At 45.6% G+C, this 144,179-nt stretch overlaps 5 protein-coding genes, 1 long non-coding RNA gene and 1 pseudogene across 9 annotated transcripts; 2 read left to right on the top strand and 5 right to left on the bottom strand.

Moving 5' to 3' along the window:
- Positions 1-3,278: 3,278 nt before the first annotated feature.
- On the bottom strand, positions 3,279-5,355 carry LOC115331112 (annotated as a pseudogene).
- Positions 5,356-26,764: 21,409 nt separating this feature from the next.
- Positions 26,765-27,868, bottom strand: LOC120836144 (zinc finger protein 32-like; the record flags this gene model as incomplete). Its single annotated transcript, XM_042293640.1, has 1 exon — positions 26,765-27,868. A coding segment is annotated over one exon (588 nt), but the record flags the coding sequence as incomplete, so codon positions are not given.
- Positions 27,869-49,472: 21,604 nt separating this feature from the next.
- LOC115331131 (zinc finger protein 436-like) lies at positions 49,473-50,155 on the bottom strand (the record flags this gene model as incomplete). Its single annotated transcript, XM_042293639.1, has 1 exon — positions 49,473-50,155. A coding segment is annotated over one exon (588 nt), but the record flags the coding sequence as incomplete, so codon positions are not given.
- Positions 50,156-73,908: 23,753 nt separating this feature from the next.
- LOC115328812 (zinc finger protein 436-like) lies at positions 73,909-92,938 on the bottom strand. 4 transcript variants are annotated; one of them, XM_042293212.1, is made up of 4 exons: positions 92,722-92,938; positions 89,224-89,396; positions 87,973-88,062; positions 73,909-74,684 (listed from the first exon to the last, which is right to left on the bottom strand). In XM_042293212.1, exons 2-4 carry the CDS (start codon positions 89,303-89,305, stop codon positions 74,161-74,163), a joined length of 696 nt encoding a protein of 231 aa, XP_042149146.1. In that variant the 5' UTR covers positions 89,306-89,396; positions 92,722-92,938; the 3' UTR covers positions 73,909-74,160. The 4 variants fall into 4 exon arrangements, 3 of the variants coding, with proteins under 3 accessions (XP_042149146.1, XP_042149145.1, XP_040062686.2); XM_042293211.1 differs by lacking the exon at positions 92,722-92,938 and having other exon boundaries at positions 89,224-89,605; XM_040206752.3 differs by lacking the exon at positions 92,722-92,938 and having other exon boundaries at positions 89,207-89,227.
- LOC115328811 lies at positions 87,074-92,254 on the top strand. The gene is made up of 3 exons (XR_005714899.2): positions 87,074-87,158; positions 88,025-88,093; positions 92,109-92,254. It is a non-coding gene; the product is annotated as an uncharacterized LOC115328811 (long non-coding RNA).
- A 146-nt stretch (positions 92,939-93,084) lies between the features above and the next one.
- Positions 93,085-117,761, top strand: LOC8037706. The gene is made up of 6 exons (XM_040499608.2): positions 93,085-93,265; positions 98,707-98,771; positions 98,838-98,908; positions 103,926-104,048; positions 108,226-108,352; positions 116,625-117,761. The coding sequence occupies exons 1-6, from the start codon at positions 93,098-93,100 to the stop codon at positions 116,992-116,994; spliced, it is 924 nt and encodes a 307-aa protein (XP_040355542.2). The 5' UTR covers positions 93,085-93,097; the 3' UTR covers positions 116,995-117,761.
- A 4,416-nt stretch (positions 117,762-122,177) lies between these two features.
- On the bottom strand, positions 122,178-143,777 carry LOC8037705 (zinc finger protein OZF). The gene is made up of 5 exons (XM_029990227.4): positions 143,574-143,777; positions 143,163-143,278; positions 135,327-135,443; positions 130,349-130,483; positions 122,178-124,660 (listed from the first exon to the last, which is right to left on the bottom strand). Exons 1-5 carry the CDS (start codon positions 143,603-143,605, stop codon positions 123,807-123,809), a joined length of 1,254 nt encoding a protein of 417 aa, XP_029846087.3. The 5' UTR covers positions 143,606-143,777; the 3' UTR covers positions 122,178-123,806.
- Between the last annotated feature and the right edge of the window lie 402 nt (positions 143,778-144,179).

The raw sequence follows: 144,179 nt of genomic DNA, 5'->3' as shown, positions 1-144,179 counted from the left end.
TTAGAAGCACATTGCATCAACAGCCTGGGGGACTGCTGCGTCAGCCACCCATCAGTGACACTACTAAACACTGAAACCTTGTTTTTAGAAAGGACTATGGGGCAAAGACATTGCAGTTAGATGGTGTTGTGTCGCGTGTCATAAGCACTGCGTGCCCTGCGTGTCTTTCAGAACGGTTTCTTCTTCTTTCTTTTGTGTATAAATTCAGTTGCGAGTCAGCGCTTGTGTGTCCTGCATGTTCCTTTTCTCTGTCCTTGTCTTTGTGTGCGCTGTTCTGTTCATCATGTTATTTCCTCTTGGTTTTACTTCGGATATTATTCGCATAAGCATTTTGGAAACTAACCTTGCACCTGTGAATATTGTCACCAATGATTCGGGAGCCCCGATTCAGTTCTTTTATATTTGTGAGCCATTATAATTTTTTAAAACATTTTTTTAAACAGCTTAGATGGAAAAAGGATGTCATAAAACGATTTTACAATGAAGAAAAAAAGCCGTTTACAACTCCCTGTAACGCCGAATTGGAGCGCAGCTCTTGAGGAGGAGGAGGGAAGGGTACTGAGGGCAGGGTAGACCCCTCCTCCTCCTCCTCCTCCCCTCATTCTTGAATATGCTCCAGGGGGGTCACCTGAACTCGGGGGGAGGGGGTTACGTGACCTCGGGGGAAGGTGTCACGTAACTTCGGGGGACGGGGTCACGTGACCTCGGGGAGAGAGTCACGTGATTTGGGAGTCACGTGACCTCTGGGAGTCACGTGACCTTGGGGGTCACGTGACTTTGGTGGGTCACGTAATCTCGCGGTTACGCCGACGCCGCTCAAGCCGGAAAACGGGCGCCTAAGAGCTGCACTCTAAAAATTTTTAGAGCTATATTTACGGTGCTATAGGTAGTTTGCACATGACGTCAATCCTCCATTTTGTTGTTAGTTTGTTTTTTCAAACAAATTTACTACATTGAAAGATTACATCGTAACCGGTTGAAATGATGTCAGCGGTGCTCTACGCATCTGAGCAGGCATGCAAATCCTTGAAATGTTCAAGTTTGGCACACGCCAGACAGATCGCAACAACAAAATGGTGGACGAAATTACGTCAGTGAAAACACCCTATACGAATTTGTAGTTGGCAACCGCGGGAGCCGCCGCTGGTCACGTGGCATAGGCCCGTGCGCCGCCGCGCTGCGTCGCCGCCGCCGCAAAGTCACGCTACCCCGCACGCTGAGCGTTGTGCGAACGCCGCTTCAACGCGTTTCCTTTGGACTCTAAAGGCCCGTTCACACTCTTGCGACTGCTTGCGACCTCTTAAACCTGGGTTCCTCTAAACCAGAGAACACACTGGCGCCATATATTGGGAAGCAGTGTAAACTCGGCGGTCCGGCATATTTTTTTTTTATTTCTCGCGCAATGCCCTTTCTTTTTTGGCTCGAAAAACTTTTGTCAATGTTATAAACGAGCCTTTCTATGGGTCTTACGCACATTTGACCTCGGAAATCCCGCAAAACCTTCGCTTTTGTGAAATGCAGTTCTAGGGTCACCGCATAGATGGCGCCACAATGTCAGTGTGTTCCCTCATTCTAGAAACATTTAAGAAGTTGTAAGAGATATCGTCTCTCTCAGTCGTACTCGGTCGCAAGAGTGTGAACGGGCCTTTAAAGTTACCTATTAATCTTAGCTTTTGTTATACTTCAAACAAAGATGAATAAAAGCACCACGTGATAAATAAGGGCCACTTTTCCGCGGCGCCGGCAGGCGCCAACTACAAATTCGTATAGCGCCGTAAATATAGCTCTATTTTCTTTTCCTTGGTTGTTATATTGCTTTATGACATCCTTTTTTCATCTAAGCTGTTTAAAAATGTTTTTTTCTTCCTTTGCATGTGTCCTTTAACATGACGTTTGTATGTGAATTTGGTCGTATAGCGCGTGTGAATTTTAGTTTGATGTTAACACTTCTAAAATATTCATATATGACAAATTGCCGCATTTTTTTTTTTGCCTTGCTAACAAGTCAACCCAATTTTTCTTTAGCGATCTGGCGTCTTCCAGCAAATGAACGAATTTATTATAATGTATTAAAATATAAGAATATGGTACTTCATTGCCCCAAACTGTCAAGTTCTATCATGGATTTAACAAGATTCATGAAAAGAAAGTACAATGTGTGACATTTATGCGGCGATGCTTAAAAAGCCCCTGAAAAGAAAAGAAGTTTTTTTCAACAGTTTAGTGGGGAGACGCGTGTCAAAAAAATAAATAAATATGCAATATTTTTTTTTTTAGCAATTTTGGCGGCGGGAGGTTATTCCATGACATCACGGGTTATTCCGGAACGACAATGTCGGGCGTAAAGGCGAAGCCAATCCACCTCTCCTCCACGCGCCCGAAATGCCGAGAGAGAAAACAAGTGGAAAGGAGTGGACTACAGACTAAATTGCGTCTCGCGCCGTCAATATTCCTGTGAACAATTTTTTTTTTTTCACTTAAAATTTATTTTTTGACAGACGCTGTTTGATTGATCCTATCAGCTCGTAGCATTGGCTGCGTCGGGACGTAAGGTGAAACGAAGGAGGATGAATAAAAACATTTTTCTTCTTTTCAGTGGCCCTTTCAGCAAGGAATGAACAAATGCGTTGCATTCCATACAACTCGTCGCTGAGCGAGCGCGTACGTGGCCATGTGGCCCTAGTCGGGTCACTTAGAAATAAGTAATTGCATTAATTTTTAAAAGTAATTTGTAATCATAATTAATTTCGACATAATAGTAACTGTAATTGTAGTTACACTACTTTTGAAGCAAAGTGGTTGTAATTGAAATTAAATTACATTTTGGAATTAATTTATTCATGTATGCTGCTCGAACATCAAACTAAAGGATTTGGAAGCTTATGGTCATCCTACTTGTGCCGAAGTACGTCATGTTCGCGCGATTCCTCATTTCGCTTTTGAGTTGAGGAAGAAATCTGAGGAGGGAAAAGTTCAAAAATCATTTCATGAACCCTTTAGGAATTCTCATGCCCGTCGTAACAAATAGCAGTGTAGCGAGCCCCACGCTCTCTTGGTGCTGCAAAGCCAAAATTAACCATAAAATAAATGTGAATGAAATTCCAAAAATTTCTGCAAACCATAGCAGAAAAAGGACTTTTACAAAATCCGACTTAGATGACAATACTGAATCATACCCTCATTCTCTGCTGGCGAACATCAAGTTAAAACCAAAGCTTACTTGGTATAGCTCGTAGCTTGTAGAATGCTCATCAACGGTAGTGAGGCAGAAAGGCAACTCCTTTAGCTAGGAAAGTAGTTTATTTGTGATTCACTGAATCCACAAAGAACAGATGAGTACAGTAACAGACACATTTCTTTTTAGAACTTCAGGAACACAATTCAAACAGGAGCAAAGTGACAAACGTAGGTTAAAATGTGAGGAAATCCAGAGAACTTGGTGGAATCACTTTTCAAAATGTTGTCACAAAAATTTATACACGGGATTCAATGTGCCTTAGTAAGCCCCAATGCTCCTCATCCACCTAAAATGAAGTTAAAAGTCGCTCTATACGTCATAGAACAAAAATAATACCAAAGATAAAAGCAGCAAAACTCTATACAACAAAAGCATTAAGATAAAATGCTACTAAGCAGTACTGCAGCTGTTGCCTACTGCAGTAGATAACGTTAACTGATGAATATCCATGTTTCTCAACCTCAGGTGAACAAATTTCAACACACAAACAGTGAAACACACGGTAAAACATGAAAACTCTTCCACATGAATGACCTCCAGAAATTCCATGGCTCCGATTCCTCACTTGTGCATTCTTTTTCTATGCCTACTTAAATGGGTTTTTGTGCCAAACACTTGCCCACATGCTTCACACTTGTAAGGCCGCTCCCCACTGTGGGTTCGTTTATGACTCAAGAAGTTTGATTGAGCAGAAAATGTTTTCTCACAGATGCCACACTGATACGGTTTCTCCCCCGTATGGACTCTTTTGTGAGTAACCAGGTGATCTTTCTTTCCAAATGTCTTCTGGCAAACCTCACAGCGAAACGGTTTCTCCCCCGTGTGAGTCCTCATGTGAGTCTGTAAGGTACCGATTACAGCAAACGCTCTCTCGCACACAAAGCAGCGGAATGGCTTCTCTCCCGTGTGAGTCCTCATGTGAAGCCGTAAGTTGCAATTTACAGCAAACACTCTCTCGCAGACAGAGCAGCGGAAAGGCTTCTCCCCTGTGTGCGTCCTTTTGTGCCTGGTGACATCGTTTTGATAAGGAGTGGTGTAAGGGCAGAACTCACAGTCGTACATGCCCTGATGTCGTGGTCGCGTCTCGGGTTGCGACTCAACCAGTTCGCCTGTAGGGGAAAAGAAGTCGCTCTCGCTGTCCCCATCGTCCCAGAAGACTGCTTTGGTCGGCACTGTTAGGGAGACCCGAGAAACAAGGAGAGTCAATGACAATGAAAGTCCAATGCCAACGCGCAAGCATTAGACAAATTTGGCAAATCGGCATTGCAATCAGCAGAAACTGGAACACACAAACAAGCGTACCGACACCTGTTCATTTGAGAGCAAAGAAAACAAACGCGTCAAATAAAAACTTCAAGTATTGAGAAAGGCTGTAAGGCTGTTATTACACGAAAGTATTATCACACTTTGAATCAGCATAGCCCATTCATGCAGATCATTTTCATGTGCACTTTATTTTTCAATGAATTCAGCTCATCTCGCATCCTAAGAGCCTTAAGGAACAATAAAAGAGCCTAATCTCTGGGCCTGTGAATTGCCGTGAAATATAAGGCTGCAGTGAAGGTAGCATGTAGCCTGCGAAGTCTGTCTGCTGTAATAATATTCTAGAAAAAGTCACCATACAGTCAATGTCACTGTACATCAATGAAAAATCACACACTACTTGAGTATCCAAGTACTTCTTCCAGTGAAAGAATGTGATCAAAAAACCCCAATTGCTGACATCTTGTAATCCCAAACACCAGGCAAGAGCAAGCGGTGCAAAACAATCCTGTCGCACAGGTTTTCTTTGTACAAATAGAGTGGTGGTGAATGCAATCACATTGGTTGACTGCTTGAGCTAATCTAAATTACTGGGATCCGTCTGGTGCAAAAGGAGATGCTCATTTTGATTCAATGATGCTGGACTGGTTGGTATAAGCAAATTAGACTGCACAAAAAATGCATGCTCTCAAAAGTAGAGTTGGCCAGTCAGAAGAAGTCTCCTTGCAAAGCAACAACGTGCCATTAGCCGAATCCCGGAGAAAAGCTCACCGCAAAACCGGCGGATGCGGAGAAAAGCTCACCGGCCATTTAGCTTATGCGGAGAAACGGTCACAGATTGTTGTCCTTCTTTTCATATGGAGGCTGTTGGAGCCTGCGTAACATATATAAATGTATTATCATTAAAATTCGCCAGTTTTGTAAAAAAAAAAAAAATGTCAGTTTTTGTAATATTGTTAAGCTTATTGGTAGGGCTACGTGTTTTCGGAGTTTATTTCTTGCGAAATTCGGGAGTGTTTTTCGGAGTTTTTTTTTTTTAGCAAATATAGGGTGTTTATCAGAGTTTATTTTTCATAAATCCCCCATTCTCTGAAATTTGGAGAATGATTTCGCAGTGTTTCCTATTAAAAAAAATAATAACTCGGTGCAAACGTATGCCAGATTAAAAAAAAAAAACTCGCTTGTCTCAATTTTTTTTTCATTTGAATTTGGCGTTGGTGTCATTGGCAATACTAAATTGTCCTACGACAAAAGTTGCACACAAGTGTGACTTCAATAAACGCCGATACCTTAAAATCAATAAACTGCCGGAGGTAGCCGCAAGGAAGCTCGTAGTCATCCCATCAACCTATCCCGCAACCGCACGAGGTGGAGTGGATAAAGGAGCGGTGCAACGATATTCAATTGGAATGTTTTTCACTTGACACGAGCTTATTGGCACACCTGGGACTCAAGGATACTCACACGCAACGCCACTGGCCAAGAAACTCGATATCCTTTGTTGCAGTGTAATTTCAAGGACAAAAGCGATCATTTTCATTCAATCTCTCCTTTGCAAAATTTGATGACGTAACGTGGGGATCGCAGTACACCCAAGTGACGATATTTCAATGCGGTTCATAGATTGGACCCGAGCATTGCGTGGGCACTCGACTTGGGCTCGTGATAATCGCTAGCTCGAGGAGCATCCGGGTAGTGACCCGTGTCCAATCGCTGCAACGACGACAACAGCCAAGCCATAACAATGTCTGGAACTCAGCGCGTGTCCTGCGCTTTGCCAACCCCAGCGCGTGGCTATGATCAACACTGGCGGCATATAATCGGCTCCAGATCACGTGGCCGCTTGTTCTGGCTGCGAGTTGAGGGGGTGAACGCTGGTCATTTTTCTTTAATTTTTTTTTTTTTAGACTTCTATTGCGTGGGGTGAAAAACGAACGCGTGTTTCATAGGTCATTAACGTTAGGGATCCGTTTTAAGCGGTATTTGAGCAAAGTACAAAAATTGTTGCATTGCATAGAGAAGTTTCAACTGCCCCCTTCCCTATTTTATACAACCTCTATGGTCCATAGCTTTCTATGTTACCCCAGAAACATACCTTCTCCTTTCTCTAAATCCCAAATCCCATGACCCAAACTGGAAACCAAAGGAGTGGCTTTTGTCGGGACACGAACGGTACAATGACCTGTTTCCCTGAACCAACCTTGATGAGACAAGCCGTAAGACCCTGTTTTGACAACTGTCCGATGCTTGAAAGATAATTATGGTGTCATTTTCCCAGGACCACTGATCATGCGCTGCTCAAATTGTAAAAAGTTACTTTTTCTTATTTTGCTGTGTGTGTGTGTGTGTGTGTGTGGGGGGGGGGGGGGTGGCATGGGCACATATAACAATTCGAAGTTTATCGGATAAATCCGAATTGACAAAATTTGTACCGGCGGGTGTTTTGGGGAGTTTTTCGGCTTTATTAGAAAACACAGCCTTACTTATTGGGAATATTGCTCCCAAATTGACAATTGCAGGCGAGTATTTTTTTGTGCTTTGCTTTCTATGGAACGAAAGCCTAGCTGAAAAGTTTATGCATGTGAAGAACAGGAAAAAGTTTCAAAACTTAATGTGAAATTGCCTGCGCAACAACTTGGTGCCTGAAATCCTCTTTAAGGTTTTTGTTAACTAGTTAGTAGAACTAGTCAGTAGAATATCGAGGCTTCTTTTTTCTACGGACAAGCACGTTTTCTAACTGTTCACGCTGGTGTTTCCACACGTTGCCTTTGTGTGATAGTGCCCTTTTACGGCGAGCCACCCATGAGACCTTGAAGGCTGCACATTGTCACCGTTGTTACTCGTGACCTATATAATAACTAGGTAAGGTAGAGAATTGGGCGAGTTGGGGGTAAACGTTATATGTGATGAAAATTGCTCAAACAACGAGTACGGAGTGACAACAACAAACTCGACAGGACAAAGCTGTTCTTGTCTAAAGATTCATTAGTGAAAAAAAGATAATATGCAAACGATCGGGAGTCAAAGAAAGAATAAAAACACTTAAGGACAAGGACAGACAGCACAGTTCTTTCAACTAGCAACACACATTTACTGGTGTCTCCTTCAATAGTGCTATCTTCCTAACGTTTGAGACTAAAGAGGAAGATGCGGAAATTAATATATTTATATACACCCGGAAAAAAAAAGTGTTTTTATTCTTTCTTTGACTCCCGTATTTTCACCAACACGCTCTTTCATCTTTGCAAACGATCGACACACCGCTATTCATATTAGCTCGCAAAAAAACAAACCTCTTTATCTGAAAGAGCTACCTTTGGCGCTCTGTCAAGCTGTCAATGAGTTGTCTTTTTTGCGGATGTCCGATGTTCTGATTTTATAATTGCTGCGTCATTAATATACAGAATGGGTGATTACTAATTTCTGAGGAATTAGTAAATATGCCCAATGAACTTCAAGAATATTACAAAAAAGAGGAAAATTATTTTTAATGAAGTGAGTAATTCTAATTGTGTTAAATTGCCACGTGTGACTCACAATCCGCTAAGCTAAGAAAAAAGAAGAAAAAAAAATCGGTGAGGTTTTCTCCGCATCTGCCGGTTTTGCGGTGAGATTTTTCTCCAGTGAGCTTTTCTCCAGTGAGCTATACTCTGGTGAGCTTTTTTCCGGTGATAAATTTTCCAGCGAGCTTTTCTTCGCTGCCCTCATTTGCTGCATCTTGCCACGGAGGCCAGACTTGACGTGCAAGCTTGAAAAGAGTGTGAGGTAAGCATTTGACTACTTTTTAAAGGGATACTACAACGAAATTTCGGCGCTCATTTTTTGGCCTATATGTGTTCAAAACAGCAGTATCACATGGAACATACCAATATCTTGTTAAAAAAGTCTCGAAAAGGAATTTTAAAACGAATTAAACAATTAGCAAAGAGCACCTGGTGGATGTCGCTAACGCCTCGTTTGTAATGCTCGTCTAGGAACCTTGGCAGCTAGTGACGGAGGTTGTCTCGTCTCCGGCCACGACGAGAGAAGGGGGGAAGGAGGAACTCTCCTCTTCCCGAGAATCCCTTTTGTGTGTCGCAGAAGTCGCTATTGTCCCCCTAGAAGATTATAGAAGATTAACCCGTCACTCAAAATTCGTACAAAAGCAGCCGCTTCGGTGGCTGGAACGACTAGGCCATCCTCTCGACGTCAGCCTCGCCGTAGCTTTGCTCGTCTTGAGACGACCTACGTCACGATTGCGTTGGATGTCACGTGCTCTAAGCTGGGCCTTCTCCGAGCGCTTGCCAGAGTGGGCCATTTATAACGAAAAATACAGCCACCATGATCAAAATACAAACGTGCGATTGTCATTTACGGATATTGTGGATCATATTCAACCTATTTTTGAACACGACGGGAATATTTCAAATTTCGTTGAAGTATCCCTTTAAAACCCCAAGCACAGCACACTGACATAAACACCAAAAGCAAATCATAATAAAAAAAACGGTAACAGGAGTGTTTAGAAAAAAACTTGCATGTAAAACGAACAGGACTACTATTTATATGGCCGTACTCTGTACTGGACATTCAAGTTCGACTTTTGCTTCATGCTCTTGATTTGAGAAAATCGTGCGCCAGAACTGTAATAAAATAGAAAAGGCAGATTGATAACAGGGTCAACGATCGAAATGCAGCAAAAGAATTTAGAAGCGGTGTATAAGGCCAAGATCCTTCAAAAACTCATGAACCTGTGTATGTGGAATGAGCGGTCCTCCCCAAGCAAAAGTATCAGATGAAATGGAACATGCTCATGGTAAAACAATGCAAAATGTTTGCGACGTTCACGCTCATATTTTGGGCAGACTAAGAGAATATGTAGAATAGTTAGGGGTTCAGAGCAGGAATCGCACTTGTGTGCTCCTTCTCCTCTTAGATGTCCATCAGTGAAATGCATATGTCCTATCCGCAATCGACACAGAATATTCCTCAAAGAAAAAGCCGTTTACAACTCCCCGTAACACCGAATTAGAGCGCAGCTCTTGAGGAGGGAAGGGTACTGGGGGGGGGGGGGGGGCGGGGTGAAGTGACCTGGGGGGTCACGTGACGATGCCGATGATGTTATCAGTGACGTCACCGATGACGTCATCAGTGACGATGACGATGCGGACTCCGATGACGTCATCAGCGGTGATGACGATGCGGATGTCAGTGACGTCACTGATGACGTCATCCATGATGAGGACGATGCGGATGCCGGTGACGTCATCAGTGATGACGATGCGGATGCCGGTGAGGTCATCAGTGACGTCACTGATGACGTCATCAGTGATGACGATGCGGATGCCGGTGACGTCATCAGTGACGATGACGTCATCGGGGAGGCCACGTGACCTCGGCGGGGGTTACGTGACCTTGGGGGTGGTCACGTGACCTCGGGAGGGTGTCACGTGACCTCGGGGGGGGGGGGGGGGGTCACGTAACCTCGGGGGAGGGGTTCACGTGACCTCGGGGGGGGGGGGGGGGTCACGTGACTTGAGGAGTCACATGAACTTGTGGGCCACGTGACCCTAGGGGAGGGGTCACGTGACCCCACAAGGTCACGTGACCTTGGGGTGACTTCGGTTACGCCGACGGCGACGCCGCTCAAGCCGGGAACGGGCCCCCAAGAGCTGCGCTCTAAAAAAACACCTCGCGATGCCTGCGACTTTTCCATTCAGTTAGAGTGCTTTTGATGACGTGAAGTTTATTGTGGGTGTCAGTGTCCCATTCCCTTTGCCAGTTCTTTGTTAGCTGCCTTTGTAGTTTTGCTCCACGATCAGCCGAAGTTGCGGCAGCTCGATCGGCCTCCTCATTACCAGCTATGCCCATGTGGCTGGGTACCCAGCAGAGCTGAATAGCTAGTTTCAGCTCCAGTGCTTTAAGCGCTCGTCAATGCGGATCTGTTACCAAGAGGGTTCTTATTGTACTAATCAAGTCGGAGAAAACAACCGTGTTAAGGAATTTATGTTTCAAAACGTGCTTAACTGTCATTATTAAACCCTAGAGCTCGGCTGCGAGCACTGTGGCATCTCTAATTATGCTTCGAACACACTGAATGAACCCCGAAACAAGAGCACATCCAACGTACTCTGCAGTTTTTGTGCCATCTGTAATCAGACTATGGTAATTTCCGTAACGGGCATGCATTTCAAGAAGTTCTTGTCTTATGACATCTACAGGCACTACTTTCTTGTTATATTTGGTCAAGGAGAGATTGCTGTTTATTATGTTGTTCTTCCAAGGGGCCAGTGGTTGCTGGAGTTCAACAAAAGGACCAGGTGCTTCAAAGCTATGTTGTCCAGTCAGTATTTTTATGCGCAAAGCAAAAGGTTTTGTGATAGATGGTCTATTCTGAAAGGTGCATTCATATTGTATAGTTTGTATGATAGAGTGGACAGGATTGTTTGGCAAAGAGCGAATTTCGAGATATTATGGTATATATATGTATGTGTGTGTGTGTGTGTCTTTTAAGATACCTTAAGTTGCCTGGTTAGGGCATTATATGAGGGGAGATACAAAATTTGATGACACAAAATGCAACATACAAGAACTCACATAGTATTGCAAAAAAAGAACGACATCAATCTAGAAAAAAAATAGCAATATTGATAAATACAAAACAAAGAAATTCACATGAACACACACATCATTAATGAGTACTGCGAAGTAATAATTCACATTGTGCTGAGAGTTTTGTTCTATCTGTAGTTTCTACAATATTATGGGGAAGAGAGTTCCACTCGGAAATGGCAGGCTGCAATGGGGAGTTGAGAAATTGGTTCGTACAACACTTTTGCAAGGGAATTTTGTGAGGACGATCAAGTTCAGAAAAAATGTGATAAGGAGGAAGTAATAACCGCTCCTTGACGGGAACATTAAAATGATAAATGTTGCGAATGAATGCAAGGCCGGTGTCCAATGAAAACAAATTTGTGCTTTAGGGCCGATACGCTCGTAGATGGTGAATAGTCCTCAAAATATAAAACGTGCTCCCTTGTTTTGAATTTTTTTTTTCTATTTTATTAATCAGATAATCCCGGAAAGAAGCCCATGTGATACCAGCATACTCAAGCTGGGACCTAACGATTGACTTGAATGCTGGCAGACGAGCTTCGGTAGATGCTAAAAACAATTTTCGTCTAATGAACTCCAATGATTGACTTGTCTTATTTACTCGTAATAAATTGTGTTCATGCCAACTTAGGCTATAAAAAATATATATATATCTAGGGTTCTGTGTTTCAAGATTTTGTTCTTTCTCAGCCGTTGAGTGTTTCTCAGGGTCGGTTTCTTGGTTTTGGACCAACAAATAACAGAACTTATTCTGAAGAAAACGGAACATCGGGGATTCCGGCACTTCTAACGAACACATGCGAAAGCCGAACGCTCGGAAATTGCTGGTACCGATGAGAAAGAAACGAGGCAAAAGATACGATTGCTAACAAGAAAAAAAAAAAAAAAAAAGTCTCGCAGACAGTTCAGTGTGGGTTGTGTTCCGGGTCAACGCAAAACAAAGCCTGCGATGCTCAAAATCTTCTAACACAAAAACTGCCCCAAGGGGTTCTCTGGCTTTCTCTGATTCTGATAAAACCAGCGTGGGGTTTGATTTACGGAGTTCATCAGTATATGCCGAAAACACGAAACCCTATTTATTACCTATATTTGCTGATTGGCTAGAATCATACTGTAAAATCCTAAATGCATTCCCCCCCCCCCCCCCCCCCCCCCCTTGGCAATCGTTCATCCATTTTTCGGGTTGAATATCTGCGAGGTGAAAGCCACCGAAACATCGCCCACCTCGTCAAACTCACGCGGCATCCAACGGGACTTTCTCCGGCAGCGACACTCCCGGTTAAAATAAAATGTGGCGGGGTTCCAAACTGACAAGATGAGGGAAATGACGGCTGTGCCTCTAACAAGCATTAGATTATGCTGCCGTGGCACGCGACGAGAAACGTTGCAAACATATGCCAAACAAATAACTGCCAGCGAGCGATTGCCAAACATTTTATCCTTTACCTATGTAACTGTATTTTATTGCCATCCATCTTCGTTTCCACCGCCGCTCGCTCTCGGCAATACGCAACACAGATAGCCAACAATTATAGTTGCGCTGGAGCCATTCATTCAGCACCGCAACCGAAGTCCCCACAACCCCCACGACGCCGCAGCACGCTGTCGCGCCGCCGGTTGGATGCGTTTTCCTACGCCGCCGCCGCGAGTTTGTAGATCGTTTTCGCCGTCCCACAATGCCCTTCGCAACCCGCTACGATACCCGGAACTCTACAGTCAAGGCTATCGGCGCGCAGGCGCAGTAGCAACTTCTTCGTTGTGGAGGGCTTAGCGGAGGGGGAAACGCAGTCTACGAAAACTCCCTATTGGCGCATAGGTCTATCTTGTGGTGCTTTGAATTTTTTCAGTTTTTTTTTTTTTTTTTTTTTTTGCTAATGAGCAACTTTTACAGACCATAGAAAGCTCCCGAAAAAGCGCAGGCACCACGTGACCATAGCGGCCAGTCACGTGACCGTAGCGGACACTTTTCTGCGGGTTCCCACGGGCACCAACTACAAATTCGTTTTGCGTCTAAACATAGCAGTAAAAAAAAAAAAAATCCGTTGTACATTTGTTTTTTGACATCCTTTTCCCATCTAGGCTGTTTAAAAAGAAATGTTTTCTTCATTTGCATATATGTTCTTTAGCATTCGGAAAATATACCATGGTTTGGCACAGGTTCGCTACACTATAGTAAGTTACAGGTAAAGAAGGTAGCAGCAAATGCCCCTCAAAGGGATTGATATATCCCTCCGCCACCTGCGCATCCAATAGCATCCCATCGTTTCCGTGACGTCACGTTCAACGCGGGAGAGGGTTTTGCCTTCCTGTAAATATGCCTTATCTTTCGACCTTGACTTAGCGTTGTGGAAGCCACGAGTGGGAGATTAGAGTTTTCCCCCTCAGAAGGAACGTATATCTATCTAAATAATCGCCTTTATGATAGTCATATCTGGTTAAATTTTGTCTGTCACGAGACCTCACCGGTAAAGAAAAACATACGATGAAGGGCGGGTGAAAAATGTCAGGTTCCACAAGGGTATAGATAACTAACACTACATTTTCTATAGGGCAGTTTGAAAGAAAAAGATCAAGAACATTCCCGGCCGTGTTCCTGAAATGATTATGCTGAGTTAGACAATTAAAATTAATGAAATCTACTAAACGTGACACTTTTACTACCGTTTGATTATTTCGACTACTGCTTAAACTGGTCGACCAGTTCACTCCTGGTAGATCAAAATCGCCGTACATGTGCACTTTAAATTTCGAAAAATCAATTTGTTGTCAAGCATTTGTAAATGTTTTACGAACACACTCGAATCCGAGAGCGGAGGAAAGTAGTAGATTCCGACGAGGTAATTAATCCCATCGCGTGATAATAATTCAGCCCATACGCATTCTGCATAGGTTTCCAAATCTAATATTCGCCCGCACGGTTGTCAAGACCCCCTCGCCAAATTTCTTCTCGGTTGCACCGTAATCCCTGTCCCTTCCATAAACACTGTATCATGTTGGAAAGTAACTGGTGCTAGAAATTTATTTCAGTAGCCAAGTTTCAGTTAAACAGAACGTGTCAAAATTAGTGGAAACAACAGTTGACATACAGTCATCTGCTTTCGTCCTCAAACCGCGAGTGTTCAGATAAGAGGGCTCGGCGTCCACGCAGCGAGCAAGATGCTCAAATTCACCTTGTTCATCACGCAGATGCTGCCGTGGCTTTTCTGCCAGTCTGAAACCGCAAGGCAGTTCTACGTGCCACGACATGACGCAGCTGACACGGCTCTCATCCTACTCGGCAGCCAAGATTGGCTACCGACCATTTCGCCTACATCGACGTCATCAGCGGCTGGGCTATTTAACCATCAACGGGACCTGCACGATCTGAGAGGGCTCGGCGTCCACGCAGCGAGCAAGATGCTCAAATTCACCTTGTTCATCACGCAGATGCTGCCGTGGCTTTTCTGCCAGTCTGAAACCGCAAGGCAGTTCTACGTGCCACGACATGACGCAGCTGACACGGCTCTCATCCTACTCGGCAGCCAAGATTGGCTACCGACCATTTCGCCTACATCGACGTCATCAGCGGCTGGGCTATTTAACCATCAACGGGACCTGCACGATCTGAGAGGGCTCGGCGTCCACGCAGCGAGCAAGATGCTCAAATTCACCTTGTTCATCACGCAGGTTAGTTATACAACAAATCTACATGAGTTCCGTAGCGATTGTAGATTTTTGTTGGTCCTGCCGAGCCCTCAAAAGTGTCGTGAAATGCTCTATGATTGTTGGTACGTTGTAACGTTGGGTTGTAAATTGCGACTGTTACTCTCAGGAGACGTAGAGGAAAACCCTGGGCCTGACGAAAATGTCGAAGAATTGCTTCGTCAGATATTGGCTAATCAAAGTGGCATTGCCGAGGACATTAAGGAAATTAGATCAAACCAAGAGAATATGAAAGCTAACCAGTCACGTCTCGAGAATAGCATAAAGGAGATTAACAATAAAATCAATACACTTGAAAACACAATGAAAACAGTACAAGGCCTGAATGAAAATGTGATAGCGATTAACAAGAAGATTCAAAGTTTAGAAGAAACGATAAAACATCAGAACGATCGACTGATTGACTTCGAAAATCGAAGCCGTAGAAACAACCTGATAATATACGGACTGCCAGAAGACGATAAAGAGAGCGAAGATGATTTGAAACAGAAGGTGATAAAAGAATTGTTTGACATTAAGCTTGGTGTTCAAGTCATGTCTCTCGAGCGGATCCACAGATTAGGGATACAAACGAAACGAATCATGCCGGCCAGTTATCATGAAGTTGTTTAACTACAACGAAAAGCTGTCCGTGTTGAAGAACTGCAAAAAGTTGAAGGGAACGACTATCAGTGTTAGCAGCGATTATGCCAAGGAAACCAGAGAAAAAAGAAAAAAGCTATGGAACAGCGCCTCGACGAACAGGGCGGATGGGGATGACGTGTTTCTAGTCCACGATAAACTTAAAATCAATAATCAGACATATGAATGGGACCCGAAGCAGGATCAACGCATACTTGTAAGAAACCGCAGTGAACGGCGTAAGTGACAAAAAAAGCAAGAACACGCACCGGCCGAACTCCGAGTAATCAATTTAAACGCACGAAGTATATTAAACAAAGTCGCTGACCTAGAAAGCGTATTTCTCTGTCACGCACCACATATTCTCATTATAACAGAAACATGGCTTACGCCCGACGTAACGAGTGACTGTGTCATCCCACCTAATTACAAATTAATAAGAAAAGATAGGGGCTCTCGGGGAGGAGGTGTCGCTATTGCTGTTAAGTGTGATTTACACTGTGTTGTCTTAGAAAATTGTTTGGATGAGATGCTATTTTGTAAAATAAAGTATTGTGACTTATCTTTTCTTGTTGTCGCGGCATATCGGGCCCCGAACAGCCCCGTTAATTTTCTAGAAGATCTCGATCTGATACTGCATAAATACGTTAATGACAACACGAGAGTACTTTTGGCGGGTGATTTTAATTTGCCTTCTGTTAACTGGGAACTTTTGCAAGCTGGAAGTGTGGACAAAGTGAATGGCGAAAAAATGCTCGAGATTGCCTTCAGCCACAGCATTACCCAAATAGTAAAAGAATTCACTAGAGTAACTGACACTAGTCAATCAGTGTTGGACTTAATTTTTGTAAGTGATAATATTAGTGAATACAAAGTGTTTGTGGCTGATGGCATATCTGATCATAAGATGGTTTTGTTGTTTATAAATTGTGACAAAAAATCTACGACTTCAGTACTAAGCAAGTTTACGTATAAGGACTATGAAGGTGCCGACGACACAAGCATTCTTGATCATTTGGAAATATCATTCAACTCCTTCGAGTTATTGTGTAGTGGTGGTGATGTTCAGCGTGCATGAAATTACTTCAAGGACACAGTTTCTTATTGCATCGATAAGTACGTACCCAATAGAGTGAAAAAGCCGAGGAGGAATAATCCTTGGATCACAAGAAATATAATACACATTAAACGAAAATTGAAAAGATGTAGAAAAAAGAATTTAAGTGTTAGCATACGGCAACTAAGCCAACAACTTAAAGAAATGGTGAAAAAGTCAAAACATAATTACCTTTCAGTAACTCTTCATAACTTCCTAAGTAACAACCCCCAAAAATTCTGGCGATACCTGAACCCGAAAAAAGAAAAAATTGAGCAAATCACCCTGGACGGAAAGATAGTAACAGATACCACTGTTCTTGCAAATAGTTTTAATCGGTTTTTTCAGTCAGTATTTACACACGAGACACCACAGGGTAGCTTGGAAAACATGACTAAAAGAAAGGCAGGACAGAATGTCGGTGATATAGAAACAGGGCCAGAGATAGATCGAATAAGTGATACCGTACCCCCCATGCCACAACTGACAATAACAAAAGAAGGAATTCTGTCAAAACTGTTGGACCTCGACACAAAGAAAGCATGTGGTCCAGATAAGATACCGACTACTTTTTTCAGGAGGTATGCGGAATGGATTTCGTTTTATTTACATTGTTTATTTGTAAGTTCTTTACAGTCATCCCAGCTTCCCTCTGATTGGCGGTGTGCACGTGTTGTCCCGATCTTTAAAACAGGCGATAGACTGGCCATAGGCAACTACAGGCCAATTTCTTTAACAGCTGTAGCATGTAAAGTCATGGAGCATATAATAGCAAAACACATATTTCATCACCTTGAAACTAACAAGTTGCTTTATTCCGATCAGCATGGGTTCCGGTCTGGACTTTCGACAATAACGCAACTGGTTGAGGTAACCCATGACATAGCATCCACACTTAATGATAAACAACAGGTTGATGTTATTTGTATAGACTTTTCTAAAGCTTTTGATCGCGTGCCTCACAGGAAACTAATATTAAAGCTTAAAAGAATCGGAATTCACTCAACGATTACCCGATGGATAGAGTCATATCTAAACAATAGAAGCCAGTATGTAGAAATTAACGGCCACGCCTCAAACCTTCTTCCAGTTTACTCAGGCGTGCCCCAAGGCTCTGTCTTGGGGCCATTGCTGTTCTTAATATATATAAATGACATAGTACATGACACTTCATCAGACATTCATATAAGGCTCTTCGCCGATGACTGTATTATTTACTCAGCTGTTTAATTCAACCGATCGACAAACTTCACTAAATGAATATCTTAAACGCATTAAAGAATGGTGTGACAAATGGGATATGAAAATAAACTATACAAAGTCCGTGTATTGCCATATCACTAAGAAGCGAAGCGTTTTGCCATTTAAATACTGCATTGGAGACATAGAACTGAGTAATGTCGAGCACTTTAAGTACCTTGGTGTCACGTTTTCTAAAGACCTAACCTGGACCAAGCATATTGACACCGTCTGCACATCGGCATATAAAAAGCTTTGTTTCTTGAGACACAAGTTAAAACATACAACCAAAGAGATCAAAACGGTTGCTTATAAAACATACGTTAGGCCCATCTTGGAATATGGTAGTGTCGTCTGGGATCCTTATACAAAAAAAGACATTGATAGGCTAGAAAAGGTCCAGCGACAAGCTGCGCGTTTTATTCACTCTAACTACAGACAGACAGCATCCCCAACGGAAATGCTCAGAGCTAGTAATATAGAACCTCTGCACATAAGGCGAGAAGTCGCACGTCTGAAATTGCTTTATTTAATGATCAACGACAAACTAAATTTAAGCCCGAATAAATACGTTCTCCCATCCAGCTCAAAACGATCAGGTAGATTGAATCATACAAAAACATGTCAAACTTATAAAAGCCGAATAGATACCTTTAAACAGTCTTTCTTTGTAAAAACTATTGAGGCTTGGAATTCCTTGCCCAATGACGTTGTAAATTTGGAAACCGTGTCCTCCTTTGAAGATTCCATTGCAAAGCTGTTAACATAATGAGAGCTTAAAGTGATGTCCTTTAAGTGTGCAATTTGTAATAATTATGTGGGTCAATTTGTTCAATTTGTTTATTTGTTTAGAGGGCCAAGGTTGTGCATTGTTGTCATTGCTTGTTCGAACAGCAGTGTCTGCTACATTGACAATTTTTTATGCTTGCGTCTTTTTTTATGTGTCATCACAACGATGGATACTCTCCCTGTAATAGCCCTCAAGAGAGGGCTGACAGTATTTTCAAATAAATAAAATAAATAAATAAATAAATAGCATTCAATCTTTCGATTAGTCATCTGTACTGTTTGGTGGCGACGTTCACATCATATCAAGCTTTCCGAAAAACTGGTGGAAGATACACCCCTCGGCCCAATGTCTGGGTTATTAACGGTTGCAAAAAGGTCTTGTTCTACTGAAACATAAAAAGTAGGAGGGAGATATTGTTTTCAGCTTCGTGCAGCTAACAGTTTTCCCCCGTAGGACAGGTTCAAGAAGCGAATTAACGTCCTTAAGGGTACTCCGGCGATTTTTTGAGCTACCTCAACTAACTATATTTTCGGACTCCGTGGCCTTTACCCTTTCTTGTATGCTATTTAGTATCACGAAATTCATAATAGTTATTGCGAAATCGGCAAATGAAAATGATGCAAAAACCAACATTCAAATATACCCGCCCTTTTCAGTGCCGTGACGTCAGTAGAAGGCAAGCTTGCCAGTCGGGCGAGCAGTCTAAAAAATAGAATATGCCAATCATTTGTTCCGTGCTGGAGAGCGGGGACTGGACCGAGCTTCCAAAGTATTTATTTGACACCATGAACCTGCTTCGAATCAGTTGGGAACAAATTCTACAGTCCAAAGAGTGAACCCCTGCACTTCCAATGACGTCACTTTTTCATTGTTGCCAGCAGAGACTTTCAGTTTGAAAAACACGGTGAGGCCCAAAATTGTAAATTCAATAACTTCGTGAAAAAAAAATTATTTTGACCTCATATTTGGGATGCTATTTTGGCGATGTTGTTTGGCGAGTTTAGCAAAATTTCAAGCAAATCGGGGACCATGAAAAAATCGGCGGAGTACCCCTTTAACTGTTGTCTCGGGGCCAAATCTAGTTACAAACGCCTTTTGAAAAGGGGGACGAGGTACAATGGTCACCTTGGATGATTTGGATGTTCCAACTATGGTGCCTGGAACGCGTCTCCGACTGGTGTGTTTACCGCGGCCAAAAAAGTGGTCCCTCGATTTCCGCCTGATGACGTCATAAAAGTGTCATGCTGTCGCCGGTTGCGACCCTGGCGGTGTCCCAACAGTTGTGGTAAGTACGGCAGACGCCTGTTCTGCTGCAGGTCGCTTTCCATTGTGACAGTTCACGGAAGCTAGGACAGCCGGAAGTTGGGACGCCTAAAGCGACGCCGTGACGACAGCGACACTCGCGTCCGCTCGTGCTTTTCGCCTGCATTTCTACGGTCAACCGCCAGGATCGCGACAGGCAACAGCATGAAGATGAAGATGAAGGTCGCAGATCTTAAACAGGAGCTTAAAGCAAGGGGACTTTCAACGGTTGGTTCTAAAAACGAGCTATTAGAGCGACTACAAGCCGCCACAGAAGTCTCCAACGATCTGCTAACAGGTGTACAGTGGGAGGAGACATCACGGGACAGCGACGGCGAGCTGAGCGCAGAAGCGGTGGTGCCGGTGGGCCTTTTACCTACCTCAACCGACGGCAAAGCTGGTGCTAGCATGATCAATGACTGTGAGGGAGCGTTTGCAACACCCCTAGAGACAATGTCTACCTCTGCTGGGATTCAGGACAGACCGCTTCCATCTACTTCAGAACGGGCGATGGTCGAGGTGACGCAGCGTCGACTGAATGACGAGATCCCCAAGCAGGCTTCACAACTAAATTGGCTGAAAGGTGCGACGAAAGGGGATCCTCTCATAAGCTGTGACAGGTGCGGACGGTGGGCCTACATTTCAGAGACTGAGTTTGAAACTCATGAAGAGGTTGAAGATGCTCATTTTGTTTGCAGAACATGCAAGGCCTTAGATGAGATACACAATTCACACAGGACAAGGATGGATGCGCTGGCAGACAGTGTGAACGGGATTATCCAGAGGTTAGAGGGTGCAACTCCTCAAGGTGAACCAAATGAAACAACCACAATTCGAAAACTTCAAGACCGAGTGGCCGAATTAGAACATCGCGTGGAAGAGCTTCAAAAAGCCTTGGACAGCCTTCTTGATGGGGTTAGTTTGACTACAACTCCAGTGAATTGTGAAAAGAACCGTGAACATGACGCCGGAGACAATAGAAGAAAGAAGGATCAGGAGGACCTTGCATTTTTGACACAGTACAAAAACTTGCTGTTGCTCAGGAAGGATGGAAAACAGCAGGACATAGTGAACAGGACACGTTCAGAAGCAGTGGATGACTGCAGTGAGACTGTCTGCAAACTAAGTGCAGAAAACGTCACAACTTCGGAACAAGGAGAATCAGAGGAAGTGCAGGATAACTCATGCTCGCGCAGTAAAAGCAGCCCGGCGACAAAGGGAACGACAAATGCTGGAAAAGTGAAGGACAGACCTCCTCGCGGAGTTAAACGAGAAGTCCTGCTTGTGGGGGACAGCAATGTGGAGAGAATTGCCCAAGCTTTTATCGAAAAGATGGACGATAAGCGAAGCGTTGAGGTGTTGCTCAACAGAAAGGCGACAACTGAGGATGCCCATAGCATGATTGCCGGATACGAACGCCAGGCGCGGATGGTCTCCCGCATGTATATTTTGCACGTTGGCCTGAATGATGTACTGCGAGGAGACCAACCTGACCATGTTGTGGAAATCATCAGAAGGAAGTGGAGCAGGCGTAAAGCATCCCTGGCTATCTGTTCTGTCCCAGAAGTCACCAGCAAAGGCAAGGTGGTGCAAGCGAGCGTGATGTTGCTAAACGCCAAGCTAAAAGTATTATGCAAAAAGATTCATGCTAAGTTCGTGGATCTCAGCAGGGACGTAGCTGCTAACGACGGCTTACAGAAAGACAAACTGCTCTATGGGCATAAGGTTATTAGTCTAGTAAGCCATCGCATAGCGGAGATGGCGAGCCTTTTTTTAGACAGACGAAGGGGGAGATGGTACGCCGATACGGGAAAACAAAGAGGAAAAGAGCAGGGAACCAGCGAGACGCCGAGAGGCAGGATGAGTGCACAAGATCAGTCGAAGTCAATGCCTCACCATCAAAGATGGCAGCATCAAGGAGTCGCACCGATGTCGTGGGCGCCCCCGGTTCCATTACACGAACAAAGGGTTCCGGATGGCACTCTCTTCCTCTCTACAACGGGCGCATTGCCAGCGCCTCTACGGCCAAGACATCAGATGCAGGACATCGGCTCAGCAGATTGTTCCCGGGGACATGGGTACGCAGCGCCGCCACGAGCTCACTTTCTTGGCAGAGAGAGGCTTCCGCCTCCGGAAGGATTCTCGCACGCCAGACTGATGGACCAACTGGTGTCAGTGTGTTCGCCGAGGATACCGCGACAAGAAGCTGGCGGATTCCCGGGGTTTATCACGCCGATGCTACCACAAGCGCCACCAACGCAACATACCAGGCAAGTTTGTGGACCGACGCTGTCCCCATCTGCCCTGCAGGCAATGGTGACAGAGATTGTGCGTCAACAGCTGAGGGACAGGGAACAGTGGTAGGGGGCATTGGCCCACTCCGATCCAAAGTGGTTGAAGACGCGGAATGGGCAGAGCGGGGTCATAGAGTAAGGCGCAGACGACGGAGACGCAAGCGTGACGAACATACACCTGTTAGAGTGGGGTTCTTAAACCTCCAAGGAGCAAGGAGGGAACAAAAGTGGGAGGAATTGTATAGCGCACTCGAGTCTGAAGACATTACCATTTTTGGCGTGGCTGAAACACACCTCCGGGACTTCGAAGAACCGCCGATGCACCAGGGCTGGTGTTGGGAGGGGTGCAATCGTGAAGAGGGGCAGGACGTGGAGGGGCAGCGACCCTGTGCCAAGGGGCCGCGCGGCCCCTTGGCACAGGGATCCCAGAAAGTGTCAAGACCACATCTGGCTGACAGGCGAGCTGGTACAGAAGCCAGTAGCGCTATGTGTGGTATATCTCTCTGTAGGAAGTGCGCGAGACATAGAGAACGAAACTCTCATGGACTGTGTTGCAAGGGATGTGCGGGAGGTCGGAAAAGACAAGGATGTGCTCATCATGGGTGATTTTAACGGACATATTTATGAGCTTGATGGGTGGGAAGATGGCAACGGACGGCGGATACAAAAGCTAGCGGAGGAGCTGCAGTTGGAAGTGGTGAACCTCCGGGAAATGTGCGAAGGACAATATACCTGGTGTGCTAGAGGCAGTAGAACTTGTATAGATTATTGCCTGGTGTCACAGGGCATTGGACGTTTTCTTGTGCAGGTGCATATAGACGAGGATGGGGAGCACAGCGTTAGTAGCGAGCACAATCGTCTAAAGCTGGTCTTCAGCAGGGCAATCTGGAAGAAGGAGAGGGAGATATCACCAAGCTCCATGCGGCCCTACCTTACCGAGGATGCTGCAGCAAAGGTGGCGGAACTTTTTGAGAAGAGCAAAGAAAGAATTAAGGCTGGAGGCTACATAGGATACGTCAATGTGCTTAAGCGTCTTATCAAGCGGCATTCAAGAATGCGCCCCAACGGACGCAGAAGAAGGAAACGTTGGTGGGACACTGAAGTAAAGACAGCGATTCAAGCTAGGCAGGCCGCAAACAGGGAACATCGCCAGTCCCTTCGAATGGGGCATGAGCACATGGTCGCACAAAACTGGAAGCTCTATCAAACGCGGAAGCAATACGCCAAACAGATCATCCAGGAAAAAATGAGGACGGCGGACCTACGTACTGTTCTTGACATTCGCTCCAGTGGAAAAGATGCTTCGAGGAAGTTTTGGAGCTACATGGGTACACTGGAGGGTCGAGACCAATCGACTCCCGTCCTCGATGAGTGCACAGGACAAGAAGTAGAAGACCTGGGTGCACACCTCACGACGTACCTGAAAGAGATGTTTTCTCCCGAGTGCATGCCCACTGCCACAAAAGCCGAATGGACAGCCGAGTCCTCATCCGACGGCAGCCGGTGGGAAATCGGTGAAGTGAGTGTAGTGCGTGCACTAATCCACCTTAAGAAGAACACCTCCCAAGGCCTGGATGGTGTCCCGGCAACGGTACTCAAAGCCCTAGGAAAGGACGCCCGACAACACCTCGCGTCTATACTAAACGACATCCTTTGTGGCACAGCATCTATACCAGATGATTGGAGGCTCGGCAAGGTGGTCTTGATCCCGAAAAAAGGGAACGATCGCCAACATCTCCGCAGCTACAGGCCTCCGACGGTGACGAGCACAATATACAGAGTATTCGCATACATGCTCAAGGAGAGGATGGTTGCATGGGCAGAAGAGGCTGGGCACCTTACTGAGCTACAGGGAGGCTTTCGTCGAGGGCGCCGACTTGAGGACAATCTGTTCACAATAACTCAGTGCATTGAGGTAGCCAGAAAGGAGAAAAGACAATTACTGTGCTGCTTTCTGGATATTGCCAAAGCATATGACAGTGTCCCTCATTCACTGCTCATTCAGTGTTTGGAACAACTAGACCTGCCACAACAGTGTGTTTCTCTCGTCCAATCTCTTTATGAGGGCAATAAGGTGAGGGCAGAAATGAAAGGGTTAGAATCCGAAGACGTGATAGTGACTAGGGGACTTCGACAGGGGTGTCCACTCTCCCCGCTTCTCTACATGCTTTACGTGGCTGGGACGGAGGAGAGGCTAATTCAGTCAAGAGTGGGCTTCTCTTTAACCCACCTAGAGGACGGCGAGGAGGTGAACTGGGTGCTTCCAGGGCTCACGTTCGCCGACGACATCGTTTTAATGGCTGAGACAGCGGAAGATATGCAGCGGCTATTGGATATATGCACTGCGGAGGCTGCTGTGCGACACCTAGGCTTCAACGCAAAAAAATCTGCGCTTGTACAGTTCTCAGGGGTCGAAGACACGCTTTGCTGCACACTTAAGTTGGGTGACGAGGTTGTGCCACTTGAGGACTCGTACAAATACTTGGGTGTCATCCTTGCCAATACGCCGGAATACCTTCGAGATCATTACGCTCATCTTCGCCAGTCAGCAGGGCGAGGGGCCAACGTCCTCCGAAAAAGAAGTCTCTGGAGCTGCAATAGGTTCCTAGTTACACGGGAAGTGTGGAAGGCAGTAATGGTTCCAGGCTTGACCTTCGCGAATGCTGTAGTGTGCGTCCCTGGTGAATTACGAGAATTTCTGGAGCGACGACAACGAGCAGTGGGACGACAGGCTCTGGCCTGCCACGGAAATGTGGCTAACGAAGCCGTCCAGGGAGACCTAGGATGGTCTAGCTTCGAAGCCAGGGAAGCCACCAGCAAGATAAGTTATGATACACGACTCCGCCACATGGATCGAAACCGATGGGCCAAAAAACTTTTTGTATACACTCACATGACTGGGACAAGAACAAGGTGGCAGAAGCACCTTTATCAACTCCAAAAAAAGTATGGCTTCTTTGCAGAACCCTTAGAGGTAGTGACGGGCGAGAGGTTGGAGTCGAAAGTGAGAAGCAGAGTACGTGAGAGGGAAGTCTTCCAGTGGTTTGAAGCCGCTCAAGCGAAGCCAACGCTGCTGGTGTACAGTAAAAACAAGCAACTGATCGCGGCTGAAACCCTGCTCTATGACAACAGCTTGGGCAGCCGCCTTCTGTTCGAGGCGCGAGCGGGCGCTCTACGAACTCTGGTATACCGGGCGCGGTTTGACCCCAAGGTGGTTTCCACGATGTGCCGCGCGTGCAGAGAAGAACCTGAGACAGTTGAACACATAGTGCTCTACTGTGAGTGCCTGCTGCCAACCCCACTGGTAGATCGCCGGCTTCACTCAGAGGCGATGCTAGCATATGCACTGGGCTTTAAAACGACGGCTGACTCAAACAAACCCTACACGGGCGAAGCAGACGACCCTCCACAAGACAGGCATGAGATTTCTACCATGCAGTGCATGCGAAGGACGAAAGCGCGTCTGGAACACTGGTGGAAGAAAATTTAGAACAGATAGCTTATAGTTTTTTTTGGCTAGGGCACGAAGACTTTTCGAGCTCGCCCGGTATAAAGGGAAAAGCCGCATCATCATCATCATCATCATCATCATGACACTCGCGTCATTTGTTGCCACATTGGAACCACTTTTGATGTATGGGCGGGATAGGGCGCTAAACACACCAGTCGAAGACGCAATCGAGGCACCATAGTTCCAACAGAAGGCTTCTTTCGTCGTCGAGGCCCCACTGTAGTGTAGCCTTCGTCGTCGGTCATAAATGGCCTAGAAGTCTGTTGAAGATGGTTCACACTACTCGTGGCATGGTCTTCGTTGTTTTCTTTGCTGTTAGAACTTTGCTTCGTCGACACGGGACTCAGCTGGCGATGTCCCAAGTTCAGCCTTCTGCATTCAATCTCGAATTTGTTGTTTTGTGTGCGACCTGATTCCGTCCCGATGATGCGGCAGCGCTGTAACTCAGGCTCGGTTGATTCAGGTCAGGCCCTCGCTTAGCAAGTTGCTTCCGTAACTAGGTGGCTTCGAAACATAGATGGTTATTATCCGCTCTTAGGCATTTCATTTCGGCGATAAGCACGTCTAACTTGATGTTCATCTTTTCAACTACAGAATCCTGGTACTTCGGCGAGCATGAGGTGTTTAATTTAAAGGTGGTTTCACAGGCTGATTCGCTGTCCATTTCCGACCCCCACACGTCAGACGTTTCTTCGTGATTAGGCTTATCGTCAATGCGGTTCCGCCAGGTGCAAGCATTACATTTGTACGAGCTTTTTCCTGAGGCCATGAAAATGTTATACTCCTCAAGGCCTGCTCTAATACAATCGTAGTGGAATTTCGCCTTGCAGCCACCCGAACACGGGAGGGATTGACGCTTACCAGCAATTTTTTTTCGGAGCAGCTTTTACACACGCCCTTCCTTGTCTCCATCTAGGAATGATAACAAATTGTAGCAGAATAAGGACTTTTTCAGAATTTGATGCAGATGGTCCACCCATGACAATACCGAATCATACCCAGATTCTCTGCTGGCAGAGATCAAGTGCAAGGAAGGTTGACACCAAAGTTTACCTGGTATAGCTCGTAGATTGTGGAATGCTCATCAATTGTAGTCGGGCAGAAAGGCAACTCCTTTAGCTAGGTAGGTAGTTTATTTGCGATTCACTGAATCCACAAAGAACAGATGAATACAGTAACAGGCACATTTCTTTTTAGAACTTCTGGAACACAATTCAAACTAGAGCTATGTGGCAAATGTAGGTCAAAATGTGAGGAAATCCAGAGAACTTGGTGGAACCGCTTTTCAAAATGTCGTCACAAAATTTTATACACAGAATTCAATGTGCCTTAGTAAGTCCCAATGCTCCTCATCCACTCAAAATTAAGTTAAAAGTAGCTCTACAAGTCATAAAACAAAAATATTACCAAAGATAAAAGCAGCAAAACTCTATACAACAGCCATTAAAAGAAAATGCTGCTAAGCAGTACTGCAGCTGTTGCCTACCGCAACTGATAACATTTAGAACTGATGAATATCCCTGTTTCTCAACTTCACGTGAACAAACAACATACAGGCAGTGAAACACACGGTAAAACATGAAAACTCTTCCACACGAATGACCTCCAGAAATCTCATGGCTAAGATTTTTCACTTGTGCATTCTTTTTCTATGCCTACCTAAATGGGTTTTGGAGCCAAATGCTTCCCCACACGCTTCACACTTGTAAGGCCGCTCCCCGCTGTGGGTTCGTTTATGACTCAACAAGTTGGATTGATCCGAAAATGTTTTCTCGCAGATGTCACACTCATACGGTTTCTCACCCGTATGGACTCTTTTGTGAATCACCAGGCGACTATTTTTTACAAACGACTTCTGGCAAACCTCGCAGCGAAATGGTTTCTCTCCCGTGTGAGTCCTCATGTGAGTCTGTAAGGTACCGATTTGAGCAAATGCCATCTCGCAGACAGAGCAGCGGAAAGGCTTCTCTCCTGTGTGTGTCCTTTCGTGCCTGGCGACATCGTGTTGATTGGGACTGGTGTAAAGGCAGAACTCGCAGTGGTACAGGCCCCCACGTCGTGGCCGCGTCGTGGGTTGCGACTCAACCAGTTCTGTAGGGACAGAGAAGAAGCTCTGGCTGTCTTCATCTTCCGAGAAGGCTGCTTCGCCCGCCACTGTCGGTGAGACGCGAGAAACAAGGAGCGTCAAGGACAGCGAAAGTGCAAAGCCAGCAAGCAAGCATTAGACAAGCTTGGCAAATCTGCATTGCGTTCAGCAGGAACTAGCACACACAAACAAGCGTACCGATACCTGTTCGTTTCAGAACAAAGAAAACAAACTCGGCAAATAAAAACAAATTAATTAATAAGAAAAGCTGTAAGGCTGTTATTACATGAAAGTAATATCAGGCTTTGAATGAGCATAGCCCATTCATGAATGCAATTTATCTTCTCAGCTCATCTCGCATCCTAATAGCCTTAAAGAACAATAAAACAGCCTAATCTCTGGGCTTGCAAAGTTCCATGAAATATAAGGCTGCCACAAGGATAGAATGTGGCCTTTGAAGTCTGTCCGTCGTAGTAATGTTCTAGCGAAGGTCACCACACAGTCAATGTCACTACATCAATGAAAAATGACACACTACTTGAGTATCCAAGCACTGTTTCCAGTGACAGAATGTGGTTAAAAAACCACAATTGCTGACATCTTGTCTCAAACACCAGGCAAGAGCAAGCAATGCAAAACAACCCTATCACACTGGTTTTCTTTGCACAAATGGAGTGGTGGTGAATGCAATCACATTGGTTCACTGCTTGGGCTAATCTGAATAACTGGGATCCGTCTGATGCAATAAGAGACGCTCATTTTGATTCAATGATGCTGGATTGGTATAAGAAAGAACACTGCACAGAGAATGCATGCTCCCAAAATTTGAGTTGGCAAGAGGAAAGGAGTCTCCCTGCAAAGCAACAATGTGCCATTTGCCGCATCTTGCGGTGGTTGCCAGAGTCGACCTGCAAGGTTGAGAAGAGAATATTGAGCAAATGTACTGCCGCTTGTGTGAGGTAAGCATTTGGTCGCTTTTTAAGACCCCAAAAACGGCACACTGACATAAACACTGAAAGCAGATCGTAGCAAACAAAAAAATTGGTAACAGGCGTGATCAGAAAACGATTTGTCAATGTGAACAAAACAATTAATGAAAACATAAATTTCCCTTTTCAGAGAAAAAGTTGAAATTGAATTGTTGCATTTTTAAAAGGAAAACTACCCACATAAAAAAAGTGCAAAAAAAAAAGTTGATTTTGAAAAATGCCCTATTTACATCCGCCAATATCTAGAGAGTATTCCCCGCAAGTTTCATTTGTTTACAGTGCAAAGTTATTTTTTTTATAAATTATTTTCAGTTCACTAATGCTAAAGAACAGGTATAGGTTCGAACACTTTGCGTTTTTCTCCAATCGACGTTTCGGCATAAATCCCATGTACCTCAAAGAGTTGCTGAAAGGAAAAAATATTTGGGGCGCGTGAAGAGCGGAGGATTGGCTTCACTTTCACACTGAGGTGGAGAGAGAGAATGACCATTTAGTGACGTCATGGACTTTGCACACAGAATTCAAAATAAATCTCTCGCCGTCAATATTGCTCTAAAAAAAATGTTTTAGCGTAAAAATTAACTTGTTACACGCATGTCTAAACCAGACATTAAAAAACAAAATTTTTCTTTGAAAGATCTTTAGTAAAACCATTGTTCCAGTATGAAACTATCGAGACTTAACATTTGCCACTTATATGCGAAAATTTTATGAAGCTGGTTACTATGAACTTGGATTGTGCATTTTTATGTTCCTTTGTTATAAAAAATTGCAATTAGCAAAACAAGGTAAATATTTAAGAAAAAGACTTCTTCATCGTCTTTTTTTTTTTTTTTTTGTTCGAAAAATGAAATTTTTTTTGCAATTTCCTTTAATAGTAACCGGCAACAGGTATTCCAGTATGCATTCCACCAGAAAAATCTGTGGTTATCAACACGACTTCTCAAGGATATATTCATAGATCAGATTCAATGCAAGCTGTACTTTACTTCGTTCTGGGGTATAATACCTCATAAGATATGTTCACAGGGCTGACACTTTGCGTGCCCCCCGTCTATATGACTACAAACACCGCATGCAAGTATCACACTGATTGAGTGAGAAGTTCAAAAGTTTGCATTCTCAGGTAGTGTCCACCCTCAAGTATTTCAAAATCCCCAAGCTCATGGGGAAGCTGCTCAATTCGTGCAACACTTTTTGGCAAGGTATTTTTACTCCTACGAAGAGGGGGGCCATTGCAGACAAAAATATATAGAATGAAAAATTTACTCGACATTCCCAAGCAAGTCTTACAAAGATGGCCAAGCAACGTTCTCTTGCGTGCATCACCTATGACACTGTAGTTACCGTAAAATGCTGGGCAAGCGCCCACTCAAACTTTGGAGATAATCGCAAAACAATGGGCGATGGGCGCTTGTCCGGTCATCACTTTTACATATAAATGTACTGAGCTATGTTCTCAGATCTTACAAATTTGGTAATGGGTGCTTAATGTGGAATGGGCAGATGCGCGGTATTCTACGGTACATCTGGGGCAGTAATGGACCATTTTACAAAGTAGCGCACACACTCCATGCAGTGTACATGAAGAATGTGTGGAACCTAGGGGTTAGCATTAACAAAAGGGCCCATTGCAACATCTGATAAGGTGAGGCTTGTAAAAAGATTGAAAAATAAAAATTGCTTCAATTGGTACCACCTCAATGGGCACAGCCGATTTAAAGCCAATTCGATATAAAAGAATTGAATCCTTGGGTCAAGTGAGAATTTCACCATAAAGCCAACTGAGAACTGTACTTAGAAAAAACTGAGCCACACCAAGAAACAGCCCAGGAAAGACCAACAGGAAGAAAGTACCCCGCTGAGCATGACACCGCGAAGGGCCACTCAAGGCTAACACCAGTGGGTCGACGACGGTCGAGAGAATCCCTGCGCCAACAACAGCTGCCGTAGTGATATTTGCTTTGCCCCCCGCCTCCCGAGGGCAGACCCCTGTCCGGGGGCCCACCCTTCCGTAGAAGGATAGTCGCCAGAGCCTCCGTTGCAGCATACAAGCTGGCAGGGTGCACCACGGGCAGGTGGAGGTTGACTTCCCTGCGGCATCCCACCGCAAGGGCTTGTGCCCCGGCCCATTGCAACAGATTTGTTTACAAACAGAATAGCGACACACTTCACAGTATCATTGGTCGCATCAACCACATTATGGCTGCGCATTTACCAAGTGCCAACCTTTATACAGTAGGCTCGCTATAAATAAACTCGGATATTTTATAGCTCCGCTTATTGCATCCAAATGGCAAGATTTTGGTTGTGCTGCTATGTTTTCAATGTATTCATAAGGCGCTTAATTCGAACAGCATTTTCGTCAAGTATTTTCACTAGTATGTGGAATGTGTGTAAGGATTGTGCAACTGCCGACAGGCCGTGCTGCTCCCTGCTGAAGCTGCTTGCTTCCAGAAAGATCAATGAGGGGGGTGCATAAGAAACGTTCAATAACTTCACTACTTGAACATAACGAGATTAGCCTGTAATTTTGCACATACGAGGCAATACCAGATTTTTAAATTGGAACAACTCGGAACCTTGACGATCAACCCCGTTGCTTCGAGGTCCCAACGTTCTACGCAGCGAACCTCCTACACCGATTGTTCCAGAAACCCACGCGTGTACATATGGGCCCCCCGTGGCGAGCCAAGGTCAGTCTTTCACCAGCGCACAATCCTGCTGCTACATCGATGCCTGCGACGCCCAGTTATCTCATCTTTTGTTTGGCACAGGTTCACCACATTAAACGTTTAGTTTCTGTAATTTATCCCTACCTTGTCGTGTGTCATCTGAAACAATATCACCAAAAAATAATCGGCTAAAGATGAAACAAAATTTTTATTTTTAATTTTTAGATAACATTAAAAAAAGTACCTTACAATACCGCGCATCCACCCATTCCACATTAAGCGCCCACATCCAAATTCCTAAGATCTGAGAAAATATGCATAGTACATTTATATATAAAATTGATTACCAGACAAGCACCCATATTATTCACAGTGGAATGTGGTCAAAGCAAAAAAAGAAAAAAAATGAAAGCCGTTTACAACTCCCTGTAACGCCGAATTAGAGCGCAGCTCTTGAGGTGGAGGAGGAGGAGGGAAGGGTACTGAGGTTCACGTGTTTTCGGGGGGGGGAAGGGGAGTCGCGTAACCTTGGTGGGGTCACATGACCCCCTCCCCTAGGTCACGTGACCTGGGGGTGTCACGTGACCACGGGGGTCACGTGACCCCCAGAGAAATTTTTCCGCTAGATTTAGCGGGAACTTTTTTACGCTAAATTTATCGGGGAAATTTTTTCCGCTAGATTTATCGGGGAAATTTTTCCGCTAGATTTAGCGGAGAAATTCACCCATAATGCACCGCGCAATTACGGCGACGGCGACGCCGCTCAAACCGGAAACGAGCGCATAAGAGCTGCGCTCTAAAACGTTGAGACTTACTACTAGACCAGGGGTGGCCAAGCTGACCCAGCCTAAGAGCCACAAACAAAACGATGAAACTTTGAAGAGCCGCGGGGCAAACTTTTGTCTGGAGAAATACACGAAACTCGAACTATACTTTCAATCTATCCGAGTCAAAAGCAGTCCAACTGTACGTAAGTCATAGCAGTAGCACAAGACTACCAAACCGCAACCTGTCTTTCGATTTAAAACGCCTATTGTTTCTTTTTTTGGGGGGGAACTGCTTGTGTGATCGGGAGGGAGGCGGGGGAGTGTGTGTTTGTGTGTGTGGGAGGGGAAGGGGGTTAGGGGAGGGAGCCGCGAGCCGCACTTTAACACGCGAAGAGAAGCACACGACTCGCGAGCCGCAGCTTGGCCACGCCTGCACTTGACCTTCTGGGAAACTCCCGAAGGCCTCTCGACGAACTCGTGGCGCACCGTGCGGTGCAGGGAATTGTGGGACGATATCGCATACGCTTAGGCCGACTCACGCGCTTCGTAGATTCTGGAAGAAGCACAATCTGTTCTCTATTTCAGTTGTGAGTTCAGTCCCCACCCCTGCCTGCTTCAATCCGGATGGGCATCGTCCCGGCGTATGGTTGCGTATTGCTACCGTGTGGTGCACGTTAAAGACCCCAGGCTAGCGATCGTACTACACTGGCTGAATTCCTTATTTACAGCCGAGACACGGACGCCCGCCGAGGCTGTATAAACGTATGCACATCACTATTACCATTGTGAGTTCAGAACACAAACAAAACGGAGGGAACAGATAACAAAGCCGATAGACACTTTGTTTCAAAATCATCCTGCCTTGTTAGCGTTCTAAATTAGCTAAATGCTAAAGTGGCAGAGGAAACGACGTTGATGCGGGTTACTTTCAGAAATCAATGATGAGGGTGGTAGTTCACTCACTTGGCCTGCGCTGACGTGTTTGGAGCTCGATGTTGAGAGGACTTGAAACTGGGCCATGGGACGTGCTAGTATCGTGTACGAGGACGAACACACCCAGTTCAAATGAGAGAATGTGCATTAACTTAATTTCAAAAAGATGTAAGTATCCTCACCGATATTCCAAGACAAAGAGCACCTGCAACACTTTCCAAACATAAGGTACCACAAATTGAAGAGCTTGGCAATATCCTAGTTCTACAAATAATTGACTCTGACATAAAGTTGCGGTTTAGATAATCCACGGATCTAATAGGGGATACCCCAGAAATCATGCAAACACTGGAAGTCAGCTAGGTTTATGTTTGTGTCCAGTATGCTCGGACCACTAAACTTCAAGGTGAGAGTGCTTATTCAGTCTAAGCTCTCCTCATACATAACATACAAATTTAAATATAGCATGCGTCAGACAAGCAAAAAGCGATGCAACTACTTAAGTGTATGGTACATGCTATTATTATTCCTTCTGTTAGAGGACTTCCCCTCCAAAAAAAAAAGAGAAGGCAGGTGATTCACTCACTATACAGCGAAGCGACTGGCGCCTGCCGTGGGACGGTGGTGTGGTGGCCCGCTCAAGCCTGTCTGAAAAAGAACTTTATTATTTTTTATTTACTTTTCCCTTTCGCTCAAAGTGTGAGCATCACACCGAGTGCTCACGCTCTGGCGGGCGCGTGGTTAAAGAGTTTAATTCCTGACGCCATAGTGGTCCACGTTCCTGCAGCTAGAAAGCGACGTGCAAAATCTATGCAGCATACACTCGACTGAGGAACCTGCGTAATTATTGGGGCATGCAGAACAGTTAGGTTAGCTTTCGTGGGCAGGAGACACAGCCACGTAAAACCAAAACACCGCTAAGCCTCAAATGTAAATGTACAAGGTGTCTTAAAAAAAAATTTACAGGGTTTTTTTCTTCTGCAAAAATTAACTATGCATCACCGAACTCTCATTCTTCGCCAAAAAATAGTGTTAAAGGGGCCCTGCAATCATATTTAAGCGTCTACCTTTTTTGCGTTATCCATGTCTCTTGGGGTTCGGGCAAGCCAGCGGGCACGGTGAGAGTAACTAAATATCAGTGCGTCATATTTTAACCGGACGACGCGGAAACCTTCTCCACCAACGGGGGTGACCCGCGGTACCGAAAACGCACGATATGCGACGTCTTTGGTCCTGGGCTTACTACTGGTCAGAGCCACTAAAAGCTTCTTTTTAGTCGAAATACAAAATATAAGTGGCGCAAACTGTTTCAATTATGTATAATAGTAGTTTTTGTTCAGTATTTTAGATCAGAAAAGAAACAAATGCAGTTTATAACGTATGGAAACACGAAATGACCCGTCGACATATCCGACACCAAGCGGTGGAAAAGGCGGCACATACTAGAAAGGAGTAGTGGGATTAGGCGCCGACACGGAAAGGTCTCGGATGTACGCAACGGCGCTGCGGTCGTAGGGACTGGATGATCCGACCGGCTCCGAGCATTCCGAAGGCCTTCGGCGAGCACCTTTATCTGGCAGTTTGGCCGTTCCGCGGTATGGCAGCGTGAAGTGGCTCCCATTCTGAACTGATCTTTACCCCGTGTTTGCTGTCGTTTGTGGCCAATTAAGTGTCATGCTGAATTAGTGTTTAATCGTGCAGCAAATGCAATGAGAGCCGCCCAGGCTGCCTGCTGCATACAGCCTATCCAGAACATGCTTTAGTGGTGCCCTCTCGCGCCGTCGACACGGAGTGCGGCAGCCGTGAGCGCTCGCATAGCTCACTACCCCTCCTCTAGTCTACGGCCACTCAAGCAACCAAGGACGTCATGAAGAAGGTTTTTTGTCTTTTTAATTTGCCTATAACTTTAAAAATGAAGCGAAATTTGGTGCAAATTAAAAATTAGTAAAAAAGTCATTGCAGGGCCCCTATAAAGGTCCGAACCAGATGCCGAAGGACCAGAGCAACGAAACCAGCTGATCATGACCTACGGTAATCGCGCGTGCTCTGAGCACGCACTTTTTGGGACCCGTGCCGGGCTCGGGCTTGAACAAAAATGTTTCGGGCCATGCCGGCCCATGTCGGTAATTCTAAATTGTTGATAACAAATAGCGTGCTCACTGATCTTCTAGGTTCAATGAAAACAAACAAGCAAAGCCTGAAGTACTAAGGCGCCATAAAAAGAAAAAAAAAAAAGAACAAAAAGATGACTCCCTTTTGGAAATCCTTCAAGTAGATAAAAGAAAATGTATGGACTTTACCAGCCTAGTGGCAGAGTGCACACTTTATGCTTTGAGAGTTTTTAGGTTAGACTGCAACATTTTTGGGCTCACGTTTATAATCTGTCGGGCTCGGGCCGGGCTCGGGCTCATATTTAAAAAACTCGTAGATCAACTTACCGAGAATGGAGGGGTCGAGGAGAAACTGCTCATTCCATGAACCAAAATGGCAACCATACGGGGAGATTGGTGTTACTTCCACACGATCCAGTGACGTCACACATCACGGGCGTCCCGTCCAGACGGACAGTAAGCAGACCCTGCAGAGTTCTGTCCTAGACAGAACTATAACTGCCGCTAAAGTTTGGTCCAGACAAAAGAGAAACCCGCACCACTGAAGCTCCTCTTAGCATATTTGAGGGTTGATCTCTATGCTCTACCCCCAAATCATTTCCAAAGCGCGAACTGGCAATGCTCCTTTGTTATTTTTAACACAGTGTTCTTGAAGTTGAATACACTTGTCCCAGCAATCCTATTTTTCTACCGCTTCCAGAAAAAAAAGTTTGTCCAACCTTTCCAAATCACACATTGTCCAACCTCTGCAAACCACATTATCCATTAAATATCTCCTCCCGTGCAGGTGTTTCTTCCGTTTAGTAACTGGGAGCCAGATCCAGTGAATACAGTGGATGTTTCAGCATTTCTACAGCTTTCCTTAAAAATGGCATCTATTGCAATGCAAAGACCGAGGCTGGGATGCATTGTCGCAATGAAGACGCACTTTCTGTCTCAACTTTCCGCTAAGAGTAAAGCTATACGCACTCCGGAGTGCGCTTCGCGCGGAAATGGCTATACGCACTCCTCCGAGAGATCATGCCGCTCGGGCCACCCTTTTCGAACGGCGCGTGAATCACTGGGGCGCTCGTTAACACAGCCCCCCGCCTGCGTTCACGCCGCTTCGCGGCGACAGTATCGGCTGCTAATTACAAAGCGTAACCAGTACATGCCGCTTCGCGGCGTCCAGCCGGCAATCCAAGCCCCGCTGTCCCCGATCGCACCTCCGGAAAGGGAGTCCGATACCATTTAGTTCTGCGAAATTTCTCGACAACATTCGATTTTTTTTTTTTCTTTTTTACTGCTCATCGCAAAAAAGGAAATGTCGTAAATATCGCCAAATGCCTCGACAAAACAAAATGTGTGAGAAGATAAAAAAAAAAAAAAAGCAGGCACACCGCGGATCGAACCCGCGTCCACTTGAGTATGAAGCGGACACCAGGGACTCAAACCGAAAAATATAACGTTTCGGTTACGGTTACGGTTACCGCTTCCTGTTGATAACGGTTTCGTTTCGGTTTTTTACGGTTTTAATTTTTACGGTTTCGGTTACCGGTTACACGTTCATAAAAACCGGTTTATTTCGGTTTTTCCAATAATTTGTCTAATTGAAATGCTAGACAGCCATTTTAGAAAAAACTGTTTAAAGTAGTCTCAGATATCCAATAACGTGAAATACAAGGAACCTAGAAACGTCTTAATACTTCTAATTGGTCAGAAGTTGCACACGTTCCTAGCTCCAACTCTTGTCAGAGCCGTGTATTGAGAGAGTTTGGTCAATGGGAGGTGCGGGCAGAGCCAGGGCGTGCGGCAGATTCGGAAAGAGGGCTTGGCATGCTCTCTTGACCAACCAGAAGCCGAAAAGACTCCCCTAGCGGTGGTAGCGGCAAACAGTTCTGATCAAAAGTCTATGTTCGTATATGGTTTTAATAAGCGTAAGAGTGAAGTGTAGTAACTCTTTGTGGTTGAAAATAGGGTGCACGTGTTGTTTTGATCATGATCATGCAGAAAGATGTAAGAAACGAATGCGCCGCGCAACTCTGTTTTGGGCGGACAGAGTGTGACCGTTCAAACGGCAGATTCCCGACCCTAGGCGCTTGGCGTACGGATCATGTCGATCGTTCCGCTAGTCACTCCCACCATCATTTTGGATTAACGTGATTGAAACATCACGTGTACCATATTTTCAGCCATTGAGAGTTACTCCAATGCAGTTATCAGGTTTGTTTCTCGCGACCACCGCCAGGGTATTATTTCCGGCTTCTGGTTGGTCACATTCGAATTTCTGAAGACGCCCTGGAACACGCCCAGCCCGCTTTTGGCCAATGGCGCCTCCTCATTCGTTGTCTCCTATACTTCCCAACGAATGGCCAAACTCTCTACATTTACGGCTCTGACTCTTGTTCACTACATCTACTTACATTATTTAGTTTGATGCTTGAGCATACATGTTACTTCTAGTACTCGGGGATCATCGCGTTCTATATAATAAAAATTAAAATAAACACCGCTACTCTGTTGTTTGGCACCATTTATAAACAATTACCCTAAGAAAGTTCCCACTTGATGCTGGAAGAACCATTCGCACTTTCTCGTCGCTACAGTTGATTTCAACCTCATACATGCAGGCGAGTCTTCGCTTCACTGAAGGAAGGAACAGAACTACAGCCATCCACTAGTAAAATACTGCTAAGTGGAATGAAGTAATAAAATTGAGAGCTGGGCTGGGCGGGCCGTGAGGCAAGAAGCCTTCGTGCAGCGAATGGAAAGACTGCCGTAGTCGGGCGGCCCGTGAAAACTACTTGCCTCACTAAACACTGCCCAGTCGACTTCAGGTGCCTGCTGGGTCGAGTGGACTGGCGGTGTAGGTCCCGTCGCTTTTGACTTGTAGGCAGTGCTACCCAGGTCCGACTGAGAGTCTTCGACGACGCTTTGTTTGTCTGTAGTGTGTTCCTTTGTGTTGGTGTGGTTTTCCTCCTTGCCATCGTAGGTGTCGAAGGAGCCGTCATCGGCGTGGGGCTCAATGACTGTCGGTCCTGCTGAGCCACTCCAGGATTCGCTCGGTGGCGGTGGTTGTCGAGTCGGGATCCATTGGGTCGTTTTCTTCGATCCAAGATCAATCTCGGGCACGGTCGGCCGAGACGCCAGCCTCGCAAAGAGCATGGGCGAGAATGTCCTCGACAGGAAAAACGCACAGGAGCGTCGAGGAGACGACTGTGCCGTCAATGACGGCACTGGTGGGTTTCGAAGACTCAGCGTAGCTGCCGGACTCACGATTAGGGGGCCTCTTCGACTTGGTGTCTGGGCGGTAGCTGGTGTGCGCGGGAGCACGAGGCGTGTGGCGTCCGCGTCGAGGCTGGTTGGGTAGCTGGTCGGGGAGCTCTCTGAAAACCTCAGACTCGAATCCTCGACGTCTGGGATAGGACTGCCGTCCTACAGTTCCCTCTCGCGACGACGTGGAAGAGTTCCAGCCTATCGAAAATGAGGTGCTGGTGTTCGGGGAGCATGTCATCCCAGTAGAACCGATGGCGGGGGAGATGCCTGATCTCATGGACATCTCTCGTGGAGAAACCTATGGTGTCCTGGGCGAGGTCGCTCAGAATGTCGTAGGCATGACGGACCCTCGCTCCGGCATGGGTGGTGGGGGCTCTATCAGAGGTAGTTGGATTGCGCTGGTGGCTCTGGTAGAAATGATTCTCGTAGAAGCCATACCTCCGGCGGTGGCAGGGGGAGGCCTCCGGCGATGCTGGAAGCGATCTCTCGGCGCGTCTGTGGATGTTCGAGCTCACCGTGCCGACGTTCGAATAGCTCGCGTTCACAGTTTTGCGAGAGAGACTGTTGAGACTGCTGGCCGTGTGGGGCGAGATTGGCCAGGCCATCGACGATTGGAAGCAGGGCAGCTCCCAAGGTTCAGGCGAAGGAGGCAGAAATTGTATCCCATGTCTGTTGGACGAGGTTGGCGCGTTTGACGAGGAGGCATCCTTCTCCTTGGCTTTTTCTTTTGTCATGTTGAGAAGCTGAGAGGCGTGGCAGTGCCGGCGACGGTAAAGCCCCTCTATCGCGCTACTTCTGGGAAATTCATGCCGTCTGAAATAGCTAAGTGTTGCGCTGTGCCGCCATGATCTTCCCAAGGGCTGCACGTTGCACGTGCCTTGTGCATCGACGAACATTGCGCTACTTTTGAAACATGAAGGGGCTTTAGGCGGCGGGTGCCACTCGGTTTGAAGAAGGGTCTCGGCGCGGGAAGGAAAAGAAAAAAACTCGGACACCCTTCTGACGTTTCCTCGCTCCTTCCACCATTCTCAGCCCGAGCATATATATATATATATATATATATATATATATATTGTATATATAATACAAAACGCCAATGTCAAACCCCTGACTTTTTTTTTCTTTCTGTGTTGTTTCAAAATCGTCACTCGCGACACGTTTCACACTAAATGAACAACATAAACATTATTAATGAACAGCAGGGCCCATTAAAGCCCCTTCATGTTTCAAAAGTAGCGCAAAGTGCGTCGATGCACGAGGCACGTGCGACGTGCATCCCTTGGGAAGGTCATGGCGGCACAGCGCAGCACTGAGCTAGATTTCAGACACCATGTTCTTTCCAGAAGTGGCGCGCTGAACGTGTCTCGCGCGTTTCCACAACAATGAAGGCGCCACTTTTCCCAGGATACAGGGGCTTTAGGGCCCGTTTGCTCGAAGCGCTAACCGCGGCTAAAGTTAGCCGCAGTACCTAGGAGAGGGATTCTGAGATCATGTGACAGGGATCGGTAGGGATGCGGGAAAACATGGCGGTGCCCTGGTGAGTGAGCGCCGCTCGCTTCGGAACTAATATGTCGTTGTAGCTGCAATATCGCGCGCGTTAGTCAGTAACTAATGGTGCAGGAGGCTTTCGCTTTGCCTTACCTCACTTAAATCTCAAAGCATGAGCAATGACCTCGCCGCATTTTTTAGATAGTATTTCGATTCTGGCCATTCTTAAGCCTAAATGAACACGATAATTGTCGGCATGCATGGAAACGTCTTTGGAAAGTGGATTGCCTTGACTGAATTGGCCTTGTATTGATAGCACACAAATTTCCCAAGCACCGAGGTGTATGCTACGAGTGTAGTTGCAGGCATTGCGCGTGCTGGCGTATGCAGTAGTAATATACCCGTTGCTCTGGGCAGGGGGCGCGAGCCCGTCCGGAAGACTTACGCAAGACGCGACCAAGTTATGCTGGCTGCATCATCCGTGTGGCGCTGTAACGTTCGATTTTGCACGTGCCACGTTAGAATACAAGCCGCTGTCAGCATCTGTAGATGTGCGGTAACAAAACGTCTAAAAAAAGTAAAAAAAAAAACAAACAGAATTATGCTGCTTGCGGCCGCAGCGTTCCATTAAACATTCCTTTCGTATTTGCTTTCTTTCACAGCTTCCGCGAGCACGTATATTTCACTTTACGTGATAGTAGAGAGTTTTAGTAGATCGTTCCGATACCTCCGATAGCCCCGATAACGATACTATGCATGCGCAAGGGAGGCGGTGGCAGAGTATCGGGTATCGTTATCGGAGTCATCGGAACGATCTACTAAAACTCTCTAGTGAAGCCGAAGCTACTCGGAAAAGCGCGTCATCCTGAACGATGCTCGCACTGCACGAGCGCGCGTGCTTGGCAGGGACGCGGAAAGCTCGCAGCCTCTGCTACGCTGGAACTTAGAATGGAACTGAGTAGAAAAAACTCTTGTGGGGAAGCGTATTGATGCATGTTCGAAACGCGAGCCAAATATTCTATTTTGCTCGCCTGCAGCGCTGCTCAAAACTTGTGAGCTACGGGCCTATCGTTCTAAAGGAAAAAGTCTAAAACAAATTTTGCCTTGCACGCGCGTTCGTCCAAGTCTTATAATGATTACTTACTTCGAATCTTTTATAACAGGAAGGACAGCGAGCGCGAACCATAGAATTACACTTCCAGCGTTCTTCTCGATGCTTGGGTAATTTAGAAAAAGGTCTGTTGGGGCGGGACGCTGGTCTTCTTTTGTGTACTATTAATATCCGGTCGATTGAGTCAAGGCAATCCGCTTTCCAAAGACGTTGCCATGCCGACAATTATCGCGTTCATTTAGGCTTAGAAAGGACAGAATCGAAAGACTATGCAACAAATGCCGCGAAGTCATTGCTCGTGCTTTGCGATTTAAGCGAGGTAAGGCAAAGCGAAAGCCTCCTGCACCATTCGTTGCTGACTAACGCGCCCGATAGTGCAGCTACAACGACATATTAGTTACAAAGCGAGCGGCGCTCACGCACCGGGGCGCCGCCATGCTTCCCGGCATCCCAGCCCCCAGTCACGTGATTTCAAACTCCCTCTCCTAGGTACTGCTGCTAACTTTAGCCGCGGTTAGCGCTTCGAGCAAACGGGCCCAGGTTTTCTTTTCCGCCAGCTCTGCATGATGGCCAATTTACCTCGTTTCTTTATACTGGCTACTGCATGTCAGGAACATCGGTGGTTTTGATAGAACCGAGTTGGATGGACATCTGAGAATTCGAACTTATTAGTTAATACACTGAAAGCGACACGTACTGAATACATGTAGCGATGTAGGAGTGTGGCAGATTTAGAAATATAGATTTTTTTAAATTATAAGCTCGACCACTAATTCAATCTGAGTATTCTTAATCCTAAAGTCAGGTTGAATGGAAATATGTAACCAGATGCACCACTCGCTGACAGTAACTCTGTCAAATGGCCACAACAATTTAAGATCCCTCCTCCAGGTCATACTTCAGAAAAACTAATAGTTTATTTTTCGGTTAATATTGGTTAAAACCGGTTACCGGTGAATAATTTACGGTTCCGGTTCCGGTTCCGGTTTTTATAAATATCAAATAACGGTTTCGTTCCGGTTACGGTTACAGAAAAAATTTCGTTCCTAAACGGTTTTCGGTTACGGTTACGGTTTGAGTCCCTGGCGGACACTCTAACCCCTACGCCACAGCACCGCTTAGGAAACTCGTTCTGTCCACTCTTTTTATACGAGAAAAGCGGAGTGCGTATAGCCATTTCCGCCCGAAGCGCACTCCGGAGTGCGTATAGCTTTACTCTTCCGCTAAAGTTGCTCCTCGATTGCAGCTCATAATTTTGGAATTAGGCCCGCATGGTAAGAAACTGGGAATGTGGCCCCACCCTGTAAATAATGCACCAAAAACACACCTTCAGCACCCAAAAAAAAAAAAAGAACCGACCGAGAGCTCGGTATTGTTACTCTAGCTTGTACGAAACGAATACTCTCTACTGGGCCCTTGGGATGGAACCAAAGGGGCTCTACAGGGCTTGCTGTCGTTCCGTCTGGACAGAACTCTGCTGCATCTGATATTGTGCCGTCAGGACGGAACTCGATCCGGAAAGAAGACCCAACGGTCTGCGTGCACTGCCCTTTTCCGAGTCTCGTCGATGTCGGGATTTAGGTATACATCGACACAAAAACGAGCGTCACTGCGGCCAACTACACGATTGTTGGTATGACACCAAGGGTTTACGCAAGCACCAACGAAAGAGGTTTACTCAAAGACGTCCCGTAGTGTCGGTACCAGTTAAATCTTCTCATCCCGCACCCACTGTAATCGAATCGCCCCAAAAGCACAAGGTTTTAACTCCGAATAGCTCAACACCGCGTCACAGCGCGCTCGATTGCCACCAACCAAGTTGACAACTGCCGACTCACTGTTGCTTCTGCCAAGAGTTCCTGATGCTTCTCTTTTGATCTCGAATGAGACTCAAACACCCAAACAGCACCAGAGTCCAGAACGACGCACACGCAACCGAAGACACGACCGACACAAAAGCTAGACGCGACCCACAGACGCCACAGACCCGCATCGGATGGCCCGCAGGGCCCGCAGCCACGCGTAGCCAAGCAAGTCGGATTCGATCGGATAGCGTTTAAAATTTCGTAAAAACTTGCTCACTACTAAATAAAAGTGAAGCGCGCTATTAAAGCAAACAATTACTAGTGAAAACAAAATATAAACGATAAAAACGTACACTAGTGTTTTTTTTTGTATTTTTTTTTTTTGTAGAATTTCTAGAATCTCAACACGTGTGGCAGGATTTACGTTTCAGTTTCGATATGGGCCGTTCAGCACAAAAAAAGCGCGTCTCGTTCGTATGCACGGCCTCCAGCCAAACCCAGCACGCGCTAGTTGCCTTCCAACGTGCCCAAGCCTCACGGGACGCCCAGCTGTTATCGTAGGTAGAAATTTCGCACTGGAGACTTAACTTCGACTGCATCATCCGATCATCTGACTCCACCTATTAGTCTGCGGTTCATTGGAAAATGGAATAGCGACACACCCTCGGCTTGACAGGGTACAACCAAGTACAACCGACGACGATTCTAGTAGAACACACAAAGTAATAGCGGCGACACGCTCCAAATGTCAAACATTTTATGCGGACGGTCTACGTAAAGTGTAGGGGAGCGAGAGATGCAAGTGCACACCCGACTGTGAAATCGTGAAATATGCCGAACTTCAAAGAAATTTCTGTTCGAGGCAACGTTACTATAGTCCAGGGGTGGCCAAGCTGCGTATCGCGAGCCGTATGCGGCTCTTCGCGGGTTAAAGTGCGGCTCGCGGCTCCAAATGCAAAGATGCAAGCGAGCTGGACAGGAATATGACGAAAATAATCCCTGAAGTGGAACAAAGGACTAACGCAAATCTTTTTCGAAGGCCGCGTTCTTGCCCGTGAAAAAGCGGTGAATCTCCGACAGACGCAGGAAAGGTAAAGCAGCCATCGCTTTGACTAGCAGACAACCGCGCCAACCCGCCGACGCCGTTAAAGTTTGAGGAGTCTCGCCGCACACGAAAGGAGGGAAAAAGTATTTGGGAGGGAACTCGCGGACACTAACCACCCTCACTATCGGTTCTTAGCAAACAAACCTCGGCGCATCGGGACACATCGCCAGTGAGTCCTTTGACTTCTCTCCTTGACGCGCGTCTGCTAGTTGTTAGACAAAAACAACGTACCGCTCGAGTTATTCCCTCTGCCCCCTCTGAAAGGCGAAGTCGAGCTCGCTCGTAAAGACCTGCACTTCCGAAAGTCGCAGGAAAGGTAAGACCAGGGTGTAGGATAGACAGGTGGGGAAACGAGAGCCAAATGAGCGACCAGATTGTGTACCCCTCGGTTTTCTCTTTTTCTGTGGCGCCATCTGTGTGGAGCACCGCGAACTCTTACTCCGGGTGGGCGACCGGTAGCGACCGGCTAAACTGACGGAGATGGTTTCTCGTGGATTTTCAATGGAGGACTGTCGTGCTCTCGGTCTATTTTGCGCACTCTCCCATAGAGTTCCACGCAAATCCGATTCTGACTTTTTTTTCCTCTCGCCGCAGCGCTATCTGTTGCAAATCGGGGGTACCTGCAAGCAGCGAGTGCACAATCCGGTCACGGCGCTGCGGTAGGCTTTTATTGGCCGTTTCCCCACCTGTCTATCTTACACCCTGGGTAAGGCAGACGCAGACGACGTTGCTAAGGAGCAGACGACGCTCAGATAGGGGGTCGCGATCAGCCAATCAGGGCTCAGCGTTCCGACGTCACCGCTGCCCCTTGCGCAAAAAGCAGACGAACTTGCCCTCCGCATAGAGATTGCAACGCTGCCTTTCCCACTGATCTCTATGTCTATTTGCTGGATCGCGTTTGAGCAGCTCCTCCTATGGACTGGAATGCGGTCACTGGCGGCCATCTTTAGGTAGAGTGGTAGAGTTATGTCATCTCTAGCCATCATAGTAATATGGCGGACAGCGCAATGGCGGCAGGCTGCCATAAAATAGCCGTAGATCTAGTACACTGTACCGTGGGTGACATTTCGTGCTTGATTGAAGTTGTTCGACGAAGCAGATTCTTGAAACCCGGCGTGAACGGTAGCCTCATCTTTGAGGACCCGGCAAAAGTTCAACGAAAGCGCAGCACCGGGTGAAAGCAGCGCAGCTCGCATCAAAAGCAGACTCCGTACCGTCGTCTGCTTTCGATGCTTCTTTCGATGCGACTTTCGGTACGTGCTGTGCTGCTTTTCTCCCGGTGCTGCGATTTCATGAAACTTTTACCAGGTCCTCAAAAACCGGACTACTGTTCACGCCGTGTTTCAAAAACATGTTTCGTCAAATAATTTTAATCAAGCACGCAATATCACCCACGCTATTTTGACCGCAGCCTGCCAACCCACCTGCCAAAACGCTATATGCCATGGATGGAAGATAGCGGCTGCAGCAGCTTACACTGGCTAGAGGTGATATAACTCTACCTAAAGATGGCCGCCAGTGACCGCATTCGCGGAGCGGGCAAACGCGATCCAGCAATTGTCATAGAGATCAGTGGCCTTTCCTCCCGCAGCGGCCGCTCTGTAAACTACATAGCTGCACTTACTGGTTCCGTCGAGTCACAGAAGGGCCGGTGGCGCCATCTTGAAGGCCATCGTGCCGTAGCCATGTAAAGCAACTTTCATGTTTCACCTCGTCGCTAAAAGGCGGCGCTGTTATTGTATTTAGCTTGGTCTCGGTGGACGCCAGCAGCCCAGGTTTCAAGGGAGAGTTTCCCAACCGAGTGGTTTAGTAACATTGGTTTGAGGTGAGTTGCAAACCCAACAGTATGCTATTTGAAGCGACAATAAAAAGCTTGGAAGCGGCCATGAAATGAAGTTTGGGCTGGGATAGATAATTTGAGATTGGAACTCGCTGATCACATATCGTTTAGTGGCTCAAAACAAAGAATGTAGGAAGCCAAAAGCCTGCTTTTCGGACTACAGTTAAACCTCGACTTAACGAAGTAACCGGGACCCCCTAATTACTTCGTTAAATCGGGAACTTCAAAAATCGAGGAAGGGAGACCTCGCGCATAGGCTGCACAGGGAATCCGAATTTGTTCGTTAAATCGGGAAATTGGTAAAATTGTGTTTTGTTAAATCGAGGTTCAACTGTATTTCATACCTCTTTTCCTTGAAAAGCTTTCCATCTTTTTACTGTGATAACGGTACCCAAAGCACGTCAGCCTACCCCAGCTCACACGTTGAACACGAGCACTGCATCACGCATATTTAAATTTGCATTCGTGGCCGATGAGTGCCATGGCGGCAGTAATCATTGCTTGCAAATGACAAATTCCATGATGCGCTCAAAAAGGTGAATGGAAGCTGGGAGTCATCGTACCGGTGTCCAAACATGTCACGACCGCACGATTCCTCATTTCGCTTTTGAGTTAAAGGAGTCATGAAACGCTTTTTCAACTTTTTTCTGTTTAGCTTTCCTCCTCAACTCATAAATCGCGCATTGTACCAAACAGTTCAAGAAGTCGGAAAGGGGGGAGTCCCCTCTTGCTCGGAATCTCGCTTGACTAGCCGGACACAGCCATTGTCCCCCTAGAAGATTAGCCCGTCGCTCAAAATTCCGACTAGTTGCTTTCCCCACCCCGTTCACCCCGAAGCTGACAGTGCTGTGGAAGCTACGTGCTCGTTGGGCCAGCTACACAATTTCCACGTGATCATGCTCTCTCGCGCATACCGACCCGCAGAGAATGAGGTCAGGTGATGAAAGGGAGGCGGCTGATTGGTCCGGCAAGCGCGTAGCTTCCACCGCAATGTCAGCTTAGGGGTAAAGGGATTAAGTGAGGTCCGGTGTCGTGTCACGTGCGCTTGGGCATGGTGACGCGCCACCTCCGCCACCGTTTCCTTGACGTCGCGGCCAACGCGCGAGGAGCAGAGCCGTGTATTGGGAGAGTTTGGCCAATAGGCGGAGCAAAGGCCGCTGCCAGCGCCGAATATTCCCCCCACGCTTAGAGCGTAAACTAAATTTGTGACAATGCGTCGACCAATCAGGAGACCTCTACTCCATCTCACAAATTTCTGCAGTGAAGACAAAGGCACAGGCGCGTGAGCCTAGCTCAGCGAAACGCTTTTGTTTGTACGAGACCTCGTGCATAGGAAGCACTTTTCGAAGCCACGCGCTCGTGCCCATGCCTTTGTCTGCACTGCTAGAGCAGCGTCCTGAGACTGGCTGAAAGAAAACAGTGCAAAGGGTGGGGTGCGCGAGCGTCTTGAGACGCGGAGTTCCGCTCGGCACGGCTCAAATTATACTTCGTTTCACTTTATCTGCGAGCGAAACCAAAGCTAGAAGCGCGAGACCAGCGCTTTTTGCATTTCTCCCCAGCTCGCGCGCTCGAGCAAAGCCTGAACGCACGGAGCTTCCGTGCTCGCGCTTCCAGTTTTGCCTTCGCTCGCACATAAGGTGAAACGAAGTATAGTCGTGTCACATATTTAGATCACACGACCACCGCTAGGGGCTGTTTCGCGGCCTGTGGTTGGCCCCGAGATGCTCGCCTATTCAAACCAATGTATGGCCAAACTCTCTCAATAATCGGCTCTGGCGAGGAGCTGGCGAGGAGGGTCTTGCCTTTCTGTACATATTTGCTTTATTTTTCGACTTTGACTTAGCATTGTGGAAGCCACGAGAGGGAGATTAGAGTTTTCCCCCTCCGATAGAAACAAATGCGACTTTCGGGGATTAGCTTTCCCCCCGATGGATACAAAGGCTGCTTTCAGGGGCTCGGTTCCCTCTCCGATGAATACAAAGGTCGCTTTCTTAAAAAGTGGGATCGGAGACAAGTGAGAATCCATTGAAGCGGAACAAGGAGCGTTTCCAGGGAACTCTTCTTTCGACTGCGGAGAGATTTGAAACGGGCGCATCACACTTGTGGGAGGAGCTTCTCCTACCTTCTTGACTTGTACGCGCTGCGGGGTCCGCGGATGTATCACAGTGAAAAGGCGGAGAGTTTACGAAGGGAAGGAGGTACGAAATAGTCCGCTATATTTTGCAAATTTTCGTAGCGAAAGTCAGGCTTCTGACTTTCTACCTTTGTTCTTTTGGCCCACTGAACGATGTGCTATTAGTAAAATCCTAATATAAATCGATTTACTCCAGCCTAAAATTCGTTTCATGGGTCCTTTAAGGAGAAGAGCTAAGGAGGAAAAAGTAAAAAAATCATTTCATGGACCCTTTAGGAATTCTCATGTCCGTCGTAACAAATAGCAGTGTAGCGAGCCCCAGGCTGTCTCAGTGCTGCAAAGAAAAAATTAGCCATAAAATAAATGAGAATGAAAATTCCAAACCTTTTTGCAAATTGTAGCAGAATAAGGACTTTTGCAGAATTTGACGCAGATGGTACACCCACGACAATACCTAATCCTACCCCCACTTATCTGTGGGCAAATATCAGGTGCAAGGAAGGTTGAAACCAAAGCTTACTTGGTATAGCCCATAGATTGTAGAATGCTCATCAACGGTAGTAAGGCACAAAGGCAAGTCCTTCAGCTAGGAAAGCAGTTTATTTGTGATTCACTGAATCCAGAAAGACCAGATAAGTACGTAACAGACACATTTCTTTTTACAACTTCAGGAACACAATTCAAATTGGAGCAAAGTGGAAAACCTAGGTTAAAATGTGAGGAAATCCAAAGAACTAAGGTGGAATCACTTTTCATAATGTTGGCACAAAAATCTACACATAGGATTCAATGTGCCTTAAAAGGGGGGGGGGGGGGGGGGGGGAGGGTGCAACAATTTCCGGACTTCCATCAAAAATTTGTGGAAGTTGCCCTCCGACACTTCTGAAGTAAAGAACAGAAAACCGATTTCGCCTGCGTGTCCTACTTGTTGCATAAAAAAAAGATAAATATTCACATTCCTGGCACCCCTCAACTCACTCCCGGTCTTCAGGGTCATCACACCTGGTCCCCCTCCTAGTAACATGATTCGGGGTGCCGTGTAGGTTCCCGTGTGCTCTCTCAGAGGACGCTTCCTCTCCCTCTCTGCTGAAATTAGCGGGCATTATGCTGCAGCTTAGGGCCGAACGAAGTCACTTAAGCTTCTCGCCGTAGTTCCTTCGGCTGCCACTTGTGGCTGCAGGTGGGAGAAAAAGCTCAACTTCTGCTTTGCAATTATGCAGCGGAATCGCAACATGTTTTAATGAGGGAGATGTTTTCTCTACCCTCCAGGACATGATAAACAATGTAAAAATGATAAGATGCAAATTGTTTTAATCTTAAAATCGTTGAACCGCCTTTAATGAGCCCCAATGCTCCACATCCACTAAAAATCAACAGTTAAAAGTAGCTCTATACGTCCTAAAACAAAAATAATACCAAAGGTAAAAGCCATTAAAAGAATGTGCTACTAAGCAGTACTGCAGCTGTTGCCTACTGCAACTGATAACGTTTAGAACTGATGAATATCCCTGTTCCTCAACTTCAGGTGAACAAACAACATACAAACAGTGAAACACACAGTAAAACATGAAAACTCGTCCACACAAATGACCTCCAGAAATTCCATGGCTCCGATTCCTCACTTGTGCATTCTTTTTATATGCCTACTTAAATGGGTTTTGGTGCCAAATGCTTCCCCACATGCTTCACACTTGTAAGGCCGCTCCCCGCTGTGGGTTCGTTTATGATTCAACAAGTTGGATTGATCCGAAAATGTTTTCTCGCAGATGTCACACTGGTACGGCTTCTCACCCGTATGAACTCTTTTGTGAATCACTAGGCGACTGTTTTTTACAAACGTCTTCTGGCAAACCTCGCAGCGAAATGGTTTCTCCCCTGTGTGAGTCCTCATGTGAGTCTGTAAGCTACCGATTTGAGTAAAAGCCATCTCGCAGACAGAGCAGTGGAAAGGCTTCTCTCCCGTGTGTGTCCTTTCATGCTCAATGACATGATGCAGATAACGAGTGAAGTAAGGGCAGAACTCGCAGTGGTACAAGCCCCCACGTCGTGGCCGCGTCGTGGGTTGCGACTCAACCAGTTCTCTAGGGACAGAGAAGAAGCTCTGGCTGTCTTCATCTTCCGAGGAGGCTGCTTCGCCCGGCACTGTAAAGGAGACGCGAGAAACAAGGAGTGTTAACGACAGTGAAAGTCCAATGCCAACACGCAAGCATTACACAAACTTGCCAAGTCTGCATTGCATTCAGCAAAAACTACCACACACAAAGAAACGTATTGACACCTGTTTGTTTCAGAACGACGAAGACAAACTCGGCAAATAAGAACAGTTCAAGTATTAAGAAAAGCTGTAAGGCTGTTATTACATGAAAGTAACATCACACTTTGAATAAGCATAGTCTACTGATGCATATAATTTTCATGCACACTTTATCTCTCAATGAATCAGCTCATCTCACATCCCAATAGCCTTAAAGAACACATGCAAAGGAAAAAATTTTTTTTTTTTTTAAACAGCTTAGATGGGAAAAGGATGTCATAAAACAATGTTATATCAAAGAAAAAAAATTTTTAGAGCTATACTTACGGCGCTACACGAATTTGTAGTTGGCGCCTGCGGGCGCGGCGGAAAGGTGACCCTTACTTATCATGTGACTGGTCCTTATTTATCACGTGGTGCTTGCGCTCTTTTGGAAGCTTCCTATGGCCTCTAAAAGTAACCTATTCATCTTTGTTTGAAGTATAACAAAAGCTAAGACTAATAAGTAACTTTTAGAGCCCAAAGGAAACTCCTGAAAAAGCGCAAGCAGACGTGATAGACCTGTGCACCGGTCAGATGATGGCGGCGGTGCCCCGAAGCAGACGAATTTGTGCGGCGGCGCCGACGGCAGCGTGGATAAACGCGTTGAAGCAGTGTCGCACAGCGTGCGGTGGCGGCGTGACTTTGCGGCGGCGGCGACGCAGCACGGCGGCGCGCGGGTCTACCACATGACCAGCGGCGGCACTTGCGGGCGCCAACTACAAATTCGTTTTGCGCCGTAAATATAGCTCTAAATTTTTTTTTCCTTCGCTGTGAATTTGTTTTATAATATTCTTTTTCCATCCAGCCTGTCTAAAAACAAAAGTTTTTTCCTTTATATGTGTCCTTCAAAGAAAAATAAAAGAGCCTAATCTCTGGACCTGGGAATTGCCATGAAATATAAGGCAGCAGTGAAGGTAGCATGTAGCCTGCGAAGTCTGTCCATTGTAATAATGTTCTAGAAAAGGTCACCATACAGTCAATGTCACTGTACATCAATGAAAAATCACACACTACTTGAGTATCCAAGCACTGGTTCCGGTAAAAGAATGAGATTAAAAAACCACAATTGCTAACATCTTGTCTCAAACACCAGGCAAGAGCAAGCGGTGCAAAACAACCCTATCACACTGGTTTTCTTTGCACAAATGGAGTGGTGGTGAACGCAATCACATTGGTTGACTGGTTGTGCTTATCTAAAAACCTGGCATTCATCGGATGCAATAGGAGACACTCATTCTGATTTAATGATGCTGGACTGGCATAAGCAAGAACACTGCACAAAGAATGCATGTTCCAAAAAGTTGAGTTGGCAAGTCGGAAGAAGTCTCCCTGCAAAGCAAAAATGTGCCATTTGCCGCACCTTGCGACGATTGCCAGAGTCGACCTGCAAGGTTGAGAAGAGAATAATGAGCAAATATACTGCCGCTTGAGTGAGGTAATCACTTGACCGGTTTTTAACACCCCAAAAACAGCACACTGACATGAACACCAAAAGCAGATTGCAGCAAAAAAAAAAAAAAAATGTAACAGGCATGAACAGAAAATGATTTGTCAATGTAAACAAAACAATAAATGAAAACATAATTTTAAATTTTCAGAGAAAAAATTGGAACTGAGTCGTAGCATATTTAAGGTAAGGACACTACCCAGAAAAAAAAAATGCAAAAAAAGTAGATTTTGATAAATTCCCTATTACATCTGCAATACCTAGAGAGTATTCCCAGAAAGTTTCATTTGTTTACAGTGCATAGTTATTTTTTTATAAATTATTTTCAGTCCAGCAATGCTAAAGAAAAGGTAGAGGTTCGATGATCATAATGTAAAAACAGCGCAAACAAACACGAGTCAGCACTTGTCCCGTCTGCGTGTTTCTTCTCCTTCGTCCGTGTTTGTTTGCACTGTTTTTACATTATGATCAACGAATACTAACTAGCCCAACTCTCGACATTAATTAGAGGTTCGAGCACTTTGCGTTTTTCTCTAATCCACGTTTTGGCATAAATCCCACCTTAAAAAACCGCTAAAGAAAATTTTTTTTTTTTTTCTTCTAGACAGTTTGGTAGGATCATGCGTGTAAAAAAATTAAATTTATGCGGAAAACTTTTTTTCAGAACAATATTGATGGTGCGAAATGCGATTTAGTCGGTCGTCACCTCCTTTCTACTTGTTTTCTCTCTCGGCATTTCAGGCACGTGAAAGAGCGGTGGATCGGCTTGGCTTTCACATTGAGGTGGAAAGAGAGAATGACCATTCTGTGACGTTCCAAACTTTGAGCACAGAACTTAAAATAAATATCTCGCAGTCAAAATTGCTCTAAACAATATTTGTTTTGTGTATGAAACTATGGAGACTTAATATTTGTAGCTTATATGGCAAACTTTTGTGAAGCTGGTTACTATGAACTCAGAGTTTGCATTTTTATGTTGCTTTATTATGAAAAATTGTAATTAACAAAATATAAAAAATGCGTAAAAATTTTTTTTTTTTTTTGCTTTCATCATTTTTTGTTTGTTTGTTAGAGAAATGCAATTTTTTTTTTTTAATTTCCTTTTATAGTAATTGACAACAGGTATTCCAGTATGCATTCCACCAGAAACATTTGTGGTTATCAACACAATTTCCTAATGATATATTCATAGAGCAGATTACATGCAAAGCTGTACTTTATTTTGTCCTGGGAGTATACCTCAGAAAATTGGTACACAGGAAACGCCACCTGCAAATATCATGCCGTTTGAGTGAGCGATTCAGAAGTTTGCATTCCCAGGTAGTGTCCACCTTTATTAAGCATTTAAAAATCCCCAAACTCATGGAGAAGCTACTCAGTTCGTGCAACACCTTCGAGTAATCTATATAAAAGAAGAAAAAAACTCCTACGAAGAGGGGGGGCATTGCAGAAAAAGATATATCAAATGAAAAATTTACTTGACATTCCCAAGCAAGTATTTAAAAGACGGCTTGTGTGCATCACCTATGACACTGTAGTTACATCTGGGGCTGTGATGGACCGTTTTACAAAGTAGCACACACACTCATGGAGAGTACATGAAGAATGTGTAAAACCTAAGGGGTCAGCATTTACAAAAGGCACCCATTGCAACACTTGACAAGGTGAGGCTTGTAAAAAGATTGAAAAATAAAAATTGCCTCAAATCGGTACCATCTCAATGGGCACAGCCAATTTCAAGCCAATTCAATATAAGTGAATTGGATCCTTGGGTCAAGTGAAAATTTCACCAAAAAGCCAATTGAGAACTGTACTTAGAGAAAGCTGGGCCACACCAAGAAACAGAAAAGGAAAGATCAACAGGCAGAAAGGACTCCGCGAAGGGCCACTTGGTCAACACCAGTGGATCGACAACAGTCGAGAGCATCCCTGCGCCAACAATCGCCACTGTCGTGATATTTGCTTTGCACCCCCCCCCCCCCCCCCCCCCCCAAGGGCAGACCCCTGTCAGGGGGCCCATTCCTCAGTAGAAGGATAGCCGCCAGAGCCTTTGTTGCAGCATGCAAGCTGGCAGGTGTTGTGAAAACGGAAAAGCCCCGGACCAGACCCTCCCTATCTAATCCGTCCGGCAACGGTGAACTCATTGAGTAGCATCGCCACAAGGCTCCGGTCGGCTTGCCCGGAAACTAAGCGAGAGGCGACAAGGGGGTGCCGTGGGACCACCGTGTTGGCGTCGCCCCACCTAGGCGCGGAGCGAAGCCGGACCGTTCTTTCTGGCTGCGTTAACGCTGGTCCGAAACGGGGTCAGCCGACTCAAGAACCGGGAGGATTACCGGGCCAGGATTCCGGGTAACGACGCGCCAGCTGCGGGACCTCCGTGAGGGTGGGATTATCCCCGGACGCCACCTGCGGATGATCCGGCCAAGCCCTTTCCCGTGCCTCAACGCCGTCTGATGGAGGGGTCAGCACTACCACGGCCAACGTCGTCACCCGGGCAAACACTGGACCCCTTGCTGTCACCTCCTCGGCGCAGCTTTCGAGGGCAAGGGTGCCTCGGCGCCGGAGTGTAAAGTCCGGCCACAGCTGCAGTGTGTGCATGTGGGTGTGTGCATGCTCAGGGGATGAGTGGAGGCGGGGCCTGAACATGATTTGTTGGCAGCTCGGCCACCATTGGCTGCCAGCCGCGAGAGTACCGAAGAGCGACCCTATAAAAGGGGCAAACAGAATGTTGCACCTGTGCTCTCGGACGTTGTAAATACTTTGTACATGTGTATTAAACAAAGTTTCGTTGCGAGAGACCCTCCCGTCTCGTCATCTTCCTGAATGGGAGTCTGCCCGCTGCTCCTTTCCTGGCCTGGCCCTGCGTGACGCTACCCGGAGAACCCCCTCGGTCCCAACAACTGGATGGCAGCGGTGGGATCGACTTCGCCGGACCATGACTTCTTGTGTGGGTGAGTGCCCGGCCCTCTCTTTCTCAATCTGCCAGACCCATTAGCTCTAAGTTTTGCCTGTGGAGGTTGGAGATAGTCGTTGTTAGAAGGACTGTGTGACCGTTCTGACGCGAGAATTTTGTGAGAAAGAGAGCCAACACAAGCTAGGTCATGAGTCTCGAGGCATTCCGTTGGCACGAGTTAGTGCAGGTTTGTACCGAATTGGGAATCGATTTAGGGCAGACCAAACGCAGACCGCATATTATAAAACTCCTTCAGGCCGAAGACGTCAGCATTGAAGAGTTCACGGAGGCTCTGGAGGAAGTTCGCGAAAGGGAGCGGGAGGAACGCAGAAAGCGGGCCGACGAGGAGGCTCGCGAGAGGGCTAGAAAAGAACTCGAGTGGGCTCTCGAGTGTAAGAGATGGGAACTCGAGAAACGCGAGTACAAGCGCGAAATGGAGAGGCTCGACTACGAGTTCGAGCAGCTCGAGCTCGCGAAGAAAGCGCGGGAGTTGGAGGCTCTTTCTCGGGCTGCAACAGGCGTTGAAGGGGTGACACGAAAGGCGTGTCAGGGAAAGAAGAAAGTGGGAGCTGGGGACACAGAGATGACCGAAAACCAGCGTCTTTCTCCCGACACGACCGTCACCGAGCTTCGCAAGACCGACCCATACCCCGAGCGGCGGGACGGCGAAAGTGACGTGGAGGCAGCGACAGAATTGGTGTGTCAGGAAAAGAAGAAAACTGGAGCTGGGGACACCGAGGTGATCGGAAACCAGCGGGTTTCTTCCGACGCGACCGACGCTGTTCCACGCGAGACCGACGCCGTTCCGCGCAAGACCTGCCGAACGCCCGAGCGGCAAGAAAAGGAAGAGAAGGCTCTTCGGGCGTCCAGCTGCGACTTCCCCGAGGACGAAGGCGATGCCAAGACAGAAGCGACGCCGGGGGAGTCCAGCCAGCTCATGGAGAGCGGCGCCGAGATGCAACAAACAGCGGTTCAGCAAACAAGCCAGGATCCCGACCGCTCTGATCGGCACTCGTGCGGCATTGAGGACAAGCCCACGGCGCCGTCGCAGGAGTCCACGCGGCTGACCAGGAGGGAGGTGATTGGGATTTCCTTCGACAAGGTCAACCACACCTGCCTGGTACAGCTGCGGAGCCCGGACTCCAGACCATTCACGGAGTCGAGGTGCAAGGAGGACGTCGACGAGTACGCGTCCCGCAGCGAGTCGTCGAGGTTGGAGGACGGGAGACCCCAAACCGGCCATCCCAGGGGACCTGCAACCGGAGGCGGCTGCGCGAGCAAGGGATCCACCGGGGACACGATGGAACCCGGGCGGGACAGAGCAGACCCGTCGCAGGTGCATCTAAGGACGTCGTCGTGCTCGCGGCATGGGAGATCCGAGACCGAGAACCTGGATGCCGTCAGGAGCCAGCGACCGAGGCCGAAGAAGAAGAGGCGGCGCCGAATTAGCGTTGTACGTTCTGGCAGCAACGCTTCCTGCAGAGAACGTCGAGGCAAGCGCGACGAGCGCCACTTCAAGAGGAGGAAGCGGTTCTCGAGGCTGGGAGGGGGCAAACTCCAGGACCCCCACCCCAACGAGCCACGGACCCACAGCTCAAGTACGAGCAAGAATCCTGGAGAAGGCAACAACGTGCCTGGAACGACTCGGCGAGGTTCCAGACGGAGTCACAGCTCATCGCCTGTGGTTCAGCCTGGCGTCACATCGGACGCGGGGACTAAGGGAGATCTCCGAGACTGCAACTTCGGGCCTGTACGCAAGTCCAAGGAGAAAAGCTTGAACAGTTCGAGTGAAGCCAAGGACAAACTGGGCGTAGGTTGGATGCAGAGATGGACTTTTGAGGGGAAAAGGGAGGGCTAAACGTGTTTTTTTTAGTGTAATTGAGTCGATTAGGTTATTCGGCAAGGTTATTCGGCAAGGTTATTAGCTTTTCTTTTTTCGGGAGTCCGAGTTTTGCGTTTCCTTCGACTTTACCTTGTTGTGTTAGCGTTGTTCCTTTAAAGCGGTTTTCTCCTCAGTAATGTTTGGGTTCTGAAGGACGTGCTCGAATTTGATAGGGATATGCCCTATGTGAGTTACGTTGCGGTTTGTAATGTGTTTTTTTCACGGGAGTCAGTTTTATTTTGGGTTGAGCGTTAGAGGGCTTTTATTGGTCTACAAAAGTTTCTTTCGCTAAAGCAACCTGTCGTAGGAAATAAGTTTCTGCGTGTCTTTCGTTGATAGAATAGCACGGAACTTTCAAGTGGCATTTTTTATTGTTGTTTGAGAGTGGTCTGGCGGATTGAAGGTATGGAGGGCTGGGCGCTCGGCTGCGCGGAGTCTGGTTCGGTGTTGTGGGTTGCGTTACTGTCACTTCCCAGAGTTGACTCCAGCCTGGACCTCAGTCGCCAGCCTTGCCGTGAGACCGCGTCTTTCAGGGGACCAGTGTGGACTGCTCCCCTTCAAGACACTCTTCCCAGCGGCGGAGGAGCTGGTGTGAAAACGGAAAAGCTTCGGACCAGACCCTCCCTATCTAATCCGTCCGGCAACGGTGAACTCATTGAGTAGCATCGCCACAAGGCTCCGGTCGGCTTGCCCGGAAACTAAGCGAGAGGCGACAAGGGGGTGCCGTGGGACCACCGTGTTGGCGTCGCCCCACCTAGGCGCGGAGCGAAGCCGGACCGTTCTTTCTGGCTGCGTTAACGCTGGTCCGAAACGGGGTCAGCCGACTCAAGAACCGGGAGGATTACCGGGCCAGGATTCCGGGTAACGACGCGCCAGCTGCGGGACCTCCGTGAGGGTGGGATTATCCCCGGACGCCACCTGCGGATGATCCGGCCAAGCCCTTTCCCGTGCCTCAACGCCGTCTGATGGAGGGGTCAGCACTACCACGGCCAACGTCGTCACCCGGGCAAACACTGGACCCCTTGCTGTCACCTCCTCGGCGCAGCTTTCGAGGGCAAGGGTGCCTCGGCGCCGGAGTGTAAAGTCCGGCCACAGCTGCAGTGTGTGCATGTGGGTGTGTGCATGCTCAGGGGATGAGTGGAGGCGGGGCCTGAACATGATTTGTTGGCAGCTCGGCCACCATTGGCTGCCAGCCGCGAGAGTACCGAAGAGCGACCCTATAAAAGGGGCAAACAGAATGTCGCATCTGTGCTCTCGGACGTTGTAAATACTTTGTACATGTGTATTAAACAAAGTTTCGTTGCGAGAGACCCTCCCGTCTCGTCATCTTCCTGAACGGGAGTCTGCCCGCTGCTCCTTTCCTGGCCTGGCCCTGCGTGACGCTACCCGGAGAACCCCCTCGGTCCCAACACAGGGCGCACCACGGGCAGGTGGAGGTTGACTCCCCTCGCGGCATCCCACCGCAAGTCCATAAAACCCGGCGACTAGCACGAGCCAACATCCATGCCAAACTATACCCATCATCACCATGCACACCATACACTGATGCCACACCTTACCCTCACAAACCTGCACACTGTGTAACTGTTCTCGGCCAACATCCACCACCAAACGTCACGATCGGCCACCATCCTCACTACGAACACAACCACGGCGGAGAAAGCGGCCATTGCCCTTGCGCTCGCCCAGAGCCCCACCCTCCAATCCGTCCTGTCTGATTTTCAGCAGGCCATGCGCAATTTTGTTTGTGGCAATATCTTCCCCATGGCCTTCCAAATTCTCACCAACAACCCTCCATCCGACACCGTGACCCTGCTCTGGACACCAGCCCACACAGGCGTAGGCACTAATGAGATGGTGCACGATCGTGCTCGCGAACTTATCGACCGAGCCACTGTTTCAACTGCGCCTACACGCGATGCCCCTGCAGGCAAGCCTACCTCCACCGCCTCCTCCGCCGCCAATACCCAACCCCGCACCCCCACCTCTCCCAAGAGGCAGCACACATGTTGTGCCTCTTACAAACACACACTTTCCCCCACCGAACACAACTAATACACACTCACCCACACCTCTTTACCACCCCCGCCTGTACTGCCTGCGGGGCACTCGACACTCACTACCATTCCCTTTGTAAATGCCCCGCAGACCCATACCCCCCTCTTCCCTCCCCTCACCTCTGGGAGCAGATGTTGCGCGACCCGGAGGAGTCAGCCCAAGTCCTGACCACCCCCCGGGCCCTGGCGATCGCGGCGGCCCTCTGGGCCTCCACCACCCCCAATACCTGATCCCGGAAGAAGTTTCCTCCTCCTCCTCCCACCGCAAGAGCTTGCGCCCCGGCTTATTGCAACAGATTTGTTTACAAATACAATAGAGACACACTTTACAGTCTTATTGGTCGCATCAACCACATTATGGCAGTGTTTTTACCAAGTGCCAACTTTTACACAGTAGGCTCGCTATAAATAAACTCGGATATTTTATAGCTTTGCTTATTTCATCCAAATGGCAAGATTTTGGTTGTGCTGTTATGTTTTCAATATATTCATAAGGCGCTTAATTCAAATAAACGCTTTCGTCAAGTATTTTCATTAGTATGTGGAATGTGTTTAAGGGTTGTGCAACTGCCGACAGGCCGTGCTGCTCCCTGCTGAAGCTGCTTGCTTCCAGAAAGATCAATGAGGGGGGTGCATAAGAAACATTCAATAACTTTGCTACTTGAACATAACGAGATTAGCCTGTAATTTTGCACATACGAGGCAATACCAGATTTTAAAATTGGAACAACCCAGGCTTTCTTCCACTCATTGTTTACCATTCCAGCATCAAGACTGCGTGTGTAAACGACATAAAAAAGTCGGAGTACCATTCAGCGTACCTGTGGAGAATGTTTGGTATCTCATCCAACCCGCAGGACCTTTTGGCGTCGAGCTGAAGCAGGTAATCGAAAAGTCCTGCTATGGACTTTTCGAAGTCCTGCTCTGGAATTATGATATGCTTCATGATGTACAATGGCAACTGAGAGTTGTCGTTTGCGTATGTGTGCACCCACGAGAAAAACTTGTTAAACCTGTCTGGCATTTCCTCGTTGTTTTCAACTATGTGATCCTCAAGCTTGATTGCAGTCACCAAATTTTTTCTTAGCTAAATATGCCTAAACTTCCGTGGGTTACCTTTCAAAAAGGAGTGCAATATAACATTAAAAAAATAAAACCGCAAAACTTTTAGTTTCGACTGCAGATGTTTCCAAAGAACTCTGATGTAGGCGCCTATGTTTGCGCGATTTCCTCTTATTCAGTTATTCCTGTGTTTCAGGTGCAAGATCTCATGCATTATTCATGGGTTTTTACTTTTTACTTTCTGGGAGCATAGGAGAAAGAAGCTATTGATACACGTGAGGACGACTTTACTAAAGAAGGACCTGTCTGGGCACACGCCATTTTGTTTTTGTGCAGGAGAGAAATGGTTGAAAGTTACCTCCATGTAGTGTGCAATGTCCGCGTCTTTAATTATCTTTGTTGTAATCTCTGTACTGCTCAGTTGATCGTCAAGCCGTTACGCGCATAATTCGAGGAAAGTCGCAGACCACCGGTCCGTGATCCGAAACTCCCTCCCTAGCTCTCGCTAGTGCACCTGACTGTGCCACCGACTCCGAAACGAAACATAGATCTAGAAGTGACCTGCATTCAGCGGCAATACGTGTAGTGCTACTAACAATTTTTTTTAGGTTTTAGCTGATTGCTAGGTTAATAAGAGCATTGAAAAGATCGCAACTGGTTAATTGCGTCATGCTCCTCCAGTCGATGTGGGGCAAGTTAAAGTTGCCTGCCAATACAATAAATGAGAATTCTGGAAATGCACTTGGAGGGCATCCAGAATGTCCCCAAAGAGGCAAATATCAGCAATTGAGTGCCTATAGACTGTGGGGCAAGTTGGTTCCATATTCAAATGCTGTTCCAAAACTGTTGCATTTTGTGGAAATCCAGTCACTTCCAGTTCCTCACGAGGCACCCGAAAAGGCAAAAAGAAAGCAAAACAAAAAAAATATATATATATAATTTTTAGCTGAATAAGGATACTACACACGTTGCCACATACATCTCAGAGCAAGCGCGCCCGTAGCCGAATGATTAATGTTCTTGGCTCCCACGCGAAGGGCCGAGGTTCGACGCCTTGGTACGGATGCACTTTTTTGTTGTTTCTGTAAATGTTGCATTCTGATAGCTTCGAGAACCCCGTTGCTTCTTCGAGGTCCCAGTGTTTTACGCGGCGAACCTCATACGCCGATTGTTCCAGAAGACCACGCGTGTACATACGGGGCTCCACGTAACGAGTCAAGGTCAGTCTTTCACCAGTGCTCGATCGTGCAGCTTTGCCAACATAGATGCCCGCGACACCCAGTTATCTCATCTTTTGTTTGGCACAGGTTCGCACATTAAACATTCAGTTTCTTTATTTCATACCTTCCTTGTTGTGTGTAGGGATGTCGCGAACCACCCTAGGTTCGATTTCGAAAGGTTTCGATATTTGCGAAGCGAACTGAGGTTCGATTTCGAAAAATTTCGATATTTTCGTACCGACCAAGGTTCGATTTAAAAAAATTCGCAAATTTTGACCACAGCGGAGTTTCGAATTCGAAAATTTCGAAGCTTTCACGGTTTCTAAAATTTCGAATTCGAATATTTCGAATATTTTTTTACTTCAGGTTCGATAAATTCGAAGATTTCGAAATTCTTTGTAAAAAAAATTCGGAAACTTCGAACGCTTCGAATTTTTATAGACATGAAGTTCGAAGAAATCGAAGATTTCGAATTTCTTTCTGCATAAAGTTAGAAAAGTTCGAAGGTTTCGATTCTCTTTTAACGCTAAACTAAAAAAAAAAAGAAAAAAAAAACCTTCGAAGATTTTGAATTTCTTTCTAATCCAAGTTTTGAAAGTTCGAAGTCCGATTTTCAAGTTTTTCCACAGTTTCAGTTTCAAATAACGTTTTCACGACTCACTTGTTTTCACAAAATCAAGTTTAGAAAAGTTAAGGTGTGATATCTAGATCCTGCGAAGTTGGTCAGGCAATTAAATGAGACGACGAGTGTCCCGGACGTGCTAGAATATTTGCCAGTGCAGAATTGTGACCGCCAGCACCGGGGGGGGGGGGGGGGGGGGGGGTTTTAACCTGCATCACGCAGTAGTGATCACACGAACACACTGTTTTACAAGACTCATCCAGTTCGAAACGGCCAGGGGCGAGCAGGAGGTTGAGGCTCAGAAAAACTTTGAAGCGACCTGGCAAACTACCTCGCCACCCCTTGCACGCTGGTAGTAATCCGATCCGGTGAAGTTTATAATTGTCCTGGAGGTTTATTTTCTGGGACGGAGGAATCGCCTCGCAAAAAGCACAAAAGCCGACACAACTCGAGGTCGAGGAGCGTTCTACCATACAAGTGGCGTCGGAAGAGGAAAACCGGGGGGAAAAAGGGTAGCGGGAGGTGGGGGGGGGGGGGGAGGGGGGGGGGGGGCATTCAGCTTCTTTCTTTCCCTTGCAGGTATTTCGGACTGTGAAAGAAAACAATATGGGGAAAGAGGGCGTGGTCGAGCTTATTTTAATCTGCAATTATTTATGCATATGTATAGCTACTGTCGCTCTTCACTGCATAAAAGGTTGCGTAGATGGTCATTGTTAGAAACTCGTTGTCAGAAGGCACTGCTCATCACATGCTTGATGGTTCGGAAGTTCAAAGCTGTCTTTTCGACCTAAACACCTGTGCCGATAATAAAAAAAAAAAAAAAAAAAGAATAAATGCGGGAATAAAAAGCAGGAGAAAAAAAAAAACTATCAAGAATTCGTCGGAAGTGTTATATTGTTGCATATTAAGAGGTTCAGAACTTCGAAACAAGTTTCTTTTACCAAAATGTGTACAGGCTTAAAGAAACACGTCCCAGAAACGTGAAGCGAAAAAAAAAAAGTTTTCTTTTAATGACGCGCTGAACTTGAACACTATTAGAAATCTTCTCCCATGAGTTAATTTATTCCTTAACGTGAAAAAACAATAAATATATTATTTTGTATTCTGCAGATGGCAATGATATGTACTGTCTGTGGTGTTAATTTAAATGCAATACCTCAAACAACTTAAACGAAAATAAATATCAAGTTTAGGTCATAATTGCATGCAGATACATGTTAGGACATTTCTTCGAAACTCACGTTGAATAACAATAATCACATCTTAAGACGGCACTTACCTAGGCTATACATAGATCATTCTTAAAAAAAGTATAACATATCTACCATAAATAGCTCCGGCTGCAGCGTGCTTCAAATCTGGCACAAACGATAATCGTAAAAAACCCGTCGTCCTTCCCGCCCCTTCGGGGATTTATTTCTTTAAACCTAAGCATGCCAGAACATTGAAATAAACGAAATTGTCTTTCGTAAGGAACGCAGCACCGCGTGTAAAAGTTCGAGAAAAAAAAAAATTACGAATGTGCCCCACTACTTGAAATCAAATGAAACCGTCCGCCGGTCTTTCGAAGTTCGACGAACGTCAAACTTTTACCCTAAAAGTTCGAAGTTCGACGAACTTGTGACTTTTCAGAATTCGAAAGTTCGAAACTTTTCGAATTCTCTTGATAAATAAGTTCGAAAGTTCGAAATTTATCGAATTTTTTGGTCAGTCAAGTTCGAAAGTTCGACAAGCATCGAACCTTGCAGCGCAATAAGTTCGAAAGTTCGAAAAATATCGAATTTTTTAGCGTAATAAGTTCGACGGTTCGAAAAGCGTCGAACTTCTTAGCTTAACAAGTTCGAAAATTCGACCTCCGTCGAATTTTACGATATAGACAATTCGAAAAATCGAAATCTTTCGAACCTTTCGAACCGCTTGATTCGATCATCGAAACTTTCGATTTGAAAAAAGTTCGCGGCATCCCTAGTTGTGTGTCATCTGTGACAATATCACCAAAAAATAAGCTAAAAATAAAAAAAAAATATTTTTCATTTTTAGATAACATTAAAAAAAAACTAGGTAGAATGTGGTAAAAGTAAAAATGAAAAACGTCAAAAATTACTACTAGACCTTCGAGGAAAATCCGGAAGGCCTCTCGACGAACTCGCGGCACACTGTGCAGCGCAGGGAATTGTGGGGCGGTATCGCATACGCTTGGGCCGACTCGCGCGCTCCATAGATTCTGGAAGAAGCACAAACCATTCTCTCTTACCGTTGTGAGTTCAGTCCCCACTCCTGCCCGCTTCAATCCGGACGAGCATTGTCTCGGCGTACGGTTGCGTATTGCTACTCTGTGGTGCACATTAAAGGCCGGCTCACACATACAGCGGAGCGCTAAATTAGCGCTACGTGAGCGCTCCAAGGAGCGCTCATGTGGCGCTTCCTGGCGCGTGATGTAGCGCTCTGTTAGCACTTCAGAAGCGCTTTGTTACCGCTCTGTTAGCGCTACAAAAGCGCTCTGTTAGCGCTCTCACGCCCCTTGTACCGAGCTTGCTGCTGCGGAATAGCGCGTGCACGGCGATTTCTTGGTTGTTCTTTTTCCTTTGGCATTGAAAGAAGAGGAAGTAAAAGAGCCGCTCTCTAAGCAGAGGGTCGGGCAGGCGACCCAGAGTCATGGACTCTGAGCGGCTAATTGATTGGGTACAACCTCATAGCTTTCTATTCGATATGTGTGATGCTGGTTTCAAGGACACGCAGGTAAAAATAATCGCCTTCGAAAGAACTCTGTGTCTCGGTCCCTCAGCCTAGGAACAAGGTTCGCCGGGTACCCGTCGGTATCTCGGTGGCGAAAGATTTCGCGCACCCAGAAGCCTCTTCTAGGAGTTAAGCCGTCCACACAGATATGCACTAATCGCGTATGTAAGAGCATTTGTCGCATTTCTATTTCGACATATCACATGTCCGCCATGGTGCTGCTGATGCACACCCAACCACAGGAACCAAAACAGCAGTGCACTTGCCAATCCGCAGAACCGCGGTACAAGAAGCACTAATGACGCGCTAACACGGTGCTACTGAAGCGCTAACAAGGCGCTACTAGAGCGCTAACAAGGCGCTACTAGAGCGCTAACAAGGCGCTACTGGAGCGCTAACAAGGCACTACAGAAGCGCTAATTGCACGCTGTGTTAGCGCGAAGTCACGCGCTGGAAGCGCCACATGAGCGCTCCTTGGAGCGCTCACATAGCGCTAACTTAGCACTCCGGCCCCTTTAAGTCCTCGCAGGCCTTAAAGGGGCCCTGCGAGGACTTTTTACTGGTTTTTAATTTGCACCGAACCCGAGCGCACTGAACGTAGTAACCTAATAAAACTTTTTGTTTCTCGAATTTCGCTTTATTTTAAAAGTTATAGGCAAATTAAAATGACAAAAACAAGAAAAAAATAACCTCCTTTATGACGTCCTTGGTAGCTTGAGTGGCCGTGAGCTAGAGGAGGGGTAGCGAGCTCAGCGAGCGGTTACGGCTGCCCAGTGTCGCTGCCGCACTTCGTGTCGACGGCTCGAGAAGGCGCCACTAAAGGGTGTTCTGGCTAGGCTGTATGAAGCGGGCAGCCAGGGCAGCTCGCACTGCATTTGCTGTGCAAGTAAACACTAATTCGTCATGACAGTTCATTGGCCACAAACGACAGCAAACATGGGGTAAAGACCAGTTCACAACAGGAGCCACTTCACGCTGCCATACCACCAAAAGGCAAAACCGCAAGCCGAAGCTGCTCGCCGAAGGCCTTGGAAACGCTCGGAACCGGTCAAATCCTCCAGCCGATACGACTGCAGTGCCGCCGCGTACATCCGGTACCTTTCTACGCTCGCCGCACGTTGGCACCCGATCCCACTACACCTTTCTAGTATGCGCCGCCTTTTCCACTGCTTTGGTGGCGTGTATGTCGACGGGTCATTTCTTGTTTCCGTACATTCTAAACTGCATTTGTTTCTTTTCTGATCTAAAATAGTGAACAAAAACTACTTTCATTAATAACTGAAATGGTCCGTGCCACTTATATTTTGTATTTCAACTAAAAAGAAGCTTTTAGCAGCTCTGACCAGTAGTTATCCCAGGACCAGGGAAGTCACATATCGCGCACTTTCGGCACCGTGGGTCGCCCCCGTAGGTGGAGGAGGTTTGTGCGTCATTGGGTTAAAATACGACGTACTGATATTTAGTTACTCTCTCCGTGCCCGCTGGCTTGCCCGAACCCCGAGGGACGTGGAAACCGCAAAAAAGGCAGACGCTTAAATATGATTGCAGGACCCCTTTAACAGGGGTTAAAGGTGGGTGAGGAGGAGTGGCAAATCCCGTGCGCCGACATCCTGGGTCCCGAGTGAAAGATCGCGAAAGAGAGCGACAGAAGACGAGAGAAAGAAACCAACGTTGCCAGCTGAAGGACGACAGTCGCAATGGTAATCGCGGAGACTGAAAACTCTCAGCAATATAAACAGTGATAATTTAACGTTGTAAACCAAATTCTGAGCTATTCTAACGCTAACAAAAGCAGCACACTCATTACGCTGCATTAACTTCCCTTCTGTCGAAATCTCGGAAATCTTGTGGTTGCGCGGTTTCGTATTCCTGGGGCGTGGCCACCCGTGAAGCCGGTTATCTGGTTTAGTTTAGTGTTGACGCGAGGCCGTACATCTGCGCGCTATGCAGAAAGAAAGCTTCGAAAGGAACACAAACATCTTTCCACCGGTAAGTTTGTGGATTGTTGAAGTTCACGAAACTGCTCCGATGATATAATTATATTTGTGAAATCGAAGGCAGTTGGTAACCATGTGTGGGACCCCGAGGGTCTGCCTGCATGCTCCGCCGCTTGCGGCAGCCAGAATGCATGGGAAAATGGCAGACCTTTTCCTCTAGAGTGAGTATGTATGATCTCTATGCCCTCTAAAAACCCCATGCTAGCATTTGTACTGCACTGGCTGAATTTCTTATTTACAGCCGAGACACGCACATCACTATTACCAATGTCAGTTCAGAACACAAAGAAAACGAAAGGAACAGATAACAAAGCCGATAGACACCTTGTTTCGAAATCATCCTGCCTTGTTAGCGTTCTAAAATAGCTAAATGTTAAAGTGGCAGAGGAAACAACGTTGATGCGGGATACTTTCACACATCAAACGATGAGGGTGATGGTTCACTCACTTGGCCCGTGCTGATGTGTCTGGAGCTCGCTGCTGAGAGGACTTGAAACTAGGCCATGGGGCATGCTAGTATCGCGTACAAGGACGAACACTCCCAGTTCAAATGAGAGAATGCGCATTAACTTAATTTCAAAAAGATGTAAGTATGCTCACTGATATTCCAAGACGAAGAGCACCTGCAACACTTTTTAAAGATCAGGTAGCATAAATCGAAGAGCTTGGCAATATCCTAGTTCCACAAATATTTGACTCTGATATACAATTGCAGTTTAGGTAATCCAAGCATGTAATAGGTGACACCCCAGAAATCATGCAAACACTGGAAGCCAGCTAGCTTTATATTTGTGTCCAGTATGCTCGGACGATTAAACTTCAAGGTGAGAGAGCTTATTCGCTCTATGCTCTCCTCATACATAACATACAAATTTAAATATAGCATGCGTCAGACAAACAAAAAGCAATGCAAACCACGTAACTGTACGTTACATGCTATTATTATTCCCTCTGTTAGAGGACCCGACCCTGACCCCCCCCCCCCCCCCCTTATAAATAAAGAGCAGGCAGGTGAATCACTCACCATATAGTGACGTGACTGGTGCTCGCCGTGGGACAGCAGCGTGGTGGCCCACACAAGTCTTCCTTTTCGCTCAAAGTGTGAGCATCACTTTGAGTGCTCACGCTCTGGTGAGCGCATGGTTAAAGAATTGCATTCCCGACGCCGTAGTGGTCCGATGCTCCTGCAGGTAGAGAGCGGCGTGCAAAATCTATGCAGTATACACTCGACTGAAGCACCTGCAAAATTACTGCATGCAGAACAGTTAGGTTAGCTTCGTGGGCAGGAGATGCAGGCACGTAAAAGCAAAATACCGCTAAGCCTTGAATGTAAATGTACAAGCTGTCTTGAGAAAAAGTTTTAACTTTTTTGGGCCTGGTCCATGCTCGGATTTGAACAAAAATGTTTCGAGCCGTGCCGGTAATTCTAAATTGTTGATAACAAATAGTGTGCTCACTGATCTTTAAGGTTAAATGAAAACAAATGAGCAAAGTGTGAAAATGGAAATCCTTCAAGTAGATAAAAGAAAACATATGGACTCTACCAGCCCAGTGAGAGCGTGCACACTGTATGCTTAGAGAGTTTTTAGGTTAGTCTGCAACTTTTTTGGGCTTGTGTTTATTATCTGTCAGGCTCGGGCCGGGCTCAGGCTGATATTTAAAATGTTCACAGATCAGCTTACCAATGGAGAGGTTAAGGAGAAACTGCTCATTCCATAAACAAAAATGACAACCATACGAAGAGATTGGCGCTACTTCCCTATGATCCAGTGACATTAGCCATCCCTGGCATTCTGTCCAGACGGAAAGTAAGCAGACCCTGCAGGGTTCTGTACCAGATGGAACGATAACTGCGGCTAAAGTTTGGTCCAGACAAAAGAGAAACCCGCCACTGAAGCTTCGTCAAGCATATACTAGGGTTGATCTCTACGCTCCACCCCGGAACCACTTTATAAGTGAAAACTGGCATGTTCCTATGTTATTTTTAGCATAGTGTTCTTGAAGTTGTATGCACTTATCCCAGCAACCCTATTTCTCTACCGCTTCCTAAATTTTTTCAACCTCTGCTAACCACCTAATTATTCATTAAATATCTCCTCCCATGCAGCTGTTTCTTCCATTTCTTTAATGGTGAATTCCGCTCGCAGATCTCGAGCGGTTCGCACATCTGGCTTGAGTTGGTGATCTTCGGCTCGTAGATGTCTGGCAGGGTCAGGCCGTCAAGTTCAATCCATTTGGATGCGTCAGTTGTTTATGAGAGATTATGATGGCTTGACCGCTTCTACTTTGCGTATATCAGGAATACAAAGTCGGGACTGGAGCATGACAAATCGTAAGCACTGACATATGTGATCGTGAGAGGAAGAATGAGAAAAAGAATGACAGAAAATCTGGAGGCAGACGCAAGGTTAGGCATGTTCATTTTGCAGCCAACGATTGTTTACCTTTTTCCAGTGCATGCCACCAGAATTTTCTCGTGCAAAGAAGCAAGAAAAGAGTAGGCAACGACCGTGCAAGTGATGGTTTGTTACCTGAACTCCACCAATGGCGATAGCTGTGCATGCCCCGCCGCATAGAGGCAGCAGAAAGGTATGTGACAGTGGTGAACACGGACGACTTCCTTGTTATTTATGACATGGGCTTCACAGTACGGAGATTTTTGCCTGGCCTGTGTTATTTATGCAGCTAAGCAGTGACAGTTGTCACTGGTCGTAGGAAATATCAGTCAACTGAGGCATTGATTGGCTTGTCAAGTTCAAGCAGCGGCCATTTAGAATGGCCAACTGTCTCGGGCAAATTGTTGGGTCACTCCAAAGCCGAGAGTTTATCTTTTACTTGTCAAATCGAAGCGGGTCCTACGGAGCGGGATTTTGCCTCCTTCGCGGATTTTGGAAAGCGCTCCAAATCTACCAGTGGATTTCACCATAAAGCGCCGTTCACACAGATGCAACCGAGTAAGACCGAGAGAGATCAGACCGGTTTTTAAGCCTCTTGCGACGTTTTAGGACCAGCTCCGCTGCAGCGCATCCAGTCCTAAAGGCCTGTTCACACTCTTGCAACCGAGTACGACCGAGAGACCGAGACTTGTTAAAACCTCTTAAAATTTCTTAGGACGAGGGAACACACTGGCATGCTGGTGCCATCTATGCGGTGACCCTGGGACTGCATTTCACAAGAGCGAAGGCTTTGCGGGATTTCCGAGGTCAAATGTGCGTAATGCCTATAAGAAAGGCTCGTTTATAACGTTGACAAAAGTTTTTCGAGCCAAGAAAGAAAGGATAATGTGCGAGAGAAATAGAAAATATGCTGGACCACCAAGTTTACACTGCTACCCAATACATAGTGCCAGTGTGTCCTCCCGTTGCAAGAGGTTTTAAGAAACCCAGTTTTAAAATGTCGCAAGAGTGTGAACGGGCCTTAAGACGTCGCAAGAGGCTTAAACACCGGTCTGGTCTTTCTCTGTCTTACTCGGTTGCATATGTGTGAACGGCGCTTAAAAGTGAGGAACTAGGAGCCAGATCCAGTGAACACGGTGCATGTTTCAGCATTTCTACAGCTTTCCTTAGTAACAGAATCTATTGCAATGCAAAGTCCGAGGCTGGGATGCTTTGTCGCAATGAGGGCGCACTCCCTTTCTCAACTTTCCGCTAAAGCTGCTCCTCGATTGCAGCTCATATTTTGTAATTAGGGCCGCATGGTAAGAAACTGGTAATGTGGCCCCACCTTGTAAATATTGCACCAAAAACACACCTTCAGCATTAAAAAAAACTGTCCGAGAGCTCGGTATTGTTACTCTAGCTTAGACGAAACGAATACTCTCTACTGGGCCCTTGGGACGGAACCAAAGGGGCTCTACAGGGGCGCTATGTTGTGCTTTTTGGACTCCCAGGAGACTAGGGAGAAGGAAGTGACGTCAACGACACAGCAAACGCAGATTGGATGCTGACAGAAGAAAACAAAATCAACATCCAATCTGCATTTGCTGCGTTGTTGACGTCACTTCCTTCTCCCTAGTACCCAGGGAGTCCAAAACGTGCAACATAGCCCCCCAGGGCTTGCTGTCGTTCCGTCTAGACGGAACTCTGCTGCATCTGATATCGTGCAGTCTGGGCTGAACTCTAGACACTCCGATCCGGTAAGAGGACCCAACAGTCTGCGTGCACTGCCTTATCCGAGTCTTGTCGGTGTCGGGATTTAGGTACATCGACACAAAAACGAGCGTCACTGCTGCCAACTACACGATTGTTGCTACGAGACCGTGGCTTTACTCACGCATAAACGAAAGAGGCCCACTTAAACACGTTCCGTAGTGTCAGCACCAATTACATCTTCTCATCCCGCGTCGACTATCATCGAATCGCCCCACCACAACCGTCCTCATAGCAAGAAGGCGCAAAGTTTTAACTCAGAACAGCTCGACACCGCGTCACAGCGCGCTCGATCTCCACCAAGTTGACAACTGCCTACTCACAGTGGCTTCCGTCAAGGGTTCCTGATGCTTCTCTTTTGATCTCGAATGGGACTCAAACCACTCAAACACCCAAACAGCACCAGAGTCCAGAATGACGGACACGCAACCGAACACACACAACCAACACAAAAGCTAAGCGCGACCATCGGATGGACGGGCTTTGGCCCAAGGATGGCCCGTAGCCACGCGTAGCCAAGAGGTCGGATTTGATCGGATATGGCAAATGGTAAACCTGTTTAGTACCAAATAAAAGTGAGGTTCACTATAAAAGCACGCAATTACTGTTAAAAACAAAATGAAACAACAAAGACGTATACTTATAGTGTTTTTTTTTTTTGTAGAATTTTTAGAATCCCGACACGTGTGATTTACGTTTCAGTTTCGATATGGGCCGTTCAGCACAAAAGAGCGCCTCTCGTTCGAATGCCCGGCCTCCAGCCAACTCCAGCACGCACTCGTTGCCTTTCAACGTGTCCGAGGCTTACGGGACGCCCAGCTGTTATCGGAGGTAGAAATCTCGCACTGGAGACGTAACTTCGGCTGCATCATCCGACTGCACTTATTAGTCTGCGGTTCATGGGAAAATAGTACTACAGCGACACACCGTCGACTTTACAGGGTGCAACAAGGCACAACCGACGACGACTCCGGTGGAACACACAGAGTAATAGCGGCAACACGCTCCAAATGTCAAACATTTTATGCAACGCTCTACGTGAAGCGTATGAGAGCGAAAGATGCAAATGCAAAAGCCTGCTTTTCGATATGAAAGTATAGACCATTCCATTTAGAGCTCCCAGGGCGACGCCATTTTGTTCGACCGCAGCGCCCCCTCCAGACATCGGGGAAGTTCAGCAGGTTCGGCGGGTAAAACGGGAGAGAGTTCACGTGCCCCGATTCCGCAAGCAAATGACAAACCGGGAGGTTGCCGTTCTCCATTTTTAGGTTGTACCAGCAGGCTGTTCCGAACACCAAACTCTCGCTCGTGGCTGCCGCTGTTAAGTGGTTCGCGTTCTTGGAATATCTTCGGCTACCCCAAAAACAGCGTGCAGCGTCCCATTGTTTTATTTCAGTAAATGATCAACTAGCGTTATCTTTGTTCTGTTACTTCAATAGCAGGGGAGTCAGCCGACAGCACTGCCTTCAACCACAGTGTTCCACTCATTGTCACTAAAGTCCTACACCAGTACGAACTTTGTACAGTAAAAAAGCTATAGCCGGATTTACTTTTTGCCGGTGAGACTGGCCACTCAGACAGTTTTCCCATTTCTTTTCTTTATTTGCATGCAGGTAACAGTGCAATTTAACTCAGTCAGTCTTTTTATCGAGCATAGCATTACACAATAACTTGCATATTAAAATTTGCGCATCTGCGCTCGAAATTTCCAAAATGATAAGATTTTAAACCGAGTTCCAGCACCAGCCGGATGTTAGGTACAGCCCACCCAGCAGAGCAGACGATGCACGGGGTGAGAGGGGGAGGGAATTTTCTCTCTCTCCTATCTATAGCGGACTATTTCATACCTCTTTTCCTTGAAAAGCTTTTCACCTTTTTACTGCGATACATACACGAGGTACCCGAAGCACGTCAGCCTACCCCAGCTCACACGATGAACACGAGCACTGCATCACGCACATTTAAATTTGCATTCGTGGCCAATGAGTGCCATGGCGGTAGTAATCATCGCTTGTGAATGACAAGTTCCATGATGTGCTCAAAAAGGCCAATGGAAGCTTGGAGTCATCGTACCGGTGTCCAAGCACGTCACGATTGCGCGATTCCTCATTTCACTTTTGAGTTGAGGAGAAGAGCTAAGGAGGGAAAAGTTAAAAAATCATTTCATGGACCCTTTAGCAATTCTCATGCCTGTCGTAACAAATAGCAGCGTAGCGAGCCCCAGGCTGTCTCGGTGATGCAAAGCAAAAATTAGCCATTTAATAAATGAGAATGAAGATTCCAAACCTTTTTGCAAATTGTAGCAGAATAAGGAATTTTGCAGAATTTGTTGCAGATGGTCCACCCATGACAACACCGAATCCTAGCCCCAACCACTGCTGGCAAAGATCAAGTGCAAGAAAGGTTGAAACCAAAGCTTGCTCGGTATAACTCGTAGATTGTAGAATGCTCATCAACGGTAGTCAGGCAGAAAGGCAACCCCTTCAGCTAGGAAAGTAGTTTACTTGTGATTCACTGAATTCACAAAGAACAGATGAGTACAGTAACAGACACATTTCTTTTTAGAACTTCAGGAACACAATTCAAACTGGAGCAAAGTGGAAAACCTAGGTGAAAATGTGAGGAAATCCAGAGAACCAAGGTGGAATCACTTTTCAATATGTTGTCACAAAAATCTATGCGCAGGGTTCAAAGTGCCATAAAGGGGGGGTGCAACGATTTCCGGACTTCGGCCAAAATTTGTGGAAGTTGCCCTCTCACACTTCTGAAGTAAAGAACAGAAAACAGATTTCGCCTGCGTGTCCTAGTTGTTGCGTAAAAAGAAGATAAATATTGGCATTTCTGGACCCCTCAACTTTCTCCCAGTCTCCGGGGTCACACCTGGTCGTACTCCTAGCTTCCCAAGTGCTCTCTCAGAGGACGCTTCCTCTCCCTCACTCTGCTGACATTAGCGGGCGTTTTGCTGCAGCTTAGGGCTGAGCGAGGTCACATAATCTTTTCACCGTAGTTCCTTCGGGTGCCACTTGCGGCATCACATGGGGGAAATAGCTAGACTTTTGCTCTGCGATAATGCAGCAGAATCGCACCATTTTTTAATGAGGGACATGTTTCCTCTACGCTCCAGGACACTACAAACAACGTAAAAATGACGAGATGCAAATTTTTTTTAATGTTAAAACCGTTGACCCCCCAATGCTTTAATAAGCCCCAATGCTCCTCATCCACTAAAAATGAACGGTTGAAAGTAGCTCTATACGTCATCAAATAAAAATAATACAAAATAGTACCAAAGATAAAAGCAGCAAAACTCTATACAACAAAGCCATTAACCCCTAAAGTGCCTTGGACGACCTGAGCTCGTCCAGTGGTTTTTTCGGTAGCCCTCAATTCCACGAACAAGCTAGGCTTGTCGGAGTAGTTTTGCGGCGCTGATTATAGGTGGCAAAACTCGTTTTAGTTGGCAATATTTTTTTCGCCTCCGCTGATTTGTGCAAAATAAACTTTTCAAATTTTATGTGTAATACTAGAGAAATAACAATTCAAAATAAAAAAAATATTTGGCACTTTTAGGTTACTTTTGGAAAAAAAAAATTTGGCACTTAAGGGGTTAAAAAAAATGCTACTAAGCGGCACTACAGCTGTTGCCTACTGCAACTGATAATGTTTAGAACTAATGAATATCCCTGTTTCTCAACTCCCGGTGAACAAACAACATACATGCAGTGAAACACATGGTAAAACATGAACTCTTCCACAGGTACGACCTCAAGAAATTCCATGGCTAAGATTCCTCACTTGTGCATCCTTTTTCTATGCCTACCTAAATGGGTTTTGGAGCCAAACGCTTCCCCACATGCTTCACACTTGTAAGGCCGCTCCCCGCTGTGGGTTCGTTTATGAGTCAAGAAGTTAGATTGATCCGAAAACGTTTTCTCGCAGATGCCACACTGGTATGGTTTCTCACCCGTATGGACTCTTTTGTGAATCACCAGGCGACTATTTTTTACAAACGACTTCTGGCAAACCTCGCAGCGATATGGTTTCTCCCCTGTGTGAGTCCTCATGTGTGTCTGTAAGGTATCGATTTCAGCAAACGCCATCTCGCAGACAGAGCAGCAGAAAGGCCTCTCTCCCGTGTGTTTCTTTTTGTGCCTGGTGAGATGATGTAGATAACGAGTGAAGTAAGGGCAGAACTCGCAGTGGTACAAGCCCCCACGTTGTGGCCGCGTCGTGGGTTGTGACTCAACTAGTTCTCTAGGGACAGAGAAGAAGCTCTGGCTGTCTTCATCTTCCGAGGAGGCTGCTTCGCCCGGCACTGTAAATGAGACGCGAGAAACAAGGAGCGTTAACGACAGTGAAAGTCCAATGAAAACACGCAAGCATTAGACAAGCTTGGCAAATCTGCATAGCGTTCAGCAGGAACTAGTACACACAAACAAGCGTACCGGCACCTGTTCATTCCAGAACAAAGAAGACAGACTCGGCAAATAAGAACAATTCAAGTATTAAGAAAAGCTGTAAGGCTGTTATTACACGAAAGTAATATCACACTTTGAAGGAGCATAGCCCATTCATGCATAATTTTCATAGGCACTTTATCTCTCAATGAATCAGCTCATCTCGCATCCTTAGCCTTAAGGAACAATAAAAGAACCTAATCTCTGGGCCTGGGAATTGCCATGAAATATAAGGCAGCAGTGAAGATAGAATGTAGCCTTTGAAATCTGTCCATTGTAATAATGTTCTAGAAAAGGTCACCATGCAGTCAATGTCACTGTACATCAATGAAAAAGGACACACTACTTGAGTATCCAAGCACTGGTTCCAGTAAAAAAGTGAGATTAAAAAACCACAATTGCTGACATCTTGTCTCGAACACCAGGCTAGAGCATGTGGCGCAAAACAACCCTATCACACTGGTTTTCTTTGCATAAATGGAGTGGGGGTGAATGCAATCACATTGGTTGACTGCTTGGGCTAATCTAAATAACTGGGATTAGTCTGATGCAATAGGAGACGCTCATTTTGATTCGATGATGCTGGATTGGTATAAGCAAGAACAGTGCACAGAGAATGCATTCTCCAAAAAGTTGAGTTGGCAAGGGGGAAGAAGTCTCCCTGCAACGCAACAATGTGCCATTTGCCACATCTTGCGGTGGTTGCCAGAGTCGACCTGCAAGGTTGAGAAGAGAATAATGACCAAAGGTACTGCCACTTGTGTGAGGTAAGCATTTGACCGGTTTTAAACACCCCAAAAACAGCACCCTGACATGAACACCGAAAGCAGGTTGTAGCAAAAGAAAATTTAGTAACAGGCATGAACAGAAAATGATTTGTCAATGTAAAAAAGAAACAATAAATGAAAACATAATTTTAAATTTTCAGAGAAAACATTTATACTGAATCGTACCACATTATACTGAATCGTACCACATTTGCACAATAAATTCTGCAAAAAAAGTAGATTTTGAAAAATGCTCTATTTACATCTGCCAATATCTAGAGAGTATTCCCAGAAAGTTTCACTTGTTTACAGTGCATAGTTATTTTTTTTATAAATTATTTTCACTTCTCAAATGCCAAAGAAAAAATAGACGTTCGAGCACTTTGCGTTTGTCTAAAATCCACATTTTGGATACCTTTAAAGGAGGTGGGATACATTAAAAAGCCGCTGAAAAGAAAAAAAGAAAGTTTTTTTTAAAACATTTTGGTTGGACATGCGTGTCAAAAAATTAAATTTAAGCAGAAAAAAATTTTTTAGAGCAATATTGTAGGTGCAAGATGCGATTTTGTTGGTATTCAGCTCCTTTCTACTTGTTTCCTCTCTCGGCATTTCGGGCACGTGGAAGAGCGGTGGATCGACTTCGCCTTCACGTTGAGGTAAAAGGAGCAAATGACCATTCTGTGACGTCCTGAACTTTGCGCGCAGAATTTAAAATAAATCTCTCGCTGTCAATATTTGTTTTGATTATGAAACTATCGAGACTTAATATCTGTGGCTTATGTGCCAAACTTTTACGAAGCTGGTTACTATGAATTTAGAGTTTGCATTTTTATGTTCCTTCATTATGAAAAATTGTAAGTAGCAAAACAAGGTAAATATGAAAAAAAGTTTTTTTTCATCGTCTTTTTTTGTTGTTAGAGAAATGCAAAATTTTTGGAATTTCTTTCTACAGAAGCCGGCAACAGGTATTCCAGTATGCATTACGCCAGAAACATTTGTGGTTATCAACACAATTTCTGAACGATATATTCATAGGGCAAATTCCATGCAAAGCTGTACTTTACTTCGTCCTGGGGATATAATACCTTGTAAAATTGGTTCACAGGGCTGACACTTTGCGTCCCTCCATCTATATGACTACAAACACCACCTGTAAATATCACGCTGATTGAGTGACCCGTTCAAAAGTTTGCATTCCCAGGTAGTGTTCCTCTTTAAACATTTTAAAATCCCCAAGCTTTTGGGGAAGCTACTCAGTTCGTGCAACACCTTCCAGTAAAGCATCTTTTCATCTATATAAAAAAAAAAAAAAAAAAACACTTATAAAGAGGGGGGTAATTACAGAAAAAAATATATGGAATGAAAAATTTACTTGACATTCCCAAGCAAGTCTTTAAAAGACGGCCAAGCAATGTTCTCTTGCGTGCATCACCAATGACACTGTAGTTACATCTGGGGCTGTAAAGGACCATTCTACAAAGTAGCACACCCTCATGCAGTGAACATGAGAAATGCATGGAACCTTGGGGTCAGCATTTGCAAAAAAAGCCCATTGCAACAGATTTGTGTTTACGAATACAATAGCGACACACTTTACAGTCTTATTTGTCGCATCAACCACATTATGGCAGTGCTTTTACCAAGTGCCAACTTTTACACAGTAGGCTCGTGATAGGTAAACTCAAGTATTTCATAGTTCTGCTTAATTCAAAGGAATTTTATAATTTTGGTTGTGCTGCTATGTTTTCAATGTATTCACAAGCAGCTAAATTCGAACAGCGTTTTCGTCAAGTATTTTTCGCCGGTACGTGGTCTGTGCCTAAGAGTTGTGCAACTGCCAACAGGCTGTGTCGAAAACCGTGTTGCGGCTTTTGCAACACGGTTTAGTAGCGGCTTTTTTCCAGAAAAGCATAAGAAACATTCAACAACTTTGCTGCTTGAACGTAATGAGACTAGCCTGCAGTTTTACATATCCGAGGCAGTGCCAGATTTGTGAACTGGAACAACCCTGGCATCCTTCCACTCCCTGGGTATCACTCCAGCATCAAGACTGCGTGTGAAAACGGCATAAAATATTTGGAGTACCGTTAGGCATACCTGCGGAGAAATATGTTTGGAATCTCATCCGGCCCATAGGACATTTTGGCGTCAAGCCGAAGCAGGTAATCGAAAAGTCCCTTTATAAACAACACAACCTCCGGAATTACGATATGCATCACGCTGTGCGATGGCAACTGAGAGTTGTCGCTCGTGTACACCAACCACTTTCAGCTATGTGATTGTCAAGCTTGATTGCAGTCACAGAGTTGCTTTTCTTAGCTAAATGTGCCCAAAACTTCTGCGGGTCACCTTTAAAAAAAAATGCAATGTCACAAAAAAAAAATGAAACCACGAAACTTGTATTTTTGACTACAGTTGTTTCCAAAGACCTCTGATGTAGGCGCCTACGTTCACATTATTTCCTCTTATCCGGTCATTCTTGTGTCTTAGATGCAAGATTTTACGTGTTATTCGTGGGTTTTCCTTTTATTTCTGGAAGCGTGGCGGAACAAAGCTATTCGCGATTCCAGCAAAACGGACGCCACCAAGCGGGAAAACCGGGAACCAGCCGGACCAGGTCGCTTCGCGCCACTCCACGTCTTTGGTGGCTTTCGTGGACACGTTTTCGGCGCGGTGGTGAACAATGTAATTTGGCGAAGGTCCAAAAATTTATTTTTGCCTGAGTTTGCCTGAGTGTTCATTAGTGTGGTGAAGCCTCAGTTGATTGTTTCCTTCTATCACGTGTTTGAAAGCCCCTTTACTCCACAACATACGGTCGCATGCTTTCAATTTCTTGGATGGGGAAGAATCACGGAAAAACATTTTGATTTCTTGTCCGTCTCGAATCACATTCAAAGTGACGGCTACTTGGTAACTGATAAGTGGTTTCCTTATAAGGATGTAGAACAGTAGACTGAGGATGACAGATGAGGTGTTTCACTGGAGGGAACACCAATGTTGCAGTCAAGTGAATGGGAAGGTTCAATAGCTGCTTTTCTTGAGTTTGGTTGTGTTCGATTAGCTTCAAGTTTGAGCCACCCACGCCGGCCGGTGCGCTGGCCATTCCTCTTGGTTGCTTTTCGCCGAAAAAGCCTCTGGACCACACCGAAAGAGTTGGGCTGATTTCGCAATTACTTGATTCAGGGAAACCTTCTCACTGCATATGAATAATGAGGGAAATTATCTGCTTTCCGAAGGTGGGGGACGGGTCTCGCAGAGTTGGAAGCTGTGACGGCATTATGATCTATCGTGCCTCCAATATTTATATTATACCCCTGTCGAAGCCAGCAGCCGTAGGTCTACATTGCCCAGGTCGACCAGCCACAAAAAACACCGTATTTACTCGCACAATGAACGCACTCGCGTAATGAACGCACCCCCCAAGTCGGCTCTCAAAATTTTGACTTTTTTTTCACTCGCGTATTAAACGCACCCCCAACTGGGACGTCAAAATTTTGACCCCCTTCCCCCACGCGCGCGAAATGAATGCACTTTTCTATTATGGTGCAGCGAGGTCGTGAATGCATGGGCAGCGTGGGCAAACAAAACGCCTTGCAAAAGGCGTTAAAAAAATAAAAAAGATCGAACGGAAGCAAGAAAAAAAAACATGTAGCTTTTCTTTTTTTTTTTTTGCACAGCGCAGCCTGGATTTTGGGGCCGCGCGCCGCGCGCAAGGAGATAAGAAAGGTAAGCGGAGAAGCCCTCGCCTAAGCAAACAAAACAGCTTGCGAAAAGCGGCAAAAAAAAACCAAACAAAACCTACAGAATTAAGAGAATAAAACAAAACAAAGAGGAGCTTTCTTTTTTTTTTTTTTTGCACAGCCCAGTTTGGTTACGGGGTCGCGCGCCGTGCGCAAAGAGATAAGAAGTTACATGGATTTTTCGGGATAAAAGGTCTGCTCATTATGCGAGTAAATACGGACACAAAAATTTCACTTCACGTAATGAACGCCCCCCCCCCCCCCCCCCCCCCCCTTCCCCAACTTTGCATTGATTTTTAGGAAAAAGTGTGTTCATTCTTCGAGTAAATACGGTACTCATTCTATCTGTTCAGGATTCAGGGTCAAGTTCAATGCAGAGAGGTTCTGCGTGAATCTTTGATGAAGACTCTCTTCAGTTTGTCCGCATTCGTCTCCCTGCTACCGGCTAGAACCATTTGGCTAAGTTTAAGTAGTATTTCTCTGTCTGTCAAACATACTTCTATTCAGCAGTTCACCTACCGTAATAGCTAGTCAACTAAGCTCAACTAAGCTCATATTTCAACCCAAAATAATATACTAATATCGCTTTAGTGAAACATAGTATGTAATATAATACATAACCCATTCGTCAAAATGACTTCTCGATTGCTACTAAAACCTGAATTGAAATACGAGTATCAGCTGCTTAGTGGGGCGCCAGCGGGTTAACATGCTCCTTGGCTCAATAAGCGCTTGCTTAATTTTCGTAATTTTCCTGCAGCCTATGTTGTTGACCGAGCAGACAGACGACTGGAGCTGTTCCTTAAACGCAGATATGCACAAAAGCTCGATTTCCCGGACAGATAAGTCGCATGGTCGAGGCATGCGAGTTAGCTGAAAATTATTCTCGTTGAAACAATTCTGTAGACATCGCCCCTTTCCTTAGATGATTGAAACTAGTTAGAGTCTATTACCGTCTCTGTGGAGCCCATAGTTTCGGTTTTAAACAAAGTCTCAGAAACGAAAGTTTGACATGAAAAGAACAAAAAACACCGGCGAAACAAAACTATGCTCTGGAAGTTTAGGTGCACCGGCTACACTTAACCGTCTCAGTTCAAATACCTATAAAATTGGGCATTAAACAAAAGAAAATCTGTTAAATTGAATGCGCCACCTGTTCAGGCGGCCTGGCCGAGCCGACGCGACCTGGACCCAGCGGCCATGTTTGTTTGGTTGTGGCGCCCCGTATAGGTCGCTCGAGTCGCAAATAGATGCACATAAGTATGATTTCCCTAAAGGACCTGTCTGGGCAGATGCCATTTTGTTTTTGTACAAGAGGAAATGGTCAAAAGCACTGATCTCAATGACAATTGCCGGATCGCGCTTGCCGCTCCCGCAAGTGAAGCCACCGGGCTTCACTCGCTTGGGATACGATTTGCCGTTTTTGCTAGCCTTTGCTGCGGTTTTCCAGCGTGCTGACGACACGTTTTCTACTCGTTCGTCGTCATTCGCTGAAGAAGTTTTTTGAAGACTCTGTGTATTGTTGAGACTTTCCGTTGTGAACACGTGGAAAATTTTACGAAAGTGCAGTGTCGCAGGAAAAAGGCACAACGCGTCGAAAGGAAGGGCTGGCGGCATGTTCAAAGCTTCCTTGGCACGCCGAAGTGTCGTGTCTCTGTGCCTTCGCGCACTTGGATACCGACCAAGAACCGACGCCGTGTGAATGTGTTTAGCGAGAGCAATGTGCATGAAGCCGTATCAAAAGGTGCAACTCGTCGAAAACGTGTCGCCGGTGTCGCGGCGTGATCAAAGCTTCCTTGGCACGCCGAGTGATGCATCTTTGTGCCTTCGCACGCTTGGATACCGGTCAAGAATTGACGCCGCGCCAAAGTTCTGAACGTGTGTCGCGCGTAGATGCCTTTATATCATTTATATATATCGGCCACGGAGTTCTGGATCGTCCAGCTGTTCCGGTGAGTTGCTATCAATAAAAGGGGGAGATCTGTACGTGTTTTTATGTAGTATATTAACCATGGCTATGTCCCAAATCTACTCTAATAGATTCCGTGGGAGCACGAATAGGGCAACGTTGTGGAGCCAGGGGGGTTTTCGAAAGCAAAAGTACAAGACGGCGAGAATGAAAATCTTTGAAGCACGGCCGATATGGTCGTGTGCAATCTGTTGACCAATTACAATTAGGCGAGCCGCGCTCGAACGTCAAGAGCAATTAAGTAGGTTGATAATAAGCCAGCACTGATCAGTGATGAGGAGCTGTTGTGCACGGTATTGTATAAATCGTCTAAGGACAAAAAAAAGACGTACCTTCCCCCCATCTTTTGTCGCTAGTGGACGCTGGATTAAGCTCGTTCCTAAACCGCGAGGGGAAAAGACGCTGATCCTACGAACAGCTTCACGCACATTGCACTCGCTAAACACATACACACGGCGTCGGTTCTCGGTCGGTATCCAAGCGTGCGAAGGCACAGAGACACGGCACTTCGGCGTGCCAAGGAAGCTTTGAACACGCCGCCAGCCCTTCCTTTCGACGCGTTGTGGCTTTTTCCTGTGACACTGCACTTTCGCAAAATTTTCCACGTGTTCACAACGGCAAGTCTCAACAATACACAGCGTCTTCAAAAAACTTCTTCAGCGAATGACGACGAACGAGTAGAAAACGTGTTGTCAGCACGCTGGAAAACCGCAGCAAAGGCTAGCAAAAACGGCAAATCGTATCCCAAGCGAGTGATGCCCGGTGGCTTCACTTGCGCTGCAGCGAACAAGCGGGGAAGCGCGATCCAGCAATTGTCATAGAGATCAGTGGTCAAAAGCTACCCCCATGTAGTCTATGATGTCCGCGTCTTTAATTAGCTTTGTTGTAATCTGTGTACTGGTCAGTTGGTCGTCGAGCTGTTGCGCAAGAAGCCATTCGAGGAAGGTCGCAAACCTCCGGTCCCATGATCCAATACTTGAAAACTGTTTATAATCTTCCATAACTCATAAGGAATGTTTTCAAAAAGTATTATTTTCATGTTCACAGTACTTACTGACCAAATTCGTCAAATTTGCGTCCTACAAATTGAAAGACAACGTTCTTCTCTCAAGGGCCTTCCTGAAAGCAAAATGCATAACAGTAAGCGAAGACTACTCAATTGGGACACATATCGCATGAAAAAAATTAATTGATTTCGCGAAAGAAAACGGCGGCACTTTTAAGCTTCGACATAACAGAATTCACATTAACAATAAATGCTATGCTTTTGATCTGACCACCGAAAATGTGTACGAGGTTGGTCCCTCTACTACGCCGGTTGTTACTGTCACACAGAATTCCCTGCCCGCTAATGACTCATCTCAGCCATCATCATCGCAACAACAAACCGCGAGGGGTAGAGTGTCTCTTTCACCTGTCTCTGATGTATCAGTACTTTTTACAAATATTAGAAGCCTCATTAAAAAACGAGATGGCTTGTGTTCTATTGTTGATTCAACAGCTGCCGATGTTGTTTTAACGGAAACTTGGCTCACTGGGAGGGTGCGTGATTGCAAACTTTTTTATGGACCTAAAAGGTACAATATTTACAGGAACGATCGGCAAGATAGGTGTGGTGGGGGCGTTTTAGTTGCCATTGCAAGTCATATTGATTCTTTTTGTTTAAACATAGCTAGCGATTTAGAAATAGTTTTTGTATGTCTTGGCACTAATCACATGATGTGGATCACGGGAGTTTGCTATAGGCCGCCCTCGTGCTCATCATCTTTCATTAAAGCTTTGCAGGACTCCATAAATCTGGTCGTCGTTCGCTTTCCCAGTTCGACAATTTTTCTGTTGGGAGATTTTAATTATCCTGATATTGTGTGGACAGGTAATAACCCACCAACAGGCACACCCTCATCTGCCTCATCTGAATGCAATGGTTTTGTTAGCCTCTGTTTAGATTTTTGTTTCACGCAATTAGTTACTCAACCAACCAGAGTGACCCCATTGACGGCGAACGTATTGGACCTTGTTCTCGCTACTCATCCTGAACTCGTTTCACATACCTCCCATCTTCCAGGGCTTAGTGATCATTCCATATTGCATTTCAATGTAAAAGCAGCAGCACCAAAACCATCATATAATGTAAAGCAAATTCGAGATTACGCCAAAGCTAACTTTGATAAAATTAATCTTGACCTTGCAACTTTCCTCGGTGAATATTTATCACTCTTCTCAAGTCGCTCAGTAGAAGAAAACTAGAACTTTTTCAAAACCGAAGTTAATAAACTAACAAATCAGTACATTCCCTTAAGGGGAGACACTGCCCAGAAAAAAAAATTTCTGCAAAAAAAGCTGATTTTGAAAAATGACATCTTTACATCCACCAACATCTAGAGAGTATTCCAAAAAAGTTTCATTAATTTTCACTGTATAGTTAATTTTTTATGAATTATTTTCTGTCCACCAAAGCTATAGAAAAGGTAGGGTTTGGAGCACTTTGAACACATTTTTCTCCGTTCCACTTTTTGGTATAAATTCCATTTTAGTCAATCTATCATTTGATAATGGCAAAACACAGAAAGCTCATTCTTCCCTTTTCCTGACTGAAATTTAATAAGGAGTGCGGCTATGGAACTTTTTTGTCACTTTACGGATGTCTTTTGTAAAAAATGTTGACATTTTGTCGAAGGCACAGAAGACCAAAAAGTTGACCAATTTTGCAGAAGAGAAAATTTATAGAAATGAATTACTTTTTAGAAAACATTTTCCATAGCCGCACCCTCTAGGCATTCTGCTACATATCTAGCAAATAAAAATCTTTAATATCGCAATAGTTTTCTGACGATAGATTAACTAAACAAGGTAGGCGTGTTTCTGATAGAAGCTACTCTTATTTCCTTCTCATTTGACCGACAGACCTGAAATTTTGTTATACACCCTCTAGCATGACCACCAGCCTACCCTGTAAATTTCATTAATTTTAAGACAAGGGTTCAAAAGTTGACACCCCTAGGGGGTGTGCCCCCTTAAGGAGAGTTATCGAAAACTCTAAGTCACCCTGGTTCACCAGAGCCTTAAAACACTTATCAAACAAAAAGAAGCGTCTATTTCGCGCCGCAAAATTATCCACGTGCAAGCACCGTTGGTTGCGTTATCGTACTGCTGCTGAAGTGTACAAAAAAGCAATTGAAAACGCCAAACTAGAATTCATGACTCATAGCCTACCCGCAATGTTGATCAACAATCCTAGACAATTCTGGAATACAATAAACAAAAAGACGCAGTCATCTATCACACTAAAAACCGCAAATGGTGATTGTATAGCCAGCGATGAGTGTTTAAATTTATTAAATAGTACTTTTGCAGATTCATTCTCTACTAATAACATGCACGATTTCCCTTCGCTAGAGAATGCCGATTACTTGCCCATGGATCCTCTTTTTCTTGATTACGTTGGTGTTGGTCGTATCATAGATAAACTCAAACTGTCATCTTCAGCAGGAGTGGACGGTATTAATTCCAAGTTTTTACAAAACACTAAACACTCCTCAATTATTTTAACAAAATTATTTGAACAATTTATACAAGACGCTGTTCTCCCATCAGACTGGAAGGTAGGGAAGGTGGTACTCATTCACAAGGCTGGAGATAAACATTCCCCTCTTAATTATCGTCCGATCTCAATAACCAGCATTCCTTGCAAACTCCTTGAACATATAATTTTTTCTCACCTCGTCAACTTCTTAGAATCTAACAACTTCTTCAACAATGCCCAACACGGTTTTCGGAAAACATTTTCATGTGAAACCCAACTATGTACTATCTTTCACGAATGACCTACATCGCATTCTGGACCGAGGATCCCAGGCGGACTGCATTTTCCTGAATTTCGCCAAAACATTTGACAAAGTTTCTCACACTATTCTGCTTCTAAAACTTTCCAAACTTAACATAGACAATAACATTCTCGCATGGATACAGTCTTTTTTAACTCAATGGTCTCAATTTGTCACTGTGAATAACAATAACTCCTCTTTTGTCAAAGTTGCGTCAGGGGTTCCGCAAGGGACAGTCTTAGGGCCGTTGCTATTCTTAATTTATATTAACGACCTACCCACTAGTGTCTCTTCGTCCGTGTCTCTGTTCGCTGACGACTGTGTACTTTACTGTGAGATTCTCAATCATAATGACATCTGTATACTCCAATCAAACATTAATGCTATTTACCGTTGGTCCGACTCGTGGTCTATGAAGCTTAACACTAACAAATGCAAGGTCATGCGTGTGTCTCGCCAGTCCCAGGACTCTCCTAACTATTTCCTTAATAATGCTCATCTAGAACCGGTATCTTCGTACAAATATTTAGGCGTACATACTATAGCTTCTAACCTTTTATGGAAAATACATATTCAGCATATTTCAGCTAACGCTAACCACATGTTAGGTTACATCAAGCGAAATTTTTCATTAGCCCCTGTCTCACTGAAATTAACTTTTTACAAAGTTTTAATTCGTCCCAAGTTAGAATACGCAGCTTCTGTCTGGGATCCCGGACTAGTCACTCTCGTATCTACATTGGAAGCCGTTCAAAACAGATCCGCTTGTTTCATCCTCACAAACTATCACCGCACCGCTAGCGTCGCCTCTATGAAAACAACTCTCTCATTACCACCTTTATCCCTACGTCGTAAAATTTCTCGTCTTTCCCTATTCCATAAAATGTATCACCATAATTCTTTCCTGCGCGACAAAATAATTGCTCGGCCTGTCTATGTTTCCTCCCGTCTTGATCATCAACATAAGAGTTGTGATAGAGTTGTTGATCATCAACAACTCTATCACAACCACGTTTTATTCATCTTTCGTTCCCCGTACATCCCAGGAGTGGAACCACCTTCCCCGGTCGATTGCCATTATCACGGATTCTGAGCTCTTTAAAAGTACAATAACTAATTACTTTATTACTGAGTGTGTCTAAATATGTATTATGTTATTTGCATTAACCTTCTTGCTGCTCTCCCCCTCTGTAATGCCTTCGGGCCCTGAGGGTATAATAAATTAAATGAAATGAAATAATATATCTTAGACGTGACGACGGCCGCAGACGCTAACCAGAGTCATGGGTGGATACGTGAGTTCGCTACTTTCAAAGCATGCCCAGTGCAAAGCAGGACTGCTCCTTGCCTTGGAAAGAGTGTTTCTTCTTTCATTTGTAATTCAGCCGACTGTTCACGTCATGCATTTAGGCGACAGAACTTAGTGAAGAAATTCTTTCTAAGCACTTTGAAATGCTGTACGCACTCCATTGGGGCAGCTCGGCGAAGCAGCACCTCCGAATCACACTGGCAAACCATGTGTGTAAAAAGAGACAAAGAGTGGGGCGCATGTTGGTTTGTGTTTTGGTTTCCAACTCAGGAAGTCGTTTACGTTTGGCGGTCGGAAGTGCACAGATGGGAAACCAAAAAGTGTTGGAGATGGGGGTGCCAACTTCGGAAACTTTCCACACCAGTGCTTGGAGTCATTCAACGTCCTCGACCCTCATCACACAAGCACTAGGAAATACAGAGCATGTGGGCCCATAGAAGCCTGTGGTTTCTTTGCCAATCACTGACATCCCAAGAAAGGACGAGTTGACAGCGATTGGGCGTAAAACAGCAATGTTGGGGCGACAAGTGCACCCCAAAATGCCAGCACTAAGCCTAGCTGACAGCAGCGACCTCGACGAGCTCGCAAGCATGCTTGATGTTTTGTGCATCAAGGCTTTGCTGGGAGCTCTACTGCATCCACAATGGGCCGGACCGTGAACAGGAAGGACTTTCCCCTCTACCTGGAGTGTTTTAGGTGATACGGTGAGCAGCATATCCAGGGGTACGTTGCTTGAACTTTCAATAACATTCTTCTCGGTCTTGCGTTTCGAACATGTTTTTGTTTTTAAAAACATATAACTTTTTTTTCTTTCATAATTACAAAAAGCTACTTCTGAGAATTTCATATAAGAGAGAAAGTAAACCAATGAACCATTTAAGGAAATTACAGGTTCAGGACGTTCTGGTATGAAAATATGTGACCAAAACAAGGCTGGATCTATTGAGCTGCAGTGACTTAGATTGGACACCCCCAAAGTCTCTTTTGTTCCTATTGTGGTTTATCTTATTCCCCCAAGCTTGCACTCAGACACTTTTTCGCTCTTCTACCTAGTCTGTACAATTAAATTTTTATGCCTGGAATCTTCTTGCCCCGTTTTCTGCCATGCGGCGACAGTTATTTCTAAAACGGTGGATTTTTAAATGTCTATTTTCATGCTGAATTTTACATGAGACAATATTTCTCCAGGCTTTACTTTGTCCACCACTTAGTCAATGTTTCATCCATGCAAAAAAGACCCACCTTTTTTATTATAAGAAAATGATAGGCTATTTTTTAACGGTGCTACTCATTATCTTCCCTATCAATAAATCAGCCTGCAACTTTGCACAAATATATATTTTTTGGCTGAAATTAGGCCAACGCTCCCAAGTTTGCATGGTTAACATACTGTGCAAGTTTCATTGCAATCTGTGAAGTACTTAAAAATAGACCTTACTAGGCAGGGCTTCCCCTTGTCAACAAAACATTGCTGGAGCTATGTGGCAAAAATCAGAAGAGCTTACCTTTTTTTACAAAAAACTGTTATTCTCCTCACCCTCCAAGTGCAACGAAGTGGCAGACGATCCACCATTGTCCTTGGAATGCAGGCTTCCACCTGTCAGAGCAGCAAGCATCTCCATGGGCTCTGTTGGGAAAAAAAGCATGGGAACGTCACAGTGAGTCCGTTTCAAAGCATAGGCAGTTTAACAGTCAAAATGGACATCTTCGTGTAACTCTGGGCCGACGGTGTACATTTAGTGCATGCATAAGTACCCTTAGCAGATAACAGAATGTGGGTCAGAAAATAGGGAAGGCTCTACATGATATGACAACCCAGGTGTGCTGTGGTTCAAGGGTGACAAGTAAGCAAGGGCCATCAACACTTCATCTTAGAAGACGGATCATCGATAGATACCCCAGCTGTCACAATCTGCAAGAGTGCTAATGTGGATATTGAGAGAGCAACCATCTACCGCAGTGGTCTCAAACTCATTTGAGCATGGGGGCCAGATCGCCGACACTGGGAAGGCCGGGGGCCAGAGTTGGGGGCGGGCGAGAGAGAGAGAGAGAGGGGGGGGGGTTCAAAAGATTTTAAAAGAGAACACACCTCGTGCTCTATGCTTTTTGTAAACTCAGTTTTGCCAGTGCCATTTTTACGTTTGATTTGTTTATAAGACTACTTTGGGCCCTGACCTGATGTGATAACAATAATTGCAATGATACCGTCCCGCCAACGTGCTCGCATTTTTAATAGAACAAGAGAGCAAGAACACTGTCATTCTCGTTGCTCAATTCACTCAAGAATAACCCAGCTCAACATGTCCATAAAAACATTCAGTTGTTCGACAGTTCTTGCTTTCCTGCCCTATTGAAAAAACCAGCACAAGCTGGTCCCAGCATCCCAGCTTCATGCTGGGTTATTGCTCCAGCATGCCCAGCTTGCCGAATGCTGGGCAAATGCTGGGTCATGCTGGGTGAACTGCCCATGCCGGTTAGGCTGGTGTACTTCCCCACCATTTTAACCAGTTTAAATGAATAGAAAGGATAAACAAGCCAAACTCTTCAGAAAAGCCAGCTCGGCATCTAATTTATTATTTTGGTATTCGCGGTCCGCTCACATGAGCTCAGATGCTACACATCCACTGCGCTGACACAGTACGAACCGGCGCATAGAAAGTGGTTCTCAGTGCAAAACAAATAATGCTATTAAAACTAGATTGCTTATCTCTCAGCACAAAAAATACTAGACACACATCAAAAACAGGCAATAAAAATAACAAATACTACACGGATGAGAGAAGTGAACCTGGGTCCCGCCCGTAATGGAAGCGAAGCGTCCTCTTGCGTAGTCGGCAGAGGCGAGGAAATCCATGTGGCTTGGGTGGCATTGGCGATACTCCTAGGCACCACCGTAATTCACGAACGCGCAGATGTTCGAAGACACGAAACGACGCCTCAGTCAGGGCATCCGACTTCTTCCTGCGCTGAACGGACTGCCACTCACTGCCTCCTTAAATACCGCTTCCCTTGCACCGCCGTTCAAGTAGTCGCCAAACAATGCGCACACAGCCGTCCCTTCAAAAATCTGCCCAAGATGGCCAAACGTGTCTTAAATTTTCCGTTCCTACCACTCACTCTCTCTTTCTCGCACACAAAGGAAGCTTGCAGCGTGCCTGAAGCGCCCGGTCGTCTCCCAAAAACGAGAGGACAAAGAACAGGACGTGCCATCGTCCGCACCCCAGCCGACCTTGGCGTGCGCGCTCCCGGCAATGCCAGTCCGACAAGCTCTCGCCGACCTTGGCATGCGCGCTCCCAGCAAGACCAGCTTGAACCAGCATGGGCCAGATTCAGAACCAGCTCGAACCAGCTTGCCCAACTACAGTGCCAGCTTGAAGCAGCTTGAACCAGCTTGACCTAGACCAGCTCAAACCAGCTCGAACTAGCTTAAAAACCAGCTTGATATTCTCGCTGTTTTTTTAGGGGCGAAGCACCTTAGGGGCTAGCCATGTCCGTATGTCCGTCCACCGTCGGATGCACATGCTCCTGCTCGTGAGCTCAAGCGCTCACAAGCATGTGCTCCCGCGCTCGTGTAGGGAAAAAAAAAAACCCATCTCCACGTGGTGAATGATGTTGATTGGGGCAAAGCTCTGGTGGTGCTTGTCTGCGTAGACGGTGAGCCGCAGAATGCCAACCTTCCGTTCATCTCATCCATGTCAGAAAGAGAATGTGTGACGTGGTTATATACACATTTGAGCATTTGACCGCAGCGCGACATGGATGAAAACGAACAAAAGGCTTGGCATGCTGCGGCTCAGCGTCTACGCAGACAAGCACCACCAGAGCTTCGCCCCAATCATCATTCACCACGTGGAGATGCAGTTTTTTTTTTTTTTTTTTTCAATAGGGTGACGATTTCTATTACATCACCCACACTTGTTTTTTAATGGGGATATTTTTTTAAGCCGAGAATTCGGAGCTCGGAGCTTCATTTTCGGCAGTTGCTCCTACTGATCTAGACTTAGCGCATCCGAGATGCATCCTTCAACGAGGAGCTCACCCTTGCAGCCTAGTACCGCAATTGTTGTCATTACAAAAAGCTGGGAAGCAAACGATAAAGCGAAACAAAGTGCAAATGAACAAAGATAAGTAAAAACTATATGAATACGTTAAAAAAGCGGAGCGACATTTCGAGCAAAAATGAATCTGTGAGATGAGATCATAATGGCGCGTGTGCTCGAGACGTGGGAACCGGGACTCTTGGCCGGTTCCCTGCGGGCCGCGACCCAGCGAGTCACGGGCCGCATGCGACCCACGTGTTTGAGACCCTTGATCTACCATATTTTCCAGTCTGTAAGTCTAGGTGTTTTTCAAACAATTGTCTTGATCTGTCTTGCACAACAATGCAACTTATATAGATTTTTTTTTTAAATTTCACAGTGCGAAGCCTTTTTTTTATGCGCCACGTGCAATCTTCTGTAGAGCACCTTAACTATGTAGCCATAGGTGGTGTTGCTCCCTCCAGGAAGCACTGCTGTTGCCTCACTCTTTTAGGGAGGCTGTAGTTAGGGTGGGCGCAACTGTTAGATTGGGGATCACGAGATGTGGATGCCATGTTATTGCTAAATTTTACCGTGGGTCTATGGGGCAAACGGTCGTTTTATTTCCTAACTCAGGTCATAAGAGCCCATTAATATGCTTGAATAATTTACGCAAGGTATAAATGATTACTTTCCTATGGTAACCAGTTTTGTTCCGGTAGGTTAAGTATTTCTTAACGCGAAAAATGGTAAATTCCGCCATCTTGGACGTTGCTGCTTGTCTGGCAACCCTGCTTTCTCCTCTCGACGTTCGCAATTCCTGGAGCGAGAAGGAAGCGAGAGAGGCTAAGCCAAGGGATTCGTTGCTTGCAATGGGAGGCGAGAGGAGGAGAGGCACATGGGGCAACAGAGCGGGCATCTGCTCTCATGCAGGCAACATTGAAGCATGTCCTTTCCGGATCTTCTCCCTCGGGCGCCGCCTTTAACTTGCAGTTATTGCCACTACCTCTCAAGGTTTCTAGACGGGCATTACAAACGAGGCTTTAGCGACATCCGCCAGGTGCTCTTTGCTAATCGTCTAATTTGTTTTAAAATTTCTTTTCGTATGTTTTCTTAACACGATATTGGTGTGTCCGATGTGATCCTGCTCCTTTAAACACGTATAGACCAAAAAATAAGCGCCCAAATTTCGTTGTAGTATCCCATTAAGGTTGGTACTGTTATTGTATTCAACTAGGTCTCAGTGGACGCCAGCGGCCTGGGTATCAACGGCAAGTTTCCCAACTGAGTGATCTAATAACGTTGGATGTGACCGTTTCGCTGTGCCCAGGAGTTGTTCAGACCAATAGTTCAGACATCTCTCCTTCTTATACCGTGACATTCTCCCCTTTTCTTCTTTAATCATTTCGACCACAAGACAGTCTTTTCTAGTATTTAGTTCTCTCTGAAGTTTTTCTCGAACTTCCCTGTTAATCCTTAAAATTCCCTGCAATCACGTCGAAATTCCAATTGCCCTTTTCGCCAAAATTCTGATTGACAATTAACGAAAAAAAGGAAAATTCCCTGCATGGAACATCACTGCTAGTCTAACAACGCTCAACATCTTGGATGCATTTTGCAGCGGAGCTGTTAAAGGCTAGTTTTTTTTTTTTAGTTTCGTGTCCGTGGACAAATAAATCTCAACACCACCCTCTAGACACCGCGGGATTCCGGGAAACGAGGAGGCGGACATGTTGGCGGGCCTGGTCGACCCGAATTTCCCGGTCTCCGCGGCCAGCTCCTATGCTCCTATGAGGAGGTGTCCTGGGGGGCTATGTTGCGCTTTTTGCACTCCCAGGAGACTAGGGAGAGGGAAGTGACGTCAACGACACAGCAAACGCAGATTGGGTGTTGATTTCGTTTTCTTCTGTCAACATCCAATCTGCATTTGCCTTGTCGTTGACGTCACTTCCCTCTCCCTAGTCTCCTGGGAGTGCAAAAAGCGCAACATAGCCCTCCTGTGCTGGCCCGCCTACGGGAGCTGGCCTCCCACCCGGCCACGGCGGCGGGCCGGCCCCCCGTGCGTCCCTCTCGGCGTCTGCTTCGGGGCCACTCGGCGCTCCTTCACCGGCTCCGAACGGACAGCGCCAGTAGCCCGCTGCTCCTCTCGGTCCTCCACCCGGACTTGGACCCCGAGGGCAGCGCGGGACACTTCCTCCTGAGGTGCGAACGGTACGCGCTCGCACGGGTGGTCCAGGAACAAAGGTACGCCGAGTTAGGCTGCCTACCTGCGACGACTGAGGCTGCACTGCCGGCACTGCTTTTTCCCACCTGGACAGCGGCCAAGGCCTGTGGACCCGCGGACGCGCGGTCCAGTCGGTCCAGCCGACCGTCGAGAGCTGGTCGAGAGCAAGGATCGAGAGGGCACAGCACACCGGCAACACGGGCAACAGCGCTTCCGTGATCGGAGGCACTCATTACTGCAACGAATCGGCCGCTCATTGTTCTATTGATATATTGTAAAACTAAAATAAAAAGCAAAACAGATGTTCATAAAATGGAATGCTAACGTTTTAATGACAACGTTTGACCAGTTTGACGCCGTCGAGCTATGTTGAGCGGCTTCCTAGCCGTTTGCGAAGACGAAACCGCTCAAAATCCAACATGGCGCAGTCCCTCCGCCGGTGTCCTGTCTGTCCTGTGCCCACGACCGGATTTATTTGGTCGTGGTCTTGCCCTGCCGCTGCTCCCTACCACAGTACCGTCGCTGCCACTCCCGCGGAAGGAATTTACGGTTCGCGCGTGCCATGCCACTTGCAATTGCAAAGAATTGTAAGTTCTGCGTGCCTACCTTGTGTCCAGCAATGGACAGTCCGTTACTTGTCGTCGGCGTTTTCCAGAGAATCGAAACAGATGCAGCATTTTTCGCCCTCGTTGACGCATTTATTGTCATTCGCATGACAACGAAAAACAATTTACACTGTCACCTTAAACAATCGTTGCTATGCGAACAAAAACAAAATTAAGAATGCGCGCAGCATCTACGTTACATAGTGCTTTTTCAATGTTAAAGGCTATCGCCGGGCACTAAATATTTTCGTAGACTCAGATGCAACTATGGCGCGAGAATATCCGTATTCGCGATTTAAAAACGCAATACAGTAATTTTTCCTTAATTTGGTCGATCGTTTTGGTCACGCCGCGATCTAGGCCATATTTTTGTGGACTGATGCGTCCCCTTACAATTCTAACTCGTTACAGGGCAACTCCGCTCAATTCCGAAGATTTCGGGATAATGAGTGATTTCGAATAAAAAAGCCCTAGTAAAAGACACTACGTCGTTTGCTTCGCGAAAAATGGGATATATATTTTTAAATCTATTTTTAACACGAGCGGAAATCGAAACCGAAACTTCGGCTCCGTCCGGCAACATTGGCCTCGGGCCGCCAAGTACATGGCCATCACGTGGTACGAGATGTCACGTGATCCTCGGCCCAACGACAGGCGGTATGGGGGCGGGCGTGCTGCGTGCAGCAGGCGCGAGTGTCGTATGCACCGCACTCTTTGCCACGTTTTAATGTCTACGGCATTCGACGATGTCTGCACAACTGCGGCATAAGTCTGCGACTCTGCGCACGTGGTGTCCATAGTGTGGACGAAACTCCGAGAGGCAATAATCACAAACGGTGAGACGGCGGTAACGGCGGGACCACGGCGGGCGGTTGGTCTGCTCCCAAGAAGCGCGCTGCGCGTACGCCAATCACGTGGACACCGCTGAGCGCCGAGAGGCAACGTTGCTGACGTCATGCGCTACGCTCGATCGGAGAAATAAAAACAAGCAAAAGGGGACCATGATGATGACGTTTAGCTCAATGTTGGCTCCGCCCATGCCGTAGCCTTGACTGCGCTGTTGGTTGCGCCTGAATTCGCCCTCTCGAGTCAGCCGATTTCGGCAACTTGGCGAGTTGCAAAGTTTGCCGGACCGTTTAAGAAACATTTAGACAGAACTGCGTCGTAATATTTGACGTGTGGTCTTCCTAGGCGATACTGAAGAGGACTGCATTGTTTTTTAAAAACCAAAAATGAAGCGGAGTTGCCCTTTACGTTAAATAGAGAAACCCGGAGTACGGACTATGAACAGCTAGTTTGGGAACGAAAAGGGCATATACGTGTTCTTGTTTATTTTATTATGGTCTTTGTAAAGGTAAACCACAAACGCAAAAAAAAAAAAAAGAAAAAAGAAAAAAAAAATGTATATATATATTGGCCTCGAGATCGACCTAGAGGTGGTGCTATGGTCGCGCTATCATCATCATCAAAGCGGGGATAGGAGAATGGCCACCCGATATGCTCTCCACGTTCGCGCTCGAGACTAGGGGTGTCGCAAACTTTTGTCGAACCAGATTTTTAGGTCGAACTTTCGGGGTTCGACTGAATCGAACCGGTTCGACGAACCTTCAAACTTTTCACCAGATTCGACCGGTTCGACTTTGTGGATAGTGTGGCCAGGCCTTAATGCAAACATGTCTAGGTTTGAAAAAACAAATTTTATGCAAAATATTTTTTTTTTATTTTATAAACAGGAGCCAATTCTAATCACTGAAGAAGTTAATAACTGAATTTTTTGTACTGTATTAACTGAAATAAACAATCAGCGCTGCCCTTAATTCATTCCTCAGCCATCACCATCCAATCCGAAGCCATCTGGCCAGCCTGTGGCGCATGCGCACACGAGTCCAACCTCAATACAAGGTTCGTCGAATTTTCCACTAAAAGTTCGAAAAAGTCGAACCTGGTCGAACTCGAACCTCGGCCGGTTCGCGACACCTCTACTCGAGACGGCGTAGATTCTTGCGTTTATTTTGTCGCATACTATCGGTAGGAAAACAATTCTAGCGGAAAAGGATGCGGTACTGTTCGTTGCTTCAGTGAAGATCGAATTGTGTTGCCAGCGTGCAGCCTAAATTTATATAATCGCTTCTGTGGGTGCGTCGTCTGCTCTAGGCAGACGTTGGAAAGCATGGATCACCACGACTGATGCTTGTCTCCGGCTGAACTGGAATATTTATGTTAAATATTTGTTTCTTTTAAAATGGATGTATTGGTTCATCAATGTGGGAATTAAAAAGAAAAACAAATTCCAACCCAGATAACATAATACTGGTACTGTGGGCTGTGAAATCGCAGCTTCTGTGCTTTTTTTTTTTTAACTTCTAGCTTTTGCAGTAATATAAATATTACTGCAAAAGCTAGGTAAATGGAGATAAGTTAGCGCTGTATTGAAAATTACCATGCTATTGAGTTCCTCTGCCCTTTTACTGGGCCATAGTGTGGATAAGATTTTTGGAGTCTGAACTAATCTACTGCTTTGCGATGAGGAGAGTGTGTCTCTTCTAGTTAAGATCTGCAAACTGCACGGTTGGCAGGACAACTAAAACAAGTGAAACAAACTGTTCTAATATATCTGCCGTGACTGTAATAAACGAGTGTAACTGAGAAAAGCAGCGATGTTACTGTTATTAAATGCTTTTCTCGGCAGTGTGGGTTCACCCGCTTGTCTGGCTACTAATCTTGTATTCAAACACAGTAGACTCTGCAACCACAACAAACGACGCGCACCACGACACAGACAACATCGGCCGCAGTGATACACTTTTACTGATGGGGGCTAGCGACCCTCACGAGACTCCCATCAGCCTCCGCCCTCACCTAACGTATATTGGGACTGGGCAGTTCATCGATTAACTTTCAGATTATTCAAGTAATGCTTTAGTTGCATATTTTTTTGCCGGTTAATTGGAGCCTTGTGCTGGAGAAAGTTAACAAGGGAGTAAAAAATGCCTGCTTTAATATTTTTGACGTCTTTATTTCTTTTGTGACACAGGCTTGCACGGTAAACCACTTCAACGTGCTTGTCATTTTACCGAGGGTGATTATACTGTTAAAGAAATAACTTAAAAAATACTTAATTTTAAAAGGCCCCGTGTTCTTATTTATGTAGGACTCGCAGCGTGAAGTTTAGAATGGGTAATGCAATATGCCATTCATGACATAGTAAAACCAATAAAAAAATGTGTAGTTTTAATGTATTTCACGCAATATGACCGGCGAAAAATCAACATAGGGATTTATTGATTGATTAGTCTATTAAAGGATAGCGATCAGTTTGGTTAATATTCTAATCAAACCTAAGACCCACTCAACATTCAATGCTTTATGAAAGCCACGGTTTGTGCAAGATAACAAAAATATGTGGGACCAGCGATTGTATACAAACCAACACACTAAGATTATGGAAGCTCCCGACTTAATAATAATCGCTTTGCTGAATTTCTATGCATTGGAAACCTTTAGTAAGAAGAAACGGCTACAAAAACATAAAATATTTAATAAGGAATCTCAAGCTGAGCCTGAAACAACTTGCGTCGTCGAGATCCATGTTTCTGAGCGTGCGCCCGTAACAGACGACGCACGGCGGTATCCCCACTTTCGCGCATTTCCAATTTCGGCCGCACGGTGGCAACACGGTTCGATCTCGAGGCGAATAGTGGCTCAAGTCACCAGGCTCGATCTAAAATAGACCCTAAAAATCGACGCCTGCACGTAGCCATCTAAATTTTTCGTCAAAGGTGTATTTCACAAGTCGGTTTTTTCTTGTAAAATTGCAAATCGTAGTTCTCTTTCTGTAAAAAATAAGGCCAAGAAACTTGCCAGGGTCTACCTCGGGCAGCAACGCAGACAACGGGTCCAGTAGCGGGTTGTGTTTGGCGTTCGTATTGATAGATGGCGCTACCTCATAATCGTGACGGCTCGCGACCGCCGTGGTTTATTAAAATGAATATAATCTTTCTGAAATGTACCTTCGGTTAAAAAATGAATGCAAACAATAAAAGCAAAACTTCAATTAAAAAAAAAAATTTTCTGCATAACGGCGGCACTTTTGCTGCCAAAGGATTTCGTCTGCGTGTCGTCTGCTATCTTTCGCTGGTCGGCTGCACCTTCAGACGCTGCTCCCGACGCCGTCTGTAAATACGAACGGCAAACACAGCCCGCTACTGAATTTCGTCGTCTGGGTCACCGCCCGCCGTAGACCCTGGCAAGTTTCTTGGCTCTATTTTTTTACTAAAAGAGAACTATGCTCTGCAATTTCACAAGGAAAAACCGGCTTCTGAAATACACCTTTGACGAAAAGTTTAGATGGCTACATGCAGGCGTCGATTTTTACGGTCCATTTTAGATCGAGCCTGGTGATTTGAACCACCCTATATATATATATGTACTATATATATATATATATATATATATTTTTTTTTTGTAAGGATTGGTGAAGTTTTTCGGTTACAGAATTCACCCAGAGCTCCACTCTTGTCAGATAAGACCTGGGCACTGACAGTGCTGACAATGGTTAAAATTTTCAGGGGTTGCCAGCCTGAATCACTTGCCCTTCTTTCTCTATCACAGTTGCGAATTATAAACATAAAACTACATACCACCTTCATTGTTTATTATTTGTGATCTTGGCATCGATCGATAATTATGATTGACTAACATTATGGACATTTTTTGGGGGGAATGGAGATTTCTGTATTGAAGAGGAAATACTGTAATAGCAAACAGAAATATTTGTTTCCGTGACATGTTTGTTTCCGGTTTTTCAAAAATGTGTAACAATAATTATAGTTTCTGATATGCGTTACATGAAGCAAACACAATGTGAAGTAAATATGCAACCCTGTCGGAGGCATGTCTAAAAAGATATTTAAATGGTTACTGGTTGTGGAATCTCAAATACCAACCTGAATCTAGATGATAAAACGTCAATTGTTCAACCTGTGTAATAAGACAATTAAGGAAATGTTAGTGGGTCAGATGTTGTCCAGCAAAACTTGACATCTTAAAGAGCGAAACACTCCAATTAGTTTGAATTTTAGCTGCCAAAGATCCTGGTAACTTGTGCAGTTTCAAAGCAGGGAAAAAAGTAACTCCTTCCACTCAAAACCCACTTGTGTAAAGCTATATGTTCTTTTTCCCATTCCTTTGGAGATTAGCATTAATACAGCAGATACTGCTGTACTAGTGCTCTTAATAGTGTAACTTGTAGGTCCTTTTTTTTTTTTTTTTAGCGCTTCTGTTGTAGTTTTTTTTGCCAAAACTTGCCTGTGCAGGCATTTTTGGTTTGTGCCATGGTAAGTTATATTACAGGCAATTGTCTGCTTAGTGTACCTTGTGGAAGGAACCACATTTTATCTCTTCACCCTCTGAAAACCTTGCAGGCCAACTCCCTCCAAAACTGTCCTGAAGGCAACCTGGCAAATGACGCTGCTGCCCAGGAGACAAGGTTTGCCCCATTAGCAGGCTTAACTCTCAGCAACAGGCATTCTTGATACAGTTTCATTATTTACAGCAATGCAACCAGTTTAACCAAAACGAGCATCACCGACTCTTGGCCTACTTCAGGAAACCACTTACCTCCACGTAAGGGTGCCCACCCAAAATGACGAGAAAAACGGTGAAAACAGATCACTTAAAATGAGACAGCAAAACTTAAAAAAAAAATTGATGATACACACAGGGGCACTTGCTACAAATCACGGGACACTGGAACTGATACCATAGATTGTGGACAGAGCAGATTTGCATTTCACAATGTTATAGACACGTGAGAATTCGCCACAAACTCCTGTATCGTGGTAAAGGATACTGCACACCGTGGATGCAACAGATTCATGTTTCACAGTGCGATAAACATGCAGAAACCGACTACAAACTTGCGTGCCATGAAAGCCAATCTCACTTGCAAAGATCGCAAGCGAAAAACGTGGGAACTTGCTACAAACTTTCATGTCACAGCTACCGATATTGTGCGCGCAGATGACAAGCAAAAACACAGGAATCCACGCAAACTCATTTGTCACGAGAAATAGGGGATCTTAGCGAGGGTGCCCTTACAGGATTTTACGGTGGTGCAATGCAACTGTCCTACAATAACTTTTTTTTTTTACAATTTGTAGAGGGTTTGTTTTGGATCCTATTTCTGTAGCTATTTTTTACTCAAGTGGTGTATTATATTCTGTTGATCCTTACTGGTACAGTGACATCTTTAATGACACTGCTACACTTACATTTATCACAGACTGTTGCAGTGGTCCTGCAATAATTGAGCAGTTGCTGAAGTGCCAGGTTTCATAGCTCCTCTGTGGGGACAGAGATAAGACCTGCTCATCGTTACTTCTGACCATGGTGATGCAATCTGCACTGAATCTCTTGGAAGTGTATCAACGCAAATATAAGATCTACCAGTCTATATTGCATTATATATGGAATCATGATGTACTGCTATTGTAAACTGCAACAGATTGGCCATCACAGAATCTGTAGTGCTGGAACAGTTAGATACTTTGCAAGTATGTTACAATAAATGGTGGCATGTGCGTTACAGCACATGCTGACATTAAATTGAAGCTAAAGCAAATTTGCCAACGTTTGCAGTAATGAAACCTCTGCTATATAATGACTGTGCTCCGCTTGGCAGAAGCTTACAGTCGAGGCTTTGTTGTTAAAGATTGGTATTGAACCTCAGATACTGGAATTACTCACCCACTTGCATCAAGTGAAAAATGTTCATTGAAAACTCATTCTCCCTTCATTTAAAGAGTGAGCTATGCATTGAATAAATTTAAAGGATCATTAAACAGAGACAGGGCTTCTTAAGTGGTTGATGCTTTACTCTAATCCAGACACCTGCCTAAGCAAGAGCCCAAGTGATCACCATGAGTATATGAGTTAGGTTGAGTTCCCTTTAGTTATGTATTTGTCTTATATTTGTTATGGAGGCACATACCTATGTAGATGGCTTGCATGAGAGCAAAATTTACATGTAAACCCAATCATCCAATTTAAAGTTCAGCGTTCAAAGAATTGTGGTTGGATTAACTAATTGTAATTGCATTTGTGTGCTTGATTTTGTTTTTAGTTATGTACTTTTTCTGTTTTGCTAAATTGGCCTTTAGTGCCTATTTTAATCTGCAGTATGTGCTGTGGCATTAAAGTTAATAATGTGCTTTCTCTCTATAACCGACTGTCTTTTCTCTATGCGCTCCTTTTCTAAAACTCGTAGGTCGGCCCCGGAAGAGTGTCCAAAAAGAAAATATGGCAACCGGTACATTCCTGCTTTGAAGAGAGTCGTGTGGATAGTTGAGTGTGTCAAACTTAAGTGGCACACATTCTTTGCACAGGTTGCCTCGGTGGCTCTGAGGCAAAGCGCCGGCCTAGTGACGCCCAGGTGGCGGGTTCGAACCATGCCAAGGCGCACACAATCAGACAAACACTTATTTGAGAGATTGCGCCGTGTAACCAACATTTCTGTTGCGCGTCAAAAGGTTGAAATTAATACCCGGTCCTCCGCTGAAGCTTGCCTGATGCCTCTTGTTGGGTTGGGACGTGAAACCCCCAAATTTGATTTGATTTTGATTTCATCCTCTGCACAGTGCTTTTGTTTTCAGCAATGTGAAAACATTGAATAAAAATAACCACTGTCACCCAGGCTCAGGTTCTTGCAAGAAACCGACTGCCCCTTTTTACCTCAGTCTAAGATGGTCAGCTCACATATTCTTTGCTACCATTGCATTTATGTCGATCGAACCAGTGTGGCACAGTTGTAATGGTTGCGTTTGTGTACTGTTCGAAACTGGAGTGTGAAAGATTCTTTGGCTCAAATAGAAGTCTTGCACTGGAAGTAGTTTGTTTTACTGAGTAGCTTATGATGGGGGGGGGGGGGGGGGGGGATATAAATGTTAGGGTTCGAAAATACAAATTTTCCAATGGTAGATTCAAACAATATGCTATTCGATATCCGCCTCTAGATGAACTGCAATATTCATATTTTTCGAAGTGTGGATTGGCCCAGTTGAATGTCCTTCATACCAACCACCGGTGCGCTGCGGAGAAGCAACATCCACAGGGCTCGTTTCCACGGGTGTCGCTTCTCCGCAATGTACGGGTGCTGCTAAGTGCTCGCTGAGAAGCGCACTTATGGGGACTAACCTGCCACAATCAAAACTTAGAAAAACAGAATTATTGCTGTCGTATACTTAAAAAGAAAGCTCGCTTTCAAAGCAAAATGGTGCATGTGTGTGTTCATGGTCTATTTAAAAAGAATAGGAAACTTGGTAAATGTTGATATCTATGTTGCAGGAAAAGTTTCGAAACCATAGCAATTATGCAAGAGTATATGTTGGGCAGAGATGTCTTGACAGCCTGCATTCATAATTCATGAATGTCTGTTTAGTTGTCTCAAATTCAACATTTAAGAATGAATATTTGCATATATCAAGAAGATTTATAACTGCTTGATTAGGTATTACTGAGCATCTAGGTGTCAATATATCACTCTAGATGTCAAATAAGTCATTTACTTGCCATTCCGATATAGGCATAGAAATGTTTGAGTGCACAGTCCATAATTATAGTTGAATTAAAATTAGCTTAGAAGCAGACAAGTGAAAACTTGGGAACAACTTTTACAAGTTCAGCTACGTTTTCGTTTAAGTATGGTGCATTTGTGAAAGGTGTCATGTTTGTGTTGCCAGTGTTGCTTTTAAGGGTCCTTATATGTTGACATTCTTTACTGGTTACTTAATTCCAAAGTAGGTGAATGCTAAGATGCTTGTATCCAGATTGGTGTTTAAATGTTATTTGAGAGCATCCGTAGAAATCAAAAGGTGTGCAAGCCACTCATTCAACAAGCTTTAGAACATATTTTTGAAAAAATACAAACTTTCTTAAAAGTTTTATGTGGAAAGTTTTACATGTCTTCTATTTAAGATTTCTTTTAAAAAAATGTTCAATTCTTAAAAGTCTTAATGTTCTGTGTGATCTATTCCAGGATTTATTAAAAATCTTAATATCCAGAAATTTAAGCATTCATTTGACCAATTCAGTATGCTATGTAAAAGGTTTCCAGTTAGGTATTGTAGTTAGATGTCACTATTATTGTCAGTGTTTCTATGCAATCAATTTAGTTTTATATGAAAATTAGCCTACTAAGTGTGAATTATATCGTGTTGCACTGCTGCACTGAAGTCGCTCGTGCATTTTTTGCAGGAACTGCTTTTGAATGTTCACCATCATGTATATCTTGCAGGTTGAAGCCTTGTCTCAAGAAAAGACCAGAACATGCCTCATCCCTACATCGATCAAGGCCTTGCCACCACCAGCATTTTACAAGCACAAACGTTTAGAAGTGTCCCTGTTTGCACTATTTTAATAGCTTTGCAATTTGGCATGTTGGGTTTGGGAAAGGACCTCAATCAGTTCCCTCCTTCAAATGAGAGAGGAAGACAATGTTACAAATGCAAGTGACAGTATTTTACTGCAGCTCTGTGATAACAAACTTTACCGACCGACCGGGTTCAAGCACTTGACTGAGACAATATCAGAGAAGAGTACTCAACGTCCGGACTCTGACACCAAAATTCACCAAACGAGTTTTTCGCCGCATGAAGTCCCAAATGAACCATACGATTTGGTGCAGCTAAGCCTACTCTGTCGGGCCTCAAGTTCGGACGTTGAATACGAAACAGAGCAAATGCAACTGTATCAACAAAACTGCATCGCATTGGCTTCATTCAGATAAAAATGTCACTTTGGACTTAATCAGATGCCTCTTTCCAGAGATAGGTTTGAAGGAGAGGGAGAGAAGCATTTTTAGAGTGGCCAAAGTGGTTTGTTGCCTGTAGGGGGTGACCCATTCCTTCCAGCTCCCTGGTGTGTTATTGGCAGGGTGTGGTTTTGGTGATAGGAGAAACTTTGGGGCATTCTCACAGATGTTTGTTACTAGGGTAGGGGCCACAGTGCATGCATGTGGGTGCGTGTGGTGCACTGCTAATATTGTGTTCGTGATGTTCAGCGAATAGTGTGTTAATTTGTGTGCGTCGTTGTGGCATCCTCTTGCTAAAGGCGCTAAATGCGTTATCGTGTGAAGATCTCTGTACTCCGACTTCTTTGAAGTTGTACATTATTTTTTGAATGGTATGATTTGGCATTGGCTTCCTTATTAACATAATGACTTACTACTCTCAAGGCAGGATAGGATATTCCCAAGCGTATCAGTGAATGGATATTTCCATGTATAGCACCTATGCTAGATGGGTGTACAACACCATGTTATAAAGTTATGTCCATTAAATTCACTTTTATGCTCGCACATTATTAAGTCATTCACTTGCCAGTGGGCAGGCAATGCCTGTGTGTTGCAGTTTTTTTTGGCTCAGAAAGTGTCAAAGACTGCCTGTTTTTATTGATGTCACTACATATTTCATCAAAATATGTGTGCATCGCTATGCCTTCAATTGGTGGTTCTTAAGTCGAAAGGTATCTGCCACAACTGCACTGTTGATATCTCGGGCAAACTTTGGCACTGTTGTGGCCTTCATGCTACTTCGGGCAGCAAATCGGAGCTGGCTCAATCTGATTTGACACATCTTCCCGGCAGGTCCTGCCATGGGAGCCATCAAGGACGAAGGGGAGAGTTTCGGCTACGAAGGCACCGAAAGCGAGGATTTTTCAGAAGATAGGTCAGGCGGGTTGCAGAGGGAGACGCAGCAACGACGGGAGGGCGAGTACAAGTGCCGCTTCTGCGATTCCTCCTTCTTCAGCAAATACGACGTCACGCGTCACGAAAGGACACACACTGGAGAAAGGCCTTTCCGCTGCCGCTTCTGCCACAAGGCATTCATACAGAGGAGCCACCTGCTCCATCACGAGAGGATTCACACGGGTGAAAAGCCATTCAGGTGCCAGACTTGCACGAAGACATTTGCACGGAACTCCTACTTGATAGACCACGAAAGGATCCACACAGAGGAAAAACCATTCAAGTGTAGCCTCTGTAAGGCTTCGTTTGGAAGTAGTTCAAATTTGGCACGTCACAGAAAATTCTATTGCGGAGACCGACTGTATTGATGTGACCTGCAGACAGGTAGTCGTGCAGAGGACATTTGACTTTGTACCTTAAAAATTACCACCTGTGAGGAATACTTAGTCACGGAGTTAGTTTGCATTTGAAATTTAAAGGCTTCTGTAATAAAATTCTAGCATTTTTTATTGCTTAATTCTTTAATGATGGGATATAAAAAAATTGCTTAAAACATTTATTTTTTAAGATAATTATGTTTAACAAGATCAAATAAAAGAACAGAGCTGAAATAAAAAAATTAACTGTCAAATTATAGCCTTGTTGCATGTAGGCAGCAGCAGGCAAAAGTCGGAAGGGGGCTTCCTTGCGTAACCTCTATGGATTACTATAAAATGTCAATAATATCATAAAATATTAGCGGCAAGAGAAAAACACCCATATTTTCTGCCATTCTTTGCCGCCGCGTATTTGCTCGCCAAACTTTTTTTTTTTAACTATGCATATATTTTTTACTAGATGACGCTGTATGGATGGATGGATGGATAGATGATAACGGCTGTAGCCTTTATAACGGGCGGTAGCTTGCGCCATCTAGGCTAAAAACAATAACAGAAACCTGACTTCTTCTTTCAAACCAATGTGTTTCTCTAACTCTCACCGCGCCATAAAGATGATCGCTGGGCAGACCATTGGCAGATTGGGCAAAAAAACTAAAAATATCACCCCCCACCTCCTCCCCCGGTGTAAGGGAGTCAACAATTTTCCTCTGGTCGAACATTATTGTAGGCCTCACCTAACACCTGGGGGACAGGGTTGAGACCTTGGGCTGGAGGGGATCTTCAAGACTGCTGCCAGACTACTAGATTAAACAAAAAAAATGTGAGAAAACCAAAACATTTAAAAAATATTATTACATGGTTTGATGCGTGTAGGCAACATTCATCAATAAAGGATTAATGTCAACAATGTTCTGACCATACCACACAGACACCCAACTTTTTGCTTGAAAACGCACCAAAACATTAGGAATATACCGAATGTCATGACGTTGATATGCACTTGAAAGAACCGCTGCTTCGCGGAAATTCAGTGGCAAGCTGCGTGTGTGCAAGCCCTGTCGAACCGGATTTTCGTTCTCTCCCGGCCTATGGAACCCTTGCGGGGAGGGGCAACCAAAAATGGCCAGGTTTTAACTCGTCGACCATGCCAAGTGGCAGACCTCATGACTAGCGTTCGGTGTTTTCGGATAAACCCGAAAAAGTTCAAGAAACCCCCGCTGGTGAAATTTTGGTCAATTCGGATTTATCCGATGAACTCCGAATTTTGATGTGCCAATGCCCCCCCCCCTCCCCTTTCCACCCCCCAAAAAAAATCGAACAATGTAAAGATGGTATTTTACAATTAAGTTTGATCAGTGCACAGGGTCAATGGTTTTGGGAAAATGCCATCACAGTTATCTTTCAAATCTTGGTTCATTGACAGAAGGGATTTTACTGCTTATTTCGTCAAGGTTCAGGACGACATGTCATTGTACTTTCGGGTCATGTCAAAGGCCTCTGTATTGGTTTCCAGTTTGGGCCATACTAATTGTGCTTTGAGAGGAAGGAGGGGTTGTGTTTTTGTAACAATTAAACCTATAGACCAGGGGTGGCCAACCTGCAGCTCGCAAGCTGCATGCGGCCCTTCGCTTGTTAATGCGCGGCTCGCGGCCCCCCCCCCCCTACCACCCCCCCCCTCCCCGCCTCCCTCCCGGTCACACGAGCACCTCCCTCAAAAAGAAATGGAACGTGTTTTAAATCAAAAGACAGGTTGCAGTTTGGTGATCTTATGGGACTGCTACCTTACGTACAGTTGAACTGCTTTTGACTCGGATAGATTGAAAGTAGTTTGAGTTTCTGACTAGTTGTAGAAGTTTCGGCGTTCAGACGCCTTCCCCACATACATTTTATTTTCAAAAAATAAAATGTAAAAATTTTTTTTATTTTTTGCCAACCTTGATTTTTTTTGAAAAAACAATTAATTGGCAACATTTTGATGCATCATATAGCTCCATATGAAAATTAGGTTAACAAAAGCGTTTGCACGAATCCTTTGAAAATCCCTACTTTTACCATGGTCGGTCAGGAAGGGTTAAAGCATCACGAAAAGTATTCTTCGATTGGAGTTTATATAGACTTTTTATATTGGACTGTATATGTTTTTGCTGTTTTGGGGCACCCTTAATTTTTTCAGTATTAATAAGCTGTGAATTAGCAATCGGGAATGAGCAGGCTCAAACTGCAAGCACTTCTACATTAGCTACCAAGCTAAAGTGTAAAAGAGCTTTCCAAGTTTTAGTACTACACGCCTTTTACCTTCTGCAGAAGCTTACGGTATGTTCTTCACCGATGGTTTCCCCTTGACCTTTGAACAGGCAATGCCTTAGGGGTGACTCTTAGTCTAATAGAGTAAGGGCCACTGGCAGCAAAGAGCATTCATTACATTTGTCAGGAAGTGTATAATGGTACGTGGAACTAGTAAAATTATTGTCCACCTTCCGGAATGCCAGCACTACTCCTTTTGGGCTGATTGCGGTGACACCTCCACAACCGCTGCTAAGATGATCTAATACAGGGGTGGCCAGACGGACATGTGCAAAGATTTTAAGTGAAGATGTAACTTGATAGGATGGAAGCTTGGGCGAGTTGGTGAACCATACTTGACGGTGACAGCGCAGGAAAAATCAATCTCACACCAGACACTCAGCGCGTGTGCTTGTCTTCCTGAGTGTCTGGTGTGAGATTGATTTTTCCTGCGCTGTCACTGTCAATTAAGTGAAGAATTACAGTTAAAAAGAGGTGTGTCAGTTTTTAATCTTTTTAAAATTTTTGTGTTTGTTGGTGGGGACAGTTTCTTCTTAGAAAGCAATTGCTCAATATGTCTTTTTATTGTCTTTTCTCATTAAACAAGTACCTTAAAATTTGGCTAGAATTATGTGCAGTTGTGCACGGCTCGGTTAGGCGTCTATCCGTCAGGGTCACACACTGTTTTCATTTTAGCTCCCTCATTGTTGAGATTGGAGCCACACAGTAATATGTTCATTTGAATATTAACGGAGGTTTCTGTCTTGCAAGTCTGACCTGGGCATACTTTCCTTCTGACACCTGCCACCAGTGTCCCTCGTACCACAGGACCGTTTCAGCCCTGTGCCTGCGTCGAGTTCAGAGAGCTCCACTTCGATTGCTCCCCAATATTGCGCAAAAGTTTCCATGGCTGGACAACCACCATTCAATGTATCAACCATAAAAGGATTCTGAATTTCATCGGGAAGGGGGTACGCTTATCAAGGAGTCGCAAACCACACTTGGACATGCAAAGGGCCATGTGCAGCTCGTCAGCTGGTTTAACCACCCTTGTCTAACATGGAAAAAAAAAACATATTGCGCTATATGTATAATTAGACAGCATGAAGTGAGTTGGCCCAAATGGGTGTCCAGTATTTGCAGCAGATGAGACATTTTGCCAGTAGAGTTCAACTGCTGGCCTGAAGTTCTTAGTTTTACATCGTGCATATAAGCACTCACATGCTTATGTGGGTCGGATAATGTACAGTACAAACGGTTGCAATAAAAGCTAATATTATAAGTGCAGTAATGACACGCCTGCACGCTGGTACGATGCTCATCCGAATAAAAACGAACTGGTGGGGGTTAAACCCAGAACCCTTTGGTTCTGCACGCAAACTTTTGTTCCTTGTGCTCCGGGCTGCAGTGCATTGGCACACTTGATCACTGATCCCCCATCTAATATACATGTTTTAAATTAAACTCCCAAGAAACTACTAGGGGTTGGGGAAAATGAGAGTTCCCTTAAATCTTCTGTTGCCTCTTGCGAACAGTGCAGGGCAAGACGGAATGGCAGGGCAATCGGAACCACATTGACTTGGGTGACACCGACAACAAGCCCCCTTCTCCGGAAAGCGAGTTGGACAGGCGGCAAGTCAAGAGCCGGCCCCAACAAAAAAGGTTGCACCGATGTCGCCTCTGCCCTTATTCCAGTTCTCGTGCATATTGTGTCACCATTCACGAAAGGACGCACACGGGAGAAAAGCCATTCAACTGTCACGTCTGCCAGAAAGCATTTACTCGGAATTATGGTTTACAGCGTCATATAAAGACTCACACAGGTGAAAGGCCATATCGGTGTGAGGTGTGCCGGAAGGCATTTCCACAAAGTTCCGACTTGGTGCGTCACAACAGGATGCACACTGGGGAAACACCTTACAGGTGCAGCAAGTGCGGGAGCATGTTTCAAGATCCTTCCAACTTCGCACATCACAAAACCATTCATGAAGCCGTTTAGGTGTAGAGGCAATTAAAACCAGCATCGGAAGAATATGCGTATGTGACGAGTTTCCATCCTGTGATAACCCTCGGGAAGGTGTGTGTGTTGGCAGTTTTACTGGCCTTGTGTTTCTCATGGCAGCCGGATATTTGCTGACACAAGGAAATGCAGCTTTGAAATTTTATTGTTGAGTTTCATGACTTGTGAGCATTCATAGTTTGTGATCGCCACTCCACGGACTGCTGTAGCACCACTGTCCCAGTGCCTTTCTTGTTCAAACATAATTTGGGTTTTTAACCTGTGATTTCGTGTTTGGAAATATGTCAAGTTCCCTATCTCTTACAAACTGATGAAGTGAAATATGGTTTAGCTGAAGGCATCTTCAATGCTATGTATAAGTTGCTACATGTAGACCCTGTATAGACAAAACCAAGTCTATAACCATTTGATTTTTTTTTAAACTTTATTTTAGTTTTGTTATTTATGGGGCAACTGAACATGCTTCATGTTGAATTGGTTTTCCTAACATTGCAAAACATGTACACACTACTTGTGTCCGACAGTTATTAATTTAAAGTCGATTTAATAGATCAGAAATAAATTGCTTGCCGTGTACATGTTACAATTTTCTTGTTGCCTAGTTTCACTGAAGGAGAATTTTACATACGCTGAGAATGGTAACATATACCTTGTTCACCACCTCTTTTACACTTAAGCTTCACCAACTGAGGTTATAATAATATTGGCAACTACAAGGATGCAACTGCTACACCATTTGTGCCAAAGTGTACCATGACCAAAAGTCTGCTACATTTTGCATCAAAATGCCCATTTTGCTCATAATTGTGCCACACCTGCACCCGGATGAGCCGAAACAAAGCAAAAACAATCAAAATATTCCATTATTGGGTGACCCTAATATTCAGAAACTGTACAAAATTGCTGTCACAGCACCTCTACTCGCTGTAATTTGTTTGATCTTGGGTCAGACCACAGCCGAAGGCTCAACCATACCACAACCACAAACAAGCATACTAAAAGTGGAATTCACGGGGAATTCACTGTACCCGATTGGTTTGACCGATTAAGGGGAGACACCGCTCTTTGAGGCAAAAATATACAAAGAAAACACATTTTTGAGATTGCGTTTTTTGAAGGTTGGCAAGCACTTATTTTGTCCTGAAGGATTTTCGTTAAATGAGTCTCTCTTATCTTGAGGTATTGTCTTGGAAACAAAGTACCGTAAAATGGATCTGTGGATTTTTTTAAATATTATTTCTGAGTGAACTATTTACACCCTTTACTATTTTATGGAAGCCATATCTCCACTTCCACATATCTAATCTTCATATTTTTCTTTCTCTGCTAGCTGTATGTGTGACATATGCCATAAGGGGTACAAATATATTAAATAGGCTATCAGGCTTTTTGTAGGTGCCTTTTAAGCATCCTTTTGAAACTGGAAAGTTCAAAAGTGTCCTAAGAAGTTTATAAATCACCCTAGAGCTTTTGTTTATACCTTATTGGATTCCACACACCTCTTAGTTCACTGATATATGTTTATTTTCTTTTTTCAGTATTTCAATTTGTCTTAATCCTTCCCATAATCTTTGCAAATTCAATTTTTAATATTAACAAAATTAACTAGGTTGCATCAAAACCAAGTATATATTTGTAGTCGGATTGTAATGGCAAATAAGCCATGTAAATTCCATTTGAATTGAACCACAAGTTATATAAAAAAATCTCTAGCAGCAGTGTTGCCCCTTAAAGAGAATGAATGCCATGATGTTGCGCTTTTGAAGCCTTTTGATTGGTCCCCCCTTGACTCGTAGCAACTGCTGCACTTTGACTTGAGGTAAAACAAACTTTAGAGGTTGTTTGCCAACCATGCTAGCCCCGTCATCTGAATTTCCAAACGACATCGGCAACGTCAGGAGCTAAAAGTCGCCAAGCAAAAATTTGTAAAATAGCGGGATGATGGCTACTGGGAAAAGACGAAACCTGATTACATCATTTTACGATGCCGTGCTTCCGTGTTGTGGCTACAGTGTGTCTCGGTACATGCGCCTCCTGCTTCAATCTTAACCGCCTCTCACCTGCGCATTGAGCTTCACCGCTTTGCACCGGAGTGCTTGGAGCAGTGGCTTGGGTAAAGGAGCCCCTGGGCATAGCCTCCTCTATACTCGCAAAGCCTGGCAGTTCAACGATGGACCTATAGAGTGCCCGGTCGCAGATTTGGAGCGCGAGGATCCGGTAGCGCAGAACAATTCTCGGGGAACCTGGATGTCAGCGCACAGCTTTTGCAGGACCCGAAACATAGTTTTCAAACCAGACGAGAAGGGAAGCGGTAGCCCGAGAAATACGAGAAGCACGAGCGGACATTCCATCGCTCGGGAAAAGCGTGTTTTGGCGTCTCGCCGCAGCGGGACGCCCGTCGCGTGGCTTTCCTCTCTTCCGTTGTCTGCCGCTCTACCTTTTCAATTTTGGCGGCCGCTTCTCGTGGCGATCTGCCAGGCTTGGTCAGTGTAGAGGAGGCTTTGGCCTGGGTTAGCGCAACAGGCTCGAAAGATATGCCCGACAGGTCGACCTGACTTCCTTTGGTCTCGATTGTAGGTTGACCTGCAATTTTAAAAAGCAGTGTCGAGAAAGAGAAAAAAAAAAATGCGGGTCCATCTGTGAATGATTATGATAGTCAAGGCAGTTGACACACAGCAGTCAATCGAAAGAGCTGCAAACTTTGACTCGACCCTGGTTCCAGCATCGCTAGAGGGCAGTGTCACTTTTAAAGCGCAAGTTTAGGCCTTCATATTTGTGGGCGGCTGTTATTGCAGTTTATAATATCGGAGTCTTGATTTTGGTTGGTACACAAAAATTTGGGAAATGCGTTTTAATAGGCGTTTTAGGGGATATGCTGGCCCTTGCTGGCATTTTACAGGAAAGATGGGGGGAGGGACTTTATCTCAAAATAAGTGTTGCGGCACGATTTATTTCTTAGTAGATTCTTTTTCATACCCATTGTAAATGGAACCTACTCTGACAAAAGCCTTATTCCTAAAAAGGGGGCTCTGTGTTTCTTTCGTGCCCTGTATATTCTTATCACAAAGGGTAACAAGTAATATGCTTCCAAATCAAAGAAAAACCCTCAATTATTATCGAAGATAAACTCATTTAGCGATGCAATAGCTTTTACTTTCGAGTAATGTGCTAACAAGTGTTGGCATCTGCTCCAAAATCGTGTGTGGCTGCTCCAATATTTTGCCTGCTACAGACGGTCGAATGCCGCTTATGTCACTGCCACTATTAAAGGAATAGTGCAACGATTTTGATGTTAGAAGAACTTGCAGTTTGTATTTTTTATAATGTGTGTCCAGCACAAGTGAGAAAAAACACACCACCTTGCCCCCAAAAATTTTGCTATTCCGCTGCTTAATCGCAAAAGAGGAAGCAATTCGTTCGCCGATCTGCAGCCGGTAACTATGGTTATGGTAACTACGGTGAAACATCTTTTGGGGGACACACGGAAGTCAACAAAACCTCTCCCTTTTTGCTGCTACACTGACTATCAGCCCCTTGGCGAACAGTCTTTTGCGTTGCTCACTCGCCGTGACCTTCGGCAAACTAATCCTTGGAAAGTCGACAATCACCGAGGAAGCGGCTGGGGTTCTGAAGAGAGAATCCAATGGGAAACCAGATGGTCCCCCAGAGTTGTCAATCCAAAGATGACGTGAGAGTTGAGGTGCACTTTGACCTTCGATTTGTTTCATCTTTTTAAATAAAATCTAGCACACGCAAGAAAACACAGTTTTCTCTTCTTCGTTCCATAGGTGACACAGATTAATTCCCGCAGTTAATTGACCAAAATCAAAGAACCATTGCACCGCCCCTTTAGCTTTCGCAAGAACAGTGGTTGAGTCAAAAATGAATTTTACGTGAAAAAAAAAAATTTGTTCGCAATATTGTGATGCGAGGCACGATTTAGTCAGCATTCACCTCCTTTCCACCTGTTTTCTTGGCATTTCAGGTTCGTGGAGGAGAGGTGCATCGGCTTGACCATCACATTGTGGTGGAGAGAATGTATACCGATCTTGTTGAGGTGGAAAGAGCGTATGACCATTCCATGATGTCATTGACTTTGCGGTCAGATTTTTAAAAAAAATCTCGCACCGTCAATACTGCTCTAAAAATTACCCTCATGGTCTTCACGCACTCATACCCCTCACGCACTGATGGCCCTCACGTTACTCACCGCCCTCACTCCCTCATGGCCCTCACTGACTTATGGCCCTCACGTCCCTCACGCACTCATACCCCTCATGCACTCATGGCCCTCACGCCACTCAGGCCCGCTTCAGATGGGGCAATTTCGCCCAGAAACTTGACGTCGCAACACCAGCAACACGGGCCGCCCGCGTTCACACGCAGCAACCAATTGCCACAATTTGCCATCATCATCATGAAATTATATTTTTCTTGCACTATTTAGACACACAATTACACGCTATAAACATGTTTTTATGCATTTAAATCTTGTTGAGAATACTAATGCATCTTCTGAAACAGTTTATTTCCAAAAACGATCAATTTCAAATGAGAACCAAGTCTTTTGTTGTCATCATCACCGGCACGAGGTACCACATGAAAATATTGCGTCCCTGATTGGATGCAGCCGCTTCAAACGTTCTTGAATTGCTCAGAGTTGCTCCCTTCTTTCGAGCTGGACCCGATCTCAGCAATTCGTGTCGATGTAGGGAAAACTAGGGAACAACCCGCCTGCAACACCAAAATTGCTGAGAAAGTTGCTGCTCTGAAGGGGGCCTCACGCACTCACCACCCTCAAAGCACTCTCACTCATCATGGCCCTCACGTCACTCACCGCCCTCACGGCCCTCGCACCCCTCATGCACTCACCGCCCTCATACCCCAAAGGCACTCATGGCCCTCACGCCACTCACCGCCCTCATGGCCCTCACACCCCTCACGCACTCACCGCCTCCACGCACTCACGGTCCTCACACATGAATTTTCCTCGTTCAGAAACTCACTCACCCTCACCTCACCCATGAAGACGAGGGTGAGTAAGGCGGTCATGAGTGAGGTTCGAGGTATGCTGATAGGACACGTCGCAGGTTTTAAATGGGGGAGCTTTGTCGACAAATGTTCAACTGTGTTCAACTTTCTTTTGCACACGGCTGGAGAGTGATCTCGTGGGCCACAACTTCCGTCGTCTGCTCTCACTTTTTGCCTGAGGGAGACGAGACGAAAATGCATTTGTCGGAGCTCAATTTTTTTCGGGGCAGTGAGTGCAGGCATGTATGCAGCGTTGCCAATTTAGCGGTTTTCCCGCTAAACTTAGCGGTTTTTGGTTCTGTTTAGCAGGATAAATTATTGTTTTGCGGGCAGCGGGATTTTTAGCAGGTTTTATGGCATCTTGCCATTTCTTTTAGAGATATAGGTTTTATATTGATTTACCGTCAACTATGCACCTGTCGTATTCATAATCAGCCACTGTCGTCATTGTTTACACTCAGTAATGTTCTGGTTAGTGAGAGTAACGCCTGTGACATCAAAACATTAAGGCGTCGAATATCGGCACATGCCTCCCTGTTTTGTGCGCGCACGTTTGATGAATTTCCAATGTTTCTTCGACGCTTTTGTGACTGTCTCGTGAAATGGGCCGGGTGAAGTCCGCTCATAAGTTTAGAAAAGCCTTGCTACAAGACCTCAAACTTAAAGACTGCCTACTAGAGGTTCCTGGTGATAGCAGACGAACCAGGTATAGCTATTGCAGAACGGAACTATCTGCACAGCACGTGGATTTGGTTGCACACGCTGAAACAAAGAAGCATGCTTCGACCGCATGCACCTTTCTCCTCTGGCAGGTAGACGACTTTACAATTTGAAAGGAAGTCTGACCAGTCACGCACTGCTGAAGGGTCCCTTGCCATGTTCGTATGCGTTCACTCCACAATTTTGGCTTCGTATCACCTGGGCAAACTGTGTCGCGGCATGACAGATTTCTAGTCACAACAAAAGGAAAGCTTCCTTTCAGATAACATTGATATGATCTATACTGTTATAATACCTTCGATCAGGAATTAAAAAAAAAAATGTTAAAAAGTCATTTTTGTGTTGTGTTTTGGATTTAGCGGTTTTTAGCAGTTTTCGGGATTCCGATTGTGAGTTTTCAATTTTTGAGTTGGCAACACTGCATGCATGGAGTGATGGTGCCGAAACAAGCTTGAAGAATGTAGACACCTGTGCAGTGCCGGCCAAAACAAACCCGCTCCATGCTGCGAGTGGGCACGCATAGGCACGAGAGCAGTGATACCAACTCGCTATAACATTCTACACAGCAGAAACTATTGTCGCCAATCTGCTATGTTCTGATGCTACGTTTTTAACCCTTTCAAATGCTAGGTACAAAACTCTGTACATCTAAAACCCTCACTTTTTGGGGGAATATAACGTATATTGAGACATCTTAACAATTTTAGTGGAATTGTATGCTCACTATGTAGCAACTCAGATTTGTGAAGAAAAGTTTAGTGAAATATATTTACATAAAGTTTGCGAAGAAAATATTTTCCACAAGTGGAAAGCGGCATTTGGAAGGTTTAAGTCTCCTTTGACTTGCCTTATTAATTCAAGTCTTAAAAAACTCCTGAAAAGAAAAAAAAAGTTTTTTTTTAGTCTGGTTGGGACACGCATGTCAAAAACTAAATTTGACGTGAAAAAGAAAATCTTTTTAATTGACGGTGCAAGATTTATTTCACATTCTCTGTGCAAAGTCCACGACGTCACGGAATGGTCATACACTCTTTCCACCTCAAAGAGATGGTCATATCCCCTCTCCACCTCAATGTGATGCCAAAGCTGATTCACCTCCTTCCCGAGCTCATAATGCCGAGAGAAAACAAGTGGAAAGAAGGTGGCTACAGACTAAATCGCACCTCGCGCCGTCAATACTGCTCTAAATTTTTTTTTTTTGTCAAATTTAGTGTTTTACAAACATGTCCAATACTTTAAAAAAAAAAATTTTTTTTTTCCTTTTCAGGGTTTTTTTAAGAGCCCTTTGGTAGCCCCAACTTTACAACAATCCCAATTCTCAAAATTTGTTGACTTGACAAGTTCTTTTAGTAATACTCTACATCCAGTAAGCCTCTCGGAAGACAAAATGTTACCTAATTTTGTTACTCGACTCCGTGATTCCGGTTAAATATGCTTGCATAGGTAATATAGCAGCAATATTATGGAACACGCATCATATGCAGTTCCTGGTACATCTAGGAAGCCACCTCTGTGGCAAAGATGTTGTTTCGTGCTCTCTGTAATGCAATGGCATTTCAGCCACGGTATGTAAACAAGACATGCAGGCGGATACGAGTTGAAGGCGTTAACCAGTATATACTCAATGTGAGCTCTCCCGTTTATGTGTTGAAGAGATGAATGCCCTGGAAAAAGGTTCTATACTCCGTTTCACCTTGCGACGAGCCGCAGCAGATACTACGGGTCACCTGAGCCAGTCCAAGGGAGTGTTACGTGAACTTGGAGAGGGGACACAATGATGGGCAAAAGCGTATCACGTGTTAATTCGCTCCTACCGTCCACTGTCGTCAGACGTAAGGTGAAACGGAGTATAGAGACATACACTACAGCTGTGGCTCTCATCCATTGAAGTTTCAGGGAACTGGAAGAAGTGGTGAGAGTGTTGTAAATTACATGATACGAGAGCTCTGTCATTGGCCCCAATATTTTACTTTGTTTTGCTTACAACCGCAGAACTCGCGCAGGCCGACAGCGCCGTCGTGTAGACGAATGGTGCAATATCGGTGCGTTGGGTTCGAAGCCTGGGGGAGCAAATAGAAGTTGGGAAATATTAAAACTCCCAATCTCGTTTGTTGAGTCTCCTTAACAGTGCCGTCCACTCTTGGGACAACTGGTGCAGTGTAGACCTCGAGGACAGCAACAGCGAGCCAACTTCCCTGCAAGGCATTGTGGAAAATCGGCAACCGAACGTGCAGTTTTGACAGGGTACATGCCATTTCTGCTGCTGCTCCTGTACCAGTCGTTATGGACGTCGTGTTGCCCCGTCACAAAAAGACGCACATGGAAGAGAAGCCCTTCAACCGTTGTGTCCGTTCAAGAGTATTTGCTCCAAAGGCCCACTTGCACCACCACACGAGGACTTGCATGCGTAAAAAGCCATTTCGATGCGATGTTTGTCAGACAGCATTTGCACAAAGTTCCAGTGCAGCATGAGTGGCAGAGCCTTCGCACACCGTTCCTGCCTGCTGGATCATCAGAGAATCCGCCAATGTAAGCAGCCTTAAAAGTATGGGGACTGCGAACAGTTGCACGGGATAGTCGCATAAACAAGTATGAGAAGGGTAAAGGAGGAAAATATGTTGCATAATACTTGTGGCTTGTTGGGAATACATGTTTAGACATTTGCGGTGTGGTTCACTGCATGTCCATTATTTGTTTGGCTCGGCAGGAAAGCCAACTCTATAATGGAGTTTTGTCGGTCGTGTACATTATCAGCTGTTGCCACTCTGAACTGCAGCACCTCTGCTGCACCATTTTTTTTTTTTGTTCCATTATTGATCATCATTTTACAGAACTTACTAGCTTCTAACTTGGGAATTCTTTTTGTTTGAGAATACATCAAGCTCCTTTGAGCACTTTATTATGACTGGATGAGGTGAAGTTGAGTTTTGCTAAATGCAGTTTTGCTTTCTACAGGCTGACCATGTATGAAAAGCACCTCTTCAAATACCCTCCGATTTCCCTATGTTTGAGCCTCTAGTTGTGCCACTGTTGGAGCTGCAAAACATTCCTCCATGTTCAATTGTATTGCCAATATTGTAAAACTTTTCCGTGGTCAATTTAGTAAATTATGAATAAATTGCTTTTCTTTTTTTGTGCACATTATAGCCTTATTGCCTCGTTCCTCTGCTTGGTAAGCATTCAACAAACAGGCATGCCAAGCAACCTTTTTTTATGTCTGGATATCACGAGCTAACGGTGGAGGTACTACACCACTTAAATTATCTGCATTTTTATCCGTGATAAATGTGATCAAATATTTCACCCATATCATTGGGCTCACTGAGATCCTTGGTCCATTGTGCAAAATACTCCAATAAGGCTTTTTTTTTCATATAGTTTGAGTTGAGTCTTTTTGCTCTAGAATATAGAGTACCATATTCTCCGGGCTATAGTCCATGGACTATACATGTTTAAAAGTTGAAATTTAAGGCTGTGTGGACTTATCTACGCTTGCGGACTATACAGAAATTTTATTTTTCAAGGTCGTTCATAACGTTGACAAGTGCTGAAATGGCAGAAAAAGAAAGTGCACTTGCGGTCCGTGGCGGGGCCACGGATTGGTTGGGATGTGGTGTGGTGACGCAGTGTGTATCTCTGCCGAGGCTCTTGGATTAAATCAGTTGATAGCGCTTTGTGGAGTCTGTTCTTCCTCCGTCCTTGTCTTAAAGCACAATCATCTTTTCTCACGTTCATTATGACCAGACGTGACGGATCTTGCGAAGGAAAGGGTATGTAAATGAGGATTTAGGTATAATACAGGCTTCTTTGTGAGCTAAGAAAGCAGACATTTGTCAAGGTGTACTGTGTATACAGGCTTCTTTGTGAGCTAAGAAAGCAGACATTTGTCAAGGTGTACTGTGTATAAGATTTGGGTGTGGACTAAGCACCAAATGCGGACTATGCGCGGCGTGCAGACTATCTAAGGCAAAACTCTTATTTTTGACCCCAAATTTGCCCCTGCGGGCTTTACACCGGGTGCGGACTATAGCCCGGAAAATACAGCACATGTCTTGAGGGCCATAGTGTTTTGGGGGCATAGCTGTAGTTCAAAAATCAACTAGGGTTTAATAGACCTACTGTTCTGGTGGTGGTATTCTCAAAAGACTTTTCTTGTGCAAGAGTGTATGAAAGACGTGTGTCAGTCTGGAGGCCATTGCTTCTAAAAGTTCATGCTTTGCTTCATCTATTTCGTGAAAAAGGCTGTGTCCCTCCAGAAGACCTTTAGCGACAGCACCGTGGATATGTTTTAACGAAGACCGAAAAAATTCCCCCGGTATAGTGGTTGAATCCTCAAGCTTTTGCATCGCCAGCCTTGAGCCTGCTGCACAAGTAAAAACTATAGTACACCCCCACGCATCACACATGCTTCAAGCCTTCCTAAAATATAAGGGTTTTTAATGATGCTAAGCAAGTTTCTAACTGCAACCATGTTTATTTTCACTTTAAAGTTTATAAATTTTAGTTAATCATCTCCGCTAATTAGTATGTTTTTAATATTTTAAAGTCTTTGCTGAAACACCCGGTATAGGAGGAAGGGAAGTAAATGAGTCAACTGAGCTTGACACGCCTCCTGTTTTTTTTTCTTTGACCCAGTTTCTTTTTTTTTTTTTCTTGGCGGTCTCGAAGTTTACACAATATGATGAATTTCTAAATTTCTGTGCAAGGCTTCAAAGCACCCACAGAAACAAAAATGAGCCTCAATCATTATAGCTTGTGGCCACAATAGTGCAAGTTGGATCGGATCAGTCAAACTAGGGCATACAGAGGATGCCCATCTAGTATTTGATTTTTGCAAAGCACAACCAGTTTTATCTTAAAAATGTTTCTTTGCTTTCGCCATCCTTATTTGTCCATATTGTTGGCGGCTTGGTTTTTTTGTAATGTACAAACGACATGCCAGTACATTTATGTATGCAAGTTTGTGGAAAAGGCCATGTGCATTGCTCGTGCAGTCCCATATTTGTTGGTGTTGGAACCCAAAGAAACTAGCAGCCTCTGTTCAATCAGTTTTAAATTTAGTTCATATTTAATGTAGTTTAGCATGCAAACTTCTCCAAATTTTGTTTAATTGAACCATAAATGACACACTCTGTTTTCAGTCTCAACAAATACATTTTGAATCGAGTTTGGTATGGCAGATGGTAGATCATTGATTTAGTGACTGTCCAGAAAAACTAAATAAGGTTTGTGAGAAGAGAGCTACTATGCAAAGCTTGTCATGAAAAAGCTTGATTAGTTCAAACTTTGCTGTTGTGGAGAGCACCACTTTTCTGAGAAAACACGCCAGATTAGCAGGACATAGACCAATCACTTTGGTAGAAATGCATTCCAGAATGCACCGTTTCCTAGGCAGGTTTCTTATGCTTCCATGAGATGAGGTGATCAAGAGTTAAAATATTGTCATTAAATTGAATTTATGAGTCTCCACAAATGTGCACAACTTCTGAGTTTGAAGCAACTTGAGAAACCTGCAAGTTGCGCTGTAGGAGTTAAGGTCCAAACCTGTTTGAATGCTTGGAACAAACATTCACACTAAAATCTCTTCAAAGTTTGTGTACCTGAAACAAATGAAAGAAACTCAGTTTTTCCAACCGTAGCTGTTTTTCTACAGGCAACTCTTTCGTGAGTTTTTTTGTTTTGTTTTTTCTGTTATAGGTAAGAGTTGGTTTAAAGGGGTACTCCACAAATTTTTTGGGCTACCTCAACTAACTATATATTCTGACTCCCCGGCCTTTAGCCTTTCCGGTATGCTATTTGGTATCGCGAAATTCATAATAATTATTGTGAAAACGGCAAATGAAAATGATGCAAAAACCAACATTCAAATATACGCACACTTTTCAGTATTGCGACGTCAGTGGCAGGCAGGCTTGCCAGTCGAGCGAGCAGCGCGGGTACTGGAGGGAGCTTCGAAAGCATTCATTTGACACCATGAAACTGCTTTGAATCAATTGGTAACAACTTCTACAGTCCAAAGAGTGAACCCCTGCCTTCCACTGACGTCACTTTTTTGTTGTTGCCAGTAGAGACTTTCTGCTGGAAAAAACACGGTGAGGACCAAAACTGTAAATTCAACAACTTTGCGAAAGAACAATATTTTGACCCAGTATTTGGGGTACTATTTTAGCGATGTTTGTTGGTTAGTTTAGCAAAATTTCAAGCAAATCGGAGACAATGAAAAAATCTGTGAAGTACCCCTTTAAGCACTCCCATTTTGTATTCATAGGTTCTTTAACTTGATCGAGAGATCAAGGGAGTTACAAGCCACAAATGGTTCATCAGGTTTTGAGTTTTGCTCACAGTGTTTTCCGTACCAGACTTAAAAATAATATAGCTACCCTCAAACAATGTACCTTCACAAACTTTCAACGGCATAAACATTGTACAGCACTGCTAGATTATCTTGCACCCACCCACATTTTATAGGCATCATGTTTTTCTGTCTGTCCCCCAGGCAGGCTAAAGTGCTTTGTCCCAGATGGCAGGTTCTGGATGTCTTCCCAAACCTGCGTGATGATGCTTCTTTTTGGACGTTTCTTAATAGCTGTGTGAGGACATGCTGTGGCTGGTATTAGATTTTATGCAGTTGTTTTGGTATGGTACTTCAGGTACTAAAGTTGCAATGTGAAAGTAAAAGGTGTAGCCAAACTATTAGGGACAGATTTCCCTTAACTTCTGTGGTGTGCAACTGCTTCAAGGCTTTTCACTCAGACCTATTAAATAATCATTTTAGTACTTATTAAATTATTATTAATTGTTCATTGGGGAGCAGCCTAGTAAATAAATTTCAATTGGGGCTTCACTAGTTTTATATTTGTAAACTGTGCACTTGCACTGTAGGTATAAAAGATGATGATAGGCATTATCGTGCAAAAAACAAATGCTCTGAAGTGCAAATTTGAAGTCACAAGTATCGTGTTTATTAAGATACATGCATAATCTGGCAAGTTGCACATCATGTGAATCAGGAAAGTAATTGCAACACTTTTATTTTTTAAGTAATTTTCCTGTAACTTTTGATGTAATCCAATAAAATACTTTTTTTATTTGGAGTTACTGTATTCGAAGTAAACTGCTCTGCCTGAGTGACATGGACAGTGCTAGTTAGAGAAAATAATCGTCACCTTCAAAAATATACCGTAAAATTCTGAGAAAATGTGAACCCAAAGGTTGGAGATATTTTTGAAAAACTGGGGTATATATGTGATTCTAAGGTCAAAAAAAAAATATGTGAAAGGGAACTCAAGGCAGGGTGGACCTCACTGCTTGGCACCGACGTGTGACGTCGAGCTGCATTGCATTGCACCGGTGCAGTTTGAACAATGGCTACCACGAAGAAGCACCTTGGTTAGCCAAGCGTTCTCGGAAGTCTAGGGTGAATGCCCGATATGTCCTTTTCTCATTTTTGAAACGTTTCAAAAGCAGCGGATGGGCACTTATTGGGACGAGGGCGAACACTCTGTATTTTATGGTAGGCCTTTCTGGGTGGCAACTGACTCACTGTCGACATAACATTTATCGAAATGGTTAGTGCCGCGCGCACACAACTACCTTGTTCCATGGGACATGTAACAGCAGTAGATCAGTATCACCCTGGTTGATAACCTTTTCCTTATTCAAACGAAGACAAACCACAACTTATTGAGTAGAACGAAATGTGTTGCTTGCTTTCAATTACTCTTTCAAAGCTTTATTGACAGTACCCACCAATGTAATGGCATGTGCCCATTTTCGTGGTGCACAATTTAATACATTAAAAATTGGCAGCGACGTTTAGTTCTATAATGCATCAAATGTGGTATTTAGGAGTGATTGCTTCAATTGTCCGAAATACATTCTGCGGTCATTCCGGTACCGAAGAACATTCATTTTTATCAATTTTAGGGAAACTGAATTGGTGTAACGTGACCATGAAAGGGGTGGGGAGGCAACTGGAAAGCGAGAGGACACTAGGGCGGTGAGGGGAGGAATTCGGGAGGGAAAAGAGGAATGGGGAAACTGAATTTGTGGCACATGACAAAAGACTGGAAGGGCACCGTCAGACAATGGGGAAGAGATGGGGAGGGAGGTAGGGATTTGGAGGTAGGTGAAGTGTGAGCAAGGGAAAGGGATGGATGGAAAGGACACCGTAGGAGAGGAAGGATGGGGAGAAAAAGGAAGAAAGGATGGGCAGAGGAAAAGGGGGGGATGCAAAGAGAAGGAATTGGTGCATCATGGGGACATATTTCCTGCTAAATTTAGCAGAAAAACTAGATTGTTGTATTGTTGTTTAGGTCCCGTGACATCACTTTTTAGTGTTAAACTTGGCAGCGAAACTGAATTGATGTTTAGGTCACGTGATGTCAATTTTCCCGCTAAATTTATCGGGAAAACTGAACAGGTGCTTAGGTCACAAGAGGTTATTTTTCCTGCTAAATTTAGCAGGGACATTGAATTGATGTATGGGTCACGTGACTTCGACTTCTCCACTTGGTACATAGGTCATGTGACGTTAGGTCCCATGACATTATTTTTTTAGCTAAATTTAGCAGAAAATGCTCAGATGGACAAAAGGCTGGTATTAAAAAAATCAGTTTAAATGCTTTAAAAAGAAAATGATGCAGTATTCAAAACGGGCAAAGCACCAAGATCGTGCTTAGACAAAGGTACACAACAAGACAATTCCTAAATTGCATCAGGATTTCAGCTGCGTGTAAAATACGCTGATTTCCTGGGAGGGTAGAACACCGCACGCCATCTGAATACACGCTTTGGCAAACGATAGAGAAACAGAATGGTCCCAGAGCACTGCACAATAAAGCGATGGCTTGAACCAGAGTGGCAACCTTTCTGACTGGCGATCGTCAGCCATCTTTGAGCAGGAAGAAAAACAGCATTAAACACTTCAAATGTTTACGCGGGAATATCTGAACGATTGGCTAGATACGGTCGGCAAAAAGGCAATAAACTTGTTGGTTTTCACAAGGGCTTTCAATATCAAGTAGACCGTAATCTAGTCCACAAAAAAAATATCAGCTTGTCAGCCTGCTGACGGGCTAGCATGCCAGTATTGCTTGTCCCGATTCGACATAACTGCACGAGGCAACCACTTTGAAATCGTTACCTGGCACTGCGAGGCTGTTTTGAAATGAAATTTAGGAGTACCCTGGGAACATTCAGTGGCCCCGAAAGAGATGTCGTCAACGACCTCAGCAATAAAAAAGCGCAAGAAGCAAAAAATGGAAGCTGTCACAAAACACTAAGTCCATCGCCATAAGCAAAAAAACCCCGGAGCGGCAGTGTGCGGGGAATGTTACGTCTATATTATGCGCACTCCACCTGCGCTGCCTTCCACCCCTCTGGCAGCGGGCCGTGCACAACGCCCGAGAGCCTTTCCATCACATGCTTCCGCTTCCGGTGGAATGTGAGGTGATACTTGCGCGTGAACGCCCTCCCGCAGCTCTCACACTTGAAGGGGCGCTCGCCCGTGTGTGTCCTCACGTGGTCTGCCAGGTTCGAGCTGTTCCCAAACGCCCGCAGGCAGGTGGTGCACTGCAGCGGCTTAATGCCCAGGTGCACTCGCTTGTGGTGCGTCCGCACGTGCTTGCCCTCCCGAAAGGCCTTCCCGCAGACACCGCACGCGAACGGCCGCTCCCCCGTGTGGGCCTTCAGGTGGCTGGTGAGGAAGCGCTTTTGCTTGAACAGCCTCCCGCACAGGCCACACCGGAAGCGCCGCTCGAACACGTGGCTACGCATGTGCAGCCGCAGGACGGCCTTGAAGGTGAATGCCTCGTGGCAGACCTCGCAGCTGAAGCGCTTCTCCCGCGCGTGTATCTTCTGGTGGGCGGTGAGGCAACTCCGCAACGCAAATGCCACGTGGCACGTCTGGCAGGCAAACGGCGTGTCGCCCGTGTGCATTCTTTCGTGCTTCGAGAGCTCGGTCTTCCAGCGGAACGTGCGGCGGCAGAAGCGGCAATGGAAGGGCTTCACCTCGGTGTGCATCATCTCGTGCGTCGTAATGTTGGTCTTGTAGCGGGTTGAGTATGAACAGAAGCGGCACTGGAGCCTGTCGTCCTTTTCTTGGCACGTGCTCTGTCCGTGTTTGGAGGGCAGCTCAGGCGATGGACTGTGACTGGTGCCCTCGTTCTTCAGGGGGTCGGAGGATGTCTCGACCGGCTCTGTTGAGAAGGCACAACAAGATGGATCATACCTTTCCCTACAGATATGCAGTGAGCTAAGGTGTCTATATTTTTGTAAAGGCCTGGGGTAAGAATAATTCTGCAAACTATCGCCCAATCTCAATAAACCTTGTGTTTTTCTAAAGGCTCGAAAAAACGACAGTCACTTTTTCATGGCCATAGGGAAAAGCACTCTCATCACTAATTCACGTTTTGGAGCACGCAGGAAAATAGAAACTGCACTTTTGGTTCAGGTGGAAGCTATCCTTGATATGTTGAAAATCATATAGTGACCTTGGTCATTTTGTTAGATTTCATCATAGGTCACTTCCTTAAGGCCTCCAAGGAGTGCCAGTGTCAAAGTCGTACATGAAGTTCCATTGCCAATTCATCTCTATCTGTCAAACACCATACACCTCAAAATTCAAATCTTCAGAAGTTCCCCGAGGCAGTATTCCTGGTTCTATGGCATTTATTTTATATATAAATAATATGGTACACACCGAAGAGCCTGCTCACTTGGTTATTTATATTGACAATACAAGTATTTACTTTCGTGATATCCATTAAACAGTCTCGTCAAAGAGCAAATGCTGTTGCTTCAAAATCAAAAACTAAACTAGAAGCCAAGGCGGTATATTTAGACCTAGAAATGTTCATGTGTGCTTATCATATCTGCAGTGGTGGAACTGACAAGTGGTGATTTGAAGCAGCTCCTGTAGCATAGAAAAACTGGTTTTGGAGCAGAGATTTGGAGCAGAAACTTTTGGAAATGACAATTTTGAGCTTTCATGTCAGAAAATTTTAAACAATCTCGTGAAAAAAACAGCACTTGTTGGAATGTTGGGAGACTAAGGTGTCATATTTAAAGGGGACCTGACCTCTACAGAACAATATAATTATAAGAGATCCGTGGAAATAGGCACGATTGATAAGCTGATTACAAACACACAGCCAGAGACGCTTATATTGGCGAGGAGCGTTTCTAGTATGATGATGCTCCATGGTGATCTTGGCGCGACTGGTTTAGAACAACCCTCTGGAAGCTTCGAAGATGTATATAGACCGAAATAACGATTTCCATGGAAACGTAGACAGATTACCCAATCGCGTCGCAATTTTTTTTGGTTGCGTGTATGTTAGTATCTGTTTGTGTCCGGCTAGCAGGTAGGGAAGGCAATGGCGCTACTTTCCCAGGATTCAGTGATTTTACTGAGAACTAGTTATGTTGGCGTCATGGATGCTTGGAGTGCTTAGTGAGATAGGTCTATGGCGGGACCAAATAAATGCGAAATTCTAGGGGAAATGATAGTTGATAATATTATCAAACTTATTTTAAGCACATGGTGAAAGAATGGTGCGTAAAATTAATTACGGAAGTCGGAAGTGTTCCAGGGATTTCCAATAGATGGCACCAGTGTGGTTTGGAAAGAGATGACAGAAATAAAGATACTCCAGTCTGCTCCTTCGGTAGCACTGCAATCTTAAAACCAATTTAAAATAAATGAACAAGGTAAATGTAGACTAAAAATAACACCTATTTAATGCCAATTAAAAGAAGACAAAAATAGCCGTACTTCATTTCATTTTCAAGAGGCCATTAAAATTTTTGTACTGTCACTAAATACTACTCAGAATCACTCACTCACATTTATAAGCCACTAAACTTGCCTTAGTCTTTCTTTCGAAGCAATGGCAGTCGTCAAATAATTAAAAAACTATGAGCATCGTTCACCCCCTCAACTCTGAGCCAGAACAAGCGGTCACGTGGACTGGTGCCTATCCCATGCCGCCAACTTGAGTCAGTGAATGAGCTACGCTTGGAGTATCGGCACTCTGCCCCCGATGTTGTTGTGGGCGCCACCATGTTGGTGCCCAGTGCAGAGCAGACGCAACTGCCTATCGTCATAATTCAAAATTGCGACTTCTGCAGCATAGATTCAGTGTTAGGAAGATCATGTAACCTTGCTTTGCTCGGTCGCCAACTGCTGAAACATTTGCGGGTGATAAAAAAGCGTTTTCTGTGATTTCAGATGAAGGCACGCGGGCGGGCACTTATAACACAATTCTGTATGAGGGGGAGGGGGGTGAGGAGGCCCCAGCAAAATAAGACTTTGGGGGGGGGCGGGCCCTGCTGAATAATTATTGCAAAAAGAAGTAACAAAAAAACTACAGACGACGACAAGAACGGAGGGATCAAGGGTGACTAGACAGCGACTGGAACGAACATGTAATTATTATACATAAACCCTTTTGTCTTAACGAACTCGCTACATTTAATCCTCTTAATGAAGAAACATAACAGGCCCCATGGTCCTCCCCTGACTCTCGTGCTGTCAGTGAATATAGCATTACGTCAGCCTAGTGTCTGGCTAGAGTTGAAGAAGCATCAACTTATTCTAAGTAAAAATCGCAACTTCGCAGTTTCCTCACAAATAGGCTGGCCGCACATCTTTGGCAACGGTAGGAGAGAGGACTGTGGGACCAGTGGGACAGTCAATATAATTCTTCGGCGAATAGTTTTAACAAGTTGATGAACTGCTAGACTGATGGTGCCGTGGCAACGGTACTTTCAACTGTAATGGTGTACCTGCTTGGCGTGGTGTAAACGATCCGAGTCAGTGCTTGCCACTTCAGCACTCAAAACTAAGTAGCACCAGAGCCGTTTATACTGAGAGAGTTTGGCCTTCTTAAGGAGATTTTGGCAGTCTGACAACCACAGCAGCGTAGTCTGACAACCGGGGGATGACTACTTCCGTCCGCCATATTGTGGATCTGCCTCATAGGAACCCTACGCGATTTCACAGGAATGAACAAGACAAAGAAGTAACGCCATATTCTGTTATCGCGAAATCCGCTGGTTCTAGCGGCCAACAAGCTCCGCCCATCGGCCAAACTCTCTCAGTATAAACGGCTCTGAGTAGCACGCATTCGTTTTCCTCGATTCTTGAACCAAAACGATTTAGCCAACGGCTGTAGTAAACTAACCTTGAAAAGATGTGTTAATAGCTTGCTTTGAACCACCACCATTTAAAGCTTAACATCTCACCTGTTGCCCTAATTTGAGGTTTAGGCCACCAATTACAGTATAGACCACTTACAACATAACCGCTTCTAGTGCAAGACCGAATATAATGCGGCTTTTTTAAACCACCGGTTCGCCTCACACAGAACTCCATGTAATTACATACCGCTTTAAAATGCAGGCGCGCGAAGGGAAATACCGGTTATAGTGCGGTTTCTGGAACAGCCCGCCGACCGCACCGACTGACCGGCGCAGCGAGCACGCTTCCCTGTGCGACACTAGATAATGGCGCTAGCCGCAAGCGGCACTCGCGGGCAAGGAGGTTGCTCGAAGAAGCGGGGAGAAGCGAAGAGGGAGGCTTCAGTTGCCATAGCGACGGAGGGACGCATGCACGTGTCGTTCACGTGCGTGCGTCCCTTTGCAGTTCGAGGAGAAGTGTTAGCGCGCGTTGCATGCCGGTCGCGGGCCGGCTGCTTCTATCCGCAAACATGGCGTCAGTTGTGATCGTCGACATAGACGGCGTCGTGGAAGCTCATCGTTCCGCGTAAAAGCGCTATCCTTGACAGTGAATCTTCGTTGTGTGTGGCTATGATAACCCAGCACGTACTAGAAGGGAAGATCCACCTACTCATGCGGCGATGTTGTGGCGGCACTTTCAAGAGGGCAGAAATGCCCATGTTGTCGTGTTTGTTTACTTCGTGGTGCTTTCTAAGCATTTGTGTTTTCGAACATCGCCCTGATTTCTTATTTGGAGCATTTCGTGCCTCTGGTCAAGTTGAAGGCATTACTGGCGCGTACCGTATAAAGGATGCGAATTTTTACGCGTTTTCATCGTTGGAGAAAAGTGATTAGGGTTAGCAATCCTGAACGCTCGCAACGTCCGTCCGCAACCCGCGACGTTGTTAAAAGGCTGCACTTGAGAGAGAAGTGTGCTAGTCTGGTGAAATAAAGACTTTCCTCAAACTAAGCTTTATTTTTCATCTGACATAAAATAAATGCTTTTACAAGGGTAAGTTGTCTGATGGCATGTACTTTGGCCTGAAAAATTTATGTTTTGTTTATAGCGCTGTACCGCTTATACACCAACTCATGTTTACAAACAAACCGGAGCGCCCGGAGCGCCCCTAGCGGACGCCACCGGCGCCGCGCATGCGCGATGGGGGTGTGGGCAAAAAGCTCGCCGTCGCCCATAAACAAACTATTGAAATGCGATGTTGTCGGCATCGGTGTGAGTCTCCCTGCCCTTTTTTGCGTTCGAATTGTTGGTTCTACGTCTTCCTGGCGATGTCTGACTATCTCGAGCGGGTCAGCGAAATTACCGAGGCTCGTTATACCGCAAAACTTCGCGTGAATAATGTGACATGTGGCGATTCATTCCGCGTGGACGCCGCAGATTGTATTCTAAAACCTGATTCGCATGATGAGATTTCGCTCGGAATTTTCAGTCGCGACGCCCCTCGGGCTGCGAAAGCGTGAACCGTAGCTGATATGGCCGACGAAGATACTGAAAATCGCAAGCAGAATCGGATCAACTGAATTAGGCATAACAAGTCGGTGTTGGCCACTGGTAACAATGACCAACATCTCCTTGTATCTACTGTTTACATCGAGCCTGCTTACCAACCTTCAAATTTAAGTCTTTTGAGGCCTGCACTCACTTGTTATCGCAAGTACCGGGCCAACATTTGGTCTACGGACCGGCGTCGTCTAAAAGAGCAGACGACAAGCTGAAACGTTTGAAAGAGCAGACGACAATTCGAACGATCAGGCGGCCGTTTGAACTTAAAGACGCACTGAACGTAGTCCACAGGTGGTCCGCACGACTTGACAGTTTTCTGGCGTTCATGTTGGAACGAAGGAATAAATCTGATGACCACAAGTATCCGTGAATTCAACCCAAAATGCTTCCCGCCCAAGCAATCGTTGTCCGACGGCGTCTGCTTTTCCCTTTTCACGGCACATATCCAGATTCTCGGACGAAACGAGCACGTGAAAACTGACCTTCAAACCTTTCTCAACACTTTTGGTACGTCCCCAGTCGCGGCGTTTTGACGAGAAGGCAGGTTTTTGTCTGGTTCCTTTCAAACAACGCAGGAATACACGTCTGGCATGGGGACTTCTGCCCACAGCCCCAGACCGGAAGTGCGACCGACGCGCCACCACCGCGCCGTGACGTCACAGAGATGAGTTCGTGTATAGTGCGGATTTTCGCAACTCCCGCGACATACGTTATATGCGGTCTACACTGTATTTTTTTTTTTTTTAAAAAGTTAATTCCTAGTCCAAAATTACCGACAATTTGAGGAAAAAAGATGACTGCAATCAGACTTGATGTCTGATGAAGATCTATGTGCCTATAGTCTTCACTAGTACAAATTGTAGTGCAATCTTGCATGTGTCCTATTCCTCCCGAGGGGGAAGGTGGGATAAAACACATTTCCGTTACTGCAATTTCTCTTCTTATTTTTACATTTTTAGAAGAGTTAGGACAAAGTAATCTTCAGCAGATGTGAAGAGACTTTCACCCTACATTTAGGACCACAAAGCTTGTTTCTATATGCCCATTAAACTACACAAAAAAATTATAGCGTGAAAACTGTCCCATTCGTTCCCTACTCTCCCCTACACCAATCTCAGGTTACGAATTCGAGAGTGGGGCTTACCTTCCTTGACTGGGGGACCGTCCTGCGGGCACACCTTGGGTTCCTCCGGAGAGGACGGCGGGCTGCTGTAGTCATCGAACTGCAATCCCACGCCGGTCGAAGCGACAGGCAGAGCGAGTGGAGGTGCCTCCGGCTCTGTCGGGCAAGGAGCATGAGGATTTCGGCTGGCAGTTTAAACAACATAAACCACTACTGTCAACCGTAGAGCGAGTGTTCACCCAAACTTTGGAGATAATCATAAAAAGGGTGGGGGAAAGGCACTTGCTAGATTCAAGTGCAAAAAATGCAGAAGGAGCATGTGATGGCGTGGGCTTCACTGCTGCTCACCAAAAGTCTGGGAGGTGTGGCTGACATGCAGGAATCAACTGGCATAAATTTACAAGGTACCCATTCACCGAGGCACTTTATGCGGTGCTGCGAAGCACACGTTGGCCAAAGGCACTTCCTTTTTAGAGAGAATGGAACAAAGGTCAATTTATTTCCTAACCAGAGCGATTGTGGGCCTGGCCAAAGCGAATCCCGCACAGCAGCCTGAAACTGCCTTGTCGCATGGGCACTGGTAGAGACTGTACTTTGCTCTATTTTAAAACATTTCCCAAGCAGCGGGTGGCTGCTTGTGACATAAGGTAGGAACATGCTGGTATTTTATAATAATGGAAGCATGGTAACCACCTTATCTTTTTTTTTAATTGGAGAAAAAACGAAATGTGCAGAGAAAACTTCATCGCCAATCCAACAGTTTTTTTTCTTATTTATCCGATTCTTGGCTCGTGTAACCAAAAACAGTGACAACAATATTACTATTAATGAAAAAAACGGTTAAAGTGACAACAATATTACTCTTTTTACATGCCACTGCATGTGTTGCCATTCCCTATGTCTGCTTCACTACCCCACATTTGTTTCATAACAGTGTTTAAAGGGGCAGTCAAACAGTTCTTATAGAAGCTTGTTTTTGATGTCATATTGTTTGTTGGGTTTTAGTCAATAAAAATGGCCAGTTCTAAAGGGCAGGACGTCCTAGTAAACTCTCATCAATAGAAATACACAGGCACTATTCCCCTTTGACGGGAGTCCTCAGGTTCCCACCATCTCCCTAAAATTTGAATAAAAATAGTTATTTGTGTGGTACTTCCGAACGTTACTATGATAGCTCTTTTTAGGCGCGTTGTGCTTTACATTTTGACAAAAACATCAAACCTTTGGGTGTAGGAGACATAATAGAGCACTTATCATTTGAAAATGCCGACTGACAGCACACCCTGGCGCCTGCTTCAAGGCGCAGAAAGAGGGGCGGGGCGCGTCAGAATCTTTGATTAAATTTTAATATGGAAATCGGCAGCCCACGGGCATAATTTCAGTTTTTTTTAGGATGCTTAGAGCCCGTGGACTAAGTTATTACCATATATAGACAATTTCAGCATTCACTTGAGCGCCCCTTAAGGGCTGGCATTCCCCAGGAAAGAGTGGCAGATAGGCACGGAAACCGCAGTGAGATGTGCAACACGTACTTCAGAGGACAGTCTGCACAAAAGAGCGGTAAATTGGGAAGAAAGAACAACATTTTAAGCATGCCCTAACAGGAAATGAATCCAAAACCTCGCAACAGTGAGCTCGATATTCTATTAGTGAGCCAATGGGCGGGTAGACGCAACGCTAGATGGCTTTGTCTCTACCACGGTGATCTTTACTAACCACTCGAATGGAAACATCGATCGTTGGATGCCTTTGTACGTGTTGAAACAGTTTATAAAAAGAAACGACAGATGCAAGGTGTGACCACCATCACCTAAAAAAAATGAGAGTTCGCAAAAAATGACATGCTACACTCGACCCGGATATATTGGATTAGCTTGACGTATCAATAATTGAATATACAAAAATATGCTGAATTAAGCTTGAGTTGAAATTTCCTGGAGTCTCTGCTGACACTGAAGGTCGCGCCAAATGGGAGCTTACCAAATAGAGCATCCAAGAGCCGCTAAATATAGTAGAGCGTAGTTGACCGAAACCGAAAACACCGCCGCGCTTAAGGCCAGACCGCATGTAGCGAGCGACGGTGACAGCAACGAGAGTCAGCGTCGAGTGACGAAAAGTTCTCACTGTTGCCTGTCGCGTCGCTCGGTTTTTGGATTTCTAGAAAGTGCCGCTCATCGCCTTGGTCGCTCGCTCCCGTCACTTTCATGCGGCTTGCCTCCTCACGCGACTGACCAAGCGACAGCGAAGCTGGTCGCCGTTGCTTGTCTTGTCGCTTACCAAATCGCTTGGATGCGGTTCAGCCTTTTTATTTTACACGCGCACCTGGCCAGGGCCTCCACACGGCATAAGTTACAAAACACTAAAGTAATAAAAATAGAAAGAAAAAAAAAGGAAGAAGCCAGACGCATAAAAAGAAATTATAAAAAAAAGCTATGCAACAAAAAAATAATAATAATCTTTCATTTTCCTTTTTTTATTACAAAACAAAAAAAGGTGAAAAACATAGCAAAAAGCTGCTACTGCAGCTTGACGAGGCCCTAAAGAAAGCTCACTCAATTCAGACAGCAAAAAAAAGAAAGGCAAAAAAAAAAAGGCAAAGCTATAAAGGCAAAAGAAAAAGGTAAACAGAGATAAGGCGTTCAAACTGCGATTGCACAACCGTTGTTTTCAACACATTCAACTTGCCAAAGACTTTTTTTCTTTTTTTTGGTCATTTTATTTTGGGGTTAGGGAGTCGCGCAGCATCAGCAGTGTTCGGGGAAAAGGTGCTGGCTACGGTTCCGACAGCAAGCACTCCCTGCTCAGCAAGCACTCCCTGCTCAGCAAGCGCTCCCTGCTCAGCAAGCGCTCCCTGCTCAGCAAGCGCTCCCTGCTCTCCCTATGCATGCGTGCCTGCCCTTACCCTTGCTTTTGCCATCCTCCGATTTTTTTTTTTGTACGGTTATTTATTATTTTTTTTTTTCACAACAGTTTTTTTATTTATGTATGCTGGCTTGGTGGTGTACCAGTCCCGTAACACGAGCTATGTGCTCGCCACCGGCGCGGCACAATGGATTGTGGGAAAAGCAACAGCGCTATATCGTGTGTCTCCGCCATGGGAGTTTGATAAAAAAAGACAATCGTCCTATACTATTTCATGTGATTTTCAAGGGGATGTTTGGGCTGTTTAATATAAACAATAATTTGAAATATCCGAGTGTAATATAACCGGGTTCGACCGTATAACCAAAAAATAAACTGTCGACAGCAAATTTCGAAGAATGCCACGGAGGCAGATTCTGCACGTACCGATTTTAAACATAGGATCAAAATAAATCGGGCATTTTTACCTAAAAACTACTAACTAATTTCGACTTGTTTTTTCCATTTTTAGTTATTCAGGTAGAGGCAGGTTTGAAGCTCCATAAAACTGGTGTCCCTGCTGAAGGTGGCCAAGAAACTCCCTTTTGAAACGTCCCCATTAAACCCATACTACCTTCGTACTCTACTACATCAAGTTGAATTCAGTATTGTAAACGTTGCAAGATTGTGCAAGGAGCAACCCGCTCTTTAATGCAAACCAATGCAAACAGAGCTAGCACTAAGTTTAAGGTGACAGTCCAGAATATGGAAAACATAAGGATGGAACTCTCCCAACCAAACGCAGCCTAAAAACGCAACGTTTGTGGTATTTAAATGCACGCATTAGGTGGTCGATCGCGACAAATAATTCAGTCATGAAACCGAAATTTCTGCATAGTGCAATCTTTTGCTCTAGTCCATTTTGTGTTCTTTAGCATACTACCAATGCCACCTATGTGTTGCGGTGCAATTTTTCGCAAGATTACATTACGGCCGGGTGGCGCAACATTCGATGTACAGCCGTGCCGAATTCTGAGGCGAGCATTCTTTGACTGCCATCTCCGAATGACTCCCAAAGTTTGATGGAGAGTATTCAAAAGCATCAAAATAATATTGGTAGGGAGTTATAAAATAGCAAATGCAAAAGCTTTGCATATGTAAAGAAATAGCGTCGTGACCACTGCACGTGCGCCAAACATGTTTTGACCTTTGCGTGCATGCACTGATTTTTGGAAATTGCACATGTATGCGAACTAGCCAAAAAGATTTTGCGTTTCTCTCGCAAGGCAGCGAGCAGAGTTAGAAAATGGCAGCTCTCAAGACTGGTTGCCGTGAATGCTATGTCAGCGGCGTCCTCGTCATTGCAAGTTTCAATACAAGACGACATTGATCTGCTACGGGAGGTGCACGTCACAAATGGTTCGGAAGACCCAGCAAGGTGGGCAATGATCGCTGGCAACCCGCCGCTTGCAACATGCAAACACTTTTCGGTGAGGGTCAGCATATGAGACCTCTCTTGCCGAGGCGTTGCGGGCAGACACGACCGGACGCCCACTCGTTTAGCATTGTCACGTTTAAGCAAATGTAAAATACTAGTCAAGACCACAAGCTTGTTTCTTTTTTTTTTTTTTTTCGCAAGTTACAGCATTTTGAGCAGGAAATTAAAATGGTTACTGTACCTTGCTGGCAATGCAAGCGTGAGATACTTCGGCTTTGTGTTGCAATGGAGACACTATTCGAAAACTCTCTCGTATAACATGCACGAAAATTGTGCATGTCATTCTAGAACTCCGCAATAGCTATCTTAATATGGGATGTAAAATATTGAAACAACCATGTTTTGACAGAGGACGCCAAATTATCAGAACAGATATATTCGCATCTTTAAAAAGTGACATCACGGACACAAAAATAATGTCATTATTTTGATGATGGAAGTCGAAATAGCCACTGCCATTACCTATACACAAAGCCTCTGCGTAACTATACAGTTTGCTTCACTTCAGCTGCTAGCAAAGCTGAAGCTACTAACACGGGCATGTTTCCCCGAACGATGCTTTCACTTTAAATGTGAGCATAGCTTCCACTATGCTCACATTTAAAGTGAAATGAAATATATAGCTGCAACTCGAAAGAGAGAGGCAACACTGGCCCCTACCTTCTTTCACTGGACACTGCTGGTGGCTGCCCAAAAGCAGTGCCGACATGAGCAGGCTGCCTTGGGGCCCGGGGACGAAGCTCTCGGCTACCGGAGCAGACGGCATCTCCTCAGACTCTGTTGACCAAGCAGACAGTGGGATTGGATTTGTCAACCGTGCAGAAAGCAGCATACATGTACAACATTTTTTTCCAGGTAATTTTGTCGATGTGACGCAGCATGCTACAAGCTAATTTGGTACACTCTCTAGACTCAAGACAGTCCTAGACTAGAGCACACTTTAGCTGACGAGAATGCACTGAAGCTTTCCACTGAATCAAGAAATTATGAAATGAAAACTAGACTGGCGGGATTAAAACTCAGTCCATCCATGTGGGAGCCATTTACACTGACCACCCAGCAACCCAGGCAGCACTGTAATCTGCAGATCATGCCTAAAAGTGGAAATTTTGTGCAGTGCAGACTGCGTGTATCTACAGGTGCAGACTATACAAAGATGTCCTTTTTTTCGCAAGTCCGTTCATTATTTCGAGATGCGATAAATTTTGTGAGTGACAGACTATGCTAATGATGATTTCTGTATGATCCAAGCTTCGTTTTGCAATAATAGTGCAGGCCTTTTCAAGGTCTACTGCACAGAAAAAGTTTTATGTGCAGAATATGCGCCAGGTGTGGGTTATGCAGATCTATCTATCTACCTAAGGAAAAACTTTTTCTGCCAAAATTTGCTTTTGTGGACAATTCCCCAGTGCAGGGAAAATACGACACCGTCACAGACGACATGCGCATGAACAGCCTGCAACAGTTCTTTGGCGTAGCAACCGGGTCTTGAAGCAGCCCTGGTCCAGACCAGGTTTGGAATGCTGAGTTTAGGTTCGAGCTTCATAACCATCGAAGAATTATTTAGAGATAAGCGAGTCGAGCCATCTACTGCGGCTCTTTTCCTCGGCTCCCGGCATCGCATAGAACGAAAAATGAACTTTTTGCCTCGAAAACGGAGGAGACTGCAGGCAAAGCAAAAGGGCTGAGCTTTGCACCTTACACTGTCAAAGGCAGAGTCCCACGTCTGCCACGGTGAAAAACCATACTCTAAAGCCGCGGCCATTCTGCTCGTACATCACAGACGTGACGACGGAACCATTTTGCGAACACCCCCCTCAACCGTATTCGATGCATGTTTGCTTCGTACGCAAGTTTGCTTCGAACGTGTCTGCAGAGCTTTTGTGTGACCAACGTGACTGCCGTAGGAGAAAGAAGCGTGCCTCGGACAATTTCTGCAGACTGTCCTCTGTTTCATGTATTACCAGCGTGAATGCGGCTTAAGGGGGTTTGTGCTACAATATTAGGTATGAATGTTTTGTCACTTTACACAACCTTACTGGTACTCCTAGGACTCAAGTATACTCTTGTCCAACACCACTGACCAAGAGGCTTCTCTGTCACCGCACAACCTCAAGAAGAAAAGGGGATGCTTTCTTTCAGTCTCTTCTTTGCAAAAAAAAACTTGATGACGAAGCTGTGGGGATTGCGCCGTTGGCGTTGTAAACGATGCGATTCCCGGGATTTGTTTGTCGAGCTTCGCAATCCCTGTGGTAGCGATACTTAAATGTGGCTTATACAATGAACACGAGCACTGCGTGAGCATTCGATTTGGGCACCTGACAATCAACGTCTAGACATGCATTAAGGTAGTGGTTTGTGCCCAGTCACTGCGATGACGAGGATTGCCGAGCTTTTACAATGTGTGAAACTCGGCCCGTGCCCATGTGCTTTGCCAACCTCAACGCGTGCTTATGAAAAACATTGGCAGCACATAATCGGCTCCAGGTCATGTGACCACCTGTTTTGGCAGCGGGTTGAGGGGGTGAACAATGCTTGTTTTTCTCTCATTTTTTTTTCTGCAACTGCTTTTGCGTTTAGAAAAAAAAACTAGCACACGTGTCATAGGTTATAAATGTCGAGGAACAATTCTATGCAGTATTTACCGAAAGTAAACAAATTGTTGCATTGCCCATTTAAGGCTGCCTCATGCCAATGGCATCCTCTCCTGCTTCGGGAAGCAGTCATTGGGCCCCCCCAAAACTTTTACATTTAATTCGGAGGGCGAGGCAGTAGAGCACCCTGCTTTGAAATGTGTACTTCCTGCATGGGAGGTGCCCATAGCTTTGGTAGCGCGACTAACTCTAAAATGATAATGACCACCTAGCAGAAAAATTCAATTCAAGGTGAGGTTTTCTTGGAGTCTGTTGAAAGACTGGCGAGCTTCTCTCTGGACCTGCCCAAAAGCGGGTGAGCTTTCCTTTGGGAGTCATAAAAAAGGACGTCCAATCCAATCAACAAAACATGCACAAAAAAAAAAACGGTGGTGATGTTTTTTAACAAGTTGACTAAAGTAAAAAGAAACAGAACTATTTCTCTGCGGAGCCTTGTCACAGGTTATGTCAAAATGCGACAGCATTGGTCATCTCTTATGAAGGCCACACATTGCTGAATAGATTGTGACAAACCCTATGGCGGGCAACCATGTGACAAAGAGCCCCATGCTCTCACTCAACAGCGGAATGAGCCCACCTTGCCCCTCTATCCCTAGCCAAACGTCGGTCTCTGACTTCCAGTGCCTCTTTGGCACAGCGTGCACAGTCAAACTCGGCACGCTGCCACTTCCTCCTCTTTAGCCCGCTCTTTCCTTTTGCGAGGCAGTGTAAAGACTGTGGCACATACAAAGAACGCCTCGTCCCGCGACCCGTGCAAGTGCACCACAGGAAGGGAGGGACGACAGATGTGGAGGGTGCAGCAATATTAGCTGGCCTTGTGGCTTTGAGGCCGAGATGACACTAAACCCTTAAGGGGGGCCTTAGGTACAGTCAAGGACAAAAGTCCCCAGGACGCACGAGCTGCGACTGAAACGCATTGCTCTGCCATCTGCCGGCAGGTCGCCTGGTTTCGAGATCACACAAAAGCGCATGCGTGTCCTACTGTACCTGCAAACGTGTGCTTTCCCGCTCTTCTGCGGTGCAATGCCGAACTCTGAATCTATCGCCTTACTCACATGGCAGCTATAAAGCAAGAAGTCACGGCAGCTCAACTGAGCGATAAGCTCAATTGGTTATAAAGCAAAGTGCGCTGACATGGCGAAATGCGGCGCAATACTGCAGTCGGTATCTCGAGTCTCGGAATGTGTAGCAGACACTCGTCAGCCGCAAGCGCCATCTCCGAGGCGGTACCACGCGCCCGATTCCGAGTTCAGAGCCACGCCGCCGAAGAGCGGGAAAACACACATGTTTGCAGGCACAGTAGGACACGCATGCGCGACCCGCCGGCAGATGGCAGAGCAATGTGTTTCAGTCGCCGCTCGCGCGTCCTGGAGACTTTTGTCCCCGTCTGTACATTGTAAATTGCTACAAAGAGGTTAGAATGAACTGCTACATTTTCTACTGCCGCAACGTAGCAATCGGTTTCATAGCTTAGCATGCCGGAGGCACCCTGCATGAATAATGGTTAGAGAATAACGGCTGTACTCTTTATAATGGGCAGTACCTTGCGCCACCTGGACGCGGCCTTTTACCCCTTTCGGCGTAAAAGGCCACGTCTAGGTTGTGGGCACCCTGGCGGCTCCCAAGCCAAGTTGCCCGACTGCGAGGCTCAAGCCGAACTTTTCCCGCGTGGCGGCGACGTCACGCCAGCCACGCGCACATCGGATGCGCCGCCTTGATAAGGCAGATCAGAGGCGGCGCACGGGGAGTCGCTGCTTGGACTCCGGCAGCGCCGGTAGCAATGTTAATCGTCTTGTCCATGTCCAATTAAATGTAGTTTCTTGTTGTTGAAACCGTTGGCTCCGTGTTATTCCTCCGGGTCGGGTATGCAGCAAGGCAAACCGACCACAATGGCGCCCAACCGTGGTATGCTACCCACTCGCAGGAATTTCACGGGGCTTGGTTTCTTCTTTCGGTAAGCTTTTTTTTCCCATACCCCGTGTTTCCTATCGTTGTTTCGTGCTTCCGTCACGTCCACGTTTGTTGTATTGGCGTGTTTCTGACTGTGTTTTTGTGACCGCGGCAATCGTTTTGCGCGCTTGTGTTGGGTTTTTGGGGGCGTTTCTTTTTTTTTTTGTGCTTGCAGGAATGCTTACGCGACGCAGCACCCGGATGAAAGTCTGGTCCGGTACGTTCGGGTCATGCAAGAGCTCTTCAAGAGGGCGGACCCGAAGTCACCGGAGTCGGACAGAGTAGCTCGGGTCAGAAGACAGTGTCACCCCAGGTACCACGTCTACCTGATCAACCGCACCTTTGAGACCCTTGAAGAGCTAGCCCGGGGCGCCCGCCTCATCGAGGAAGCTCTTCATGCCGAGCGGAACTACGTGCCGCCGCCACCAGCCAAGTACGCGCTCGAGCCGGCATGCGCATGGCGGGGCCCCGAGGCCTCCACGCAAGTGGACTGTCCGAACGAGACCTCCCTTCCCCACCACGTCAACCAGGAGAGTTGGCGTGGCATGCATGGTGAACTCCCGTGCGGGATAAGCGTATGTTCGCCTAACTCTCCCCGAGAGGTCCCCAGAGGTCACAGCGAGGCCCGTGAGGGTTTCGGGCGGGGGTCGCCACGACAGGTGGGAGGTCGTTGGCCGTGCCCTATCGTAAGCTGGGGCCCAACGGAGATCACCACTCAAGCGAACCATCTTCATCAGTCTGCTCCTGCAAGTGCTGGCGAAAACTGGCACGGTGCGGTCGCAAACCCGCAGCCCAGCAGCATTGACCCCCGCCGCAACGGAACAAGCCCTCCCCACAACAGCCAGTCGCAAGCCTGGTGGAGGCCCTCCCATAGTGGTTCCTTATCCGATCACTGGAGGCCGTCCGACGGGCACCTCGGTGCGGGTGGCCTAAGCAGGCAACTGTCGTCGGACTGCTGCTACGAGTGCGAGCAGCCCGGCCATCACCGAAAGCAGTGTCCAAGGCTTCTGGACACTACAAACAAGAGGTGGCACGAGACGGCGGCAAAGGGCCGGAACCAAAACAACCAGGGAAACTACTACGGCCGGCGACGCTGAAACCAGACAGCCACTCGCCGACGGCCGGTGCAGTCCCTGGGAGCGGTCAGGCCGCGGCACAGATTCCATCGGTATGTCGAATCCAGCCCGAGCCTAACATCATTGAACCGCGCATGACAATATCACTGCTCGATTTTCCCATTGCCGCACTTTTGGATTCTGGGGCCGCTATCTCGCTCATAGGGGATTTTGTTTTCGAACACTGCAAAGCAAAAAAGATAAGCCTCCGGGAGTGCGAAACCCTTTTGCAGCTAGCTTCTGGTACAGCGATAACAGCTGGAGGAGCCGTGAGGCTGCAGATTCGGTTTAATGGAAAGAAGGGGCGTCAGCGATTTCTTTATATGCCAGGACTTGTGGTACCTGTGATCTTGGGCCGAGATTTCATTGCAGGCGAGAGCATGACGCTCGACTTTTCTGGTGGTGGATACCGGCTGGGACAACAACCGGAGCTGACTCCGTTTACCAAACGGGAGGACTGCATCCCTAACCCGACCACTACAGCCCACTTCACCACGGTGCCAGACGTCTTGCCTGTCGGCGTTCCGGACCGTGATACCCCGCAAGCTACGTAAGCTTTTCATCCGATACATGCATGACTCTGCCTTGGCAGGACACAGCAGTGGGAGCAAGACTTACGAAAAGTTATCCCAAATTGCTACCTGGCCAGGCATGAGGCAGGATGTGCTCCGATATGCTCGTAGCTGCTCGGTGTGCCAGAAGGCAAAACCACGTGGTGGTCAGGCCCCCGGTCTCATGCAACCAATCGCGAGTCAGAGCCCTTGGCAGATTTGTTGCTGTGACGTCATGGGCCCATTCCCACGTAGCACCCGTGGCAATCAGTACCTATTCGTGGTAACCGACCACTTCACGAAGTGGGTCGAGTTATTCCCTTTGCGGAAGCTAGATTCGCAAAAAATCTGGGAGTGTCTACTCGAAACATTCGCTAGGTTTGGCTTTCCCGCACAGCTTGTAAGCGATAATGCCTCCTATCTCACGAGTAAGGTGTTTGTGGACGCATGCGCGGTGCTGGGAATCAAGCACAAAAGAACTTCCCCGTACCACCCGCAAGCAAACATCACGGAAAGGGTAAATCGGAACCTTAAGATGATGCTAGTGGCCTATACCGAGCGCCACAAGGACTGGGACGCGAAATTGCCCGAGCTGGCATTCGCAACCCGTACAACCACTAATCGGTCAACGGGTTTCACTCCTGCCCAATTAAATTTCGGCAAGGAGCTTGCGTTCCCGCTTTTTAACAGTCTCCTTTCTACACAGTCTGGGGGAAGGCTTCGCCCCTACGTGAAGTTCGCAGAGGACCTGCGAAAGCGCTTCTCCGATAACCTAAGAGAGGCTCGAGAAAATCTCGACGCCGCTCGAGTACAGCAGGCAGAACAGTACAACCAGGGGCGACGTGACTTGCAGTTCGAGGTGGGAGATTTTGTACTCCGGCGTACTCACCCACTGAGTGACGCCGCTCGAGGCTTCGCAGCCTCCCTCGCCAACAGGTGGGAAGGTCCGTTTCGCGTGCGTGAAAAGTGCTCACCACTCACTTACAAACTAGTTAACTGTGAGTCTAGTGAGGAAACCGGACCTGTTCATGTCACCGACCTTAAACGATTTTTTTCAAGCAGAAGACGAAGATTCCTCGCAGGACCGGAACGACACTGACGGCAGTCCCGTTCCGGAAACCCCCTTGTCTCCACCAAGACGGCGGTATAACCTGCGACTTCGGTGACACCAAAGAGAGAGGAACCTTTTTTTTTTTTTTTTTTGTCTCCTTGGCTTTGCCTCTCTCGCATTTTGGGGGTAGTTTTCTACTTCCACGGATCTGCCCCTTTTTCAAGAGAGGGGGGAGAGGATTGTGTGCCCACCTCAGATCCGTTATTTCAAACTTTCTGGAAGGGGTCCGAAGATAACGTCAGGCTCAGCCCTCAACTGAGTCCCATGTCGTCTGCTTCCATGTTTTCTACGAAGCTGACTCATGGACAAAACCGTCGCCACACCCGCCATCTGAACGACACGGCGGCCGGTCTCATCGTGGACCGCGGCCACCCTCTACAGGACCACGGGCAAAGCAGCCACCTGGTGGAGCCCTGATCCCGAACAAGCGACAAGCTGGAGCTGACCGAGCCGCCGCGCTCGTCAGCAGCCGCCGCGCTCGTCCAGCAGGCGCCGGCCGGACTTAAACGTCAGTCCGCCCAACAGCGCCATCCACCCCCTGACGCCCACAACGTCTCCGTCATCGACATGCCGGACGAAGCTTGAGGGGGGGGAAGTGTGGGCACCCTGGCGGCTCCCAAGCCAAGTTGCCCGACTGCGAGGCTCAAGCCGAACTTTTCCCGCGTGGCGGCGACGTCACGCCAGCCACGCGCACATCGGATGCGCCGCCTTGATAAGGCAGATCAGAGGCGGCGCACGGGGAGTCGCTGCTTGGACTCCGGCAGCGCCGGTAGCAATGTTAATCGTCTTGTCCATGTCCAATTAAATGTAGTTTCTTGTTGTTGAAACCGTTGGCTCCGTGTTATTCCTCCGGGTCGGGTATGCAGCAAGGCAAACCGACCACAAGGTGGAGTGGGAAAATATGTAGACAAAAGGGCTTTTACCGGCCCTTTCGAGGTAAAAGCTCTCCTGTCTGCACATTTTCCCGCGCATGTCTTTCAATGACCCTTATATCTTTGGTTGGGGGGGGTGGGGGGGGGGGGGGGGGGGTGTTCCCGAAAATTTTATCGAATTTAAAAAGATGTCTCCGGGGCCTGCGTGAAAATCTAACAGCGAGTCCACAGGGATCAACTTACCCGACCCAAAGGCGACCGGTGGGCCGTGCAGGAAGGACAGCGTCGGAGCGGTGCAGTACAAAATGACCGGCGCAAGTTGCCCGGCTCCAGTGTCGTGGCATAGCACCTGCGTCCGGCTAAAATCCGCCGTGTTTACAATTCACATACAGTCACACCCAAACATCCTTGAGTAGAAGCTCAAGTTGAAGCTAATCGTAGATCGATACACATACCCACAAACACAAAAGATTATAAAAAAAATGGAGTAGATTGAGGAACAAAGCTTCGAAAAGAAGAAAAAATAAAGGCACAGTAAGGCTCGTTGAGATAGTCAATAGTTGTTGAATTAAAATGTAAATCCGATGGAAGGCTTAATGCTATCAGGCTGAGAGGACGGTACAAAGGAATGCCATAGACGTTCGGTGGCCATACCTGTCACCGGCGAAGAAGCTTCTCGAGATCATTCGCAGAATGTCGTCTCTGCGAAGGTGTGATTCGGACACTTAGAACTCAGCGGAGATCATAGATGTGCGGGCGGACAAAAAACATTAGAACGGAGCGTCTAGAATATCCCTGAGAAGCGGTTTGCTCAGCGTGTAAACAAAACAGCAACTAAATGGATCGGATTGACATTCGATTTCATATTGTAATCACTCGACTAAAGTCGGAAGCGCCAGATGTTCAGAAACCGAAAATGCAAAAAAACGGGGACTAATTATTCCTCATTTCTGTTATTTAGTTGCGGTACCTTTAAATATTTTCGTGGATTGTCTCCACCAGCTACATTAGCTACCACGCAGCATACTGATGAGTTGTTTTGTTACTTTATTTTGTTTAGCTACAGCTGTTAGAAAAGCCGAGGGTAGCCAACAGTAGACAGTTTCTTGTGCTCGTCTGCTTGCTGTGCTTGCTGTCAGCGTGGTAGTCAGCGTGGTGGTCAGGCACTACCAAATCTTTTATTTGTCAGGTACAGTCGGGAGCAAAAGTTTGGATAACACCTGAACGCCGACCGAACTGCATCGTCGCCTGCTATCGAGA

The sequence above is a fragment of the Ixodes scapularis genome, unplaced genomic scaffold (assembly GCF_016920785.2).
Source record: "Ixodes scapularis isolate PalLabHiFi unplaced genomic scaffold, ASM1692078v2 PGA_scaffold4__175_contigs__length_147842914, whole genome shotgun sequence".
Classification (NCBI taxonomy): domain Eukaryota; kingdom Metazoa; phylum Arthropoda; class Arachnida; order Ixodida; family Ixodidae; genus Ixodes; species Ixodes scapularis.
Note: the sequence above shows the minus strand (reverse complement) of the source record. Positions and strands in the feature narration are given on the sequence as shown.

Bases quoted from the DNA above. Each gene is read 5' to 3' on its own strand.
- LOC115328812 (XM_042293212.1), bottom strand. From the start codon at position 89,305: ATGCCACCCAAGCCACATGGATTTCCTCGCCTCTGCCGACTACGCAAG. The intron at 88,063-89,223 runs GTTCACTTCTCT...TTTTCCCAACAG, and splicing joins CCATTACGGGCGGGACCCAG to AGCCCATGGAGATGCTTGCT. The intron at 74,685-87,972 runs GTGAGGAGAATA...TCTCATTTACAG, and splicing joins CACTTCGTTGCACTTGGAGG to TGCCGGGCGAAGCAGCCTCC.
- LOC8037706 (XM_040499608.2), top strand. From the start codon at position 93,098: ATGGCGCAGTCCCTCCGCCGGTGTCCTGTCTGTCCTGTGCCCACGACC. The intron at 93,266-98,706 runs GTAAGTTCTGCG...AAAACCTTGCAG, and splicing joins ACTTGCAATTGCAAAGAATT to GCCAACTCCCTCCAAAACTG. The intron at 98,772-98,837 runs GTTTGCCCCATT...CATTATTTACAG, and splicing joins GCTGCTGCCCAGGAGACAAG to CAATGCAACCAGTTTAACCA.
- LOC8037705 (XM_029990227.4), bottom strand. From the start codon at position 143,605: ATGATCTCGAGAAGCTTCTTCGCCGGTGACAG. The intron at 130,484-135,326 runs GTAGGGGCCAGT...CTTGCCCGACAG, and splicing joins GCAGTGTCCAGTGAAAGAAG to AGCCGGAGGCACCTCCACTC. The intron at 124,661-130,348 runs GTAAGCCCCACT...CCTTCTCAACAG, and splicing joins CGGTCCCCCAGTCAAGGAAG to AGCCGGTCGAGACATCCTCC.